At 46.4% G+C, this 118,468-nt stretch overlaps 2 protein-coding genes and 1 pseudogene across 4 annotated transcripts; 2 read left to right on the top strand and 1 right to left on the bottom strand.

Annotated features, from left to right (window-relative positions):
* Positions 1 to 14,328: 14,328 nt before the first annotated feature.
* Positions 14,329 to 59,704, top strand: LOC8051433 (ubiquitin carboxyl-terminal hydrolase 33). Of its 3 annotated transcripts, none has more exons than XM_029971560.4 (23): positions 14,329 to 14,500; positions 14,870 to 15,007; positions 16,132 to 16,328; positions 17,021 to 17,140; positions 20,216 to 20,471; positions 21,888 to 21,957; positions 24,468 to 24,581; positions 25,380 to 25,458; positions 26,517 to 26,780; positions 29,774 to 29,992; positions 33,684 to 33,889; positions 39,287 to 39,437; positions 40,308 to 40,422; positions 41,608 to 41,673; positions 41,738 to 41,864; positions 42,108 to 42,177; positions 42,426 to 42,531; positions 43,061 to 43,142; positions 48,385 to 48,493; positions 49,098 to 49,203; positions 55,075 to 55,167; positions 57,917 to 58,084; positions 59,558 to 59,704. In XM_029971560.4, exons 3-23 carry the CDS (start codon positions 16,236 to 16,238, stop codon positions 59,605 to 59,607), a joined length of 2,664 nt encoding a protein of 887 aa, XP_029827420.2. In that variant the 5' UTR covers positions 14,329 to 14,500; positions 14,870 to 15,007; positions 16,132 to 16,235; the 3' UTR covers positions 59,608 to 59,704. The 3 variants fall into 3 exon arrangements, with proteins under 3 accessions (XP_029827420.2, XP_029827423.2, XP_040355700.1); XM_029971563.4 differs by having other exon boundaries at positions 14,331 to 14,500; positions 16,155 to 16,328; XM_040499766.2 differs by having other exon boundaries at positions 14,331 to 14,500; positions 14,870 to 16,328.
* A 4,623-nt stretch (positions 59,705 to 64,327) lies between these two features.
* On the top strand, positions 64,328 to 93,568 carry LOC8051439. The gene is made up of 3 exons (XM_040207189.3): positions 64,328 to 65,145; positions 86,439 to 86,708; positions 91,377 to 93,568. Exons 1-3 carry the CDS (start codon positions 64,785 to 64,787, stop codon positions 91,721 to 91,723), a joined length of 978 nt encoding a protein of 325 aa, XP_040063123.1. The 5' UTR covers positions 64,328 to 64,784; the 3' UTR covers positions 91,724 to 93,568.
* Positions 93,569 to 95,806: 2,238 nt separating this feature from the next.
* On the bottom strand, positions 95,807 to 96,635 carry LOC115312819 (annotated as a pseudogene).
* Between the last annotated feature and the right edge of the window lie 21,833 nt (positions 96,636 to 118,468).

Below are 118,468 nucleotides of genomic sequence, written 5' to 3'. Positions count from 1 at the left end.
CACGCTGGCTGTGAGATGCACGAGCTTTGCATGTAGAGTGAGAGTGTTCAGCTGTAGTCCGCGGACGCGGTCGCTTCCTGGATCTGCTCGTTCAGCTAGGACAAAGCGTCGCTAATCGTTTGCCCTGCCGTGAGCCGCAGGGCTGTCTTTCGCACAAAACACTTTTAGCGGGTTAGGGTGTCTTAAGCTGGTGATATCAGACCATTTTCTGTCCGACGCTTTTGTCTACTTTTCAATTTCGAACGCGCGATCGTTCTTCTCCCAGCTCGAGCTGCTAACTTTGGCAGTGCTATGCCGGCATTTTATTACCGGCAATTTCCTGGTATTTTATCCGTGAGCGTACACTGTCGGCATCGAGTACTACAAAGGATGGCATCACCCTCCCTAAGGCAAAGCCAACATAAAGGCACCCTAGCTGGGGCAGTCAGTGTTTGTAAGCTTGGCTCGCCGATTTCTTTCTCGGTGTGCACTCTAAATGCTTGAGGTTGACCGCTCGAGAGAGTTGATTGACAGAAACAATGTTGGCGATTTTGCGTTTGTTTGCCTTCACAATTCATTACAGCAATTTACACTGCAACGTTATGTTGTAGACATCGTTAGCGTTGCAGTGATTATGAACATTTTTTTCTCAAGTGGGCGTCGAGTAAAAACCCATAATGTGTGTGTATGTTTGTGAAAAGGGCAGGGGGATTGGACGAGCACAAACAAAAAGAAGAAATAAAGGTTTTTTTTTCTTCGCGTGTTCGCGTTGCGTCGGCGTCGCGGCGTCTGGGGGAAGGGTGGCGGCCAGGGAGTACATTTTTTTTTTTTTTTTGTATTTCTTTGGCGTACTGTTTTGTTCGTTATATTTTGACGGTCGTGCCGGCACAGCTACCGGCTTTTTTTTTTTTTTTCTTGGCGCCGACCATGTTTTTGTTTTTGGAGATTTTATTTATGATGTTTATTATGCTCTTTGTTTTCTGTAGCTGGCTGAATATTTTTTTTTCTGTGTCGTGCATCCGCGAAAAATATATAAACAGAAGTTTGCTTTTTTTTTTTTTTTTTTTGTCTTTTCTTTCTTATGCGCTTTAGGGCTAGTGCGTTGACTGTGGGCGTTAAATGACTGACCGTTATTAACAATCTTGTTTTCAGAGTGAGGCAATGGCAACGAACGTTGACATGAAGGGAGTCAGGCGGGGGTTCCGCTCGGATTGCTCGTGTAAAGAGCTCTACCGGGACCCTCTGCACGGTGGAACGCACCACCCTGAGTGGTGAGCCTACTGCGGCCACCCGCACACGGTTCACAACGAACTCGGTAATTATTTACTTTTTGTATTCCGGTATGTAGGTAGGCTCTATTTACGTTCTGTTGGCATATGCACTGCTTCTGAAAAAAAAAAAAAAAAAAAAATTAATGGCTTGCGGCGAAATATTTACAGAAATGTAATTTTTTATTTGATTATGTTGCTTTCTAAAACATGCGCTAGATCACTTCTGCAGCTTCGAGCCGCAAATGCAATCCATGCTTTCCAAAGCACATGGGTCTTCTAAAGTTCATCTACTACTAAATGCGTTTTCGTTTTGTCTTGGTAATACAGAAACAATTGATTCTCGTAAATTAATTAAAACTGCAGTCTATTCTCGTACCAAAAATTAATAGTAGCAGAAGTTGCGTCATAAGCTAATGTCACTCGCTATTTCATCGCATACAGATTGGGTTCCGAATCTTTGAACTGTTTGCACTTTATTTTCGCATTTGTTTCATATCGCCTGCTTGATAACAGGTGAAAGCGCTTCATTACCTTTATTCTAATTCCCACCCTCTGTATCTAAAGGAAAACAATATGATCTTTCATTCAGCTAAAGGTGGATGCACAACTTCGGTTCCATAACACGATCGTCACCATGCTGGGAAACCTGGAGGAGGTAAAAGGGGCCTTCTGCGGAGACAACCCAACAACATTCTTGAACATTAAGACCATCCTCCGGTCTCGATTGGCCAGAAGTTCTTTCATCACCTATGGTATGTGAAAAAGCGAATGCAAAAATAGAAATCTAAGTTTGACGCTGACGCAATCTTTTTTTTTTTTTTTTTTTTTTTTTTAAATTGCTGCTTGCAGGACGATTTTACCCCTGACGAAAAAGTTCCAAGACCCAAGATTTTCTTCGGTTCGGAGAAAGGGATCGTTTCTGGGAACTGGTCAGTGAAACTCTCCGCTAGCACGACTATGGAGGGGGCACTAGTCATGTGCTTATGGGTGTATTACATAACGGGACTTTCCTACCCCGTGGCATGTGGACAAACCCTTGAACTCCTCTAGGGTCTGCTCGTTGAAAATAAAGTGTTTCGATTCAGTTTATGTCGGAGAAGCTCATAAAATCGCTTATGGCCGTTCAAAAACAACAAAAATTCTGAGCTTCTGCTGATGGCAAGAGACGCCGAATAATTAGTTTTTAATGCTATGAAGTAGGTAACTACGCTCTAAAAAAAGCACAGGAATCTACTTTCCCGAGCCAGCACTTGGAAAGTCAATCACCGTAACTCACGGAAGCAGCTCAGCGAATCGCGATGCCGAAACATAAGATTAGACCAAAAAAGCCAGTCCGAGTTGTGACATTAACCAATGCAAAACATCACGCTTGTTGTGCTTAATGTCGCAACTCATTTTTTTGGTATAATCATATGTTTCGGCATCTGCATTCGCTGAGCTGCCTCCGAGAGTTATGGTGATGGTCTTTCCAAGTGTTGTGCGGGAAAGCAGACGCACGGGCTTTTTTTTAGAATGCACTTTTCTTTTTGTGTTATCCGCTAAAAAAAGTTTTTTTTTTCCAGCACGATTGTATTGTTGTTGTTTATGATAGGCAAAATGAGTCACTCTGCAGCACGAAATTTTTTGTGTGATAGCTTCCAAGAAACGCCGATTTCTGGCGTCGTTCTAAGTCTTTTTTTATTCGTAAAAGCTACCAGAACATCGCTATAGAATTATTATTTTGATGAAGACATATATAATATTTTCTTGTGTCATGGCAAATAAAACAGTGTTTACTCTTAAAGATTGTTACTGTTTTCTTTAACACATTGATTCCGTTTATCAAACAAGATATACAGATCAAATTTCAATTCTGCTACGCAGCACAAAATAACTTTGGTTAAACCATATCAGCAAAAGTGCGAGAAGTGCAGTGCAGCATGTCAGCTTACACTCAAAACACGAAGGAGCAGAAATTGTACGATACAATAACAGAGGTAACTTAAAGCCGGGGTCACGCTGCTTATACATCATACAAAATACATTCTGCAGACATGTTCCAATGCGAGTTACCGCGACATCCGTGCTTTGTATGCCACGTGACAAAGTAACCTCTTGATTGGTTACCTCGTGGCGTACGAAGCGCGGATGTCGAGGCGACTCGTTTCGGAACATGTCTGCAGAATGTATTTTGTATAAAGTATAAGCAGCGTGACCCCGACTTAAGGGGGACTATGCCCCTGCATTTTAAGCGGGCCACCGTCCCTCCGAATTTAAGGAAGAAAATATCTAAAAACTGTCCCTCTTAATTAAGGGACTCTGACCTCAAATTTAAGGGAGACGCCGCCTCGCTTACTTTAAGAGGGGTGGTGTCTCACTTAATAAGAGGGGAGCATCTCCATGTAATATTAAGAGGTCTGTCGCCCCCCTTAAAGTTAAGTGGGAAAAAATCGAAGAAATGTCCCTCTTACTAAGTGGGACCGGGCTTAGAGTGCAGAAGTAGCTGTTACATATTCAGATGTGTCATCATTTGATATTCGCTCGCTAAGGTAGCCCCTTAGCCAGGCCGATTCATTACTATCAAATGACTGGGAACGAAGTTTGTAAAATAACAAGTCATGATTCCCAGCGTCAAATGTCTTTCTGAAATGTAAAAATAAACAAACAAAGGTGAATAACCTTTACAAGTGCAGTGCTACAGGATGCTCCGGTACGAAAGCCGTCTCTCATAGACGGTGACTCTTGAACATTGTCAATTTTCTAATAAGAAAATTGACAACGTTCAAGTGAGAAACGAGGCTGCTATAAATTACGTCTTTGATGAGTTTTGCAGCCTACGGACGTTAAAGAAATAGGTCTATAATTTTCCACACAGTTCTTGACTCTGGATTTGTGTATTGGCACTACATCGCCATTTTCCAATCGGATGAAGCTTTTGATCGTCTAAGCATTTGTTAAAAAGTACGCATAGATAGTTTGCCAACTCATCGAAACAGCTCTTCAATATCATTGGAGAAGTGTTAACTGGTCCGGTTGATTTCTGCGCATCAAGTTCTCGTAATGGCTTAGCTATTCCATCGTAAGTTATTTCTATTGGTGGACAGAACACGATGAATCACCGCTTGCACGTTAGGATAATAGCATGAGGCAGCAGGTTTAGAAAAAAAAAAAAAAAACATTAAAAATACTCATCGCACTTTTCTTTGTTCATCCATGATAGGTTGACCACTAAATCCTTCTTATTTGCTTTAACGAATTTCCAGAATTTTTTAGGGTTAATTTTTAATTTGGCATCTAATTCCTTGTAATATTTGAATTTCGATTCCTTTATTGAAGTTTTAAAAAGAATAACCTTTTTCAGGCTCGCCTTGGTGGATGTTTCCCCCTTATTTGTAAATCGAAGGTACGCTCGTCATTTTCATTTACTACACTTTCTCACTTTCCTTGTTACCCAAGGCTTGCTTATAGATTCCGAAGATTGTATTGCGGGAGTTTTGTTTTGAATAAGTTTCGCGGTGCATCAGTGCTGGCATGGTCATATATCTGACTGCTCTAAAACAACTCGGAAAAAAAAAGTGGCAAGTTCACTTCTTATACTTTCATTTATCATAATAAAACACTTTCCTTCCTTGACACTTTCGTTGCTTTATCTTCGAATAAACTAATGTCGCGCTGTCACAATCTATGATCGGAAATTCCAGGCAACACACAGACATCGTCACACCTAACACTCTGCAGTTTCTTCCACTGTCTTTTTACAGAGTGTTTCACCCAACGGGTACATGAATTCCGCATGGCTTTCATCAACAAAGACTGATAAAGACAATAAAGACAAAGGTGATCGAGGCTCTGGGAGGTTGCAACGGAAACAAAGTGATCGGTTTATGTCAATGGACGTAAAGTATATTTACTACTCGTTGGAGAGGAGTCATGCATTGGAGTTAGATTTGGCTAACTCTCAATCTAAAACGGGCTTGGCAGTGATCACTTTTCTTTCTCTTTTAGACCTATATCTCCAAGCAGCTGTAGTAGAATACAGCGACCAGAAATACATACAGAAAGATGGAGTACGTTTAGGATCGTCCGTGGCTCCAATACTGGAAGAAATTTATCTTAACGCATTAGATGGTACAATAGGGAGTTTTCGTAGACCGCGTTTCTCCCTCCGCTAAGCCCTCCGCAACGAAGCAGCCGCTACTGCGGCGGCGCGCCGATGGCCTTGACTGCAGAGTTCCGGCTAGCGTAGCTGGTTGCGGAGAGCGTTGCGGGACAGCGGAAACGATCTACGAAAACTCCCTAATAACTGACAACGTAAACGAAAGCGTCTTCAGTGGTCGCTTAGTAAGACGGAATGCAGATCCTATTCTCGTTTGCTTATTCCGCGATAGCAAAGCACAGGCCTTGAAAAAAAAAAAAAAAAAATGACGAGAACAGCCACCGCAGAACAGCCAGAGGATATATCCCTCCGCCACCTCCGTATCCAATAGCGTCCCATCGTTTCCGTGACGTCGCGGCCAACGGGCGAGGAGGGTCTTGCCTTTTTTACATACTTATATTTGCTTTATCTTTCGACTTTGACTTAGCATTGTAAATGCCACGAGAGGGAGATTAGAGTTTTCCCCCTTTGATGGAAACAAATACGACTTTCGGGGATTAGCTTTCCCCTCCGATGGATACAAAGACTGCTTTCGGAGACAAGTTGGAATCCATTGAAGCGGAACAAGGAGCGTTTCCAGTGAACTCTTCTTTCGACTGCGGAGAGATTTGAAACGGGCGCATCACACTTGTGGGAGGAGCTTCTCCTACCTTCTTGGCTTGTTGGATGTCGAAGGAGGTCTTTGTTGGGAACACGGGAGATAAAATGATAAGGCTCTTTTAAGTAGAGTTGTCACGTAAAATCTGTTAAAGCCGAAGTTGTCAACTCTTTATTAGGGCTGGGCGTCGATTAAACATTTTAACCCGATTAATCGCCTCCCTTTAATCGATTCATTAATCGATTTATCGGTTGTGTTGATTTTTATAATATATTGAAAAGAATGCAACCACCTTGCTTGCCTTTGAAGACTTATTTTATACTCTGGTACACGCCACAAAGGACGTTTACAATTGATGATACATATAGTTCAACCTAGAGCCACTAAATGAGCTGCGCTTAGAGTATCGGCACTCCGTTCCCCGGCATTGTTGTGGGCGCCGCCATTTAGGCTCGTGCCGATCGTCAGGATTCAAAAGTGCGACATCCTCAGCATTATATTCGGTGTTAGGAAGGTCACGCAATATTGATTTGCTGTGTCACGAACTGTTTAAACATTTGTGGATGGCGGAAAGGCGTTTCCTGTGATTTCAGATAAAGCTTCAGATAACTGGCAACCATGATTTCAAGACACAATATTACCATGTGTCGTTACTTTTAGTTTGGACAGGACGACCTGCCCAAACTTTTTGTTTGGGCAGGTCGTCCAGGATAGAGCCGTGCGTGCGTTTAATCGACCTCTTTTTGGGTACCGATTAAAAAACCGCTTAATCGGCTAAAAAATTGATCGCGATTAAAGCCTTAATCGATTAATCGGAAGGTTAATCGATCAATTGCCCAGCCCTACTCTTTATTGATGAAATCCATGCGGAATTCATGTACCCATTGGATGAATCGCTCTGTAAAAAGGCAATGGAAGAGACTGGAGAGTGCTCTGGGGTATGAAGGTTTTTTTTTAAAAGACAACTAGAACTTTATCTTACAGATGAACGGAAAGCATATAAAGAACAAAGAAATAATGTTTGCAGTTTTTTTTTTTTTTTTTTCATAAAATCTGTCACAATGTAAAGGCCTACGCCAAAAAGTTTGGAATTGATGTTATCTATGTTAGATTATAATCTGAATACCGTCTGACTCTGCTCCGCATCTTCGGCACAGACCAGAAAGTGTGGCCCTGCAAGGCTCACTTGTTTGCAAAAACACTCTTGCCAGAAAGCGCGTTGATGCCCAGACGTTCGCGCCGTTTTCTCACGACGCGCTGCATGCACAAGCAAGAATATTTTCTATCAAATTCATGGCTAGCACTGGGCGTGAACCTTCGTTAGTGTACATTTTGCTTCACCGAATTTGATTTTTTCAGCAAGAACAAATCGCAATGACCACCACATATTTAGTGCTCTGTCTGGTGCTATGTTAGTGCGATATATCGTCACTTGCAATACAAGCCATGTTAATGAAGAAGTTCAGTTTCGTGGGGAAGTGCGATGTTCCACAAACACTAGCAAAAGTAAATGTCCAAATTATAAGGTTGTGCAGTATATATAGCAGTCTCGCGATGATATATGGCGGCCTAATAAATGTTATAGCGGATGCCTGATAAGGCACAGAGCTGTAAAGTGAGGGCCCAAAGCAAGTGCACGTAAAACTGAACATAACATTGGCCTTTCGAGGGAGTATTTCGCGAAGATTGGAGTTCATACAAGCTGATTCCATTATCTGATTTATTTATAATAAGATTACAAGAATCTTCGTCTGCTATTCGCGCTATTGATGTGCAATTGGAAATATCATTGCATCTCTATGTATTCCTTTCTGCAGTAAAGCATGGTGTATCGGATTCTCTTAAAAAATATCATTTATTATATTCAATATAATAAATGATATTTTAGATGCGGAGCATCTCTTGCTCGGGTCTATGTCCCACGGCGTCGTAGTCCGCACTCACACTACGCATGCGCAACTCTCCTCTTTCCCTCTCTCCAACAGCTGCGCGTTACTCCCTCCGCTCTCTCTTTCTACCAGCTGCGTGCACTTCGCGTGCGTTCGCTTCTACTCACACCGCGCGCGCGTGCGCAACTCTCCTCCTCTAGTCTCTCCTTCAAGTGTGAATATAAGCAGCGGTAGCGCGCTGCGCGCGTTCAGTTCACCGCTGTTGACTCGTTGACTCCACTCCGTTCTTCCGATGAAGTGTGATGGAAGCAACAGTCCCGTCAGTTAGTGGGTTGGCGCAAGCAAGCGTCAGCACCACCCCACAAACTAACAGCAACGCTACGTCCACTGAAGACAAAGCTGCGCAGCGAAGGGCACGCGACGCTGAGCACAAACGCTTGAAGCGAGCGGCAGACCCTGAACTAGGGCAACGAGAAGCGGCGTCGATTCGTCAACGTCGAGCGGCGGATGCTGAACTACGACAACGTGAAGCAGCGGCGGTTTAAGAACGTCGAGCAGCAGAACCTGAGGTTCGGGACCGTGAAGTTCAACGTAAACGTACGAAGCGAGTGGCGACCGCGACTCCGCGAGAGCGCAGCGAAAGCGGCGGCGCGAGCCAAGCAGCACGCGCAGCCCGCCGCTCGCTTCAAACGTGACTTCCTGGACCGGAGCTTGAAGATGGTGTAATTTTTTTCAAGAGAGGTCCATACCCGGGCCAGGCGGATTTTTTCGGTCGCACACCAGTCACTTAGCTGTGTTTGGAGATTTGTGTTTGTCCTTTGTCCTTGTCCGTCCTGTTTCCCCTTCTCCAGGGATTTTTTTCGTCAAGGTGTGTAAACGTAGTACAGGTTACTAGAACATAAAAGAAATGTCTCAATAAACGCATCAAACTCAGATTTAGCGAAACATATTGGGGAGTTTTACACGAAGAGCATGATGTCAAGAGGATCGTAAGAGAAACACTAAAAATCAAAACAATAGGAAAATATTTCCCAGGCCTCCATCCAATATGACAGGGAATCAAACAAGTTTCTTGGAATATAACCTTTTTTTAAAATTATTATTGTTATTACGTGCATTGTGAACAAAGAGTGTGACTGGAAGAAAGATATTTTAGGGGGTGAATGTTTCTGGGAGGGACGTTGTGATGACTGTATCGAGAATGACTGTATAGGGACATATCTAAGAGGTCATGCGGTGACTGATTCACAGAGTCTAATCGGTGCATTGTGAACGAAGTGTGTGTCCGGGAGAGGGGTCCTTGATGTCTATCGGGGGAATATAAGGAACGAGAGAAGATAAACTATTTAGCCGCGTCCAAGGCGCCGTTTCCTGTGCCGTACTTGAAGTAAATTACAAATTAGAGGTTGTGTGCTTCAAGAAGTAAAGTACGCTGGGCGCAATGTACTTGAAGTAAAGGAAGATGATAGCGCATTTTCACATGATAATAGGGAGTTTTCGTAAATCGTTTTTGCCGTCCCGCAACGCTCTCTCCGGTACGCGGAACTCTACAGTCAAGGCCATCGGGGCGCAAGCGCAGGAGCGGCTTCTTTTTTGCGGAGGGCTTAGCTGAGGGGGAAACGCGGTCTACGAAAACTCCCTAATATGCCATTTGTATTGTGAAATCGGGAGTTGTACTTTTCTCGGAAAGTACCAGAAAAAAGAAATACTTGAAGTAAAGTAGAAGTCAGTGGCGTATCAACTTGTTTTTGAGTAGGGGGGCAAACCAGAATCCCCCCCTGGGTCGGGGGGCGGTGCCCTTGGTATGCTTGGGCGCCGCCGGCCAGTGTTTGCCCTGCCCAGTAGCGGCTGATTCAGGGGGGGGGGGGGGGGCAAAACACATGCCTTGTCCCCCTACTCTGAGAAAGGGGGGAGGGGGAAAGCGCCCCCCGGTTGTTACGCCCATGGTGGAAGTACATATCAGAAAATGTGCTTCAAGTAAAGTACAAGTTTTCTAAACCTACAAATCTGGCCTTTCTCTCTAACTTCAAAGTATACAACTTTTTTTTTTTTCGCCACTTTACTCTTTTTTCTTGTGTGACTCCTTTCGCCATTAAAAAAAACCCTATTTCTTTAACAGTTTTGTTGGGACACGCGTGTCTAAAAATTAATATTACGCGAAAAAAAATAAATAGAGCAATACTGACGGCGCGAGACGGGATTGAGTCGGCAGTCACCTCCTTTCGACTTGATTTCTCTCTCGGCATTTCGGGCCCGTAGAGGAGAGGTGGATCGGTTTCGCCATCACGTTGAGGTGGAAAGAGCGAATGCCCGAGATGGTCATTCCGGAATAACCCGTGACGTCATGGACTTTGCGCGCAGAATTTCAAATAAATCGCTCGCCGTCAGTATTGTTCTAAAAAAAACTTTTTTTCGCGTAAAATTTATTTCTTGACGCGCGTGTTCCAGCCAGACTGTTTAAAAACAAAATCAGTTTTCTTCTTTTCATGGGCCCTTTAAGTTATATCTTTAATTTTTATCCTCCCACGGCTGCTGCGTCTGCGCACCTTACTTTTGCACGCACACACACAAACGATATATATATATATATATATTCCTCAACGAAGTTATGCAGGTATACATTACGAGGTCCCCGGACTGTAACAAAAATAGTCATGGTAATCACAATAGCCGAGTGTAACTACTACACAAGACAAACGGTGTGTGTATTGAGTGAATCAACGTCGCTTTATATCGACATCTATTTGGGTAACATGGTGATTATACACTCCGTGCGGGAACTATAGGGGGCGCTTTGAAAAACGCGCGCAGCGCCGCTAGCGGAGGAGCTGGCGTTCGACTGTGAGGCGCGTTCAGCAGCCTGCGGCGCCTCTTCGCATGCCAAGCTGTGGCGGCGGAAGCGCTCACGGACGAAACTTTTGCTTTTTGAGCCGATACGTTGAGGGTGACGTTGCATGAGTGCTGGGGCAGAAGGGCATTTAGCTGTTCTCCACTTCTTATATATTGAGTTTGAGTTGTTATTAGGGGGAATTTCTCTAGTTGCGGCCGAAAAAAGGAGTTGGAGCAATTTTCCGAAAAACAAGACGGCCGCCACCTTGATTGCTCTGGGTGGGAAATTTATTTCGCTCGTCGCTGTAAACCTAGCACTGCTGGAATGATGATATTTGGAGCCGAGTGAGATGTTCATTAAGTTTGTGCACGAAGAGTGCCAAGTTTCTTGCACGTGCGAAAGTTAGGTTTCTAATGAATAAAGGAATAAAGCTGTACGGGATATCCAATATTCGACCCAAAATGTTGTGTTATAGCGGGCTGTGTAAAGAGCAGATTTGGGCACACAGGTGCTTGGTCTTGACAGTAACATGACACAGCACTTATTATAAAAAAAAAAAAAGGTGGCATAGGGAAACCAGGTGAAAATTTGGTTTGGGCGGCGTAACTCAATGGGAACCGGTTTTGACCATGAAAAGGCTGTCAAGAAAATATCACTGGTCGGGGGAGGTGGAGACTTTAGAGGTAGGAAGGGACTAGGGTGGACTGTACTTCCAATTGAAACAACTTTACGAAAGGTGGTTCCAAAGCCGAGAAAACAAAGTTGTCGGCCAAAACACGGTTTGGCCGCCAAGGGCTTTTGCGGTCTGCTGTTCTGTAATAACCTGTTGTGCGAGGTGGCAGAGGGAAACCAGGCGGAAATTTAGTTTGGGCGGCGTAACTAAATGGGAACTGGCTTTGACCGTCAAAGGTTGTCAGATAATACCACTCAACGGTGGAGGTGCACACTTTACAGGCAGGAAGGGACCAGTGGACGGTAATTCCAGTTCGAACCACTTTGCAATAGGTGACTCTAAAGCCGAGAAAAAAAAAATTGTTGTCTACAGAACTCGGGGTGTCAACGTTTCCACATCCAAAAGGAGGCTGATCAAGAAAGAAAGCACACCACATAAACTTCCATACTCAAACGTCGATTCTCCAGTGATTCCGAGTTTCATTGTTGTTTTCTTTAGATTTATATTTGTCACCTTTTTACCGTTCGAATCTTTCTTCATGAAGTACAGATTGCGTGCCATACTTGTCCGGAAATATCATTGACACGGACGATGGGGACGAAACTTCTTTAAAGGGCATTCCTCCAACGAAATTGGCACTGCATACCCGCGAGTGTGGGATGGCGTTTCAGTTCGTCCCATCGGCGCTAACAGATGTAGGCGTTACTGGTACGAAAACAAACGCAGAGCGCAAAGCGGCAGTGTAGCTATAATATGTCAGCCGTGCCGACACAGTGGTAGACTCTACCACTGTGTCGGCACGGCTGACATATTATAGCTACACTGCCGCTTTGCGCTCTGCGTTTGTTTGCCGTACGACGCGAAAAATTTTGTCTCCCGATCAGTGATCGGGAGACAAAATTTTTCGCGTCGTACGGCACGGCTCCATCGTTGTCGCTTTTCCACAAAACATCGGCGAGGTGAAAAACGGTGAAACTTTGTCTACACGAGATATGACGCATAACTATTGAAGCACTTAATGACGCAGCACAGGCAGCACTTCATGCTGTGAACCCAGCGCAACCGCACCACTCCGACTTCAATGCGTACCAACGTACGCGGCGTGGTTTCGGTTTCGTTTTCTCTGGGGCTCTCACTGCCTACCTTAGGTACCTGCCGCGCGGCGGCGCGCCAGTCGCGTCGCACGGAGTGTTATGCGCACGTTGATTACGCTGATTAATAGAGGAGCACGTTCGAGCGTGACCAGTTGCTCGGTCTGTCCGAGGAAGATCGGGTCGCGCAACTTGTGTAAAGGCGCCACGTGAAAGTGTTGTCGAGGAATACGACGGGTACGCTGAACTCTCCGGGCTTTTTGGTGCGACGAGTTTCTCCTAACGTTATGATAATTGAGCAGAAAAAAAAAAAAAAAGTTTTGTGACCTAGGAAAATCAAAACATCGCAGACATAAGGGATAAATGCCCGACATAAATATGTAAGTATGCAGCTCCGCCGATAGCTTTCGGGATTTGTAACCCAATTATAAAGGTAGAAATGACAAGCACGCTTATAGAAGGTACGGAAGCATGTGAAGTACCGGCCTAACCCAGCGTCTTGTACATCGGGTAAACGAGGTCTCGCTCCTGAAAGTGCTTGCGGCACACAACGGCCAAACCAGGAAACCGTGGCAGCGAAGCGAGCCGGATGCGAGATCGCGAAGCGGAGTCCTTCCCCTGACGTCACGGTGCACCTTACCCAATCAGGGCGCGGCGACCGCAGCGCCGCGTGTGTTCGCTCTCGGGGCTCACAAAAGAAAATGTACGCGGTCTTTTTTACCGCAAAAATAAACTAGGCACCGCCGAACGCTCATTCTGCGCCCAAAGGTAGAGCTAGAGGTCAAAACCAGATGCCAAAGTTTCAGCCCGATAAAGTCATAAGTGATTTTCTGAAAATTTCAATAGGGAAAATGAAGCCCATTTTTGCCCGTTTTCGGTTTCTGGTGCCAAAGAGCCCCATGTGTTTGAAAACTCCGTCGGCTGCCATTTTGCCATTGATATTTTTAGAAAATCACTTATAACTTTTGATTAAGTTATCAGATCGGGCTAAAACTTTGGCATCTGGTTGTGACCTCTAGCGCTACCTTTAGGCAGAGAATCAGCGTTCGGCGATACCTAGTTTATTTTTGTGGTAAAAAGACCGTGTAAATTTTCTTTTGTGGCACCCTTTATATGAGAGAGAGAGAGAGAGAGGGGAACTGACGTGGGTGAAAACAAGCACTTGCGAGTAATACAATTCAAACGAGAAATTGCCCTTGATGGTAAAAATCTTGTGCGTCGACCGATAAAAAAGCTGGAAACGTTTCGAGACCCAGGTCCTTCTTCAGTCCGTTAAAAAATCCGTTAATCCGTTGAAACCCGTTAAAAACAGCCCCTAAAAAAATAAAATAAATAATAATAATAATAACATATATATGTATATATATATATATATAACGAAGAGAAGAGAGAGTGATCATTGAATTTATTTCAAAATGGAAAACTTTCGAAGACTATTTAAAAATTGCCTTGACAAAATAGCGAGTAGTCAAAAATGCCATCTCCGACAGGCTGAAGAAACGTCAGTTTTCGCCTCGGCCGCTTCAATGGCCAATAACTTCAAACAAAAAACAAAAACAAAAAAAAAAAACACCAAGTTTACCGTTTACGCTGTCTTTAATTTCAACAATGCTGCCGAAACCTATATTTTCTTCCCAAACCCAAACCGCGCGCATTGGTTTCGGTTCTGCTGATTCTCGTTTGCGGCCTCTGTGCAGGTAATTCTAAACTCTTTATATTCTGAAACGCTTAAAAAAACACAAAATAGATTTTATCTTACCTAAAAATTAGTTTCGTGGGTCCATCAACCGTTTAATTCAAACCATTATTAAACTAAAATAAAATCGCGTAAAGTTAGTACGGAAAACTACCGCAGGTGGCACAACGGCTGCATTGCGTCCGCGCCCGCTTCTGTGCTGTGGTGCTGTACTAACCGGTGGTGAAAGAAGCCAGTTATTTTAGTCGGTTTTCGCGTTGTTAAACTACTTCAAACTCCTGCCTACCGATTACCCAGGATTCCTTCAACGCAAAAGATCCTACTTTCACTTCTTGTAGGTGCGTACATCTAATACACGTCATGCCTTTCACGGGCACGGGGTCGAAGCAACTCCGATGTCATGCTCGCCACTTGCAATTTTTGATATTTTTGCGCTAAACGCAGCGCTGGCTCGTCGATGGTTCGTTCAGTGCACCCTGTTGGTTCCAGCTTCGAAAAATAAACATCTCAGAGTTTTCATAACAGCTTTATTATCAAGCTATCACGAGAAAAGAAAAGAGCTTTTAACTGCGCTGGTGTTTGTCGGAGCGTTTCCTGGGGAAGTGGTTGAATTGATCTTTGTCGAGCTCTTGCGGTGTTACGACTCGGGGACTGACGCGGAAACCGCGGCTTCGCTGTCAGTGGCGCCAATGTTTTCTTTCTTGCAGGTGTTGCTTCTTTTCTCGGATATCTGTGTCGTAGTTGGCGGTACCGCCAATAGAAGTCCCCTGAAAGGAGGAACGTGCGCTGCCTCTGATCGATGGAAGAGCGCTCGATAGTTGTACCTGCGCACGCCGTCGGCTAAGGTAAGCCGCAGCAATAGACCTTCTTCTCCGCTCAAATCAATTTTTTTTTTTTGTGTGCGTGTGTTTGTGTGTACGCGGACATCGCAGTCGCAACCTGCTCCTGTCCCGATCACGCCTTGCGAACATTTGACCTCGGAGGAAGCTGGGATGTAAAGTGAAGGGTAGACCCAAATCATACCCTCGTTGCATTCTCATGTTTACCCCGATAATTTGGCTTCGGCGTGAATCTAGGGAGCTGGTACGGCAGAACGCGATCGGAAGCTCGTCTTGCATCGTGTTGCTCTCACTAAGGAAATGCCGCTGCAATGAATGAAGTTTAGATGGTGTCTCTGCGAAAATGATATACAACTCAGAAAGTCAGTCGAGAAAACGTAATTTGGGCGCTAACTCAGATTTCGTGGGGACGGACAGAAGGCAGCCAAGCGTTGGTCCAGCTCGCAATGAAATAAGTATAGGAAGGACTCATACATTGAATCAGTTTCGGTATCCTGGCTGTGTTTTGGAGGTCAGAGGAGGTAAGCCGGTGAGTTCTGCAGCTTAAGCCTGTTATCTCAACTTAAAATCGTTTACAGACCAGCCTTGAAGTGGATAGAAGGAAATGTAACTTGTTTGCAATGCCTGGCCTATTTGTGAGTACACCTTCTTTCACAATTGTTATTCAACAGAACGAGTGGTCTTGTTTGTTTATAATCTACTGCAAAGATTAAAGTGGTGTCACCAATAACAGGCCAAATTACTCGCTTCCTTTTTAAACTGGACTTGGATCACAGTGTTGAAGACGTAGTAAAGAGGTATTGAAGTTATGCTGTGTGAACTTATTTCAGCCAGGCCTTCACCTGCTTAAAAAAAAGTGCAAGTGCAGTTCCAAGTATTGCCTCCTTGCTTCTATTGAAACAGTAGTGAAATGTGGAAACTGAGAAAAGTTGGAGACCTAATACGAAACTTATACCTCTAGCTTCCTTCAATGCCTACCAAAATGATGGTGTCAGTTGCATCAAACTTCCCAGCTCTGTTTATTTTTGTAGAAATATATTATGCGGACTGTCGGTGGCTTGCAGTTGTCGTACGCCAGTATTTGACACGTATGATCACCCTCCACTGAGTGTCGTGCTTTTAACTTTCAGTGAACAAACTCGTGGACTCTCAGGAAGCCGCTCCTGGGTCTTAGGGGCCCCTGGCCAGCCGGCCCTTCCTGCAGCCGATTTCGGGTGCCGCAGAGGGAGGGCCCATGGCTGGCAACAGCGGCGGCGCTCTCAGTGCCTGTCCCCACGTCACCACTGTGGGTGACTTCACCAAGGAGGACATCGCAAGGAAGCAGGAGGTACCCAGACCATCTTCACCCATCTCTTTACTGTCCTTTGATAAGGGAGGCATCTCTATGTCTAGCTCCAGTCATTCATTCGTACATGACATCCATTACGTAGCGGTCTCGTAGGTCATGACGAGATTTGTTCGCAGCTACTGTCATTCTGTGGCTTTCTTCAATAATATTACATTTCCTTCTGTTTGTAACCTCCCGAGCTCTCTTCTCCAAATGAGCACCGAGTGCTCTGATTTTCTAAATGCTGCCATGTATTATTGTTATACCACGACTGCACTTACCAGGGATATCAATGAAAAACATTGATGCAGAGGAATTTATTTACAAAATAAAAGCAAAGCTGAACTGTATTCTGCTTACTAAAACTCTCCACACATGCACATGGCCCCTCCTAATTGTATCATGTTTAGCCTTGGAGGTGATCTTTGGGGATGTGATCCTTGCTGGGATTACATTATTTCTTCATTTTCAATATATACTGCTTGACTTAGCTTGGAATTTGGGTTAATGACTGTAGAAAGTGTTTAAAGATGACATGGTTGAGCTTTCAGGTAAAGGCAAATGGATATTGTGTGACCTTCTTTATTCCTACCTTAGTGTGGGTGAAGACTTAGTTTACAGTCTGCCCGGACTGCTACATGACATGAGTTTTTAGGAAAGAGATTTGCTGAGGTCGTTGGTTGCACTTGCAGCAGTGGCGGTGCGAATCATGTGGAGCCAGTGGCCCCAGCTTATGGGCCTGCCTGTACCGGGACTGCCTCTATGTGGGCTGTGGAGAGGCCTTCAAGGACCACAGCACCCTGCATTTTCAGGTGGGCTGCACCTTATTGCTTTCCTACCTTCACATTTTGAAGGAGTTCAAGGAGAGTTGTATTCCAAAGGGGTTCAAAAGGTGTTGTCGTTACTCACTGCTTGTTAGAGGTCTTGTGTAGCACCCTTTTTGACCCAGTTGCTAAGAGGTGCTGCTCACAAGAGGTCTTGTGTAACCCCTTTCCAACTCAATTCAATTCAATTAATTTAATTATCAGTGTACATACATGTTACTGCAAAAGCAGATGGACCAGTGGCGTAGGCAGGGTGTGATTTGGGGGGCTAAACCCCCACCCCCCTCGACGTCATCACTTTTAAAGCGCAGCTCTTAGGCGCCCCTTTCTGGCTTGAGCTGCGTTGGCGTAACCGCGCACGTTGCATTATGGGAATAATGCAAGCAGGCGTAACTGCGCATTGCATTATGAGAAGATTTGCCCACTAAATCTAGCGTAAAAATTTTCCCGCTAAATTTAGTAGAAAAAATTCCTCGCTAAATTTATCGAAAAAATTTCCCCCACTAATTTTAGCGGAAAACTTTCCCCGCTAAATCTAGCAGAAAAAATTCCCCACTAAGTTTAGCCGACAAAATTTTCCTCTAAAGTTAGTGAAAAATTTTTTCCGGTAAATCTAGCAGAAAAATTTCCTTGCTTAATCCAGGGGAAAAAATTCCTTGTTAAATTTAGCAGAAAAAGTTTCCCCGCTAAATTTAGCGCACATTTCCTGCTAAATGGGAGAGGAGCAGAAGAGGAGGAGGGGCATATGCTCCCCTCTGCCTCTTAAAGGGCTGCGCTCTAATTCGGCATTTCAGAGAATTGTAAACGCTTTTCTTTTTTTAATATATTTTTGGTAAAGGAAGAGAAATATTGAATGACTACCGAATTGTTCCAGCCAACTGGGTGTTTGGAGACTGCCGTGACCGTACCCGTGAATTGTACAGTACATCGACTAGTACACAGAAAGATTGGACAACCCCCCCCTCGGATCACGGATATCCCATCTCCCTCCCCACTGAAAATAATTCCTGGCTATGCCACTGAGATGGACCCGTAGCCAGTTGGCTAGTTTGGGTCCATTGAAATAAGGCATCTGAGGTGTAGCGTGAGCAACACAGGTTGTTAAGAACAAGTTACCTTTTATCCTGCAACCACTTCAGCTGACACGATGGAAGTAAGAAACTCTTGAGTTTCAGAACCCAATAGAGTTATGGCCTGGCACTCAAACTACCATTTAATTTTGGCAGTGGCAGTCAATGTGTTCCATGTGGGGCCTTACTGCAATATCCTGAACGAACGCCCACCTTTTCACGGGAGATAATTGGGGAAAATATGTGGGTGGTTGAATCTTCGAGATTCGCCCACCTGTTTTTTTGAAAGAATGTTTTACCATTGCAAAGTCTGTTGCTTGCATACATGCAATGATAACTGGGGGTTGGCATAGAGCCCAAATGTTTGTTCTGTGAAAACACGTTTCTAAAACTGCTACGTTCCCTTTGTTAGGCCCCCAAAGCCTTTGCTAACCTAAATAAAAAAAATTCAAGCTCAGAGAGCGAGCGAGCGGGTAAAAAGAACGACGAAGAACGACGCCGGAGAAGTGAGAAAGTCGGCGATCGCTTTGGCAAATACTTTGGCATAGGGATGCCTTGTCAATCACAGGGAATAGGCTATCGTGCAACTTTCTCATTTGGTGCATATGTGCGTGCATCCGGATACATCTAAAAAGGAAGGTCTGCCTGTGTGTCCTCAACTCTTCGGAATTGCTATTTTTGGAGGGTGGGCAATGTATCGGGATTTTCTTCGACATACCGTAACATTCCGAAAGAACGCCCACCCAAAATGAAGAGATAAATGGTGAAAAACATGGGGTGGGCTATCTTTGGGGACGCCCCAGCAAAACCTTATCAAAAATTAATGATAAATGCCCTGGCACCGGCTACAAACCACGTGACGCGGGAACTGATACCGCAGACCTCGGACACCACAAATTCGCGTTTCACGATGCGATAAACATGGGAATTCGCTACGAACTCCTGTGTCACGGGAAAGGATATCGCAGGGTTGGGACGCAGCTGATTCGCATTTCACGGTGTGAAGGACCCGCGCAAACCTTCCGAGAACTCGCATCTCACGGGAACGAATACCGCAAGTCGCGGACGCAGCAGATGCAAGTTTTATGGTGCAATAAATACGCGGGAACCGGCTACAAACTTGCCTGCCACGGGAACCGATGTCGTGGCGCAGATCGCGGACAAAAACGCAGGAATCTGCTACAAACTCATAATTTTTTGCGTACAAAAACCGCAGGTCGCGAACGCATCGAGAAATACGAATCGTATTTCTCGATGCAATATACAAGCGGGACCAACTTGCACGGAATTGAGATCATGCGTGCAGATCGTGGACAAAAACGCAAGAATCTGCTACAAACTTTGTCACGGATACCGCAGATTGCAGACGCAGGAGCTTCGCATTTCACGGTGCAACATACATGCGGGAACAACTTGCGTGTTACGGGAGCCGATATCGTGCGCGCAAATCACGGACAAAAACGCGAAAATCCGCTACAAACTTTATCTCACGGGAACGGATACCGCAAATTGCGGACGCAGCAGATTTTGCATTTCACGGTGAAACATGCACTCGGAAGCAACTTGGAGCCGATATCGAGCACACACATCGCGCACAAAAGCGCGGGAACCCGCTATGAATTCACTTGTCAGACTTGCCTGTACAGCAAATTGCGTGGTTGATGCGATTCCCGTCGGACATGGAGTGGGATCCGACGGAAATCGGAGGGTGGGTGATGTTTTGGAATTCTTATGTTACAGATATTTAGCCAAAAAAACGGGATGGGCGATATCTCGGGGGTTGACATTCTTTTGGAACTTTACGGTAGATATTTCGACATAGGCCGAAGGTTCGAGGGTGGTTGCACACTCGGGATGTTACGGTAGTTTATTTCGGAAGCGGACGACTGATGCGATTTGCAGATTGCATGGATAAATCTCGTTTGTCTCCTTTTGGTGGCGGCTTTGACGGGATGTCCCGGCACTGTCGTGAGCACGTCCTGTCCTCCTACAGGGCTGCTGCGAGCACTCGGTGACTCTGAACCTGAGCACCCTGAGGGTCTGGTGCTACCTGTGCGAGAGCGAGGTGTTCCTGGAGAACAACCGGCCGCCCCTGTTGGGCGCCTCCCCGCGCAGCAACAGGACCCTCCCCCAGGGGACGGCCCACACCCCTGCGGGGGCCGCGCGCGTTCCCCAGGGGGCCTCGTCCCCGGCCCAGGATCCAGACTCCGACGACGAGGCTGACCAAGAAAACGGACTCAAGCCCAGAGGTGAGGCTTTGGGCCCAGATAAAAATACCCTGCGTACAGGTATTCCACCTAAAGGAATTCTGCATAAAAGTATCTTACATAAAAGAATTTTACAGAAACATATTCTGTATAAAGATATTCTGTGTAAAAGTATCTTACATAAAAGCGTTCTACACAAAGTTGTTTTGTCTAAAGGTATCTTACATAAAAGTTTCCTATATAAGAGCATTGTATGCAAAGATACTCTATCTAAAGATGTTTTCTATAAAGGTATTCTGTGTAAGTGTAGAAGCATCCTACATAAAAGTGTTTTGTATAAAGATATCCCACGTAAAAGTATGCCACACACAGGTGTTTTAATCGAAGGTGATATGTGGAAAAGTATCCTGCGTAACCCCACATAAAATTATCCCACAATAAAGGTTAATGCGTTAGTGCTAGATTCGTCAGTGACCACGGCTTGTAGTACCTGGGGTCCGATTTTGGCCAAGAGGTGAGGGCGAGAGCATTCTCAGCTGCCGATGGTATGTGGCGTCACAGCTTGCGCATAATCAACCAATGAGAGAGTTTTGACCCGTTCACGATTGGGCAAAAATGTCATGAGAACATCTTACCAATACACGAATAGCAAGAAAGGTCTTATGGCCTCTGACGTGCTTGTCTTTAAAGGGGCCATAAAACAATTTTTTAACTTTTTCCTTCTTAGCTTTCCTCCTCAACTCAAAAATCATGCAGCGTTACCAAACAGTTCAAGAGGATGGAAAGGAAGAACTTCTCTTGCGCCGACCCTCGTTTGTGTACTTGGATGTCGCCACCCTCCCCCTAGAAGATTAGCCCATTGCTTAAATTTTAGACAGAAATTACTTCCCCTCCCTATAGCCCGTAGTATTGGAAGCTACATGCACGTTGGGCCAGCCACACTTGTATTTTTTGCCACGTGATCACACTTCCTTGCGCATGCCCACGCGCTGAGAATGGGGTCAGGTGATGAAAGGGAGGCTGCTGATTGGTCCGGCAAGCACGTAGCTCCCACTGCACTGTCAGCTTAGGGATGAACGGAATATAGTGAGGCCCTTTAATAAATCAGTAGAGGTAAACAATTTTAATATAATCCTGATGTTACATGTAAGAAACTACTCCAATTTTAATACCCTTCATTTCAATTGGGCTGGTATACTAGATCTAGCTTAGTTTGTGGAATAGCAGAGTAATTTATTTTACATCAGAACCCCTACTGGGATAGGAGTGTTGTTGGAGATAACAGTGCTAGTGCCTCATTAGGGCCTTTACTGCGGTGTTTTCAGTATGTTCTAATGGGTTCTTGCTCAGAGGCATCTGTTCTTTCCGACCTGGGAATTTATAATTTGCACAGGGGAGAACAACACCCTTTTTCAAATAGCAAAACAATAAAAATTAAATGTCTCAACCTTTTTGCAGGGCTAACAGGGCTGCAGAATTTGGGCAACACATGCTACATGAATGCAGCACTTCAGGCTCTGTCAAATTGGTGAGTCACAACCTGCTTTGACTATATATATTGTTGCTTTTCCCCTATTAAATGCTAGTATCAAGTTGAGGCATATTTTATCTTTTATTCTTAATTAGCTCCATAGGATGGTATTGAAAACACTGACATGTGCAGAGTGCAACACTGTTTCCACGACACAATAAATTGCCATTGTTTGTTTTTTATTATCTGTTATCAAACTTGACACTCGTAAAGGGTACTAATCTAAGCGATACATTCTGGTGCTTGCCAGTAGAATTTAAAAGTAACATGCAAAATGTATTGTGTTTGTGATGACGGTGTTGTACAGTTTGTACAGGGCTGATTGGGAGAGGTTGTGTTCATTATACAAGTTGTTTGCCGCTTCCAAGCAATTTCCAGTGCCTCACGTGTGTGCTGTCACCTTTCATTTTATTGCCACGAGAAGTTTTGCCTGTTTTTAAGGGGGGACACTGGCTAGAGGTCAAACTTTTGAACTACTCAAGTGATCAAAATGAAATTTTCAGGGGAGATTTAGCTTCAGATGTAGGTGTACTGTGCAAACATTCAGCTCTCTAGGACAAAGTTGCATACCTGCATGAGATGATGTGTCACTTTTCATTAAGAAATCTATGATATGCAAATGAAGCTAATAAGCATCACTTTGACTGCTTGAATATAAAGTGGGGGATATGGGACCTCGGGCTATCTAGTTTTAATAACTTAAATGTAAATATTTCAGGAAGAGTTATTACCTCAAAATATGAGATGCATATCTGTCCTTATGTCAATTTTTGAAAACTTGGCTTTTTATCACTGAGGACTTCAACTTAAAACAAAATAAAGTAGATAGCCCAATTCCCCAGTAAATTTCAGTTCAGAAACATCTTGATTGTGGTATCCAAATACTTTTACCTTCGAACAAAAGATTCCTTCGTATGAATTTTGCAGCAAAAAGTGGAACTGAGAAAAATGCATTCGAACATTCAACTCCTTTACTTTGTTACTGCCTCATAATGGGTTGAAAATATTTTATATCAACATAACTATTTGGCGTATGGTTATCAAATTTGGTGTAAGGGTGTATAATAAGTTTATGAAACTGAAAACCTTAAAATTGAAAAATGAATGTTTTCAAAAAAATTTAAAATTTAGGCTTATGTCCCCCCTTAAGGTGAGCCATTGTGTGATCATAATCCCCCTTCCATCTGCTTCTCCATGAATGTTTTCACTAGATTTCCCTTCTATAATCAACTCAGTGCTTTCATTTCATACTAACGACACTATTACTCTACGCCACTTATCCCCGCTTGGATGTCAGCCGTCCTCAACAAGCTGGTACAGGGCTGATACATTGGAGCCAGAAAACATAAAAGACAGAGCTGTAGAATCTCGACTCAAGCGTATGCCGTAATGAACCGAGCAAGCACTCACCCATTATATCTACCGTAAGATATCAGGCAAGCGCCCACTGAAAATTTAGAGATAATCACGAAAAAAAATAGGGGATGGGTGCTTGTCCAGTCATCAGTTTTACATATCAACGTACTGTGTATATTTTCTCAGATCTTACAAATTTGGAAATGTGCGCTTAGTGTGTAATGGGTGGAAGCGCGGTATTCTACGGTGGATAATTTTTAAAAACTGGGGGCTGGGCACTTGTTAGGTCCCGGAACCAAAATGCGGAAGGGGTTCGTGATAGAGTGGCCTCGTCATTTCGCATCAGCATGCTTGGAGAAACGTTTGACATGGAAGAGTATATGGTTGCCTAGAGGTCCTTCGCTGATTTTTTTAATGTTTCATCAGTGGTGGGTGGTCACTCACGGCACGCTGGGTATCTTACAATAGTCATCCTTGAATGGATGGTTCATAAAGAAAAAAAAATCATAAGCCATTTCACTCTGTGAAGGTGGGTGACGAGCGAAGGTGTTTATCACGTGACACAGACCCGCCCCAAGGAGCCGGAGGAAACTGGACGCGCGACGGGACTGCCACCCGAAGGAAATTAGACACGCGTGACGGTACCGCCACCCCGGGAGAGCGGAAGGAAAGGAAACTAGACACGCAAGTGGGGCTTGGAACGACAACAAAGAGAGGGCGGTGCGAGTGTAGACGTGGCTGATGCGGGTAGCACAGCGGCAAATCTTGGAGAAACTTTAGATTCTACTGATTTTGAAAATGGTGCCTATTGATAACTAATATACTGAATAGAGCTATGTCTAAATTACCCAAGCATGTAGAAGAATGCAGGGAATGGTGTTCCATGCACCGCACGTGCCAGCGTTGGCAGCAGTAACTGTTCTAAAGCAAAAGTCTAAAAGAAATGGCATCCTGCACACGCGTTCAACGCTTTGTTTTGCTTATTTACTTGAATCTTTTATACGGGGAAGGCATGCGCGTGCGGCGGTGCGAACGTAGAGTTTTTAGTCACTGCACACGAAAAATCCACGGTACCCTAGCCATAAACAACTTCGCTGTAAAAAAAAACAAAAAAACAAGAGCCTACTGCCTCCCATGTTGTTTTCTTCCAGCCCCCAGCTGACCAACTTCTTCCTAGACTGCGGGAGCTTGGTTCCTTCAAGCAAAAAGCCTGGCCTGTCCAAGAGCTACATGCGCCTGGTGCGCGAGATGTGGCACAAGCGGAGGTGGGTGCATTGGGTGTGCCAGACGTTCGTTGCTTGAATGGATGGATGTATGGATGCTAATGGCTGTACCTTTCATAATGGGCAGTAGCTTGCGCCACCTAGCCTAGAAACTAAAAGTAGGATATTTCCTCCCTGCCAATTTTCTTTCCCTCTGTCTCTTTGTAACTATTACCAGGTGGTTTGAGATAGTGCTAGGACAACTTTTGGGGGATCGGTCAAAAAACAAAAAAAACGACTGTAGTCCGGCTGCGTTGTTGCCAGCCTTGTGTTACTTACAAAGAGAACAATAAATTGTGGATATCGTCTAAGGACTGGGGTTACGGGGTGGTGATGAAGTGTGGCAGGTAAAACAACCTTAACTTGTGATAGTTTTTAAGAGAAAAGCGACCATTACTCCCGCAGCTAACCATTCATTGAGCTGTCATGTCATCTAAACTTATGGCTCAAATGAACATCTGTTTTTACCCTCGCTTCACGCCATATATGGTTTTTCAAATTATGTTCCAATTGACAATGCGTTTTACAAAAAAGAATGGTAACATTGTCTTTTCTGGGTAAGCATTCTGCGCTCTATTGCCTTGCGCAAATCTGGATTACAAAAAGCACCTAATAATGTGTAATGCATAATGCATGCTTTGTGAAGGTGTGGGGCTTGCAGTACTACTGACTTTCTGACTTATAAGCATCTCCACTTTATAATGTTATTAATATTGGGGTTCTTTTTATTGTTAAAAACAACACTTGACAGGGTTTGCCTGTAAAAATCACGATGTCCGTCTGTTATGTCTTTCTTCACAGACCCAGCTATGTCGTGCCCTCAGGCATCGCTTATGGAATCAAACTGGTCTGCCCTGTGTTTCGTGGCTACAGCCAACAGGTGGGTGCCCATACAAAAGGCTTCTGCTCAAAACGCGTCTGCTCTAAAGGAGACTTGGATTACGCCTGGATTGGCGTAACGGAAGCACCCTCAAAAGGTGTAATACAGCTGGTGCCGCACTGCCATATGAAGTTGTTGGTCTTCTTTTAAATAATCCAGCTCTCTGAGACGTGAAGGCCACCATTATGAAACGTGACATTGTAAACTTCGGTGAAATACAGGCCTCATTTCTTTGGCCACTGATGCATGTCTCAGTTATAAAGGATTTGAACTGAGTCAAGCACAAGTAAAAGGTGATGAGTGGCTGAAAATGTGCCCCAATTCACTGCTTAGTTCCTTCATGTGGCTCAACTCCTGTCGAAAATGTCTGTGCGATATGCCACAGAGCTACTTTTTCTCATAATTCAGTGGGAAACCATACTTTTTAACAACGAATTTCATTCACTTGCACTTTTGACTCAAGCATTCTGACAAAGGTGGCGATGGGAAGCTCCGTGGTGCACTGACAATGGTTGCTGTAGGCCTCCAATCTAAAACGCGGAGCTCTCGGGACTGTAATTATGGCTGAGGTAATATGAAAAGATATCACATCCTTTAGTTGACGTTTCACGAGATGCACGGGCCTCTGCCCGTAACTCGTTTCGTGAGCTAGCCCGTGTGCACGTTCGACGTCCGCAGGATGCACATCCCAGCTGTCTTGGTTGCTTACGTGCAGATGGTGACATTTGGCTAATACTCGCAAATATGCGCAATTGTTCCCGTAGGCTTCCAGTCTAATGCAAAAGACTCTCGGGTGTGGGATTACAGGTGCGGAAGTATGAATAGACCTCGCATTCACTAGATGGAGTTGCACCAGTGGTGGAATCAGGAAGAAAGAGAAATGCCCCCCCCTGCTTCAAAAAAAAGGTCACTTTTTTTTTTTTTTTTTTAGGAAAAAAACTTTTTGTTTTTGGTAAATGGAAATTACCTTTGTCCTGTGTTAAACCAAGCCTGATTCATAAATCTACCCCTGCATTGCACAGGTGCCCACCTGCCACTTGTGCGTGTGCGTTTTGCAGGACGCGCAGGAGTTTCTGCGCTGCTTCCTGGACCAGCTGCACGAGGAGCTGAAGGAGCCCTCGGGGCCGACCCCGGGTGCAGGGCGACCCCGGTCCCCTCCCGTGGCCACCTCGGACTCGAGTCCCTCGGAGGACGAGGGGGACGAGGAGGAGGAAGACTTCGAGACGTGCGACTCTGGCCTGAGCAGCGAGAAGAGCTCGTGCGGGGAGGAGGGGGCCTCCGACCTCAGGCTCCTCGCCCCTTCGCACGACCGCCTGGCAAAGGTGGGGGCTTGCACGCTCGAGGTCTCGAGACTAGACGACTTCTAGTTTGTGGTGCTGTTTGAGCTGTTGTCCAGTCTGGAGCTGTCACATTTCTACGGAAGCACCGGCTCGCGCCAAGCATGGCGTCACGCGTAGCATCGTAGTGCTGCACGTGGCGTTGAGGCCAAGGTCGCTTCGCTCCACGGCGGTTGACTATGTCTTCCGACGTTACGTCGTGATACGACTGCGAGTCGCTAGGACGTCTGCACTTCGTACGTCGCTTGCCAAGCTACCCTTTACGTTGGATGGCGTGCTTCATATGAGGCTCGAATGTCTTGGTGACTCGTGGTTGTAACTGGACTTAAAGGGGCACACGAGTGATTTTTGAAGAAGGTTGTTTTTGATGGCATATTGTTCATTGGCTTTAGTCAATAAAAATGGCCAGTTCTAGATCGCAGGACGTCTCAGTAAACTAACAGCAATAGAAATACACGGGCACTATTTTATTTTGGGGGTTGTCCTCGGGTCCCTACCGCCTCCATGAAATTTGACGAATAAAAATAGTTGATTGCACAATTTCGAACGTCACTATTATCACTCTTTTTAGGTGCGTTGCACATTATATTATGACAAAAACATCAAATTTTTGGGTGTAGGAGCCGTAATACGGCAATTATTTGTTGAAAACGCCGTCGGACGGCGCCCCTTGCGTCTGCTCCAAGGTGCAGAAAGAGGGTCATGCCGCAATCTTTGATTAGACTTTTAACAGGGAAATCTCTTTTAATAGGGAAACCGGAATATCGCCCATGAGCGTGATTTCCGTTTTTTTTTTTGGATGATTAGAGCCTGTAGATGTGTTATTATCATAAATAGCCGATCTCAGAGTCCACTTGTGTGCACCTTTAAGCCCTTGCAACATAGTCGAACGCCAGCGTGTGACTGCGGTAGGTGTTTATTCACTCGGTAGCATTCGACTATGTTAAAGGGGCTTACTTTGAGATGAGACTGTGAGTCACCTTAAAGGGGCGGTGCAATGATTTTAACACTGAAAGAATGTGCAGCTTGTATTTTTTATATTGTTTACTTCAGCATAAGTGAGAAAAAAAGTGCCACCATACCCCAAAATACCTCTATTTCGCTGCGTAATCGCAAAATAAAAAACACTTTTTTTCCCAACCTGCGGCCACATGGTGGCCGCAAATGGAACCTGTGGTGTGACGTCATTCGGAGTGGTTTTTGTAAGTGATAGTGTTAGGCAATTGTAAGCTTGATTCAAGGTTAAGTTTAAAAAATCTTGTTGTTTAGGCATGCAGAAACGCTTCAAAAGCCTAATATTGCCGCTAAAAGATTTGTGGCGCCATCTACCGCAAGTCAACCAAACCTGCCGTCGCCGTCGTCCGTCGACGCCCGAGGCGCCTACCACAGTTTTCACTGTGGCGCCTACGGCGGCTACACGAGCAACCCGGACGTTTTGTCTTTCCCTCGCTCGACGGAGTGCGTTGGTCGTGGTCCGTAGTATCGTGGTATCGTTATTGTTCCTGGTGTCTCGACCTCGACTTCGACTGCCCGCCGCGTCGACTGCCCGCCGCACAAGTCCAACTGACTTACTATACGCAAGCATCTTGCGCTCGACGTCGCTCAGGCCGTCCGCCCTAGGATGCCTACATGTTTCCGCCGCTCCCTAGTCTGCCGATACCGCCATGTTGGTCGGGAATCGACGGGAGAGCGGGAGAGCGGCGAGCCTGGCGAGCCGGCGAGCGCTGGGGAAACGGAAGCCAGAAGCACCCAACCGGGAACCAACGCCACTCCGAATGACGTCACAGGCGAAGCTGGTGCCGCTTCAATGTTGAGTTGAGGGGTGCCAGAGATACCAATTTCTTTTATTTTTTTAAATGAAAACTAAGGCAAGCAGTAAAGAATAGTTTTCGGTCCTTCGTTTTATATGTGGCCGGGATCAATTCCCGCAATTAATTAGCCAAAGTCCGCAAATTGTTGCACCGCCCCTTTAACAAACGAATGTTGATTCACTTGCGTGCCTTGGTAGCTTGGTGTCATGTCTTGATTTGAGCCCTGTCATGTAGTCTGGTGGCACTGTTTGGTGAGCCTTTCACACTGTGCTAAAGGGACAAGCATAGTGGGCAACCTTTATCCCAGAGTCAACCAGGTTATCAGATTTCTAGCATGTTAAACTTGTCCCCGAGGTGTTTCCTCTTTCTGTTCACCACTGGAAACACAGTAAGCTTTGGTGTTCCAGCAAAACGAGGCAGAAAAGTAGCACTGTCTAGAAGAGGATACCCAAAAGTATAGCCCAGAGTGTCGGCCATTCTGGTGCTTTCTAAAGGTGTTGGATATTTCTTTGTACTTGTGACTAGTGATGGACACCATTGTTCTCATGTGTCAGTGGCAGTGAAGAAGGGGGTGGGGGGGGGGGGGGGGGGGGCGGGAGTGTTACACCATGCATGTGCATACCGTAATATCCCAAGCGGTAGCCTACCTAAAATTGAAAGCAAATCTAGCAAAAATAAGGGGTAAGCTAACTTTTGGTGTGCAATAATAAAAGTTGGAAAAAGTATAGTTTTAAATTTTGTGACCTGCAAAACTTGTGCTCGCAGGGAGGGACGATGAACCAAAGACGACTGTCCTTCCCAGTCAGCGATGTTCGCATATCTCCCGCTGTGGCTAAGTAACATCATTTCTGCTGAGGTCACTATTAGACAAGGCCCTGCAATTACTAGAAGTGGGCTATCTTTTGATGTTTTTAGAAAAAGAGCAAATCATGCCAAGAATAGGGGTGGGCTATCTTTCAGAGGTGGGGCATCTCTTGGGATATTACGGTAGGTAGTTTGTTGTTTTTTCTTAGGGGGAAGGGGGGTGGTGTCTGAAGCTCCATAAGCCTCTTTCTGGCTACACCAGTGTCACATGCATAAATGTAACCGCTAAAGTTAGAGAGGCTTTGCAGACAAGCTCAGTGGCCATGTTAGTGAGTGAGGCTCGCCTGTTGTTTGTGCGACCAGGAGGGTCTGGGCCGGTTGGCGCCCGTCGAGGAGAAGGCGGGCGGGGACTGGCCCCAGGAGCCCCACGACCACAGCAGCGGGGCCAAGCAGAGTCCGGCGGCGGTGGCTCCCCGGGCTCGCAGGGGGCGCCGGGGGGCCTCTCACCGGCTGCGCAGCGTCGTCTCGGACGTCTTTGACGGCCGCATCCTCAGCTCTGTGCAGTGCCTCACCTGCGACACGGTGGGTGCGCGTTTCTCAGCCTCCCGTGACGAGCAGCCCCGTCGGTTGCTTGATTGCGTTCGTTTAACTTTCTCGTTGCCACGGGCTTGTCTGGCTGTTCACCCCTTTGCCCATCTAAGGTACGCTCACTGTAGCAAACTTTCATTTCAATTAAAAAGGCGGATCGGTGGCCACGTGCAGTGGCACGCCACGGCTCAGGACACGTGGAACAAAAGCTTGTGCTAGAGATCCCAGGAACCCTGGGATCTCCAGGATTCCTGGGTTGTGTCGGATTCCATTGTGTCGGAAAAAGAAACCTGGCAAATCCATCTGTCGACGTTCCTATCCCATCGCCTATCCTTGATACAATCGGATGATCCATACAAAATCAAGAATTCGGAACAATTAATTGCATATCTTCAAGAAAATGGAGCCAGTGTCACATCTGGATTTTCAATAGATATTCAAGACATGTACTATTCGATTCCGCACACAAACCTTATGGCAATTCCAATTCTCCGCTCTTCCATTGAGAAGCAAGCACCACAGCTTTTCAGAACGCCGCAGGAATAAATGTAGACACCTTTTAAGAACTATTAGGTGTATATCTAAACGCGACTGTGGTGGTATATCAAGACCAACCAATGGTGCAAAAAATGGAGTATGCACTGGATCTTGAGTGGCGCCGCAGCTATGTGGTATGTACTTGGGTTGTGCGAATAGTGGATTTTGATTTCGAATCGAATTCGAAGCGAATAGTGATTTTGGCCGAATATTTTCGAATCGAATACTTGCTGTTCAAAAATCTTGGCTGCAAAGTTGCATGCAAGATAATCATTGCAGACGTGCAATTATTAAGTGGCCTGATTTGTGAGATTGAGACCTTAATTAATTTGTGTATGAGTTATTTATTGGAATACAGGGCACCAAAATTGGCAAAGACTTGCTTTGCTGGAGCTCATAGGTCGTTTTTTTTTTGCCCGTTTTTAAACAAAGTTGATGAAATGACTACAAGGAATATATTTGAGAGTTTCCACCATAATATTTGTACCGTTTTGCCGAACGTGTGAGTATATTTTTGATCTTAGAAACTGTTTCTTACGTATTTTTAGACAGTAAACAAACACGCGACTCGAGGTTGCCAACACTTCGAAAAGCACGAATATTACAACTGCTTTCGAATTGAATATCGAAGAGCGTAATATTCGAAACTACTATTCGGAAATTTGAATATTCGCACAACACTAGTATGTACCTGGCGGCACGCGGCAAGATCATCGAAAACAACTTGAAGCATACAAGCGTCCAGGCGATTTTCCGTTACGTGGACGACTTCTTAATACTAAGTGCCACGGAGGTCGACAACCAGATAAACGGATCCAGAGACACAGTTCTTAGATGCTTCAAAGAAAGCTGCCTCGACTTAGTTTTCCCCTATGAAGCACCTGTCGAGAAAAATATAAAATTTCTAGATCTCAATCTGACTTTCGATCAAGGACACGTGTGCTGGAGGTACGAACCCCGGTCAGCGAAAGGATTTCTGCCGTTCACATCTGGGCACTCAAGAACCATCAAGAGGAGTGTCGCTAGCACGGCTCTAATCTCTGCCCTACACAAATCGTGTGAGCATCAAATAGAACAAAGTTTTGAAAAACAGATGTGCCGCCTACGAGATTCGGGATATCCAACTAGTCTTATGGTGCCAGTCTGTGAGAACATCTGCAAAAAATTGAAGCATACAAGGCAGGAGAGCGGAGATGCAGGCAAAACTCGACGGAAGATTGTGGTGCTACCGTACATTCATGAAATTACCCACAAATTGAAAAAGATTGCAGCAAGAAATGACGTACAAGTAGTATGCTCCGCGCCCAACAAAGCATACTATATGTGCAGTGAAGTGAACCGAGAAAGAAAGAAAACATCCTGCAACACGGCCCACAGAACGCAGTACTTCCCATGCACAACAGGAGTGGTGTACCACATTCCCCTGTCTTGCGGGAAATGCTACATCGGCCAAACAGGCCGATGTATCAACGACAGAGCCCGTGAGCATGCAGCGTCTCTAAAGGGAACAGCGGCCGGACATCTGGCAGCTCATTGGAGGACATGCTAGTGCAGTGTAGCTTTGAACAGTACCACCATTCTTGCAATAAACAACAATCCTCATGCACGCGAAATGCTCGAGGCGCTCGCCATCGAGGAGCACGCCAAGGATTGTGTCAGCACGCCATCAATCACCATAAACAAAAAAGAAAAACAATACCTACGGAATGTCACGCCCCAAACAACAACAGCACGAGCATGTGGCGGGTTAGTTCAAAAACAATAATTTGCTAGGAATACTGTGCAAATGATTTGTATATATTTTTTTGTATAAGTGTAAATATCGGAAGTGATCTTTAATAGTGGAATAGGGCAATTTATAAAATAGGTTTATCGCGCTCCACTTGGGACTTAAAAGGAAGGAGCAAAAGCGCAAGGAAGAAGTTTACGCTAAAATATCATTGGTAGTCAGCTGTGTGTCATATCCTGTCCTTTCTGTCTTTGTGTTCGAGTTATTTCTAAAGTTCAAGCTGATATATTTACAATCTTCATCCCTGCGCATTTCGGTCTGGATGAGCATTGTACCAAAGTGCAGTCATGTATCGCTACTGCGTGGCACACGTTAGGGAACCCGGACCAGCGGTGGTACTGCACTGGCTATATTTCTCATCTGCAATGTAAACCAGTGTCGCCACACCTCAAAGGCAGACTGACCTTACGCTGTAAAAATATGAATATCTCCCTCCTTTTTTTATCTATTAAAACAGAACTAAACTGCAGGGACGAATTGGGAGCTCAAGTCGTCGCCTCTGCCATTGTCTCATCCCCGCATGCCTGTTTTGATGTCTGTCTACACCACTGACTCGTTATGCTGCTGGGCACCTAATCAAGACCACTGAAAAAGCGAAAAATAGGGGGAAATGAAAATAAAGCAGCATCCTCCCAGTGCACTTTCTATCGGCATGTTTCTTCTCTTTAGTTAGTTATGTGTTTTGTGTCAACTCTGGAATCCTGCCGGCCACAACGAAAAGAATATTCTTTTCAGAAGTTGGTCAGGTACTGCCTACGAAACTGGAAGTGGTTAATAGATGTCAGTTCATTGATAACCGCTTGGAGCGAATCTAGCAGAAAATAGTGCTCAATGAAGATGTCTGAACTGTTGGCGCATTTGTATGTCGAGGTCCAACCCCGTCCCTGCCTTCTATCCGCCCGACTCCTCTTATTGTGGATACTCTTTATTCAGATCTCCAGTGGCTGTGGCCACAACTTTGTTTCCTAGGGAAGGCACCTCCACTGCGTGGCCATACCACTGCAAGAAGACCAGCATCGATGTCACTAAACGTGTAGCATGCTCTTTTTTCCAGCGATCAGGAGGCGAGAATATTCATTTCTGCACACTCTGTTTCGCTGAAAGCAAGGGACAGAAAGTTCTGCATTAACCAAGCGGGATTCTGAAGCCTTGTCATCGACGAAACACCCATTTCGGGAAATATTTGCAGTTGTCTTTACTGTGTCCTTCAAATTAATTAATTATTTCCTGGATACATGTTGCTAATCTTTCAACCCAGCATCATTGTCATTTCCTTCTAAAGAAGAACCCTCTGACGTGCTCCCGTCAGTGTCCTCGTTCGTTAATCTTTTCGTGCCTCACGCCCACTTCTTCCGGCAGGTGTCAACGACGCGAGAGACGTTCCAGGACCTGTCCCTGCCCATCCCAGGCAGGGACCACCTGGCAGTGCTGCATGCGGCTGCGGCGGCTGGCGGCCAGGGGGGGAGCAGCCCCCACGGGACTAGCAGGGGTCCCCCCATGGACCCGACCGCCTCCCAGAGCTGGCTCTCCTGGCTGCTCACGCGCATGTTCTCTTGGGTTTTCGGGTGAGGGGGCTACTTGCTACCGGACGTGGTCTCTTGCTCCACTCCGTTCGTCCTGAGGAGGAGTCTGCATTCAAACATTTGTCCACAGGACGATAGCTCGCGCTAGAAAGGCACATCTCAAAGCCGGAAGCGTGGGATAGCTTATGTTTGTGGCTTTGGCTTCAATCTCAGCTGAAGGGTGAATGGAATAGTATAGTGGTGTGCAACAGCCGATGATTGCAGCATAACTTTGGTAACTCTTAACCTGTCCATGGCCATAGTATTGCCATTGGTAACTCTGTAACCCATAGGTGATTGTAACTATCCTCGACGAATTTTGAATCCATCAATGCTTGTAGCTTTATTATATTGATGACACCACCCGGCCTTATGTCTTGCTTATGCAAACCCTTTTGCTTTCTGTTGAAACAGTGCATGCAGCAAGGTATACTCTATCGATTGATAAGATAGACTGAGAGGGCATTCAACTTGTTTGTCCTCCCGAGACCTTTAATTTAATTGTCTCCGTTGATCAAGCTATATTGCCTCAAAAGGTACTTCCAGCACAGATTTTCATCCTCATTTGGTGGTACTTATTATACAAATTGCTCTGCTGGGCTACAGTGACATGAATACCGGATGAATGAATGGAAGGATGAATGGATGCTGATGGCTGTACCCTTTATAACGGGTGCTGGCTTGTGCCACCAAGCCTAGAGACCAAAAGTATGATTCTCCCCTCGCCTTTCTAAGCCAGTTTCCTAATGCAATTTTGTAACTACTGTGAGGCAGTGTGAGATGTCACCAGGATGACCTTTGGGGGATCGGGCAAAAAACTGAAAACATCACCCCGCTTCCTCCCCCTGGGGAGGGAGTTGCCAGTTTTTCTCTGGTCATACCTAGTTGGCGTTACCCCAACACCGGGCCCACTGGGAGACAGGGTTGAGATTTTGGGCTGGAGCCACGTGGGAGGGGATCCCAATTTTCCTCTGTCCCGTCCTCATCTGTGACAGTTATTTGTATGTTATTCAATTCTCCCGAGATAATTCCCAGTCTTCCAATGTCCTCTTTGTTATTAAAGTGCACTTATCATCTATTCTTTAATTTTCGTCTGCAAACCCCAGTGCTTTAGCTAAATCCGTCACACTCCCCGGGAGAGCGGGAGCAAACCTTGTGCAACTCAACACCACATGTTCTATCGTCTCGTCTTGTTCTTGACATACGGCACGCTGCATATTTTTAGAGCGCAGCTCTTAGGCGCCCGTTTCTGGCTTGAGCGGCGTCGCCGTCGGCGTAATTGCGCGGTGCATTATGGGTAAATTTCTCCGCTAAATCTAGTGGAACAATTTCCCCGCTAAATTTAGCGGAAAAATTTCCCCGCTAAATTTAGCGGAAAAATCTCCCCGCTAAATCTAGCGGAAAAAAATTGCCCGCTAAATCTAGCGAGAAAATTTCCCCATTAAATCTAGCGGAAAAAATTTCCCGCTAAATCTTGTGGGAAAATTTTCCCGCTAAATCTAGCGGAAAAAATTACCCGCTAAATCTAGCTGGAAAACTTCCTCGCTAAATCTAGCGGGAAAATTTCCCTGCTAAATCTAGCGGGAAAATTTCCCTGCTAAATCTAGCGGAAAAATTTCCCCGCTAAATCTAGCGAAAAAATTTCCCCCGCTAAACTTAGCGGAAAAATTTCCCCGCTAAATCTAGCGGAACAATTTCTCTGGGGGTCACGTGACCTGGGGGGTCATGTGACCCCGACATCATGTGACACCCCCAGGTCACGTGATTCCCCCCCCCCCCGCGAGGTCACGTGACCCACACGGGATTTTGGGAAGGGGTCACATGACCCCACCAAGGTCACGTGACCTTGGGGGGGGGGGGGGGGGGGTCACGTGACCTTTGTGGCCTTGGCTGCTCCTCCTCAAGAGCTGCGCTCTAATTCGGCGTTACAGGGAGTTGTAAACGGCTTTCATTTCTTTTTTTTTTGTACTTTTCCTATATGTCCTAGTCCTCAATACTCCTGTTCTAGCCTCAAATAACAACGAATTTCATAGCAACTTCCTTCCTTATTTCCTGTTTTCGTTCGCTATACATAGTTAAAGCTGATTTTCCATGCATTCTTTCCGCCCACAGTTTTCTCTTGGCTTCTTTTACTTCCTTTTCCACAAAGGTAGTCTGCGCTACCCCAGCTCTTGACTGTTGGTATTTAAATTTCAGTTTTCAGGTTGGTTTGACCATTTAGTTTTCAGACATTTTATATATAGATGCTTATAAACCTTTCTCGCCCATCGTGTATCCTCCCTTGCGTCTAGTCTTTGTTCAAATTTTAACTTACCGATTGCCTCTCTAATCTTGAAAGATGCCCAGCCCATGTCTCCCTGCACTCCTTCATTTGGTGTATTCCCATGTACACCCGCGCCAGTCTGCCCACGCTCCTCTGCCGGGTCTCTAAGCTTAACTGGACCTCAGTTTCCATGCACAATACCGCATAGCAAAAAGACATCCCTGGCACCATGATTCCTTTTCATATTCCCCATATATATTTTAATTCCATAGTGCCCTATGCCTCATAATTGCTGCATTCCTTTTTCTAAAGTGACCTAAACTGGTAAGCGGGCGATTGGGTTCATGACTAGGATTCCGTGTTTTCGGAGTTCACTTTTCGCCAAAATCGGAGGGGTAAATTTTGAAGTTTATTTTTTCCCGAAAATTTGCAGTTTATAGAACTTTATTTTTGTTTGATTCTGAAATATCCGAAGTTCGGAGCTTAATTTTGCAGTGTTTCCTGTGAAAAATAAATAATACCGGGTGTAAACTTATGCCAGTTAAAGAAAAATAAAACATGCTTATATCAATTAATATTGCTTTAGCTGGATTTGGTGTTGGTGCCAATTCCATTGGCAATACTAATTTGTCCCAAGGCAAATGTTGCACACATGTGTGGCTTCGATAAACGTCGATGCCTTAAAAACAAACTCCTCGAGGTAGTTGCTGGGAAGCACGTATTCATCCCATCCTATTCCATGCTACCCCGCGGCCGCACGAGGTGGAGTGGTAAAGGATGTTATAGGGAAGTTTAATTGCCCCTCTTCCCAATTTCATGCAATCTCTATGGTCCATAGCTTTCACTGGTACAAAAAACACAACTTCTCCTTCCTCTTAAAACACAAATAGTATGGACCAAACTGGAAGCCAATACAGAGGGGCTTTTTTCATGGCCCGAATGTACAATGACATGTTGTCCTGAACCTTGACGAGATAAATGATAAGACCCCTTTTGTCAATGATCCGAGATTTGAAAATAACTATGGGGGCATTTTCCCAGGGCCATTGACGCTGTGTGCTGATCAAACTTAATTCGAAAATACCATCCTTATTATTTTTTTATTTCTTTTTTTTTTTGGGGGGGGGGGGGGGGGGAGGGGAGGGGAGGGGGAGGGGAGGGGAGGGGAGGGGAGGGGGGGAGGGAGGGAAGGGAAGGGAAGGGGGAGGGGCGGCATTGGCACATCAAAATTCTGAATTTATCGGATAAATCCAAATTGACCAAAATTTTACCGGCGAGTGTTTTTCAGAGTTTTTCGGATTTATCTGAAAACACAAACCCTATTCATGACTTATAAAATCAAAATTAGCATACGGTATTTTCTCTCTGTTCCTAAGAGTATTGTTTTCCCTCAATCAGCATTAGTCCTAGATGTATATACTTCTCTACGTGTTCTATTAAAATGTCTTGAATTTTCAGTGAGTTCCCCTTCTAATCGTTATAAACCATTATTCCCGACTTGTCGCCACTGAATTTCAGGCCCAGAGAGTTTCCTTCCTCTCCACAGATCTTAATCAGCTCCTGTAACCTATCCCGGCTATGCTTCGTGCCACACGCATTGCTAGACTACCATAAAACCCCGAACAAGCACCCCCTTATCTGGAGATGGTGAGGTAAAACTGGGGGATGGGTGCTTCTTAGATCAACAATATGTAAAAATATGTCTTTTGTGTATTTTCCAAATGTTACAAAACTAAGAGGGGCGCTTATTGTGAAACGGGGAGATGTTCAGCGTTTTACAATATGTTGATGTGACCCTCACTTTTTTGCGTACATTGTCACGTTCCTCTGGTGTAATAATAATAGTGGTGATAATTTTAGTATCTTGTGTATTACATTACATATTATCGAGCCCTCGCTTGCAAATCATCATTATCGTCGTTTATTTTCCTTGGGGGACCTGTAAGCTACTTAGCTAGGTTAGATAGAAAGAGGGTAATGGATTCAACAAATTCAAGAGTATCATTTATAGAAACAATGTTGTGAGGTAGTGAGTTTCAATTCTCAAAGCCAATGGTAGTGTGGAAGTTTGGCAAGAAACAGTTGACAATCAAATGGGACGTAATTTACACGGGTGATCTAAACGAGAAAAAATGCAATGGGGAGGCAATAGTAATGATTCTCTCACATAGGTATTGTGATGAAAATTTGACGAAGGAGAGAAGGGTGTGACACTTGGCGGCAAAGGGAAAGTGAATGAAAGTTAGCCGATTGGCGTAATCCTGATATTCAGGTATATGTTGAGTAGTTATAAATAAAACGAAGGGCTCTGTTTTAAATGGATTGACATGATTTGTAAGGCATGACTGCCATGTAAATCATATAGATGAGGCTCATTTTAACTTGGATCTTATGAAAGTAGTGTACGCTAGTCGTTTTACGGAGGGTGTCGCAAGTTTGAGGTTACGGTGCAAATATCCGAGAGTTTGGTTAGTTTGAGCAATAACAGAGGTTATGCGAGTAGCCCGTAATAGGTCAGAGGTGAGATAAGCACCCAGTTATTTATAAGATGAGCACACTGTTCCTTGAGTATTAGCAAGGTACTAATGCGAAAATGGTGTGGCACATGAACTGCGGGAAAATGACAGGAATTTACATTTATTAAAGTTTAGCGTCATTTGCCTTTTTTTCGCACCACTGAATTACAGACGCCAGGTCTTCCTGGAGAATCAGATGATCTTGGTATGCAAGAATGGTTTGATATATGACACAATCATTGGCAAACAGGTGCACAAAAGAAGCTATTTTATGGTGGAGATCATTAATGTAGATCAGGAATAGAAGAGGGCCAAATACAATTTCCTGGGGGATGCCTGATGGTAGAAATGGGAGACTTTTTGTTGTTAACCAGGCTGTTTCCAAGTGAGATCTTTCAATCAGTTGGTAAGCCATTGAAAAACCATGGTGCAGCTTTTACCACTGTCTTTTTGTATTACACCCTTAGCTTTCCAGTACCTCTGCAAATTCCCAACAGAATATTAAATCGGTTAGCAGTTTTCAGGAGGTTCATAGTATGTTTTTTCAGGAATAGGTGGATACTGATGCAGATATGAAATAAAAGGGTTTGAGCGTAGTTTGCTCTGTGTGCCCCCTTCCAGGTGGCTGTGGGGCCCAGGGGTGGGGCTGCAGGACTGCCTGGCGGCCTTTTTCTCGGCCGACGAACTCAAGGGGGACAACATGTACAGCTGTGAGAAGTGCCGCAAGCTGCGCAACGGCATTAAGTTCTCACGGGTGCTTCAGCTCCCAGAGGTTAGTGTTGCGGAGGTCACACTGACTGAAGCATATATCCTTCACCCGCACGTGCGCGCAATCGAGGCACTCTCCTCAACTTAGAGCTTGAGCATGCCCCAGTTCTCCTGGAGGTCTTTACTTGAACATACTTGACGAGGGGAAGGGGTTAGGGTTTGTTTTACAACAGTAGTTGTTGGTGTCCCTTCCCGGCAACAAATGTTCATGAACAGATGCAAAACCCCACTCTACAGCAGAGGCACTGCTCTCCCTCCCCTCGTCGTTACTTACACACAGTGAGGCTCTCTCTCGCTCCCCCCTCCTTTCCCCTTGTTGGCCGCCGCTGTTCTTTCTCTGGCAACATTTCCCTTTCCTTCTCCCCCCACCCTTCTGGCAGCCGCTGTTGCGAAATACCCACGTTGTTGCGCTGTGTGGACATGCCCCCTCGCCTCCCCAATGCCGCCGCCCAGGTTCCGTTCTCGTATTTCTTTGCGCCTTTGTAGAACAGTTTGCATACATACTTTCACTTCTTTCACCGCTGGTGCAGTCACAGACGCCCCTGGTCTGGAAAAACGTTTCAGCTGAAAAAGAAAAGCATGTCTCTGTCTTTTTTAAAGCATCTCGCACAATCGTTCCACCAAAGCACACATTTCCTCACACACATGTGTCTTACATCACTTCCACTGAAAGCAAATAATCCCTTGCAAACATTTTGCAGCACACTCGCTGAAGGCAAATCTTTTTCAACGTGCCTTTCCACAACACAGCGGCCATCACTGTCAATTGCAGCATACTTTGTGTGGACTTTTGCAATTTTTTTTGTTTAGAGGAGTTTGGATTGGTCGTGTGGTGTGTGATGGAAGGATTGAGCCTGCTTCCCCAATTCTTCAGGTGCTGTGCATCCACCTGAAGCGATTTCGGCACGAGGTCATGTTTTCTTCTAAGATCGGCAGTTACGTCTCCTTCCCCCTGGATGGATTGGACATGTCCCCGTTTCTTCATCGAGGTGGGTAGACAGCACGTAGGGCATTGCAAAACTCCCCAAAAGACAATGTAAGAAAGGGACAAATTGATACTTGTTGCTTTACAACCTGCTCAAAAGGAAGTCCCACGAGTGGATCGTTTTAGATAAATCCCATGTCGTCAAAGATATTTTCTTGTTTTCTGATAGGCGGGACATCCATTAAAGGGATTGCTGAACCGAAATCTGGATACCCCAAAACACGCGGCAAAAGCGTGCAATGGGATCCTACAAACACCAAAACATCACTCATACAGCGATATCTCGAACGGATGACTGTTTTTTTTTTAAAAAAAGAGGTGCATTTGGCAGGAATGTTGACGTCATGTTTCTCCGAGAAGGAGAGGGAACGGCCTCGCGTCTTCTTTGCCTCGCGGCCTTGAGGGCGCAAAGCGAAGAGAGGAGAAAACTAGGTATCTTGACGTCACGCGCCTCGTCGGCCTGGTTCAATCTCGACTTCTTTTTCCAAAAATACGGCCGTCCATTTGAGATATCGCATATTAGTGTTGTAGGGATTGTATCGTCCCGCCTACATCTCCAGCGTTGGTTTTTTGAAATCCAAATTGCGGTTCACCATCCCTTTAAAGGCTGGTTCACACACATTGCAGCACTAAATTAATGATGAAACAGTGCTGATGCAGCACTGACTTGAAAGTAACTTAATTCTAAGCAGCGCTGTATCATCACTGCATTACTAATATGGTGCATCAGTAAGGTCAGTGCTATTTCCAGTGCTGACTGATAGTGCTGAGGTAGCACTGTGGTGTATGTCTGAACGTGCCTTAACTGGAAGAATTGTGCCTAATAGTCTATCTCTTGGGTTTCCTAAGTCGCTGCTGAGGAGTGTGCACTAAAGTGCAGAGGCTGCGTCATGAACAGAATCATGCTAATACGGGTACCTGCCCTGAAGAACAGCATATCGAAGAATTGGGGAAAATATGTGTGTTGTTGGACTTCCCACGGTTATGTCTCCGGGTGTTCTATCACCGTATTCGCTATGTATTGGAAGCCATAAAAGGCTGGCCTTAGTATCAAAAGATACGCTGTCAAACCTTTGGACAAAAAAAAACGGTACCAGATAAAAGATTGCTAGTTCGGCGAGATCGCCGACATGTTCGTTAGGTGTCCCGCTCTTGCCACGAGACCCTTACGTCTTGGAACTCGTTTCAGAATGCCCCCGGACGAGCACAATCTACGACCTGATGGCCGTCATCTGTCACCACGGCACTGCCGGCTGTGAGTCTTGTTCCAGGAAGGACATATCGTAAGAGCGTCCGAGCTAACGAAATCGCTGTTTCAGCGGGGCACTACACGACGTATGCCTTGAACCACCTGAACGACCAGTGGTACGAGTTTGACGACCAGTACGTCACCTCGGTGGAACCGCAGGTGGTGCAGAACTGCGAGGCCTACGTGCTCTTCTATCGGTGAGACCACACCTCGGTGCCTTTCGTTGTTTGCGCTCGTGTGTCGCCGAATCACTTCGACTGTGCTTCATCTGGGAACACCTACTTGTGTTGGCAAAGCTATTTTTCCAAATTTGGGGTTCCCCTGTGTCGGTCTTTGTTCGGTCGCAAGCCCTTCACTGACACCATCCTTTGGGACACCATCCTTGGTGACACAATCCTTGCTGACATCTTACCTGTGTGGCACCCACGCTCGTCTTACAGGAAGTCCTCGGAGGAGATGGTGAACCGCAGGAACCGCACCTTCGAGCTCATGGAGCGCAGCCGCAATGAGGTGAGTATTCTTTGTTCTGCTATATACTGGACGGAAGTAAAGAAATAAAGAGGGAGAAGCGTGAATGAACTTGACAGTGAAGACAATCAGTGGTCTAGTTGATTTTACACCTTGCATCACACGTGGAGTGACATGATTCCTTTTTGCCACCCCGAAAGGATGAAAAACTCTTTTGGGGGTAGAGAGTGTGTCTGAGAGACAAGTGACCAGCGAGTGTGGTGATTCCTCGGGTGCCTGTCTCCTCACAGCCGGGACTGCTGAGCTTCTACATCTCGAAGCAGTGGGTGAATCGGTTCAATACCTTCGCCGATCCTGGCCCCATCGACAACGGGGACTTCCTCTGTGTGCACGGAGGTGAGGGATGCCAAAAATTGCCTAGGCTTTTTTTTTTTTTTTTTGGCAGCATCATTTTTTGTTTTTTTTCTGTTGTAGGATATCTTGATAAGACATATAGAAGTAGTACAATCTTTCTTTCTTTTTTTTTTGACAAATGTTGTCTTCACCAAGCTTTCATTAGTGGAGTTTGTCAGGTGTAGTTTGTTGGCCCTATCGCATATTCTTGTGCTTGAACTGAGGCGTCCTTCGTGCTTTATTGCAATCAAATAGTTACTGATACTGTACTTTTAAACACACCTCAGAGCTTTTTACATGGGGCCCCTCGAGGAGTTTGTTTAGAAATGCTGGTGAAATGACTTGAACCAAACTTCAAAATTCTTGTAACTGCACAACCCAATGCACCGAGTTGCTTTTCTGTTACCATTGCTGCTGTTCGTTATGTCAGTTACTAATTTGTTTTTACTATATCATCATTAGCCTTGACAGTAGTGGTGTCGCTCGGGTCCTTCGCGAGGATGACTCGTCACTATCGCATGTTTCTGTGCAGGTGTGCAACCGGCCAAGGCCTCCTTTGCCGAAGACTTATGCATGCAGCTATCGCAGTCGGTCTGGGAGTACCTCCATGACTCGTGAGTCCGAGCAGAGGGAGGCAACGGCTACATGCGTCCATGTCTTTGCCATTTAGTAGGCATGTGCGAATAGTGGAATTTAAGTTTGAACTGAATAGGTGTTTGAGTTATTTTCTCCCGGATATTTGTGGATCAAATAGATGATTAGCCTGTCTTCGAACCTTCCACTACTGTTGCACTAAGCTTAAATGAAAATGCAGCTAGCTTGTTTAGGTTGTTTCCATGCTTTCCTTTGTTTACTGCTAGGATCAGTTGATATTAATCTATTTATTTATTGACTGTGACTTCAGACTTTTTAAGGCTTACATAGGGATGACAAGTAAACAATGGCTTTTTCATAATAGTTAACCTAGAGTGATGCCCAGCTATTCCTAATTGAGGGGATTTATAAGTCACGCTATACCCAAATATGTGTCTTTCAACTCGAGCTTGAAAACAACATGCATGACCAGTTTGAAATGAAAAGAGAAAAAGGAAGGTCTGAATTGCTGTGCAACATATGCTGTTATTGCATAGCTGTCACGGTTTTGTTTTGGAAGTTTTACTGCAAGGTAAACATCAACAGCCACCAAGTTACAGTTTTGTTTTTTAATTCCATTTCTACTCAAATATTTAATATTTTACTTAGGAACTGTGCTTCTTTTTTTCTTTTTTTTCTAGAGTCGATGACAGGTTAAGAGTAAAGTGGAAGCCCCTCCCACCTTTTTTCACTTTAGCAGAGCAAAATCCTAGAGAGGAGGTCTCCTCCTCCATCTGCTCTGCTAAAGACGAAAGGGGTGGGCGGAGCTTCCACTTTACTCTTAACCTGTCATCACTCCGCAGGTAACGCTCCTTTACAGTGCATAGGTGCTCAGCGAGAAACCCACTCAGAAAGAGCTAATTCACCCCGTCATGCCTTTGACCTTGCAAACTCTTCGAAAAGTGTGAATATTAGTTCATCTCAAAGAATATTAAATGCTATTTTATTTTTAAGTGACATTACAAACTTTTAATATTTGCATAGTTCAGACCCTAGATATTTATAAAATATGCTATTGTAAAACCCTGTTCATTTGGATCTCATGGGACCGGAAAAAATGTCTGAATTATCCGAAAGTCGAAATATTGAATGGCCAAAGAAAACTACACGAAGCGGCTTTCCTGTAACATACCTCTATTTTGAGAAAAAATCTGTTCTTGCCGCCTGCTTTCTGGATGACATTTGAACGAAGACGACAACTTTTCTTAGCGCAGTCAAGTGCTCCACCGTACTCGCACTGTCAGAGGTGCTGTAGCAAAATTCTTCGAGCACAACAAAAGCCTCCGCGGCTTGTTGTACAGTGCGACGCGGTGGCGGCTCCTCACACGGACAGTCTTAATCTTCGTCTGTGGCGGTCTTCCAAAACCAAGTCATGAATTTTATCCACAATTTCTGGTGTGGTAGCTGTTTTTGGACTTCCTTAACATGGTTCATCACTTGTGTCTTAACATGGTTCATCACTTGTGTCTGTGCAACCGCCCTTGAATTCCAAAACCTAAAATCTCGTTAATGTGGCAATTCGGGCCAGTTGGTTCACGATCATAGACAAGCATCGAAAAAATAGACTGGGACAAGAAGTTCACATACACTGGCACACTCGCAGCATTTTAAGGCGAAAGCCTTCCTTGTCACATTGAGTGACAAATCGGAGTAAATGGCCATAAAAATGCGATTGAGACCCAAGAACTACCCTCGTCCTTGTCGTCATTCTAGAAATCCTATACCTCTAGGACGAGCTCACTTGTCACAGTACGTGAAAAACAAGTGCCGTCCGTCGGCGCTGTGATTGAAAGATCGCCATAAAAATATGTCATCAAGCGTCATCATACGTCATCAGCGTGACATCACCACCGGAGCATTGTGTACAAGAGGTGCACTTCGGGCTTCATCCGTGCTGTTTTGCACTTCGTGCGATGGACCATGAGGCGATCGTGTCTACATATACGGCCTCGACATTGGCAGCAGTGTCTACATCTGCTGCGGCTTCTGCAGGCGAATGTGGCCGCCCACGCTAATGCGCTACAGTCTCCTTAAGTGTCCTTCTCTAGGCGTCATTCTCGACGTCATCCGAGATGTTGTTCTTAATATCGTCCTAGAGGTCGTCCTTGACGTCGTCCTAGAGGTCGTACTATACATCGTCCTAGAGGTCGTCTGACAGGTCATACTTGACGTCGTCCTCTAGGTCGTCCTAGACCAGGGGTCTCAAACACGCGGCCCTAGGGCCGCATTCGGCCCTCGACTCACTGAGACGCGGCCCGCAGGCAACTTGGTATGGGTGCCGATTCCCATGTCTCGAGCGTTAGAAATGGCATGCGCCATCGTGATCTTATCTCGTCGATTACTTTCCGCTCATAAAGCTGGCCTGCTCTTTTAACGTCTTCACAGAGTTTATACTTATGTGTGTTCATTTGCCCATTGTTTTGCTTTATATCTTGCTTCCCAGCTTTTTGTAATGTACAACCATTCCGCTATTAGGCTGCAAGCGCAAGCTATTCGTTGAAGGATGCCTTTCGGCTCTGCGAACTATCAATCAGCAGGAGCAACTGCCAAAGATAAAACTATGAGCTTGCGATTCTCGCCTTCAAAAATATGTCACCATTAAAAACAAGTATTTGTTCGGTTGGGAAAACAACTGTCATATTAACTGATTGTTTTTCTAGAGACATGTTGAGCTTGGTTAATTCTTGGGTGAATTGAGCAGCGGGACCGACACTGTACTTGTTCAATTAAAAATGCCAGCACGTAGGCGGGGCGGGTTCAGTTTAATTCTTATCCCATCAGGTAAGGGTTGAAAGTAGTCTTATAAACAAATCAAATCGAAAGATGCAAATGGCAATCTCTCTCTCTCTCTCCCTCCCTCCCTCCCTCCCTCCCTCCCTCCCTCCCTCCCTCCCCCTCCATCCCTTTTCTCCTCCCTCTCTCTATCCCCCCCCGCGTTTTACGTTGGCCCTCGACCTTTCAGGTGCAAGATATCTGGCCCCTACACTCAAATGAGCTTGAGACCACTGTCCTAGACGATCTCTAGGAAGTCGTCCTCGACATCATCCTATGCGTCATCCTAAACTTTAATACATGTAGAGACATTACATGGAAACATTTCTCCCGAGGGACTATAATGCTTTCGCCTTCCTACATGTAGGCAGTCTTTAGTGTAATCATGCATTTTAATAGAAAAAACTATCTCTTATATAGCTGTGAAAAATGTCTGTCATGACTACAACCGGTGTAGCCCTCTATTAAGAAGTTCGTATTCTTTTTCTGATAAGGTTATGGATGTGTCACTTGTATATCTCGTGCCTTTGGCTTTATTCTCAAACGCCTCGTGTAGCTTTCTTGATATTTTATCTGGGTATCTAGCCAAAAATTTGGCTAGACACGCGCGATCAAATGTTGGCTCGCACGTGGCGCCCATACTGTGCAATATATTTCTAAGTATGTGCAGGAGAAACATCTTTGAGAAACTGCGAGATCAAGGAAGTTTCAAAGTCTTCAGATTTGTGGACGACTTTCTTGTTCTTAGCAAGATGGCTACAGCGGCTAGCGATAAAATCAGAATAATACTAGGTACATGTAAGTCTTATGTTGAAGGGTTGAAATTTATGCACGAAAACCCAAAAAGGGGCAGTTGCAGTTTTTAGATCTCAGGCTGAGCCTCATGAAGGACCACATATGCTGGACGTACGAGCCACGCTCCAAGGCGGGCACCAACTCATTCATCACTGCCCAGTCAAAGGTTGTGAAATCAGGGGTTGCCTCTATATGTCTTGAGGCGTCTCTGAAGAAGTCTTGTGTGCACAGTGCACAAGAGGGCTTGAAGAAAAAAGCAGTGCATTTGCAGAGGGCTGGTTTTCCTCCAAATGTTTGGTGGAGTTGATGGAAAGCCTAGTAAAGAAGATTAAAGGGACACATAGGCAACCTTGTGATAGAAGCACAGAAAGGCCAGTTGTAATTTCGTATATGCACTTCATTGCCTATAACCTCAAAAAGGTGGCTGGACGGTACGACGTAGCAGCGGTTTTTTCAGCATTCAGCAAGGTGTCGAGACTGTGCCGTAAAATCAACTCTCCCGCAGATGCTGCAGACAAATGTAAATCACAGCACCGCAAAAAATTCACAGAATGCACGGCGGGAGTTGTGTATGAAATGCCAGTGTAATGCGGTTTTGTATACATTGGTCAGACGGCCGATGTTGTAACGATCACGCCCCCAACATGATGCCGCAACACGAGCAACCCCATCAGGACATCTGACCATGCACTGCAGCCGCTGCCCTTGCTCCCCGTCATTTGATGACACCAAATCTTTGGCTAGATACCCAGATAAAATATCTAGAGAGCTACTCGAGGTGTTTGAGATTAAAGCCAAAGGCACGAGTGTACAAGTGACACATCCATAACCTTATTGGCTGAAGAATATGAATTTCTTGATAGAGGGCTACAGTGGTTCTAGTCATGACTGACGTTTTTAGCAGCTATATAAGACAGTGGTTCCCAGCCATGGATGTGTTGGGGACCCCTTGTGGACCGCTGGCAGTGATAGGGGACCCCTTCGAGAGGGGGGGGGAAGGGGGGACGTTAGTAAGTTAACACATCTGGAGCATGAAACAGGTGCCTTTTATTGCTACGTAGCAGAAAAACATAAAACAAAGGTGCCACATCATTCTGGTCAGTTCATCAATACGTGGCACACTCGCGCTTCAAACTACAAAAAACGTGCCAACTAAAAAAAAAAAAAAAAAAACTTTTGTTGAGGGTCTTGCTGACCCCAATTTGGGAACCATTGATATAAGAGATAGTTTTCTTCGATAAATGTTAGTTGCGAGTGTGCCAGTGTTTACATCAACTTCTTGTCCCTGTCTAATTTTTTGGCGCTTGTCTATCACCAAAAGCTCATAATGGAAAACGAAGGTGATAATTCCCCAAGAACAGCATTCAACCTGGATTTGATTTCCGTCGCAGTTTTTCCCTCTAAATAAAAGAATTTGATGACTGCTCATATTTTGTTTTTACCCATCATCAAAAATGTTCATGGTTGCTCAACTAAAATGCTTGTCAAAGCCCGACTTTTTGAGATATCAATCTGACATTTGTGGTCACTTTATACGAAAGGGTTGCCAATACAGTGCTGTAGAAATATTTTGGAAAGAAAAACCCCCCAGCGGTGATTCCGGAAACTTTTAAATCAAACTTTGTATATGGCGGTCTCTATTTGGTTCATTTCCAGGTTTGGAGGCGGCTCCGCCTGCACTCACCTGTACACCTGCCCCACGTGCACGAGCGAGCGGGAGGCTCTGGAGAGCAGGAGAAAGCTCGAACTGGAGACCTTTGTGGCGGTGCGTGCTTTCACACCCTCTGTTTCATTTCTGGCTGACATGGATAAAAAGTGAACACTGCATTGTAAGCACTACAAAGGAAGAGAAGCCTGTTGCATCATGTCCCAAACTTCACTCCTCACAAGGCTGCAGACTTGGTTCTCCTATGATATGTCCTCTCAAAGGCAGCTTTTGGCACAGTCTGTCAGTTCGTGCTCCCATAGGGATCCAGGTTCGATGAAAGAATGCTAACCTCATTATCTGTCCTTGCAAATGCCTCTCATTTCTTGCGCGGGCAGGGAAAATAAGAAGCTAGCTTTTGTTTATTATGCAGGTAATGAGAACACCCAATCCCATAGAAAGGATGATTTTATTTTTTCTTATATCTTGGGGAGCCTTGTCTTACGACATGTCTAAGTTATATATCTTCATTTAGATTTACAGATTTCTAGCTTATACTGCAATTGGCAGTGGCCCACCCCTTTCTACCATTCTAAAATTATCCTTGCTTTTTTTTTTCTTATGTGTGGTACGTGGCTTGAGGTTGAGGGGTTTTAAAAGCATGTTAACAGCCTGCATTAATGTTTTGCCATTTTAACTGGGAGTCCTGTGTCTTCGAATGCAGTTGAACCGCGAGTTCCAGCAAAGCCAGGAGAGCCCTGGAGAGGTGTATGCCGTGAGCATGGCGTGGTTCAAGCAGTGGGAGGCCTTTGTGAGGGGCAAAGAGACAGGTAAGCTAACAGCGTAAGCAACCCACATAGGTACATGCTGGCTTGGGTTTGTGGGGTTTCAGTTTCAATTTTTATTAAAGGAAAGCTGAAACGGTTTTGTATTTGAGTGAAAAAACTTAGATCGTCTTAGTATCACGAATATCGAGATTATATTTTAATTTTGTGCACGGAAGCTGCAGAAAACAATTTTCAAAGATCTGCCGAGGCCCCTCCTTCCCGGAGCATTACGTCATAAAAGTTTTCGGTATCCCTGGTCTCATGCATCTTCAGTGCCTATCAAAGCTATGCACGCACACTCTTGATATTTTCAAAAATGTAAAAAAAAGACGTCACGACTGGTGTCAGTGCGGGGGAATATACCTGGCAAGCTTGCAATTGCATGTGCTGCCCACAGGAGTGACATGCACTTGGTGGCCGAAAGATCCTTTTATGACATGACGACTGGTCAAAGGTTTTTCTTGTTTTCTGGTGTTTAGTTACATCTTAGGGGAAAACGAACGCGACATTCAAATTCATGGGATGAAATACTCCAGGATTCACCTGAAACTCATTTTTTTTCAAGAACCTCTTCAGCTTCCCTTTAAAGTATGAGATGCTTTTTAATAGCATTGTGCGAATATTCGAGTTTCCGAATAGTAATTTCAAATAATATCCTATTGGATATTCGCTTTGAGGTGAACTGCAATATAAGGGTGGAAGCGCTGTGCCAATTGTGCCAGTGTGTGCCAATCCACTTTCGCTGCGCTATCCTGCTCCCAAGTGCACATGTTGCGCCAAAACAAGCCGAAAAGGTTGTTTCCCTTTAGAGCGCAGCTCTTAGGTGCCCGTTTCCGGCTTGAGCGGCGTTGGCGTCAGCGTAATTGCGCGGTTCATGATGGGTAAATTTCCCCGCTAAATCTAGCAAAAAAAATTCCCCGCCAAATTTAGCGGAAAAAATTCCCTGCTAAATTTAGCAGAAAAAACTCCCAGCTAAATTTAGCAGAAAATTTCCCCGCCAAATTTAGCGGAAAATTTTCCCCGCCAAATTTAGCGGAAAAAATTCCCCGCTAAATTTAGTGGAAAAATTTCCCCGCTAAATTTAGCAGGGAATTTTTTCCGCCAAATTTAGCGGAAAAGTTTCCCCTAAAGGGGGGGCAAGCAGGAGAGGAGGAGGCACATAGCCCCCTCTCCGTACCTTCCCCTCCTCGTCCTCAAGAACTGCGCTCTAAGTCGGCGTTACAGGGAGTTGTAAACGGCTTTCATTTTTTAGGCTCTATATAATGGTGTGTTCTTCTTTATTGGCCACAGTAGTTTACCGTATCGTGTTTGTTTAGGTAATTCTGAACCTGTAAGGACTTTTAGCTATCTGTTACCGTGTTCTGCGTACCCCCGAGACTGGTTATAACGAAATAGCGGCTAGAGAGATGCGATCACGATTTCCCCTTCCCTTTTGCAGTTAGTTATAACCGAAGCCGGTTATAACAAAATAGCAGATATAGCGAAGGGATTTTTGATTCCCGTTGACTTCGTTATAACCGACCTCGACAGTACCGCACACTACTGGAACCTTTGAAGCATGCTTTTAAGCATGCGGCTGGGTGATACTGTGACAGCGAGGCGCATTTAAAAGCATGCTTCAAAAGCTCCGGTAGTGCGATACATGGAACACAGTAACAGATTGCTAAAAGTCCCTACCTATTGTTATGAAACCACCATACCAATGTGGTCGTGTCAACGGCGTGTAGGTCTGATCTCTGAAAATGGGACATGCATAAAGTGGCTTTGTACTCTGAAACTTTGAAAGTACTCTGAAAAACGACAAAACAATGCCTCAAAACATTGTTTCGTCAATTACCTTTTTTTTTTTTGCACAGTGGTATTGAGCATGGCCGCATGTATTCGAAATACCCGATGGAAATACCACACACATGCACATTAAATCGCATATGCCGTAAAGTCTCATATGAATGCCCGCCCCTCCGAGAAATCACCCATGCCGTTTTTTAAATCACATCTACCGTGTGATCTGCGGGATCAGTACGTGACAAGTGTGTTCGCCGCAGGTTCCCTTGTGCTTATCGCACCGTGACACGTGAATCTGCTGCATCTGCAATGTATATACACTTTGTTTTTTTTGTCTGCGATTTGCGTGCGCAATATCAGTTCCCGTGGCACCCGAGTTTTTAGCAGCTAGGTTCTTGCGTGTATATCGCACTGTGAAGCCCGAATGCGCTACGTCCACGTTCTACTGCTGTACCCGTGACAAGGAAGTTCATAGCAAATTCCCACTTACTTATCGCACACGCGAGTTGGCCATGTCTGCGATATGTATCCTTAATGAAAAGACAGTGAGTTTGCAAGTGACCTGGTGATAGTTAATCATGATGTTTAAAACCCGCGACTGGTGAGGGAAAAATTTGGAAACTTTGAAGTTGAAGAGTTCCCGTTTCATGTAACTTGTAGTGCCCCGTGCCCCTCTCCCCCCCCCCCAACACAGACATACACACACACACCATTTACCTTTTCATACTGGGTGGGCGTTCTTTCAGGACCTTGTGGTATATAAACATACCTAAGAGACTGCTGGCATGTGTTCACCTATCATCTAATCTCTGAGGAAATTGTAACCAGTCTACAAAATTAAAGAAGAATATTTTTTTTTCTCTTTGCATGTTTGGGGTGTGTGCTTTTGCTAAAACCACTTCTGCGCTCCTCATTCGTGTCGTAAATGTAACATATAAAGGCGATAATTGGTTGCCTCAATCATCTGTAGAATTTCTTGTAAATGACGTATATGGTGATTACGCACGCTGGCACACAAACAGCAAGCCAGCAGGACTACGAAAAGAACAGTGGGAATGTCCTGCTGAGTGAAGCAAATTCTAAATCGTTGGGCTAGAATGCATCCAAGCACTTGACGTCTGAGGAAAACCTTTCATTTTACGGTCTTGCTTGCTAGTTTTGTCAGTCACTTTTTTTTTTATTAAACTTGAAAACAAGCTTTTTTCTTTTTTAGTTTGTCGTGCCTGGTTTATTAAGGGTCAATTAAGCGTGTATGTATGAGTAGGGATGGTATAGATGGTATCATGAAGTTTTTAATATTTTGCATTCATACTTTTATCAGATAGAGTAGATTTGTACTCTGTTCAGTATTGGAATACTTTTGTTTGCTAAACAAGGACTTGAAACATTTGTATTTCCTAATAATCAAAACTGTAGTCAGTATTGTACCTTATTTCATACCATACTACTGCATCTTGAAATGCTTTTGTGTTCAACTTATGGAATGTATGATTTAGGTTGTTAAATAGGCACGTTCTGTTTTCATGAGGCTTAAGTTGTGCTTTTTTTGTGGACTGTTCCTTCTGTTGTAAATCCATGGGGAACCAACCCGCTACCAGGACAGTTCTCAATAGCTGCCATTCAAATATTGTTTATGCTATGGGCTGGAATATATTTAAGGAAAGGGTATGTTTGGAAATGGTTCTGGAACGTCACGTGAAGGTATTTAGAAGGTATTTGTATTTAGAAAAACACATCTGCGCTTATAGCTCCGAGTTTGACCTGAGCAACCAGCTCCAAGATTTACTTATACTGCTGCGAAACGCGATTTTTGTTGCTTTGGAGCTGCTCCAAAACAGAAATTTTACTGCTCCAAGGCTGCTCCGAAGGGGCATCTTTGCTGTTCCCAGACCTGCTCCAAAAGACTAAGGCTTGCCACCCATGGATATTCATGCTTTCCAAAGTGTCGATCGCAGTAGGTTGGCCCCGTTGAGTGCGCTTCTCACCGAGCACCTGTGCACTGTGGGGAAGCAATGTCCGCGAAGCTCGCGATCTCCATGGCACCGCACGTATGCGGAGCGGTAGTACACACTCCTTCACATTCGCATCCTTTTCGAAGGACCCGACGATCTTGGCATCGTCCTAGAGGTCGTCCCAGACGTTGTCTTCGACATCGTTCCCTAGAACGTTGTCCTTGAGGTCATCCTAAAAGTTGTCCTAGATGTCATCTTTGACGTCGTTCTAGACAGTGTTTAGGATGACGTCGAGGGTGACATTAAGAATGACGTCTAGGACGACTTCAAGGACGACATCTAGGGTGATCTCGAGGACGACAAGGATTTAGCGTCGTCCTAGAGGACGACGCTAAATTGATGTCGCGACCTTCGCACCAATTCAGTTTCCCCGCTAAATTTGCCTCTGCGCAACATTAAATGCTTTCGCATTCATAGATAATCACTCCTGTGGTTTTTACAGATCCACCTCGACCATCAATTTGCTGCCTTGTAATTTTTGTATGACTTGTTAGCAGCGTGACCGCGGCTTTAGTCTCAGTAGGTCTCATTTTTTAAATGTGGTAACTATCGCCAATTGCATCCGCTCTACACCATTGGCTAACATGGCGGCGCTCACGATGCAGTCTGGGGAGTGGAGTGTCGCTACTCAAAGCATAAGCTGTAAGTGAGTAACTCTAATCCTAACCATAGCCTTCCAGATTCACACCGGGAACCTCAAAGGTCATGGTCGGTCGGACGAATGCTTTGGGCCGTAACATACACACGCTCAGTTCAAGGACAAAATGTATCACCATCCGCTCAAACCGATAATTCGGAGAACGATTCGCTCGAAATGGTGCAATCTACTTCACAGAAATTACATAAAATGCTTCAAACAACAACAGTAAAATAACATTAGAAAATAATAATTGGACTATTTTTATTCTTTTGTGTCTTTTTTTTTTTTTTTGTTTTTACACCCAGAATACAAAAGGGGGCACAAGGACAGGGGAAAAAAAACTGCAATAATGCAGCTTCACAGGGCCCCACCCCCTGCATTTGTCAACTTGGTGGGCAGAAAAAAATTTTAAAATATTTCAACAGGAATTAACGAGCTATGTACAAGAAATAATATGCAGTTAGAGACAACGCCTTTGTGTTTGCAAGCTCAATGCGAGCGCCTTGCTCGTCTAAAAAGTTCAGTAGTGTGTATACTGTGCACCGAAGCGTCTGTAGCCTTTAGTTTCTTTTAGGACGTGGCACTCTCCAGGACTCAGCACATTTTTTTTTTTTCCACCAGTTTCTTTCAACTGATGAATTATAAATTTAAAAGATGCTGCATCATTGGAGCAAGTTGGTAGTTGCAATATTCTTTTATTTTCGTGACTTTATACTTATGGAAGAGTGGTTCAGGTGTATGGTCGAGTGGTTTTGCTTCTGATTGCAAGAGCGTGAGAAAATATTGACACGATGGAAGACTGGCTTTTTGTTTTATTGCTATATGTGTGGGGTGGACGTCTGCCAACGTGTTACACTTGCACAAAAATGTTTTCCCTTCGTTCTGTTAGCTCCTCAATCGTGGGTGTGTGCCCACATTTACCGTAAAATACCGGGCAAGCGCCCACTCAAACTTTGAAGATAATCACAAGAAATCGGGGGATGGGCACTTGTCCGGTCATCAATTTTACATATAAATGTACTCTGCGTGTTTTCTCAGATCTTACAAATTTGGGGATGGGCGCTTAATGTGGAATGGGCGGATGCACGGTATTCTATGGTAGGCAGTTTCGATAGGACTCTCTTTTGAATTCGGCAATTACACGTCTCAGTATGCAGCAAACATTTCTGCACCCTGTTATCAAGAAGAATAAATACTTCTGCTACCCTCTTTTAAGAGGTTTCTATTTTCTCAACCGTGATCGGCTGAACAAAGTCTTTGCAGACCCTAAAAGTGATTTGTAGACGCCCTTAACTGACGCCACTCCAGATAGTATTCACTGCAGATACAGTGGCTCACTCAGGAGATGAGTTTTGAAAGTTTTTGAAATCTCTGAAAGTCGGCCGCACAAGACGAGGTTGCTCGGACGAAGTGCTGAATTATTCCACCTTTTTGCAGACGCCCCAGGTCCCATCGACAACTGGTGCATTTGCGGGGTGACTGCCAAGTCTGCATCCACCGCACAAACCCTACAACAGTCCCTGCGTGCGGGTGAGGACGTCTTTGCCAACACTTGTTTATAGCTCTGCCCGTTTCTTCTGTACCGTGATACTAAGTGTCAATAGCGCAAGAGCACTGGAAGGATGCACATTCGTGTAGGTTTTGCAGTCGCAGACTCAAGAAGAGTGTGCACCTCTGAGCTTAAGGGGACACGCCGCTTAGGGGGGTCAACTTTTGAACCCTTGTCTTAAAATCAATGAAATTTACAGGGTAGGCTGGTGGTCATGCTAGAGGGTGTATAACAAAATTTCAGGTCTGTCGGTTAAATGAGAAGGAAATCAGAGTAGCTTCTATCAGCGACACGCCTACATTGTTTAGTTAACCCTTTAACCACTCAACCCGAGCTGTACTCGTCATGGAAGGTTGTACCAATATCGCCGATGACGAGTCACACTCGTCCAGCCAATGTGATGGTTTGCTTTCACTGCCAAACACGAGACAGGTTCGTCCATCGGCTTTAGTTTCAATTTTCAACACTGGAGGGCAGGAGAGGTCGCGCAAATATAGCGTGTTTTGGCCTTTGGTACGTATCTAGCCTTGCAACAGTGATCAGAGATGGCAGCGCGCTTGAGTGATGCCGGTGACGGCCCTCGGAAACGGGCTCTCTTTTGGGCAGTTCAAACAGTAGCGACGATAAAGTCATCGAATTTGTCTCTGAAAGTGAGTCGAACATGACGATGACCTCAGTGACGAATTAGACGACGCGCTGGGTACTGTTCGAGTGTAACAATGCGTAAACGCTGAAAACCCGCCAGCCGCGCCTCCGAGGTTTCCGTTTTGTGCAGTGCCCGGGATTCTGCGGCAACCCACTGACGAAAAAGACATTCTCGGCTGGTTCAAGATTTTTTTAATTTTTTTATTGGGACCTTCCCAACTTCATTGTGACAGACACAAATCGCTATGCGGTTCCGCATTTCCCAGCACGGGGTTCTTGATGGTAACCGGTGGACCGCAAAGAGGTGATGGCATTCCTTGCGCTAATAATTCTGCAAGGGATCATTACTTACGGAACTTTGTTAGCGCTACTACGGAGAAAAACGTCTAGGCACTTGATCTTTTGTTATGGTGCGCATTTTCAAATAAATACTGCGCATTTCAGCATGTATTATTCTCACTCTTACATGCATTGAGGGAAAGCTTCCCTATAAATCAACATTTTCTTTTAAAATTTTTCTGTTAATACGTATCAGGAACCAATCAATTAATGTAATTGCAAAATCAGAACCACATAAGAAAAAATATGTGCAAATAAAAATATTTGGGAAAGTTTGTACATTTTTTTCAAAGATTACTTGGTGGTTAAAGGGTTAATCTATCGTCAGAAAACTAGCACGATATTCAAGATTTTTATTTGCTAGAAGTGTAGCAAAATGTGTAGAGGGTGCAGCTATGGAACGTTTTTTTTTTTTTAAATACTTTATTTCTATAAGTGTTCTCTTCTGCAAAATTGGTCAGCTTTGTGGTCTTCTGTGTCTTCAACAAAGTGTCAACATTTTTTATAAAAGACATCCGTAAAGTGACAAAAAAGTTCCATTGCCGCATTCCTTATTAAATTTCAGTCAGGAAAAGGGAAGAATGAGCCTTCCCTGTTTTTGCCATTATCAAACGATAGATTGACTAAAATGGAATTTATACCAAAAAGTGGAACGGAGAAAAATGCTTTCAAAGTGCTCCAAACCCTACCTTTTCTTTAGCTTTGGTGAACAGAAAATAACTTAGAAAAAATTAACTATGCAGTGAAAATTAATTAAACTTTTTGGGAATACTCTCTCTCTAGATGTTGGTGGATGTAAATATGTCATTTTTCAAAATCAACTTTTTTTGCAGAATTCTTTTTTTCTGGGCAGTGTCTCCCCTTAAGAATTGTGTATGCTTTACAAGTTGTGGAGGCCTCCAGCTATAATGAGACCATAATTGTGTCTTCTTGTCCATGTGTAAGTGCCGCCATAAAATAAAGCATTAAAAATGGCACATTTTTGTTTCGTTTTCTGCTTGGACAGAAATGTTTTTGCTCACACAGAAAAAATTTATCCATATATAATAATGATAGCATTGTCTTTTGTGAAGGCAAAAAGCCTCGGAAAGCAGGAAAATTGAGCTACATGGCAGGCAAAAGGGTTTATTTAGAAAGTTTAATTTTATTGACGAAGGCAAGAAAAGAATGCCGTAAAGAATCAACAATTGAAGGAGACAAGAGGGGAATATGACTTGCAAGGTATTACATGCCTCATTTCACTGTTTCTATCCAATATATCCTTAATTCGTGGAAACACTTGAACGCCTTTAGGACAGCCGCTTGAACTTTGCGAACGAGCACGAGAATTGGGATAAAGAAACAGAGTCTGTCATCTTTCACCTTCTCAGATACCTTATTTCCTTGACTATAGTCCACACCTGGTGTATAGACCACAAAGGAAAATTTCAGTTAAAAATAAAAAGTTTTCTCTCGTATAGTCCGCACCAGTGCATGTAGCCCACACCTGCGTGCATAGCCTGTAATTAAAAAATTCTCATACGCAGCACAATGCCTGCTTTATCAGCTTACGAAGAAGTTTGTGGCATGCATAAGTCATCATTAACATGCACTGTTATTTACAAAATTCATTGTGTCTCATCCTAATGAACAATCTAGAAAAGTAAATCCTTGTATAGTTTGTAGACTACAGTCTGGAAAATATGGTAGTTCTGTGTTCCGCACTGCACGGCTGCGTGACAGGTTCGTTTCCTGCCGCGGTTTCAGGCAGCGACTACGGCTCCCTGTCAGAGCCGATGTGGCGCTTCCTGCAAGGTAGCTACGGAGGGGGCCCTGAGGTGCCCCTGCAGCAGGCCCAGCCCGTGGTACAGGCAGCAGTGCGCCCCACCTACCCCACAAGACCCCCCGCCTCCCCTAGTCAAGCCTTGGGCCCAGGTGTTTGTTTGTTTGCTCTTATTCAGACACAAGGTCTAGGGTAAAACACAGGAAAGGGCAGAGCTGATCTGCCTTTCTCATACTGGCCTCCATTTCAACTTTGGTGCGTGCTCTCTCCTTCCTTGGCAGACAAAGAAGGCTACTCGGGGTCGCCGGTTCAGACTTGCATCAACTCCCGGCGATTGAATGTGGTGTAGTCACTTGAACGTCTTGGTTGGAGCACTGCGTACTCGTTATATAAATTAGAATTTGTTTTTTAAGTTGCGAGTTTCATTTGTGTGAACATGCCAGGTCAGTTTGTTAGTTTGTGTGAGTGTTGGTGCTACAAGTCTATGGATTGCCGAAAAACGTTTTGGGTTTAGCAGAATCCCACTTGCGAATAAGTGGGACTGTGGGGGGTGAGGAGTTACATGTAAATTTTCTAACCTTCTGGTTTCTATTTTAGATGGTTTAGCATAAATTAATACTTACCATAATTCACTAAAAAAATTTTTTTTTATCAGCATATATTGTGTGTAGATGCAACTGAAACATATAGAATCGGAAAGCTTTGTGAAAAATCAAGCCCAATAGTGTGATAGTAATAGAAAATGTATCAACTTTACTCATTTGGTTGGTTCTCTTGTGCTCTTTCGACTTTGCGTGATAATAATGATAATACGATAATTCAGGAAGGGCCGCGGCTTTATCGTGACGAGTAGGTGCAGAGCACGGCACAGTTAGCACGAACAAGCAATTGCCGTTTCTTCTTGTATTCTCCTTGAAGTTGAACGGGTGTCACGAGAACTCCTAGCGTGATGGGAAGGGCTCATTCGGAGCTCCGACTTGCATGGTTAAGCTTGATAGTCGTCGATGACCTTTCTGAGTGAAATGTGAAAAAAGGTTTGTGTTGCGTTTTATTGACTGTGTTGCACAGCGTATGTTAATACTAACCATCCAGGATCTTTCTTTCAAATTACATTTCTCAACACTTCCAGCAGCCTTAGTTGAAGGCGGCAGCCAATAATATAAACAAGACAGTTTACGAATGTGCGATAAAAAGATGTTTTAGAAAATGGGTAACTTTATAGCAGTACCTGTACATCTATCATCACTACACTATTTAATTGCTTCACAACCATGCAAGTAGTGTTGCAAAGATGTCAAATTACATTTGCAGCTTAAATTCTAGTTCTAAAGCTTCTCTAAACAAGGCAAAGAATTGACAGTGACGGTGAAACTGGGGGCCTTCATTCATTAACATTATGCCTACTTAAAAAGTGATTAATTCACTCTCTTTATGCAGAAAATGCTGGGGCTAGCACACCAGTTATGATCTTGAGTGCATTACTATAATTGTTTTTGTTGGTCCACCATCTGTTTGTGCTAATTCCCACGAGTGGCAAAAAATCCCTGTACCTTGTCTTCTAAGAAATCTTTGGTTGTACCAGTTGGATCCAGGCATCTGACATCTGCGTGTGTGCACTGTTTCAGCTGCAGCCAAGCGGCCTTGCATGGAGGAGCCCAAAGAAGAGAGCCAGTAGCCCCCGTCAACAGAAGCAGCAGATTGTGTATACATAGAGCCTGTGGTTCCCCTATCGCAATAAATGGCCCCAGCCCCTTGGGGTTCTGTCACAAGCAGTCGTGCATGGTACCACTCTTCTTGGCGTGGAAGGGGAAAAGGGCCAGATGCTTTCAGTCCTGCAGACGTCGTACAGCAGTGCTTCCCAAACTCTGCTGGCCTGTGACCCATCAAAAATATAATACTGTAAACGACTTAATTTTCGCGAATCTGGCCAAAGCTGAAACTTTTTAATTATTCGCGGGCTTTAATTTTCGCGAATCAGGTGCAGCTTTCGTATCGTTCACAAATTGCGCGAACTGTTCGCGGGACGTATTTTTCGCAAATTGTAGGCGATTTGCGAAATTCATGAAAAATAGGTTTCAGCGAAAATTAAGTCATTTCCAGCATATTGCATTGAACCCCCCCCCCCCCCCCCCCAGCCTTTTGCAATGCTACATGCTTTTCGATATCAGTGCATGGACAGTAATACACAAAATTTACAATAAAGTTATATTTGACAGGTAATATAGTTACTCTATTCAGCTTACCTAGAAGCCATTGCAAAAAAGGGGAAAAAAATGCATGCCAGCATGCATGCACTTGACTTACGGCAGAGTTTGGACTCTGCAACTCTCAGTTCTGTCTCGATGTAGAGCTGCAGCCTGTATTTTGTCTTCATTGATGCCACTGCAGGGAAGCCAATTTCAGAATTTTTTTTTTTGTGTTCTTGAGTCGCTTTACTGCAACCCCCCCCCCCCCCCCCCCCCCCCCCCCCCCCCCCCCCTCTTGCTGAATTTGTTGCTACCCGCTTGGGATCAGAGAGCACTATTTGGGAAATGCTGTTTTACAGAAATGCACCAGGAAAGTGCACGATAAAATTTGACTATTCCACTGAGCTGTTCATAAAACATGTGAGCTTACACTTGTTGCTTTGAGTGCTCTGTAGCAAGATCCCAGTGCTTCTGTTCGTGCTGTGGGAGCTGTAGGGAAAATACAAACCCTTGCATGCAGCTTTCTAGGATGTGAAAACCAGCTACTAGTAAAGAAAAGCAAATTAAGTTTTTTTCTCAAGTCTGCAGAGTTCCTCTGGTTCCTGCCCCGAGTAATCGTAAATGACACGGAGCTTGTTGCATATCTGTCCGTCCATACTGTGTCGTTGCCAAGTCAAAAAGACTCGTCTTACGCACATAATCGCCATACGAAAGATTGGCCGTCCGTTCCAAATGTGTGGTATATTCTTCCAGTGTCGGTTATCGTTAAACCAACACGCTCCTCGGTTCCCTCTTCCATCATCACTCGTCCCCAGTGTTTCCAAGGCCCCCTTCCCACATGGAATCCCGGAGAAAAGCTCACCGGAGAAAAGCTCACCGGAGAAAAGCTCACCGGAGATAAGCTCACCGGAGAAAAGCTCACTGGAGAAAAGCTCACCGCGAAACCGGCGGATGTGGAGAAAAGCTCACCGGCCCTTGAGCGTATGCGGAGAAAAGCTCACGGATTTTTTTTTCTTCTTTTTATATGGAGGCTGTTGGATCATGCGTAACATGTTTCAATTTAGTATCATTAAAATTCGTCAGCTTTGTAAAAAAGAAAATGTCCTTTTTTGTATTATTTGTCAAGCTTATTGGGTATATTGCTCCCAAAATAAATAAAAAAAGCGGGCGAGTGTTTTCTGTGGCTTGAACTTGAAGAACAAGAAAAGGTTCGAAAACTTAATAATGTCTGCCTAAAACCTAAAAATCAAAACTGTAAATGCCGAAAATCCGAAAGTGCTTGTGCAACAACGCGGTGCCTGAAATCCTCTTTGAAGCTTTTGTTAACCTTTGAAAACAGGATAAAACAGTCAGTAGGATATCGAGGCTTCTTTCTTCCACGGACATGCACGTTTTCTAGCCTTTCGTGCTGGTGTTTCCACACCTTGCCTTTGTGTGATAGTGCCCTTCTACGGTGAGCCACCCATGACCTTCAGTACTGCACACTGGGACCGTTGTTACTCGTGACCTATATGAGAAGTAGTGTTCTGTAAGGTAGCAAATAGGGCGAGTTGGTAAACGTTATGATAAAAACCGCTCACATGACGACGACGGAGTGAAGACAACAAACACGACGGGACGAACCTGTTCTCGCAACTAAAGTATTGTTAGTGAAATTAATAGAAAGGAGACAGCGTAGCCGACACTGATTACATCAATACCTACTTGTCTATTAGGCACTATGTAATATTTGGTGCTAAAACTATTAACACACCACTATTCATATTAGCTCGCAAAGAACAAACCGCTTTGACAGAGCTACCGACGGCGCACTGTCAGTTGTCAATAAATTGTTGTCTTTTTTACCGGTGAGCGATGTTCTGATTTTATACTTTCGGCTTCATTAATATACAGAAGAGATGATTACTAATTTCTGAGAATTTAGTAAATATGCCCAATGAACTTCAAGGATATCACAAAAAAGAGGACATATTTTTAATGAAGTGACGAATGCAAATTGTGTTAAATTACCATGTTTGACGCAGAATCGGCTAAATTAAAGAAAAACCGGTGAGCTTTCCTCCGCATCCGCTCAAAGGCCGGTGAACTTTTCTCCGCATCCGCCGGTTTTGCGGTGAGCTTTTCTCCGGTGAGCTTATCTCCGGTGAGCTTTTATCCGGTGAGCTTCTCTCCGCCGCCCTCCCACATGTCCCCACGGCCTTACTCCTTGTTGGGCTGTCTTTTGGGGATGCCCGCGTCATGAGGCTATGCAAAGGGGGACATCTCGGTAGTGGGTAGAGTTGAAAAGGAAACAGGTCCCCACAAGTCCCAATTCGTGGACACGGAGGAGTTGGAAAATGCAAATTTAATGAAGTTGGTTTTAGTTCCAAGCACCTTGTCTCGCCAGACTTGGGGGCTAAAAGCTAACATTTAATTGTTTGGTTTTCAAATGATGGTGTGAAAAGCAGCTGTTTTGCTTTCAGCGAACAAAGTTGGAAATGGTTACAAAAAGTAAGTACACTTTATAAAAAAACTGCTGACTGCTATTTTTTTTTTTCTCTGTGGTAGGAGATTTTAGGTAACAAAATGGGTTCCAGTTGCGGTCTAATGGCAAATAGCAAAAAAACAAGCTGTTTTCTTTTAAATATTAATATAATGTTTAATTTGATATTAATCTAACAAGCAAAAAAAAAAAAAAAAAAAAAAAAAAAAAAAAAAAAAACGGAGTTGGACACGGCGTGTTGTATCTGATTTTCTGATGTCCGTCATTAATAATAAAAAAGGCTCGTGTTTCTTTTGTTTTCGTCTTGTTGCGGCAGAGTTCATATTATGGATTTGGAGCCGAGTTTGTTGGCAACGTACAGGAGCCATCTTTTTGGTGAGCTGTCTTATTTGGCTTAAAAAAAAAATGCGCACAACATGCCGTCCGCGGACATGACACTGCGAGATATGGTCAAGACGACAACCAGCGCGATGATGCCAGTTATTGAAAACATGTTATTAAAAACCTGCGTAGTTCCCAATAAACGTGTATTTTTTGTTTTTTGTTATGGCCCGGGTAATTTTTTAGTTGTGCAGTCCTGCTTTAGAACCTGTAGTATACTTCGCATGTGCATGCGGCACTGAAAAATAGAGGTTTCTGCTTGTTTTAGGGCGGCGCCGTGGACCTCGTTCTGATCAGCTCTGGTTCTGATGACAAAGCTTTGTGTGAACAATGTTCCACTCACTGGACTTAGCGAAAACAGCGTAAGGTTTCGGTTCGGGCTCATTTATATTTCGTGACCACTCATTCTGACCCATGAGCCTCGTCGATTGCTGTGAAACGCTCGTTGTGAGTGGGCGTGGGGTGTGCGTATTTCCGAAGAAAAGAATCGAAAATTAGGCGCGGCAATACAAGGCGCTACTTTATGCTACCGCACATAGGACGCGCGGTTGGAACGACGCGGCTGGCAGCCGCGCGCGCCTTCCTGGTACAAGCGATTGCCGTACGGGCGCGCAAGTGCGCGCGCGTTTTTACGGTTTTTTTGCGCGCGCTCGTTGTCTGCTACAAAAAGTAATTTGCAAGCGCAACATACGGCTTGGCACGGGGTCCCGAATGTGGATTGGGGGTTCGGGAAAGCGGCGATGCGTCGGAATTTTGGGGGGAGGGGCCCGGTGGGGCGTTGGGGAGGGCTTCGGACGCGCCGGACCTCCTGGGGTCCGTTACATGCGTGCAAGCTGTATACATTTAGAAACGTCGCTGAATTGCGTTTTTCTTTTATTTTATCATGCCGCTCGGTGCCTTCGTTGCACGAGCGCAGGAATGTCAATAAAAGTCCCGAGTTGTTTCTACTTGAATAAATGTTGTGTCGTCCTTCGTTTTCTTTTTTTTCTAGTTTTTTGGGGTTTCATGTTTAATCATCAGTTTGCGCTTCAAGTTTTTGTTCGTTCTTTCCTTTTCTTTTTGCTCCTTTTTCGGTCAATCCGCGCTGGGAAAAGGCGCGAGGGGAACGTCTAACCGAAAGAGCTCCCGAAAATTGATACGTCAGGTGTCAGCTGACGACGACACGTTAAAGGCCGCGGGCTGTTCGAAACGCGCCGAGCACGACCGCACTGAGTAGCCGTGTTGTGCCGCCGAGGCGGGGCTCGCCGCGCTCGAGGCTCGCATTCGCGGCCCGAGTCGAAGCTTGAACGGCGGCGCAGGGGGGGCGCCCCTGGCGGGCTCGGGCTCTCGGGGGCCGGTCCGTCGGTCACGTGGGAGGGGGGGACCCGCGGGCCTTCCGGCGTCGGCCAGCGAGCGAGCGAGAGCGCGCGCTTCCCCCTCGCCCCTCTTCGGCGACCGTGGAGTTTTGCGGCCGGGCAGCGGACCCTCCGTCAGTGTCCCCGTTGGCTCGAAGCCGGGCTTGCTTGGCGAGGCGCGGCGGATGGCGCAGCAGCGGCGCTCGGAGAACACCAGCGGCAACAGGTGGACGTGCGGGGTGGTGTCGGAAGGAGGTTGCCAGGCGGCCGAACCCTGGCCCCGCCGACCGCGGCCGGGCGGGCGACAGGGCAGCTATCAGCGCCGGGCCAGTGGCGCCCGCCCTCTCCCGGCCTCCTCGCCAGTTCTTTGAACCCTGCCGGGAACCCGCTCAAGGTTGGAGACGGGTTTTGCCACTCGGGTGGTGGTCGGGCCGGGAGCGGGCCAGCCGGCGCTCTGGCGGACTGCGGCATGGCGGGGCTCACGTGGAGCGACCAGGAGACCTACGAGCTGATCCGCATCTGGGCGGCGGATCGGGATCTCCTGGACGGCACGTCGCGCAACAACAAGGTCTACGAGAGCATGGCAGCGCAGATGCGCTCCCTGGGCTACCTGCGTACCGCACTCCAGGTCAAGGAGAAGATGAAGCGCCTGCGCAAGGAGTACAAGTACGGCAAGCGGAGCAAGAAGATCGCCACCTACCACGATGCTCTGGCCACTGTACTAGCGCAGGGCGCCAAGGGCGCCCTCTTCATCAAGAGCGAGGTGGACGAGAGCATGGGCTCCGAGGAGTTCGCCGGCACCGACTCCGAGACCAACTACCTGGACGACGGTGAGCTCTTACTCTGACAGTGCACCTGTCGCGCCGGCTACCCGATCTGCGCAACAGGTGTCCGCCGCCGGATGCTGCGCGCCCGGGTGTCGGGTTCGGGCCGCGCGGCCCGGGACGCTTCTCGCGCGCGAGCTCTCGTCCGCGCGACGGGCGAAATCGCGGCCTTGGCACCAGGAAATGGCGGCGGCCGCGCGAAGCCACGCGTCCCACGGGCCGAGGCTAGCCGCGGGCGGCCGGCCGTACGTGGAGCGCGCTCGGGGTTTGTACGACGCCTCTCGCGGAACCGGTTGCTCGCCGCCGCGGCGACGGCCTTGGCTCCCGGGAACCCGCGCCGGGGACCGTGACGTCTGCGGCTCGCCTCTCTCCCCCGTCCGGAGTCGGCGGCGCCATGTTTCCCGAGGGTCCGGGCCCCGCCGTCGTGGCAGCGAGTGTTTTTTCCCCCGCGGGCGCGCCCCCTCGGCCGCGTCGCCGCCGAAGTGGGCCGCGGCCCCGAGAACCGGTTCTAGCGAGTGGCGACGACCTCCGCCGCGCCGCGCGCCACGGCCCGCCGGCAGGTCGAGGCGGGAGCCCCGCCGGCCCCCCGCGGGAACCGGGCGGTCCCCGGACACCCCGGGGCCGTCGCACGGCAGAGCCTCTCACATCCCGATGGAGGGAGGCAACACCGCGTTCCGGGCGAACGCCCTGCGGGGTTCGTCGCGAGCCTCGGTCGGGAGAGGAGGAATCCACCTGTTCCCCTGTCCCCCCCCCCCCACATACACAGACTCCGCACAATGGGGACTCCCTTTCCAGGTATTCGGACAGGAAGGACCATCACCCTCCCCCTCGAGGTTTGGGAGCGCGATGCGCGGACAATGGGGGGCCCGCGCTCGCAGGTTGCACACGATGGCGAAGCTAGAAACAACGCGGGGCTCGCAGCTTTTTTCTCCCCCAAGGCCATCCGAAGCACCTGCATCTTGGCTCTGCGTTGAGGTGGAGAGAGCTACGCCGAAGGACGCGGACCTGAGTCTTGGAATTCCGAGTTGCCAATGAGTCAGAGGGGGAAAGAAAACGAGAACATAAACGACGGGTCCAGAACGCCTCAGCTGCAAAGAGAGACACCGATGACGTTTATTCTCCGCGTAAGCCAATACGATGATACGGTGGGAGTTCTTCCCTGTTGTTGATCGAACTCGACTGCATAGATTTGTTAAAAACAATGTGTCGTTTTAGGCACTCAAACCCGGTCCTGCAAAATCCGGTCCTGTTGAGTCCGAAGGATTACAAACTTGGCTGCTCCGCTTTATGCTTCCTTAAATTTTTTTTTTACGGTTGATACCAAGTAATCCAGAGCCCGGAAACGACACAATGAACACGAAACGCGGTGCACCCAGCAGCGAAGTGGCAGAGATAACAGCACGAGACACGCGTACGATTTCAAAATTGGCGCGTCCCGCGACCGCTTTTATTGGCCGAGCCGAAGTTGCCGTTGATTGGCTTAGCTCAGAAGCCAATGGCGACCGCAAGCACGCGCGCGTTTTCCCGCAACTGAAATCACCGGCATTTTGATGTCCATCTAAACTAAACGAAACACATAAAACTCTTTTTTTTTTTTTTCCTTCTTTTTTGCTATAAGTGCTGTTGAATTAATTGGATATCCCGAAACGTGGATATCATTTTAACACACGGGGATCTCCACAGCATCTGTATTTTTGTGGTCGGCTCCTTCACTATCCCCCTGCAACATTTCTTCGAAAACAAAACAAGAAAAGCGGAATGTTTTTGTTGTTTGTTCCTGCAGTCTTGATTGTTTTTGCTTTATGTTTACGTCGACTGTTTGTTTTTCCTTCGTTTCTTTCTTTTTTGCCCTCAAACTGAGGTTTTCCCCCATCAGATAGGGATCCCGCACGCGCCCGCGCCCCTCCCAAACCTAAAAACAAAACAAAAACACTGCTGGCTTTTGTTGGCTGTTTACAAGAAAGCGACTTAGGGGAGTGAATTTTTTTTTTTTTTTTATTTATTACTCGTTTGTTGTTTATTTCAACTTTTCGTGTCCTGCTTTTTTTCCCTGCTGTTATGTGATTCACTGATCGTCACCAAAAGAAAAAAAGAAAAAGAAAAAAAAGGTAAATTGTCTAGTCCTTTTGCAGCTTGCGTCCGCGTAACACGTCAAGATTCACCACCTGCCAAGCAGGAAATTCTTAAGACGGCCGAAGATTCATCGCTGTTGGTGCACCTAGTGGTTTTAAACAACTCTGCAGTGCCTCGTTAGGAATTCGTATAGGCACCCGAAGAAGGAAAGAAAACAAAAATCCAGGATGCGCTGTACGTGTTTCTAATTCATATTAATCTGTAATACGGGTATGTTCGTCGAATATTACGCCCTGAAAAACGTGATACAGTTTCGAATCTTAATCGTCACGACGTAAAAAAAAGTACAGTATGGGAAACTTAAATTCGCTACACCAGGCGCGAACTCCGCTCTTTGACAGGTGGCCATATTGTATAATATATAGAATGGGATCCGGACAAAATTGTCCCAAGCAAATTTTGAGACAGTTTGCTTGTTCTTCGGGGGTTAGTCGATATTAGGCGCTAACCATTTTAAAGTTTACATGTTCAATTCAAAATACATTGCTCGCCAGTAGCTGAGCCAAGAAGGAAAAAGCATACTATAGAAATAATATGCGAGTACATCTGTCAAATAATGTGTCTATAATATTTGATATAATCAACACGAGAAGAAAAACGTTCCATAACACGCCCCCATCACACACACACACACACACACACACACACACACACACACACACACACACACACACACACACACACACACATATATACGTGTGTGTGTGAGTGTGCAATGGCGGGTCATGGAACGTTTGTTTATATATAGTATATATTGTAAAGGAAGAGGGGAGAGAGTGATTATTAAATTTATTACGTCAAACTGCCCCTAACTTTGATGTAATAAATTTAATAATCACGCTCTCCCCTTTTCCTTTATAATATCACTACGGCTGCACTTGTCAATCGTCCCTATATATATATGGGTGGTTTCATCTCAAATCGTGCAGGCAAAAAGGGTCGAATTTTTAATTTCGATGAAAAAAATATATGTTATGGTGCCGTTTTTAAAAACGCAGTCGCCGCAGACCGCAAGTTCGTCGGATTTTTTGTTCGCGACTTACGAATTTTTAAAGAGGCCGCGGCGAAAAGCAGTGTTTTTCACACCCGTCGTGGGTCGGATGTTTCGCTTGATCTCCCGCCGTGGATTTTCAGTCCACATTATATTGTTTTTTTAAAGCACTCTGTGGACACATTTAAAAGGCTCCAATACCATAAAATAATTTTAGGCGTTTTGCTTTTTTTCTGTAAAAATGTCAAAAACGCCCCCTCGATCAATTGTTGGCGAACTTTGACAATTAATTACTGGCGATCTACTTGGGTTATATCAATATTTTTTATGTCCACGGAGAGCCCAAAACACGCTCCTTATATGTATATTAAAATGACTCAGCTGTATAAATTATCCTTTGCGGTACGTTTACGTTAATGTTATGTGAAAACCAAAAAGTACCATTTTTGAAATTGATTTTCTCAAAAAACCCATTTTTTATTTTTTTTTATTTTTTGTTAAAATGTAGATGTGATAGTTTTCTACACGAAAATCAAGTCTAGAAAGTGTATATTTTGTTTGTATGTTCCATATTTAAGCATCAATATCGTTAAAAGAACGTGTTTTCACGGCTCGAAATGGGACTTGCGAAAAGCGCGTCTTCACAAACTTGGAAGTATTTTTGCCTTTTCTAACCTTCCCACATAACACTCAAATATAGTAGTTCCACCCTGTTATATTTATTGATTATTTAAATTTTATTACACGCGGCAAGCTACACAGGAGGTGTTCAAAAGAGAAAGCAACACTTCTTAACAGACCAGCAGGTGTCGTAAATTTTTAACGTGTAGGAGTCGGCAGACGTCGTATTGATTCAGGGCCCTCATTGCCCTGCATGAACGTCCCGCCCGTTCGGAGCCAGCAGATGGCCACGACCTTTCGCGCTCGTTGTGTTAGATAGGACGGCCCGTAACAAAAAAGCGAGCAGCGCACCCTGTGTCACGAGGAGTGAAATAAATGGTACGAATGTTTCGTTTACGTGGCGAACAGTGACAGCCACCCAGGAGGAGTCAGTCCAAGTATTGCACAAGGGAAAGCAAAGGAATCGTTGCCTGAAAGGATGAGGACACCACGGCCTTACAATATTAACGGTCAACAACTGTTCTGCATGCCAAAACAACGCCGCGTGCGCGCTAAAACCGGCGGCGCGGGACACAAATCCCGCAGACACAAACACGAAGATGGGCCGGTTTCGTTAGGGATGTGGGGAAATTCGAAACCAGCCATCCGTGCATGCGTTAAACGATACCGCCTGTTTGCCCTAGCTTCGAGCGCCCTATCCTTACCTTGAAACGGCCGTGCTCTATCTCTCTCCGGGGAGATCCGATAGCACCGAAGGGTTATCTATTAAACTTGAGGAAGAAAACGAGAAGGGTCTGTTTAAGTTTAATTATCCCCACCAACCCGCTCGTTCTGTCCTTATAAAGGGTTATCTCTTTTGGAAACAGCAAAGCCCAGAGACTGACATTAAAACGAGCGTGTTGGTAAATATACTTGTGTTTGTATTCTGCCCGGAGACTAGTTGGGTCGAGGTCAGCCTCCTTGTCAACTATAACCGTTTGTGAAGAGTGGGCTTCTCCCGAGATGAAAAGTTAGCGCCGGCTGACGTGTTCTTTTGAAAAAGGGAAGGGGAAAGAGAAAGTTTGAGTAACTGCAGAAACTACCTCGAAAGCTCCTCTCCCGATATGAAGCTTGAGGCATAGTCTCGGTTACCTTCTCGCGCATCGCTGCTCGAATCTGTTCTTCGCTTTGTTTCGCACAGCCATTGTTCCGCACAGCCGCCGTGGATGTGCGTAATAGAGTGAAGAACAGATTTGAGCATCATCTGGACACCGTCCTCCTGCCAGGCTTCAGTGTCCTGGGACCGACTCGTGTGTGTTTCTTCGCCCCGCTGAACTTTGTTCCTCGGGTGCGGTTTTTTCTGAATGTTGTTTTTTTTCAATGTTTTCTTATTAACTGTTTGTTAAGGCGGTGTCACACTGCGGAAACAGTCGGAGGACTATGTCTGAGAACACGACGGAAACACGTGTCCGGCTACCCTGTCACATTGCGGCAACAGCAACTTCCGGGAAACATGTCGTTGTCGCCCGGAAACCATCTCCGCCGACTTGTTGTCCGACGGTCGGACAACAGCCTGTCACACCAAGAAAGCATGTTGAACGACACGAAGTACCCCCTCCCTCACCCCTCCTTTCCTACCCTTCCTCTCTTTCGATCATTTGCGCAGTGCGCGAAGTGCAACCGGAACCATCGCGTCGAGTCGGTGCGTCCGCAGCAGGGTGGCCAGTTCCGCTTATTAAAAGCGTATTTGTGGGCTTCTTTTTTTTCCGAGTCGCTGGTAGATTTTTCCAGTCGCTTGTCTTGCTTTTTGTGCTTATCCGCGTTTTTCTCGCAAATATTGTTATTTTATTGCTCGTCGTGCTCATTGACAGCGCGTTTGTCGTCAAAAACGCGAAAAACAGATTGACCGTTTGGCGCTGCGGTTAGGTGGCGCAAGCTACCGTCCGGGGCCACCCTGGTCCGCGGCGTTCATCGTGCTAGAGCGAACTCGCTCGCGTTATCTTGTGCGCACTTGCGTTTAGCTCCCGCCGCCGTTTGCCTCAGCTCTTCGGGATGGCGCACGACGTAGAAACTGCTGCTGCGGCTGCTTTGGTGCTTTTATGTGCCGTAGACTCAGACGACGAGATGCCACCAACCAAGAAGCCGCGATCAAAGTGGACCAGCCAGTGGCTGCAAAGAGTGCATCAACAAGGCGCTTACGAGAATCTAATGAGGGAGTTGGCCTTAGAAGATTCAGAAGCATACCGTCGCTGGATCCGAATGGACACTGGCTCCTTTGAGGAGCTTCTCGCAAGGGTTCGACCTTTAATCGAGAAAAGGGACACGAATTTCCGGTTGTGTGTCCCGGCCGGAGAGCGGCTCGCAATTACATTGCGATATCTTGCCACTGGTAAGTTTCGGCCTTGCTTTATGTACGAATTCGTGCTGCTTCAGCAGCCAGGAGTTCCCTATTTTGCCGGCACATTAGCCCGGTAAAATTATTGCCGAAGCAGCCTCCCTTTCTTTTGGGCCGCGTCTACTTTCACGTGTGGCAGTCTGCCGGTGTCAGCAAAATACCCCCCCCCCCCAAAAAAAAAAAAAAAAAAACAATAAATAAAGAGTAATGCTATATGCACTCCGGAGTGCAGCTCGGACGGAAATTGCTATACGCACTACGTTGGGTCTCGTATAAAACGAATGGTGAAAATCGGTTTCTGCAGCGGTGGTGTAGCGTAGTGGAAAGGTGTCTGTTTTACACACAGCAGACCCGGGTTTGATCAAAAACTAGGAGGTATTGGTTTGATTAACGGTGGGTGCTAATTTTTTTTTTTTTTTTTTTTTTGGTCGAAGCGACGTGAACGCAGGCGGGGGTGTGGGTTAACACGCTTCCCAGTAATACACGCGCCGTCCGATCGGGGTGACCCAAATAACACGAGCTCTTCGCATTTCAGACGGAACTCTAGTGGCGACTATCGTTCCGTCTGGACGGAACGCTAGCCACACTTTTTGCGGTAATACAGTATTTCCTAGGTATGCTGCCATTCCCTCACTGTTTTATGGCTATTTCCTTTTTTCTTTTGCGGATTATGTTTGCTAAAACGACACCAACTGGCGGTAGAAAGGTAAAAATTAACATTGTCACAATCTTCTATACTTATTTTCAGAAGACAGTCAGACATCGCTGCAGTACCACTTCCGGAGGGCGCACAACACCGTGTCCAACATTGTGGCAGACGTATGTCCTGCAATCTACAGTGTCCTCAGGGATGATTTCCTAAAGGTATTATAGACATTCTTTTTTCATAGATTTCCGAAGGATAAAAATTATAAAACGCGAAATGAAGACACAGAAACACGTAAATGCTTGTGCTTATTTGTCCCTGGATTTGTCCACACTTTGATTTCCCAGATTTCTATGGCAATACGCACATGATTGTAATGTTAGGATTGTTCGAGATTGTAGAATGCCTTATCACTTAAAAAAGGGAATCTCAGAAACTTCTTTAGTGCCCCTTTGAGGATTAAGGGCCATGAAAAGTTCAAACTATGTCTGAGGTGGCAGGTATCTCCCGGCTGATTCAAAGAAACAAAGAGAAGTGGAGCTAGTGCAATCGTGTCCCTGCGGAAAATGTCCGTAATCGATCTGGCTTCACTACTATAGCTGCCGAGAGGTTAAAAATGAAGTAGAAGCCCCACCTTTCATGCAAGCATTGTACTCTCTATAACACAAGTGCGCAGGTGCTACTAGAGCATGGTGGAAAACTAGCGCATGTTGGAGGCAGGGCATCTACTACTACGCAAACGGCACTAAGCATTCTAAATGTGAACCTGCCCATTGAGGGTCCGGCACTAATTCACTTTTTTGATCAAAATCTTCGGGCACACGGTGGATAGCGGACGAAGCTGTCGGTTGAAGAACTTAAAGCGCGTGCTTGGGGTCACGAACCGACTATTGCAAACGTGGCATCTCTTGCATGCATAGGGCACCAGTCAAGAAAGCACCATCATGCACGTGAAGGTAGCTTTGGCAGGCTTGAATTTGTGCATGATTGCCTTCATTAGCAAAGGCATATGGCAGGAGCCAGATGCTTACTTGTAGCAGATGAGGGGCTCCCAGGTTTCTCTGACTTTTGCAGTATGTTTAAACACAATGTGATACCTGCCCCCTCCCACAAACTTGCCGTGCATTGAAAATAATCCAAAATGTATCTTAATGGACAACAGACTTCACACGCCGAACCTAATAGAAAATAAAAGTTTCGCCCACAAGTCTGGCTAACTCGTTACACCAAGATGGCCTGTTGGTTAAACCGGTTGTCATCATTATCGGGTCTAATTCTGAAGATAAGCTGACAACCTGATCAGAATAAGCTTTCTCGGGTCAGCCACCCATCCACCCCTAAATGCCCAGCCTGGGTTTGCCATGCAGGTCAATGTTACATCTGTTACGGTTGTAAGTACCTTTTCCTTTTATTTCAGGTGCCCAGTAGTCCTGCAGAGTGGAAGGCCGTTGCGCAGGGCTACCAGGACCTGTGGCAGTTTCCGCATTGCGTTGGTGCACTGGATGGGAAACACGTTGCCCTGGTGCCACCACATGAGACTGGGGCACAGTTCCGAAACTACAAAGGATTCTTCAGCATTGTTTTGATGGCACTGGTGGATGCAGACTTAAACTTCATATTTGTAGATGTCGGCCGAAATGGTCGTATGAACGACAGCGGCATCTGGGGTGCCTGCAAGCTTAAGGAGACTCTGGAGAGGCAACCCTCCATACTTCCGGATGCCGAACTGCTTCCTAGGTCAAGAGACTCGGCACCCTACGTCATTGTGGGGGATGAAGGCTTTGGGCTAAAACCCTACTTGATGAGACCGTACCCTGCAGCTGAGCTCACCACTGACAAGCGGCTGTTTAACTACAGGTAGAGTGCACTATTGTGGATAGTATGAGCCGAGTTATATCCCCATGCTCATTTGGCATACCTACTAGTTTTGGAAGATACTATGGGGCAGATTGGAGATGCAAACAGCGCACCTATGTTTGTATGCGCAAGGGATCGGTGCACATAAACAGAGGCAAAGAAATCAGGCGTAGAGATTCACCCGTAAATTATTACTGTTGGTTCAGTGGTTATGGAGAAGTGGACAAATGTGTGATATAATGCATGTCATGTCACTTCAGCTAAACATACAGCAGTTTGAGACTTCAAGGGATGAAGCATGCATGAAAAAGTATCATGGATAGCACATCATTTTAATTTATGTGCAATCTTGGACTATTCTTTTATATGCCTGATAAATATGAGCTACGGGCTATACACTTGAGGCAACCTCAATAATCCATTTCACTTATATATTTATATATATATATATATATGGTGAGAAGGGTTGTTTTTGACAAGTGCAGCCTTGAGTAATGTGCAAAAGAAAGGGTGAAGGGGAAGGAGTTTAATTTTTTCATTAAGCTGGAAGGAAAGAGCTGGCAAAAAATTGGGCCAGGAGTCGCAATTAAATCCATAACCTCTGCCTAAGCGGGGCAGCACCTTAATCGATTAGGCCATCCTGAGCCACTGGTTTCGACGGGCTGAAGTTTTGACCAGATGTTTGAGGGAAGTTAGTTTTGATTTCAGTTAACGTGGAATACGTCTGCCAATGGCTGACGTAAGGTCCTGTTAGCTCCGAGTGCTGCAGCAGTGACATGGCACGTCATTTCGGCTCGCAATGTCAGAAAGGCCCGTCTAGGTTGGGGGATCACACGAAAGCACTCCAACATTTTAGTTGCTTAGTTGACACCTGTGCACTTTCTTCTAGGCTTTCACGTGCCCGCCGCACGTCTGAGAATGCCTTCGGAGTGCTTGTGAACCGATGGCAAATCTACCGGTCTCCCCTTCGCCATGACCCAAAGCGAGCCACTGACATCGTTCTGGCCACAGTGGCTCTCCACAACTTCCTCCGGTCAAAGCGGATAACTCGGCAGCTGTATACCCCACAGGACAGCTTGGATGTCGAAGACATCTTGACTGGTGTGTATACTCTGAACCACTTTTATATCCCGCAATGGGATGATCAGCGTATGTATGACACCGCCATAACTTCAGTTCACAGGAAACAGGCTGCAATGCATGAATTGCTCGTGGTATGTCAAGCTGTGCAAGCGCACGCCCACGGCGAGGTTGTTAAGTGCACTATATAGCGCCCTTGGCGCAGAGTAGTGCAGTCCATGGCCGACAGAGCAGCGCGTAATGAGTCTCGTGGTGCTCCTGTTTCCTGGAGGCATCCCCTTCTCTTCCCCTTACGTGAAAATGCATGAATGTCGACGAAACAACGAATTAACATTCTATTAAAATACAGGAGCCGCGCTCACACTTTTCAACACTGTTCTGTCATGAAGAAATGACTCGAAATGACTAAAGGGGCTCAGAAACTGACTAGACAAAAGCTCACCGATCTTGCATGTAAACATCAGAATAAATTTATTTGCTTTCCTTTGCCCCCCCCCCCCCCCCCCCCCATTCCCTCCGCCCGCCCCACCCATCTTTCAAGTTTAAATGACTAGGCACCCCATCCGTTTAGCGGCCATGGGATTGCTGCTGCTTATGTCCTATCTGGGAGAGGGACATTAGCTGATATAGTTGTTCTAACCTGTAATATGGATGCCCATGTAGTGGTCTTAGTGGAAATTAGCAAAATGCTCATGCGATATAATCTGCTGCGATATGTTATTATGTGGGGCTCTCTGAAGGATAACGTGATAAAGGCATTTCACGGATTCTTCTCATACAACTCTGGAGTCGCTACATACATCAAATAGAAGCTTTTAACTCAGTGAGGCTTCGTCATGGAACATTAATAGACTGGTACGCTTTTGTCCACGTAGATAAAGTCGTGGTGAGTTTTAGCCAAGGGATCAGTGACACACATGGCGTTAATTTAAAGCTCAGTAATATTACTGACGTGCTAGAGTGAGATCCTGTGGCTAAATCTCACATGCATTGCTGTAGCAGCAGTGTGGTCGCCAGGCGGCAAAACACTCTTAAAATTGTGTGTCTCAGTAACATTTCTTTATGGCCCACAGGCAATGTGCGAAATGGATCATGGAGACAGGGGGTGACTCCCGCTGGTGCCATGAGACAGTTCCGAAGAGGCGGAAGCAACTCCAGTGACACTGCCAAGGCAGTGCGCAACTTGTTCATGAACTACTTTGTCAACGAGGGACAAGTGAGCTGGCAGTGGCGAATGATCCCCTAAACAGGTATTTCTTCAAACGGTCTGACAAAATTTTAATATAAAATGGGAAGTCACAAGCACAAACTTAAAATAAAGTGGTGATTTCAGATTGAATCATTGAATAGAACTTTGTTTATGATAAAGCAGGAGCCTCCATTTTAGGTTGCCTGGAAAGACTGCTAGTTCACTACTAAACAATGAATCGTAGTAGTTATCTTGACCGAACCCATGTTCACCTAAGCAACCACTTGTTTGATGAGCATTTGCCTGTGCATGAAACGGCGAGGTATCATACTATGGGCTTTTGTCTGGTACAGACCCGTCTCGTCAACACATAAAGCAAGAATAGTGATGCTATTTGTCATTGCTTCAAGTAGGAATGCAGCGTAAAAGTAGACTAATGCGTAAATTTAAGGGCCTACAGACACTGTGATAGTGTGTCGCTGCGGCACCGAAGTCAAATATGCGCCTATATATTGGTTGATGCAGGCATGTAGCCAGGATTTTACTTTGTGTGTGTGTGGGGGGGGGGAGGGGGGGGGGGGAGGGGGAGGAAGAGGAAGGAAGGCAGGCAGGGAGGATAGGCCCCATGGTGCAAGACAGACAGTCGGCTGGTCCAAGAAGCATGTAGCTTTCACCGTGCTTCCACTTATGGGTGAACAGAGTATGCCCGATGTCAAACAGATTATGCAGATAGCATGATGCCTTATCAGAGACACAGCGGTGACCGATGAAATGAATATGCAAATAACTTCAGGATATGGGAGGACTTAGCACCAGCCCAGTGTGACTTTATTCGTCAGGCGCCACCTGGATAATCTCGGGCTGAGTGTTAATGTTTATGCTATACTTGACGACAGCTTCGTGCGCCAGCAGGCCAGCCATTTGCCTGTGAGGGCCCTGCGGCACATGCCGGAGCGCATTGGCCATCATGACGCCGAAGTCGTCACATTCGTCCTTTTGCTTGGTTGCCTCGACGGCCTTACTCAATGCCTGTGTTGCTGACTCAAGAAGCAGTCTCTTTTCAGCGGCACAGTCATCTGGCTGCTTCCTTTTTGCAGGCACACTTGGGCGTCCACTGGAACTCCCGGCACCGCTTGTGCTAGCTCCGTCGCTTGAGCCTCTATGGCAGCTGCTAGGGGCATTGCCTGGGCTGGGCGCTTGGCTGCAGCTGCTCAGCTCATCTTCCAAATCGAGGCTTGAGGGATCTACAGGATCGCTCCCTTCCAAGTGCCCCCAAGGGCTGTTGTCAGCTCCCACTTGAGAGCTTCGGCTGTCCTGCGAGCATGGTTCAGCCTGCAAGTATGAAAATGCTTGTATAGATGACATAATTTTCTTTATTTGCAACAAATAAAAACACACAGCATATAGTGATTGTTGGCTTCTAGTTTTCTTCCCATGAAACTATTTTTATGAGAAATCTGGTCCTTGTTGAAAAATGTCATCGGCCTTATGGCATTGAGCTATATCTGATGTCCGTAGATTATGATTGGATTATAATTAAGTGTAGTACTCATCACAGCTAAACATTGCACTTTTTACATTGCTTACTCACAGATATCAGCAAGAAACCTTTGCTGTGCCAGAGATGAACGACGTGATAATTAAGCATCTGACAATTATCACACTGTGTGGATGTTTTGTTTACGTATCTATGCAATTTTACAGTGCTTCATCTCGGGCATTGCCAGCAAAACAATAAAGTGTGCCCACCAACTCGCTGTAGTTCTCATGGAACCGAGGTGTCCAGTCTGTTGGCACCTTCCAACAGAATCTACACCTACCATCTGTGATTTCATATTTGCTTCTCGAATCTTTAGTGCTGGGCTATTGAAAGGTCACTTCGTAGCTGTGCGAACGTGTACATTTTGCATACAAAAGTAATTGGGACAAGCAATCATTGTCAGTTATGGAGTGAGAAAAATGGGTGACTGGTTACAGCTACTTTTTGTCACTTACATTTGGGGGGGACCATGTTTGACTGGCTCTCATGTTGGGGACACGCACTCTGTAGGAACAGGAGGTCTACATAGTGGCCCCATCTGGGCACATACAGGTCGTCGAGGCTTGCTCCAGATTTGTTGCTGCCCTTTACCTTTCGGATCTCCCGCTGAAATTGCGAGCGCAGGTTCGAGAACCTGGCTTTCACCGCTGCCCCTGCATGAACCACAAACAGTTATAGGCTACAAAAAACTCTGCAGGGCAATCGGGCACACAAGCATGTTGTCTGTGGCTAGTATATTGTATTTCTGTACTCGACGCTATCGCATGTCAGTAAGCTTTACATGACGTACAATTGTCACCTTGTTCCAGAGGCGAGATAGCAGTTGGATAAGCAGATTTCACCAGGAGAAAACAGAAAATTTGCTTTACGAACGACAGTCCAGAAGGTGAGACTGTCGTTCTCACACCTACCAGTACACGCAAATGTTTGTATGTGTATTTCTCGAAGTTAACAAGCCGCGCGAATCGGGTACAAATACGCATGTGCCAAATACGCATTCAACACTCCAGGTCCCTCGTTTTATGCATACCTGTAAAACCGGGCCCCAGCACACTCGCGACGTCTTCATAGGCCTTGTCCTTCAGGTCTCGTCGGTGGTAGCGCGCGTCCTTCGCATCCCACAGGTAGCGGCGTTCTTGGATCAACCCGATCATTTCAGTCTCGTCGGCTTGCGTAAACGACACGGCTGGGATGGTCGACGGCATCGTGAGGAAGGTGAGAAGACTGCACTGACTGCACCAACTGCACTACTTCGCTCGACAAAGCAAGAGAAAGAAGCATGGGCTAACGCGATATCGATTGGTCTTCAATTTGAAAGTTTACAACCCGCATAATTAAATATTTAGAAGATACCGCACGTCTCAGCCGTGAAAAAGCACATATGATGTTGTGTTTCCGGCGAAAAAATTCGCTCACCCGCCGACCTGGGCAACATGCGACGTCCAACACAGTTTTCTGCTTGTTTCCGTTGCTAAAGCTGTCATATCAAAGCAACATTGTCGCTGTCGTCCGCCGTGTTTCTCTGTTTCCGCAATGTGACAGGACTGTCGGGCAACAGGGGGAACGCCGAACAAGTTGATCGACTGTTCATGAACATGTTGTGTTGCTGTTTCTGTCGTGTTTCCTCAATGTGACAGCGCCTTTAGCACTGTTCAGTTGTTGGGTTTATTTTGTCATGGCGTAGCGGCCTGGCGGTGATGTAGAGAGCGTGTTCGCACGCATTTGGTTGCGTCCCGTTTAGGGAATGCCCGGAGGAGTTGGTTTTTGCTCTTGCCATGTGCGGCTAAGTTTTCCCGTCTTTATTAAATTATTGTTGTTTTTTTGTTGTTGTTTTTTTTTTTTTGCTTTGTTTTACTTTTACGTGTTGTCGACTTCTTTGTCTGACTCTCCACCAGGCGTGAACCTATCGCCTTGCCACCGCTCGAACCTAAATACTTTATTTTTTTAACGCAATTTTCGTTAAGATCGGAGTTGGGCAATTTAATTCCTATTCATTTATTTTTATTTCCTACCTCTCTCCGTGACACACTCTGTGTGTGTTTCGGACCGTTCCTGTGTCATCACTTCCGTGTATTACGGAAGTGAAAGGACATTCCCTGGTGACCTGTGCCACGTTCGGTGAACAAACCCCAGTGTTTGGTTTCGGAACGAATTGTGTATAATATATCGACGATGTGGCGACTTTCTTTGTCTTAGTAATATGACAGCTAATAGCTAGTCGTGCTAGTTTACTGTGAAAGGTTTATAAATCGAAACAATACAACTTCTGTGCCTTTTGGTTATTGAAAGTCTTCTAGGCCTGCTGATTTGGTTAGATATGTATCTCGTGGTTCCCGCTCTTATCAAAACATAAATAAATATTCAATACCACAGAATCCGTTTATAATTGATTACAAAATGCAGAAGAAAATTCAAGCAAACTTTTTCACAATTCATGGAGACGCATGGGTCGCTATGTCTGACTTAGGTCTTGCAAAACAAAGACGTCTTTTTCCGATATTGAGGCCTAAATATAAAACATACAAACAAAATATACACTTTCTCGACTTGATTTTCGTGTAGAAAACTATCACATCTACATTTTAACAAAAAATAAAAAAAATAAAAAAATGGGTTTTTTGAGAAAATCAATTTCAAATATGGTACTTTTTGGTTTTCACATAACATTAACGTATACGTACCGCAAAAGATATTTTGTACAGCTGAGTCACTTTATTATACATATAAAGAGCGTGTTTTGGGCTCTCCGTGGACATAAAAAATATTGATATAACCCAAGTAGATCACCAGTAAATAACTGTCAAAGTTCGTCAACAATTGATCGAGGGGGCGTTTTTGACATTTTTACAGAAAAAAAGCAAAACGCATAAAATTATTTTATGGTATTGGAGCCTTTTAAATGTGTCCACAGAGTGCTTGAAAAAAGATAATATGATGTGGAATGAAAATCCACGGCGGGAGATCAAGCGAAACATCCGACCCACGACGGGCGTGAAAAACACTGCTTTTCGCCGCGGCCCCTTTAAAAATTCATAAGTCGAGAACAAAAAATCTGACGAACTTGCGGTTTATGGCGACTGCGTTTTTAGAAACGGCGCCATAACATATATTTTTTTCATCGAAATTAAAAATTCGACCCTTTTTGCCTGCACGATTTGAGATGAAACCACCCATATATACTACAAACGACTTAATTTTTGCTAGGACTTAAGATTCGCGAAAAATAGGGCCCGCGAACAAAACACAAAGTTCCCACCGCGTCGCGAAAATTAGAACCCGCGAATTATTCCAAAACTTGAGCTTGGAATTAAATCGCGAAATATTGAGTCCGCGAAAAATAAGTCGTTTACAGTATTTGAGGTTCGTGTCTATACAGTGTAAGGTCGGTCTACCTTTGAGGAACGGCGTCGCGATATTGGTTAACGCTGTAGACAAGAAAGTTTGCCAGCGCAGTACCACTGCCAGCTTGGGGTCTTTAACGTGCATCACGCAGTAGCGATATACCACAGCACGCACGCCATCACAAAAATGTAGTCATGCGTTTTCTTGCGGCGCCGTTGCGCTAATTCGAAATCACGGAAAACAGCCGACGCTACGAACTGATCAGGCAAATCAAGCAGTGTTTAAAAACAAAACGTACTAATGGCGTCCGTCGACTTTTTTGTGCACGTTATTATCGCGACTAGTCCAATCAATCGCAGAGTGCATGGCGACCTTGTGCTTTTAGTGTGCGCGTGTGTATTTGTGTATGACCTCCAAGTTCCAGCTTTTTACGGTGCTCTGGCGTATGCGAATAGGAGACGCGTATAGAGCCAAGTGAGCGATAATAGAACTTCAATTTACTTTTGGACTTGTTTAGTTGTTTCCTCAAATATATAACAGAAATCTTAAATACATTAAAATATACATTACAGGTGTGTTGAATAAAGCTTCAGAGTAGCAGTTCACTAAAACTTCAAAGAGCGCCAAAAGTGTCAACAAATCACTCGGGACCATTCTGTCCGGGACCATTTTGGCAGGGGCCATTTTGTCCTACATCCTTATAGAATATCGTCCGAGTCTAAAAACACATCAGCATATGTAAGCATGTTCGGAATTTTTTTTTTTTAATTGTAGGGCTTTTAGGGGGGGGGGGGGGGGGGGGGGGTTGGTTGTTTTTGTCCGAAGTGACAAAAGATATATCTATAATCACTGAACGGAACATCAAGAGAGAATTAAATACAGGGCAGAACACGGACGGCACATGTTCCCTCCTGTTTATTACTCTTTTTTTTTTTTTTTAAGTTTTTAAAGTATACTTACGCACTCACCTCAGAAGATAACCATAGGAGTTTTCGCTAAGTAATTGGAACACCAATTACTGCGTAAATTAGGGCCCCGAGGAGCATGCTGGGCTTTTAGTCACACGTGCTGGAGTGTACATAGCTAATATTTGAAATGAAGAAGCTAAAAGAGATGACACGTTTCCCGTGCATTCGTAATTAGCGGCGAGATGTTTTGGTGGCGCCCTCCTATGGTTACCTCTGCTGACGTCATTACCTGGCGAACACCATTTAGATGGTGTTTGTAAAGAGCATGGTGGAAGCTTGAAATCATTGCACTCTGAAAGCAACGCTCCAAAGACCGTCAAAATTTAAGTTCTTACATTGGTCTTATTTCCGTCGATGGAAAATCCTTTGCTGACGTCATAGTCAGTATTTGGTCAATCGCAGAAGGCCGACCACAGCGACGCTATCGACCGCTCACGTTGCCAATAGACCTATCGCTAAATTACCCGAGCATCAAAGAGAATCTTGGGAACGTAGGTGCACGCGCTGCACGTGCTCGCCTTCCCCGTGGAAAAGATTCCGAGTAAATAACCAAAATAAAGCGTCCGTGGAACGCGCGTGCGGAGTGCCATTTGTTTTAGAGTTTTGCTTTCGAACAGTTGGAGCTGCGACGCCAGCACGCGCAGCGCGTGTATACCTACGTTCCCGGCATTCTTCTTGATCTCGGGTAATTCGGCAAAAGGTCTCTTGCCTTTTATACGCAAGACTGCCTTTTATACGCAAGCGCTCATGAAGGCACCCTAGCCCGTGCAACACGGGTACCTACAAACCCAGCATTTGCAAAACTAGCTTGTGCTTGCGTGCGTGCGCACGTGCACAGGCACGCACAAAACTGATTTTAATCATGTAGCATCTGTGGCGAGCATCTATGCACTATATCAACGCTGATGACTGGTCTGTATGGCAGGAAGGGGGAGGGGGATGAGCGGAGGTTACGTAACACGAATATGACGGTAAAGTAAGGCCTCGCCGTCAACATCTCCTCCATGCGAATTAGTGCATGGCTCGTATTCAATCGACGCGCGCGGGCGCGCTAAGTGAGGCTTGCACGTGCATCGACCATCTTTGCCCAAGGTGACAAAAGAAAATACACGAAAAAGAAGTTTCCTGGTAAACTGAGAGTAATACCCCCAGTACGCCGAAGGCGACCGTAAAGTGCCCCTTTGTTGTGTTCGGGGGGACCGAGAGGCGCTTCCCAGGCCGTGTTTGTGGGCGCCTTTCACTGCACCCATCCCCGTGTCCGTCAGCCCGGGGGCCAAAACGCGGCTCCCAAAGTCCCGCTTCGGGTTCCGGGAACCAGTTGGGTGCTGCTCCCTCCTCCTCTCCATCCCCAAGGTCGCGGCCGCGGCTTTTGTCACCCGTTCCCGGCACCGTCGTTCCCTGACAGCGAGCTCTCCGCGGAAAGAAATCCTGTTTGCACGACGCGGTGACGGCCTAAAAATCAATTATCGCCTTGTGGGCCGCGTTGGCGTGCTGCTGCGAGATTCGCAATAAACTGCAAAATTGCGGATGTCCAATTTTTTTTTTTTTTTTTTTTTCTGCGGACATATGCTTTGTGCGGTCTGCGGCCATGTTCGGAGCATATGTATGAGGGCAAACATGCTTCAGACGCGCTTGAGGCGTGTAAGCAGACGGTTCTGTATTCGTGTCCGCAGACCGCGTCACTTTTGTATAATGTACACGTGCAGTGGGACTTGAGATCTAGACATCCGATGTTCTCTAACTTGCGGCGTGGTGAATAGCATGCGACCGTGAAGAATTAACTCGCTAACTATCCGACGTGTTTACTGGCAACATGGCGTCAGTAAAAAGAAAAAAAAAATTAGAAAAATGTACGCGTTTTATTCTGTACCGTCATCAGCCCGTGGAATCGTAATGTCCAGCGAGCGAACGTAGCTCTTAGGGCCGTATACGAACCCCCGTAATGTTACGTTAATCATTTGGCACCACTGTAACATCTCGATCGGTCATCGCCTTAGACCAATTAATGAATCTAACAATGAGTTAGAATTATTATGGAGTTTTAGGAAACCGTTTTGGCAGATCCAATACGGTACGATGGGCCGTCCGGTACGCACTGCGCATGCGCTATCACAGAAGACTCGCACATGCGCAGTTCGTACTGGAGGGCCCATCGTACCGTATCGGGTGTGCAAAAGCGGTCCCCTAGAACTCTCTATTGATCAATGCACGACCGGACTTTTTTTTTTTTTTTTTTTTTTTTTTGCTGCAATTCTTGGTTATTTTGTTTTCTAGATTTGAATGTTCATTTTCAGTATTTGTGTGACATCCCGGTAGTTTTTCGCGCAGATATTTTCTAAGAGAAAAACTGCAGTCGTACATGCGATAAGAAATATGAAATTAGAGAATAGAATGCATTCTCTCAGGCTTCCTACCGTGGCGGCATCATTTCAGAAACTTTTTTTTTTAATATATATTTATGTCTTTTTGAAACCGCGATGACCTCCACCATGTGGTCATTTAGAACAGTTTTGACACGTGCGTAATATGTCTGCTACAAACGCCCTGTGCTAGGTTCGGCAAGAAAGTAATCGACAATATAGCAAGTTTATGTGCACGACTGAAGTTGGCACCATGCACCTCGGCAAGATTGGGTGGGGGCTGCTGGGAGTTCATCCGAAAAATGTGTCTTAAATAAAGAACTGAATTGAGCAGACCCATGAAACGTAAACACAGTCTCAGTGCCAAGGCCATATCATGTTGTTTTTTCTCCCTTTTTTTTTGAATTAACAACTACGACCAACACACTTTAGATAGCAGCGTGTAGGTGGTTATCATAAATAAATATTGCCGGGATAAAAAGAAATCCTTGAAAATCCGCTGAATCAAATTCATACAACGCATACCCCCGATGCAGCGCCTTCGAAGATGAAGCTTTCATTGCGTGGCTTTGGAGGGTGGGTATGCATTCTCGCGTCAAAGGTAGCCTTTGTCCTGGGGGATGATAATGGCGGCACGGACAAGCAGTTGGAGCTTCTTTGCACTAACTACTGTGCACCTCGCGCGAATTCCTCTTTCTATGCTTTTGCAAACGAGACGAATCGATGGCAAAAAAACAATGTAGCTTCAGGCTTTTTATTTGTTTGTCCTTTTTTTTTTAGCAGAGGCTTTTTAGAACGCCGTGTTTGTCCAAAGCGTCATGTTTTTTTTTTTTTTGTTTTTTTTTTTTTAATTTGCTAGCGACGTTTGTATGAAGGCGGCGGCTCCCTTTTGAACGCGCCGCCTCTTTCACACACGTCTCGATTTTCTTGGAGAGGGTGCAGGCATCTCATTCAGCTACGAGCGTTAACTAGAGGGAAAAACGGCTTTTGTGAGAATTTCCTATTACCTTGACCGGAGGAATGTTCGCAGCACCTTCGCTGCTGCCTTTTATTTTTCCCGGGAAAAAGTGAACGAGGCGAACTGACTCGAACGGTGTGGAGCGCGTCTATTCTCGGATGTGGAATGTCGTACGCACATTTATCCATTTAATAACTTCTGTATACACACTTAGAAATGTGGAGCGTCTCCTCACCTACAAAGCGCCCGGAAGAGCCACCCGTTCCAATCTACGGACCAAGCTTGGCGGATGATGAGGCGAGACAGTCTACCCCGGGGCACTTGGCATAGTCAAACGTCTTGCTCATTTCCACGGGAGTTGCTGTGTGCACAGCGTCAACCGGGGGATCACATGATGCACCAGTGACGTCGTTCCTCAGCGCCACGCATTTCTGTTGGTTATAACGGAGGCGTGACTTTATAACCATTTGGTTATAATGGGTGGGATCACGTGGCTAAAGATCGACGCCTGATTGGTCCAGCGGGCACGTAGCTTCCTCCGCACTGTCAGGTTAGGGGTGAACAGAGTACAGACACCACCCGACACCTGCTGCACATTGCCCCCGGTTTCTCGTCCGCAGCACGCGCATGCCGCGCATGCTTGCCGAGTGATCGGATGGAGAGATGCGTGGCGCCTGTTCCCTTTGAATTGGGTGGTGATTTGCGCCACCTAGTCACTTTTTTTTTTTAATTTAGACTAAATCATGTTTAGGCCAATTTAATCAGATTTAACCTCTATCCGTTCCTTGATTTTACCCACCATTTTTTCTGATCTTTTACTGAGCTCTACCTCATCCAAACCCATTGTTTCACCGTTTTTGGCGACTTCCCTGACTTCCCCGCCCCCAAGCGGCTCTTTCTTTCACAATGGCCGCCGCGGCACCGGAGCGCCGGAGCCACCGGAGCCTCCACGCGCTCCACACGTCCGTCCTCGTCGTCCACGGCGCGATGGCCTTCCCTCGCCGTGACGAGGCCCGTAGCGTGCAGCTCCGAGCGTTCGGGGCAACGCTGGAGGCGCTGACGCGCTCGGGCGCGCGCGCCGACGCGGGCCGGCCGAGGTTGTTGGCCCCTGGGGACAATACGAGCGGCGGGGGGGACGGCACGGGGGGCCGACTGTCCGCCACGATTCCCTGGCTGGCCGGTCGCCGTGCCTGGCCGGCCTGGCTGCGGCCGTCCTCAGCGCGGGCGCATCTCCTCGCAGGCCCCGGCTGCTCGCAACTGGCGCCCTCGTCCGAGGGCAACGGCGATGACCGGGCGGCCGCCGGCTTCTTTCGAGTGGCCCAGGTCGCCGCGGGAGGTGGCGGTGGTGGAACCGTGAGCGCCGGCGGCAGCCTGGACTACAGTCGCTCGCCGGGCAGCCCGCTCGAGTGCGCCGCACCGCCGCCGCCTCTCCGCTTTCCCGGGCAGCAAGCCTTCGCGGCGTCCGACAACTTCCCCACCATCACCACCACCACCGCGGACCCGGACAACCGTGAGTACCCCTCTTTTCGGAGATAGCGGAGCGCAAGTTTGTCTGCTCCTTGCACAGGGGACGCGATGATGTCCGAACGCTGAGCTCTTATTGGCTGATTGAAAACATAAAAATAGTGGGTAGGCCTCGAGGCATCTAGCATCCAGGTCTACCCACTATCCCTTCAGTGAAAGCGATGCAGAGCTCGTTCTGACGTCAATACAACTCCTGCGAAAGAAGCAGAAGACTTGCTCTCCGAAGACCACTCAGTACGGCAGCCAGAGTTGCGCGTCTGTTTTCCACGTGCCGCCGCACCGCTATTCGCCGAGATCCGGTCACATGAGGAGCAGACTCAAATACCGTGCAGGAAAGTAGACGTTGCATGCATCCTGGTGAACATTCCCCTGATCTTGAGCGCGCCGCGCGCCTCGAACGCGCGGCGTCGCTGTTCGCTGAATTTATTCACGCGAGGAGCAGGTTCCAAATGCCGTGCAGGAAAGACGGCGCTACGGGGATGAACGCGCAACTCTGGCTCCTCCGACCCTCCCCAAGCGGCAAACACGCCGACGCTCGACGGCCGATTCACGCGACGGTCTGATTCGCGGACGGATTGATCACGTGACGACACGTCCGCGATAAGTCCGTCTGCCAAGCGCATTCACAGAAAGGAGGCGACGAGCAGACGACAGCGAGGACGGACCGAACGTGTTCTTGACCTCACAGTGCCGCGAAACTCCAACATCGCACGATCGCACCGTGGCAGCGTTCTCCCAGAGCGAAACCGACGTTTGCTACCGCCGAAAAGAATCGTGCGCCGCTGTTACGTGCAGAGAGCAATAGAGCACCGTGATAAGCTTAGCGCCCAACTAGGAGGGGCCATGTTGCAATATTGGTGAAGCCTAGTCATCAAAAGTTTAAACGATGGTGTGGCCAACGTGACCGTAGATCTCCCTGGCAATTGGTGCGCGTGACATGTCACGTGTGAAATGGATGGTTGATTGTAGAAGGACTCCTTGCTGGCTTGCGCGCGCTCCGTCCGGTAGGTTTTATCAGATCGAAGGCGAGACAAAGGCTAGCTACGGTTATGGTACTACTACTACGGTCATGTAATGTGGTCACGTTGGCCTGATAAGTGAGGATGGTGAGGAGGAAAATGAGAAAGGCGAGGCGTCAAGGGAGCATGGTTTGTGGAGGCTACGCGGCTGACGTTATGCCCTCTCCTACCCTTCTATCCTCCTTGTTAGCGCCCCTTGTTAGCATGACGACACAAGCATGATTCTGCTCGAGGAGGCTTCGACGTAGGGGCGTCGAGTCGCGCACAGTACTTCGTACACTACAGCCCAGTGGCGTAGCCTGGATTTGGTTTCGAAGAGGTGTGTCTGTGTGTGGAGGGGGGGGGGGGGGATTCCGCGGCGTTATCCCCCCCCTCCCCCCAGCACGAAGCAGGGTGAGCACGGCGGTACGTACGCTCACGCAAAGATTAGGGACGAACGAGTAGAGCTGCATTGACATTTTTGAAAACGGAGCAGGCTTCATTTACAGGAATACAAGCGTAGTGGCTCACTGTTCTACTGACGTCGTAGTTGCGGCCTACCAACTCTAAAAAGCTTCTTCACATCACACAACTCCCTCCCTCCGCTCTTTGAGGTACCACTGCATTACCAACGCGTGCCGGCCAGACAAAACAAAAATAACTATAGTGTCACAAAAAAAAATATATGTATATATGCATATATATATAAAAATAAATAAACAGAAAAAAAAAAGAGAAAAGCGTCGACGCTGAAAATTCAGATAAATTTCGCACAACCATTAGGGGCATGACTAGGGTCATGCTGGTGAGGGCCAAGCAATGTCAACTGCGGCAAGGTGCCGCAGTTGACATTGCACGCCGATGAATCATGGGAGATAAACCACGATTCTACGAACTTCCGCGGCTCCCACCTCTGCTCTCGTGGCAAGTTCGACGCGAAGTTGAAATCCAAAGCATGACCCGTCGTCAAGGAATGATCGATCAGGTCGGACTTCGCCCGTGTAGCGTGTGTTGAATTGGCAACATGTATTCTATGCGAGAAAGCTGCTTCTTCGTCTACCCGTCTCACCAATGTAAGTGGCGTCGCAATAAGCATTCGACTACAAAAAAAAAAAAGAAAGTGAAAGGCGTTTACAATTCCCTGTAACACCGAGTTAGAGCGCAGCTCTTGAGGAGGAGGAGGGAAGGATACTGGGGGGGGGGGGAGGTGAAGTGACCTTGGGCGGTCACGTGACGATGCCGATGATGTCATCAGTGACGTCACTGATGACGTCATCAGTGACGATGCGGACTCCGATGACGTCATCAGCGATGATGACGATGCGGATGTCGGTGACGTAATCAGTGACGTCACTGATGACGTCATCCGTGATGATGACGATGCGGATGCCGGTGAGGTCATCAGTGACGATGACGTCATCGGGGAGGTCACGTGACCTCGGCGGGGGGTCACGTGACCTCGGGGGGTGTCACGCGACTTCGGGGGGGGAGTCACGTGACCTTGGGATGACCTTGGGGGTCCCGTGACCTTGGTTACGCCGACGCTGCTCAAGCCGGGAACGGGCCCCTAAGAGCTGCGCTCTAAAAAGACAAGCCTGCTGTGTGCTTTGTTGAAATAAGCAAACTACACTAACAACGAGAGGGACAGGACAGAGCGTCTTCTACGCAGAGCGGAATGCTTCCAAAAAGCCCTACAGAACAAATCGGCGAAGCCACGAGTTGGAGATTGTTCGCGCTCTCCCTTTGCTCCATGGCCCGTGCAAAAACGACTGCGTGAGCAGGGGAGCCAGCGGCCCCCCCCCCCCCCCCCGTCCCCCCCTCCGGGGGGGGGGGGGGGGAGGGGTTTGACCCCCCGAACCACTACGTCACTGCTACAGCCACAAGGAACATCTTGCTGGGTTAAAGGTTGATTGCAGCGATGGTTGGTACACGTCCTGGCGAAGTCGTTAGGTATCGGCTATTTCATGTGTTTCCAGAGATTGCGTGCAGTGGGCATCGGGTACTGCAAAAGCACTAGCTATAGAGCGGGTTATTAACGCTGTGGTGTAGCTCTGCGGTAAAGCTTCCGCTTCGCACGCAGCGAACCTTTTCGTTTGTCCAGACGCAACCGACGCTACGATCTAATGGGACCATGCTCCTGTATACATGCTCTATCATGGCTGAACCAGTCATAAACAGAAAAGGCGTAGTGACTTGCGCTTTTGACGCTTCTTGATTGGTCACCTCGTAGCGTCGGCGTACGTCTGGACTTCTGAAACCTAGGTTCGGTTCCCGCGGACGGCGCACGACCTTTTTCGAGGATTCGGCTACATCGACGTCAGACGCCCTACATTGCCAACTTCTACAACGTCAACAATGGACGTCGTTTCCGGTGGTGGGAAGAACTCGTAACAGCTATCGCTGTAAAGGATCGCGGCGTGCTAGGCGAGTTTTGACAGGAGCTTCTTGACAGGGACCCGGAGGAGTACCGGAACCTGCGTCGCGTCAGCAGGGCAACGTTTCTGCAGCTTCTTTCACGCGCGGAACCAAGAATCCCGCGACAAAATGAGCCAGCGAACACACAAAACAATGCGCCTTCTTTGTTTTAATAATCCAGAAACAACGAAAACGCACCGTTTTCTTTGTAGCTCACTTTTGTTTTAAAGTTTTTGAAGTTTTAAATATGGTGTCATAGGCCGAGGGCTGTACCGTCAACTTGGCTCAATCAGTTTACCTGTAGTACCAGCCTGCAACAGTGTAGAAGGTGCAGGGCAGTGTGCTTCCGGCTGTGCTTTGAAATAAGCTGCTCTCGGAATCGGATACGGCGGTGTGCGGCTAGTGGAGGAAGATCGAACGCGGCAACCATTTGGCAGCAACAGTGAACGTGACGTCAATTGCGACAATATGGGGCAACCTGGGGGAAGTTTGGTGCTGTGAAACGAATGCTGGCTAAAGTTACTGCAGAAAAACGAAAATACATGCTCAAAACGTTGCGTTTTTAGGCTACCTGCTTGACTTGCTACGTGACGCCACCCGACTGCAAAGCGCGAGAAAATGTTTGTTTGGGCATAACCTTCATTGGCCATGTTGACCACGGCCACTTTGAATCTAGAAATAGGAAATATGGCAGTGTCACAAAAGAAAATTTACACGGTCTTTTTTACCGCAAAAATAAACTAGGCATCGCCGAACGCTCATTCTCCGCCCAAAGGTAGAGCTAGAGGTCCTACCAGATGCCAAAGTTTCAGCCCGATCCGATAACTTAATCAAAAGTTATAAGCGATTTTCTGAAAATTTCAGTGGGAAAATGGCAGCCGACGGAGTTTTCAAACACATGGGGCTGTATGGCACCAGAAACCGAAAACTCGCAAAAATGGGCTCCATTTTCCCATTGAACTTTTCAGAAAATCACTTATAACTTTTGATTAAGTTATCGGATCGGGCTGAGACTTTGGCATATGGTTGTGACCTCTAGCTCTACCTTTGGGCGGAGAATGAGCGTTCGGCGATGCCTAGTTTATTTTTACGGTAAAAAAGACCGTGTAAATTTTCTTTTGTGACACCCTGTAGGAATAGGAGATATGGCATGCCGGAAATAGTAAAGTTTGGCTATCCCACTTTCCCGCCCCCGTGCGCAGACCAGCACCGGAGTCCTCACCGCGGGTCCCCCGTCGCAGGTCGGGCGTCGCTGAAGCGGAAGGCGTCCGTGCCCGAGGCCCTGGCGCCCTCCCCGCCGACCCTGGCGGCGTCCACCATGACGGACCTGATCACCCGGGGCATCGACAAGTTTGTCGAGCTCGAGCACAAGCGGATGAGGCTGGAGCTGGACCTCCTAGAGCGGCTGCGCCACGAGGAGATGGAGCGGGTCGAGCGCATGCGCAGGGAGGAGATGGAGCACGAGCTCCGGCTCATGACCGTCATCGCGTCGCTCTTCAACAACAACAACTCGGCGAGCAGCGTGAACCTCAACAGCAGCTCTTCCACGTCCGCCGGAACGCAGCCGCCGTCGGGGGACACGTCGTGATGGTGGGGGCTTTTCGTGGACCGTTTCCGCCGTCTCCCGGCGCTCTCCGCAGCCCGCTACGAGGTCCAGAGCTCGGCAAGTGGCGCGCAGTAGCGGCGTCTTCGTTGCGAGGTGCGTAGCGGATGGGGGAAAGACAGTCCACGAAAACTCCCCGATGACGTGCCCCACCGACGGCGGACTTGCAGGGGACACAGTGTGTCCAGTGTGCGTGGTGCACGCGGCGCGACCAGTGGATATACTCGCAGCGCGGGGCGCCTGACTCCGGCTGCCCCTGGCTTGTGTTCCGACGCCGAGGACGGGACGCAAGCGTCACACATTCCAACGGCTACTCCGAATCTTCTTCCCGAAATTCCTGCGACTGTAGAACAGTGCTTTTAACCATAGCTGCGCGTGTCTTGTAAGTTATGTCGAAAGCCTACTTATTGTGTTTTTTTTCTCCTCATCGTTGTTTTTTTTTTTTTTTTTTTTTTTGTTCGCTCTCAGTTTCGTTTGATCTGTTAGTGGATGCTCTCAGGTGTGTTTTATTTTCGAACTGTCCTATTTTCCCCCTGTTGTCTTCCTGTAACTCATCAGTGCATGGCCGGACCATTCAGAGAGCTACCTCGCCTCTTTTTATTTTATTTTTTCTAATCGTTGTTTTTAATCTTTTTGTTGTTCGTGTTGTTCGTGACCGTTTCTGCGGTCGGCTCATTTCCTTAAACGTCGATCAAAGTTGTACATATGTTTATTTTTATTTTTTTAATATCTGAGAAAGAAGAGATGCCCAAATACCATAAGGGGCTATACTGGCTGATGATCGCACGGGCGCTGTTAAACATCCCGTCAATGTCCTTTTCTTTTTTTTAAAGATTATCTCGCCAGCAGTGCCTTCTTTACTCCCCTCCAGAGTTGACAGCTCGGTTGAATCTACGTGCATAGCTGGACCATTCGCGGCGTTGCCCCTTGTATCTCGTGACCCTGCTCTCCACGCTCACAAAAACGTGTAGACAGAGCGGTCGTGCGGGGAAAGAACTGCCGAGCGATTCAGCTACACGTCGTCTGCTATCAATAGTTCGAACGTAACCGACGATCCCGCTGGAGCCAATCAAGCGGCGCCAGGAGTGCATCGTCACTGCGCTCATCGTTAGGGGGCGCAAGTTACCGCCCGGTGTAAAGGGCAGAACCGTTAGCATCCATCCATCCAACCCTAATCCTGCGCGTTTTTTTTTTCCTTTCTTTCTTTCTGTGGGTGATTGATTTAGCCGATGATAGCATCCCTAGGCTTACCCACGAAGACAACGAGTGTCGTGACGATGCAGTTTTGGCGCTGCTTGATGGGGTCGGACTAAAAGTGAAACATAGTAAAGCACGTAGCGTCCATTGCAACGTTAGCTTATCGATGATCATATAGAGTGGGCACAACTTGCCAGCCTTTGCGCGTTCACGAGCAGCTATACATTTACATATCGAAGACATATTACGTACGATGCAGCGGGTGCTCCCTCTTTTGATTAAATGGCAATAAAGAAGAAGAAAAAAGCGGGCTGCGGGATTATTCCCCCCGCCACCCGCGAAGATGAGCAATAATTAAAAAAGAGGGTTGGGCTGTGGAAGCTCTATTATATTTTTGAAAGTTTTCTAGAGAGATTTCTTTTTTACCTCATGATGACCTTTCCATTGTGTACCGCAGCGTGAGGGCGTCCTGCCCCACGTCACGGCATTTACGCGAATGGACCGCAAAACGCGATCCATGGATTCATTCTGGCATCGTCCTCTGTCGCCATCTGGCGGACGAAAGTGCAAACAAAGTGTGTGCTACGAGTGACTATTTTTCTGGAAATTATACTTTCGTACACAAAAACAAAACGCGAGCCTTTTCTTATTTTTGTCCGAGTTGGGGAAAAGGTCCTGAGCCTTCTTCGTGGGAAGCTGACCGCCAATTAGTCAGAAACGGTTTGTAGCCGTTTTGAAGGGCGAGTACCAACGACAGTGGAACCTGACGGTAAGTTGATTGGAACACATTTTATGGCTAGGGCAAGCGGCTTTGACACCACTCCGCAGCGGTAACGCTACTCTGTATACATTTGGTAGGCTTCTTTGTAAACTGCGCGAGAATTTTTCCTTGTAATTTTAGATATATTGGGGAATTTATCCCGAGATCGATTTTATAACGTGCGAGCTAGAAAAATAGGCGCCTGCATATTAGCTAGCTCGAATGTTTACGGAAGGCATATTTTAATGGTGCATGTTACCTTATAATTTCTAATGGAATAAGCGTCATATCGATTGAAGAGGGTCCAGTTTGTTTGTGTGTACCTTGGAACTTGAAAGTGATACCGCCGAATGGCCGCAAAGTCAGAAATGACTGCGTTGAGGAGGAACAACGCTATACTTCGAAAGCTGGTCGGAATATTTTCCGCCTTTGTCCTGTGAAAGTTGGAAAGTTTCTCCTCACTTATTGCATTAAACGACTCGAAAGTGGACGTGCTCAAATATCAGCAGCCCAAATAGTTGGTCTCATGGTTTATATAAAAATTGCTTGGAGAAAAAAAAAAAAAAAAAAAAAAAGTCTGTGCATGTTTGTAATCGACTGAAGCCCATAGAGATTGCGCTAGCCACCGCTTTTCTCTAGTAAATCCCAGAAATTCATTCCGGAAGTTACTAGAGAAAAGCGGTCTCGCTCGTCGTCACAATTGTCAAACAAAACCCATACTTAAAGAAAAAAAAAATTAGAATGGTAATTTTAAAGTTGTCTTAGGAAGCAAGAAAGTCTCCGGTGCTACGATCTCTAAGTCAAAGTCAAAATATATTCGGGTAACCTATGGCATAAAGACAGATGTACTGCCTAAATCGAGTTGAAGTTTCGATAAAACAAGCCAGTGGAACTAGGGCGCCCTTCAAGATCTTCTTCACTGCATGCAGTTAAGCGGAAGTTTTACGCGCCCTGGCTTGAATTGGCGAGCTGCCAAACTCCTGAGCCGCGAACCAACTGCGCGTGTTTGTCGCAGTTGGTTCGCGCAAGAAAGTAAATAAAAAGCGACGAGGCGACGTTTCCAAAAGACTGTTATTCCGCATATCGTCACATCCGTTGCCAATTCTGCACGCACGCAAAAAGTTTAATAATAATAATTTAAAAAATTGCAATTTTTTGTTTTTGTTTTTTAATGCGCTCTTACCGTGTCACTGGTTGGGTGCAGTACAGGCGAAGGCAACACCAGGTGAGGGGAAAAGTACGAGCACTGTACTTCGTTTCAGCTTCGGTCCGAGCGCGACCGATGTTATAAGCAGAAGGGCCAATCAAAGAGCGAACGAGGCACAACGTCATGGCGTGCTCTCTGCAGTTGATAGGACCAGCCTGTATTCGTCGTCTCTCTGTGCGTGCTCCTCCGCCGGTTAGTCCTATCAAGCCCAAAGAGAACGCCATGACGTTGCGCTTTTTACGCTGTTTGATTGGCTCTTCGGCTCATCACATCGGCCGCGCTCGGACCGAAGCTGAAACGAAGTATAGGAAGGCCGGGGAGGAGGAGAGAAACCTACTCTCCTCTCTAACGTTCCTAGCGTTCCCCCCTCGCCCTCCATTGCCCTCCTCTCCCGTACCGCCTTCATAGCGCTCGCCCTTTCTCTCTCCGCGTGGCGTTGCCTTCGCCTGCACTGCACACAACTAGTGACGCGGAGTATAGGCAGAGGCGTTCAATGCTTCTTAAGGGGTATTCACACGAGGGAGAAATCCCCGGGATTTCTCTCTCGTGTGAATACCCCTTTACGAGGCTATTGCGTCAGATATACACTTTTAAACACAGCATAGCCGATTGTAACACTCCCCGAATGTTAACGCATCTAGTTTTTAAACCAAAGATAAATTCGAACGTGCCCCCGATATCGGTTTTATACCCGTACCCAAAACATACAACACACAACCAAAGATTTAAAAAAAAAAAGATAGTATCAAGGTTTCGAACATTTTGATGAATAAATGACCATCGAATCAAGGCATACACCAGGCATCAGCACAGGGCTGGGCGACTGATGTCCCCTCCAAACTGAAGAAAAGATTGATTGTAAAACGTTTATTCGCCGAAAAGAGCTTGGTGCTAAGAGATCGCGTTAAGTGGTCGGGAGTACATAGCCCTCCACGACTTTGTCAGCCCACTCCGCCGCCAGAACTTGGGTTCTGGGGTCAGAGCTGGCCAGCACGGTCTCCCCCCGCTCGACCCGGGAGTGGCTCTATTTTGCAATCCCATAGGATATGGTCGTAGTTGGCTCGTTGGCCGCAGTGTTTACAGTTTGGGTTGTATCATTGGTCAGGATAAACGTGCGCGAAGAGTTAAGGGGTGCGTAACGATCGCGTCTGGAAACGACGCCACGTAACCTCCTGTTCTTTAGTTAGACTTTTGTGCGGAGGGGGGAAGGTTCTTCTCTCTAGTTTAAAATGATTGGTTAGATCATGATATGTGATCATGGAGTCCTTCGTGGGATTCAGGAAGCCAGACTCATCCACTGCCCGGTCGACGAAACCTCGGGCTTTATAGTGGGCTGTCTCGTTTCCCGGATTCCCCGAATGGGCTGGGACCCATATCAGTGCGGAGTAATTAGGTGAGAATTTGGTGGCATTTAGGAGTATGGGGGAGGTGTCTGTAATTCGCCCTTTTGCGAAATTATTAATAGCCATTTTAGAGTCACTAAGAATGGTACTGCCTTAGGAGTGAGCTAGGGCGAGGGCTATAGCTGCCTCTTCTGCCGTTTCGGAAGATTTGGTTTTGATGGTTGCCGAGACGGTGTGGTCACCGTTCTCGTTCATAGCCACAATTGCAAAGGCATTTGTATGCTTGTATACTGCTGCATCCACATAAATTATTCCGTTGCGCTGTCCGTATTTAGCATGTAAGGCTTTGGCTCGTGCTTGTCTTCTGCCCTCATGGTGTATGGGGTGCATGTTTTTCGGAAGTGGTTTGACTTGTAAGGTGAAGAAAAGAAAATTACTTTATTTGAAAGATTTGAAAGCCGCGCCAAAACACTGAGGACACGCCTCGAAGTGTGCGCAGAGTTTATGGGCACCATTGAAAATAAAATAATCGTTTTCATTAGCGATAATGTTTGTTGTGATAAGGCGCTTCTTTAATGCCGTGCAAAAAGTTTTTTTTTATATGTTGGGAATTTCGGCGTTATTCTTGCAACACTGTTTTTGAAGTCGCGAATAAAAAAAGTAAGTGTAAAAAAGTGGGCGCGGCGCACGTCAGTCAGAATTTAGTTATTAGAAACCCCGCCTACGTATCATTTCTTTTCTAATCGGCGCTGCTATTTCTCTCTTTTTTGTTTTTCCCCTCAAATTCTATTTATGTGTATGAGTTTCGCCGTGACGTGACGAGAGCCTACATTTGAGAGCAAGCGACTGAAACCTGTGAGAGCGCTTGCAGATTCGCATTTGTGTTGCCGAGGGGCGGAGAGGAAGGGAGGAGTGCAAGGGCAAACGAAGCGAAAAGCGAATACTTCCTTTCTTCGTGTATTGCAAGCGTGGTGCCCGTAAACCACGTGATGCCGATCGAGCAAGAATCACTCTCAAATCAAAGCACTTTAGGCTTTCGTTGAAGCAGTAGTGCCATCTGTTGTAAAAAAATGTCACTAGTACAAAAATAATTACTCAAACTTGTTCAACAATTTAAGCATTCGAAATAAAATAACAAAATAAACGAGGATGAATTTATATCAGATTAGCATGTACAAAACTGCTCTAAAGAGCACTAAAATCTTATTTAGTTATCTAATTGCTAGGCAAGGGGGCGCAACCAACCACTACTTTTTTTACGTTTGAATTTTTTCATTTGATTCTCGGAGTTTTCGGTAGTTCTAGCTAAACCATTTTAGCACTTTTTTCTTAAAAAAAGAAAAAAAAAAAACGCGTAATTATTTTTTTACGCAAAAAAAAAAAAAAGAATCAATCACTTACTTAAAAAAAAAACAAGCCTTTCCTGACAAGTGCGTTTTGATCAGTCTATTTTGGTGGCAGTTTGTTCTGTTTGTTCCGTCTCATTGAGATCAGTGGTTTCGTCAACGGCGTCAACGGACTCATAGAGCCGAAAGCATTCCATCGTCGTCGTAAATTTATCCCCTCGGATAGAGCCTAGGATCTATCGGTTGTGCAGTGCGAGCTACAAATCCTGACCACGAGCCTGACTGGCCTAACTAGAGTCACTAAATAGGTGATAATATTCCCATTTGGCTTCAGTTTCGGTTTCGGAGCTTGTTTTGTACGCTCTCCGGCAGATGGCAGCACTGTCAGGGCTAGCTTTAGAGAGCCTAGATTTTAAAGAGGGTCCATCTAAAACCGCAGGGGGCGTTTGCAATTTAATGGCGGACGCCTCCGGCGGAGATTGGTCGCAAGTGCGCGTGCTCTGCGTTTTCGCGTGGCAAGGAGGAAAGCGGGCGGAAAGGCGGAGACCGCGGAGACGTTTCCAGATGATCAACGCTTTCGTCACCTCCTTGCAGCTCGTATTACAAACACGGCCCATAAACCACGTGACCACGATCGAGCAGTTGGACACTCTCTGTAATACAGGCTCTCCGTTATTTATTGTAATACCAATAAAACAGCAAAAAAAAAACAAAAAAAAAACGCACTTTTGCAGATGGCTTTTCAGCGCTCGAAATATGACGTGAGGTCCGCTTTAGCTGGTAAGGGTTGGGTAAAGTACAGGAAATTTCCGAGAAACGAGAACCGTGTTTTTCGGCCCGGTTAAATAAACTATGCATAGCAGAAAGCTCAAACTCTGTGAGGATGTGACGCTGGCGGTTGGGATAGAACGTGAAATAATTGAGAAAAACGAAATTTCTTTATGAGCCGACGTCCACCTAAGCGATCCAACAATTTTCGTACTTTGAGCAAATTCCGCTCAGAACGAATGCGTTCGTTTTTTACCACATGCAATAGAATTCGCAGGAAAAAATATAAAGAAAAACTAGCAGTGTGGGGGCCAGATAGCCCACACCGAAAAGGTCGAGGGCCAACGTAAGATGGGGGAGGGGGGGAGGGGATTCAAAATATTTTAAAGAGAAGAGACCTCGTGCTCTACGCTTTTTGTAAACTCGCAGCTTTGTCAGCGTCATCTTTATATTTGATTTGTTTATATGACGACTTTGGGCCCGGACCTGGTGTGATCAGAGTTAAAATGACACAGCCCCGTCAAAGTGGTGGCATTTTTGATAGAACAAGAGGGCAAGTACCCTGCCGTTTCCGCTGCTCAATTCATTGGGGTAATAACCAAGCTCAACATGCCTCTAAAAAACAATCAGTTGATTTGGCAGCTCTTGCTCTCCTGGCGATTTTTATTACAATACACCGAGCAAAACTTGTATTTTAATGGTGATAATTTTCGAAGGCGAGAATCCTCGTAGCTTTATCTTCGGCAGTTGCTCCTGCCGATCAAAAGTTCACGCAGTCGAGATGCATCCTTCAACGAATTGTTAGCGCTTGCTGTCTAGTAGCGGAATTGTTGTACATTATACAAAAAGCTGGAAAGCAAAAAATAAAACGAAAAAAAGGGCAAATGAACACAGATAAGTATATAAACTATGTGAATACGTTAAAAGAGCAGAGCCACTTTTCGAACGAAAGTGAATCGACGAGATGAGTTCACTATATGGCGTATGCCATTTCTAGCGCTGGAAATATGGAAACCGGGACTCATGGCCAGTTGCCTTCGGTCCATGCCCCAACGAGCCGCGGGCCGCGTGTTTGAGACCCCTGCCCTATTCAGTGATTTTTAACTGGTATGCATTTCCCCAGGAGTATGCGGGGGTGCACACCTATTTTCGGAAATGGCGGCAAATATTGGATAAAGTCAAGTGGCTTCAGAGATGACAAAGCCTAATTTTGTGATTCAAATTTAACAAGACCAAATCTGGGGAATGTACTCAGTCGAAGTCGGGAGTTGTACTTCCCTCAAAGAGTATCAAAAAAAAAAACACACACAAAAAAAAACTTAATTACGGTACAAGTAGATAAGCAGAGAATGTAATTTCACGCAAAGTACAAGTATTCTAAACCTTCTTGAAGTAGTACTTTAAGTACTTAAGTGACCATGAAGTGCGGCGGACATGACCTAGTCAGTACCGTGTCTGGCTCGCAATCAAAGGGTCGTGGATTCGAATCCCGCCTAAAATTCTTGAACTTTTTCTTTAAGGCAAATCAGTTTCTCTATAAAGTGAAATAATTTGAAACATGCGGCGACCAGGGATACTGAACCGAAATTTCGAGCTTACAAAACAAGGCTGGACGGATAGGCGGGACGCTTCAAAACCCCAAAACATCACTCATACAACGATATCTCTAACGGATCGCCGTATTTTTGGAAAAGAAGAGCGCGATTGAACACGGCCGACGAGGCGGACGAGACAAGTCACGTCACGATTCCCAATCCCTCTCCTCCTCACTATGTCCCGTCGAGCTGGTGAACCGAAGCGAGAAGAAAGAAGCGAGGCCACTTTCCCTTATTCTCCAATTCCTCCGCGAGGTCAGTGACGTCAAAGACCTCGCCGTGATCGTGCCCTCCTTTTCCGAAAGTAAGGCCATCCGTTTAAGATATCGATGTATGAGTGATGTTTTGCAGTTCGTAGCGTCCCGTTCAAAGCTTCCGCGGCCTTATTTCACGTAATCCAAATTTCGGATCAGTATCCTTTTAATTCGCATTACATGTCATGTTTTTTCATCACTTTCATTCCACGCGGGACGTCACGTTTTATGGGAGCGTTGTGGGTTGTTTGAAATTCCCGCGCGAGGTCTTGTAGCTGTGACGTCATGACCCTATCGACCAATAAGGATTTTCGCATCACACCACCGAGGCCGCCTTTTCGGCGACACGAGCTCCTTTATCGCGTTAAAAGTGACAAATGTTGCGCTATTTCTGATATCGAGCCCGCAGTTCCAATGAACCGGAATCGGGCAATAGGGACAGTGACAAGCTCACACTCCCACGCATGCGCATGCGTGGGAGAGTGAGGTCCTCTTATCGCGCGAATGCGTGGGTTCTGGGAGAGTGAAGTACATGTACTGTCCTCATCTGCTCGTCTCGCGCACGCGCGGGACGAGGTGTGTCACTCGATGAGCCGCAGTCTTCGCAATGCCTCACAAGAGGAGGAGCAAACTGAACAAGGGGTAACTGAACAGAAGCGTCGACGGCCTGACCGTGCTCGACGAACCAAAGAGACGCCGGAGGAGAGAGCGACGCTTGAAGCAAGCCTTCATAAAAGACAAGCAATGCTATCGCCTTTCAATGTATAGTTTTCACCAAAGCACCGCAAAAACACGGTTTCGTTGTTTATGCAATAGACGTTTAGCTATTTGTTCAATTCCTACGTAACTTATGGCAGGCTGAGGAAAGAATTTCGTCGAATATCGCTGAGATGTCGCTAAAGCAATCCTCGAAAGTGTTCACCTTCCCAACTTGAAAATAGGTGGGAAAAGCCCACCCGATGGCGGCACACACGATCGCTTACAAACGCTGTTCGGTACACTTCCCAGCTGTCCTTCCCGTCCAATAGCGTGTTCTAATTTTGGTCATCGTTGGGGGCGTATCACTCCAGACCGGAAGCCTCCCCCGGCTTCACCTTTGGTGACGTCATTGTTGCCACCGGAAGCTTCCTATTTAAAATCACTCCCAAACGTTAGTAACCGAATAAACGTGTCTTGGTTTTTATTTCTAGACAGTGGTCATTTCACCTGTTAACAGTCATTTCACCTGTTAACACACACACAGTCTTTCACCTGTTAACACACAGCCGAGGAGGCAGCCAGCACTTGGTTGTACGGGCTTCTGCCTTTTGGCTGCCTCAGGCACTCGGCTGTGTGGAAGTTGTGCCATTAAACACCTTGAACCTTGAACCTTGGTAGTCGGCAAATAAATTCCAGAAAATGAGCATCATTCATCCCCTCTACTCGGAGCCAGAACAAGCGGCCACGTGGCCTGGCGTCTATCCTGCTGCCGACGTTAATCATAGCCACACGTTGGGGTCGGCAAAGTAGAAACCGCACGTACTGAGCTCCAGGCATGGAGAGTTCGGCTGTTCTCATCACCGCAGTGGTTGGACACGAGCCACTAACCAAGTGTTGCGCCGAGGCCACGTTGCCGAGGCATTGATTGTTACGAGCCGAAGTCGAGTGCTCGCGCAGTTCTCGTGTCCAATCCATGAGCCGCGCTCGACTGCCATCAGGAGGGTGGTTTCGATCCCACAATTCCGTCACCAAGCTTTGCGAAGGCGAGTCTGAAATAAAGAGCCCCCTTTTATCCTTCCAATTTCACCGCGACAAAGAAGCTTCTGAGTTAGCGTCGGTCTGTGCCAGTATACTTGGGCCAGACGACCAGTGCGCCTCAGCAAAGTTATGAGCATTCCAACCCGACATCTTTTCATAACCCCTTTGACTCCCGTCCTAAAGAAATCACCGAAATACACCGATATTAAAAATAATATTAATATAAACACCGAAAGACATCCACCGATTTTCCTTATACACCGATATTAAAAATAATACACCGATATTAAAAATAATATTAATATAAACACCGAAAGACATCCACCGATTTTCCTTATAAACACTGAAAGATCACTTATACTGTAGTTCTATGATGCAGCACTAGGTCAAACCGCGCCTTGTACTGGGATTGCCGAAACCGGCAATATGGGGTGCGCGTACGCCTGCAAAAAAGTAAGGAGGTTCACACATTTGCGACTGCTTATGACCGAGTGTCTTGACTTCTTAGATTTATTACAACGATTTATACAGTGTGTGTGTGTTTTTTTTGTTTTTTTTTTTAAGTTAACAGATTTGTTTTAAAAAAGCCGTGAAGGTACACTTATGCCGCTTGTGGAGGTGAGTTATACGGCCAGGGGGACATAGTATAGGGGGCTAATCGTAACGATCAGTCGTCTAATTAATTAAAATTTGTTAATTAACTTTTTAATTATTGAAAATAGACATATGGTTCCAATTAGAAACTTGCTCAGCATCACCGAAAACCACTAAATCAGTCATTTTCTGAAAGACTTTCGGCGCGTGAGAAGCGTAGTATTGTACTAAAGTTACCACTCGTGGAGTGGGTACAAGGCTAGGGCTAGATAAGAGACGGAAACATCGCGCGGGCGTCTTACCGCAACCACTAGCTTTGAACCTGCTCCACGAGTCATAACTTTAGTGCACTACTACGCTTCTCACGCGCTAAATGTCTTTCTGCAAATTACTGATTTAGTCATTTTCGATGACGCCGAGCAAGTTTCTATTTGGAACCATATGTCTATTTTAATTAATTAAAAAGTTAATTAACGAATTTTAATGAATTATTCGACTGATCGTTACGATTAGCCCGCTATAATATGTACACCTGGCCGTATTATAACTCACCTCCACAAGCGGCATAAGTGTAATTTTCACGGCTTTTTTTTTAAACAAATCTGTTAAGCTTAAAAAAAACACCCGATATATATATATATATATATATATATATATATATATATATATATATATATATATATATATATATATATATATATATATATCAGGGATGGGCAAAATATTACATGCAAATATGTACCGAAATACAAATACAAAATACTTCGTCAAAAATGTATTTAATTACAAATCTAATTACATTTCTAAAAAAGCATTTAAGTACAAGATACAAATACAACCAAATGTATTTGGTCTCCTCCAAATACTTTTCCAAATACATTCCCCGAAATTCGCGTCAGTGACTTCAGGGCACCTGCAACGGGTTACTGGGTATCTCATTTTAATTTTGCATCACACACTTTGAAGTTAGTGTGCGAGGCTCTAGTAGCGTAATAGAAATATAATCACAAAAAAAATTTATATATATATAATCAGCTGGGACGTAATAGGAGAAAAAAGTAAAGAGCTCTAAGCAGCTATTTTTTGTCGATTACATTTTGGCATAGACCAACAAAGAACCGATACGACCAAGACGCGCAGCACTAGCTAGAGAATTTTTTATTGTTGCAACTCGCACCACTTACAAAAATCTGGACGACCCGCTCGTTTAGAATGTTCCAGGCAAAAATATGGATGGAAATCAGGCTGGAAAACATTACAGTTGTCAAAGGCACTTATTTAGCCAGTCTGCCTGTGAACTTCGATTTCGTCACTATTCTTGCCCTGGACTAGCACCATAATCACAAAGTCACTAAACGCTTGTGCTTGATACAGAGACACTGCATTCGGTGCACAACGTAGTTTTCCTCCTGCTCTGGACAGTGTCTTTAAAATAAAGCCGGAGGAGAAAAAAAATAGCCCCATGGCCGAATAAAGGATGGGGACTATATCTTACACCCCACATGCATAAAAACAAATGTAATTACGTACAATAGATACGACACAGGACGACACTAAGCACAATATACATGAGAACGCAGAGGAATTTTAACACAATTACACAGATACGAAGCAGGGAACTACGAAGATAGGAATGTGCAATAAATAATATCGCGATAGAAGTTGCGTTTTGATGAAGATGATGAAGTTTTCTCTCATTCTTCCATTATTTTTTTCTACGCGCATTTCTTTTTGCGTTGGCATTTGGTAGCAGAGGACCACGGGCCGGGCGTCACTGGCAAGCAGGGTTGTAAAAGTTACTTAAAAAATGTACCTAAGATACAGTTACTCATACGAAAAGGTACCTAGGTACTCGCTTAAAAATGTACCCAGGTACTTTTTTATTTATTAATTCCTTTAACTTCCTTTATTTATTTTCCACACATTTGTCAGAATATATTGTAAGTAAAGCTTTTTATACTAAGGATACACACAAAAACAAGTTTGATAAATATGCTTTATTGGTGTCATTGCGAGAAATAAGGATCAGGACCTCCTCGAAGTGTTTTTCTGGCATCTTCGATCACAGTATAGGAGGAGGGAAAGGAATGCGCCACTTTTCCCAGATACAGGTGCTTTAACAGTAACTGCGCACATCTTTCAAGTTATCTCCTCCCTTGTATAGCTGTCGGAGGTGCTTCAAACACGCAATGAAGTCGATTTCGGTTTGAGATGAAGGAAGCAGGTCGCTATTTTCTCTAAACGGAGTTCCGAAGCGATTCGATAAATTTGTGTCGCTAGAACGGCATCGCTAATCCACCGTTCGCTCAGATGACCACCGCCATTCGCTAAAGCGTCGTTCGATGAAACATCATGGCCGGGGCTTCGTTCGCTAAAACGTCGCTCGATCAAGTCAGTGCCTCCCAGGTCGTACCCACCTAAACGTTAATCACGGCACATGGTAGTGCGTTAATACTTCAAGATTCTACCATTTTGACGAAGTGAATAGAAAAGTACCTGTAAAAAGTAACTTGACTTAGTTACAAGTTACTGGAAAATGTACCTAAGATACAGATACAAATACCGAGAAATGAACGTACCTAGGTTTGTACCTCAGGTACAAGAAAAGTACCTAGATACCGATTTCAAGTTACTTGTACCTAGGTGCTTTACAATCCTGCAGGCAAGACCGCGGTCCGACCAGAACGCCTCTGTTGGCCGGTGTTTAGAGACCCCTGCATTAGTGGAATGCCTTTCCAGGCTCCGGACAACCGCTGTCTCATACGGAGCGAGAATGAGACGTTGCTAATTAAGTGTTACCTTCCAGAGGAGCACGCTTCATAAACATGATCTCCGCGTGGCTAAAGACGCCTTTCGATGACCTATAAACACCGCCTAGACAATGCCGCATCCCGCTACTCATGGTCGTGCGCAATGCGGCACCAAGTCAGGCGTGACGTTGTCAAACGCCGCAACGAGCTCTTCAGACGCAAATGCTGTAAGAAAGAACAAAGGAACTGGGAAGACCGAGCGCGAGTCGCAGCGCCTGACTGGTTATGCAGCGCGAAAGAAATCGCCGAAATACAGCCATATATATATATATATACAGGGTATTCCACATAACTAGAGCCAAGGTTTAAAAATATGTTGGTGCGTTTTAGGAAGACGAAACCAAAAGAATAATGTCTTTAATTGGTTGGAGCAAGTCAGGCTATTTTTGTATTTTGCTCAATTAACTAATTAATTTGGATTAATTAATGAACTTCTGAAGTATTCAATTTAGAGCAAAACTTTTAACACTTTATTTTTTAATCGGCCTCGAAAAAACTTTGCGAATTATGCAGAAAACGTGGGACTTTGCGCATGTGCACCTTGTATGGCACCGCTCTCAGCCGTGGCTTGAATAAACTAGGCCTGCATGCTAAATAGAGCACTGCTGACTGGGCGCTGTTGACAAATTCACCTTTTTTATATATATAATTCGGGCAATTTTTGTGAAGCCCGGAAAAACAAACCTTGTTAGTGGTTTCTTGATAAAAGCCACTGAATTGCATATGTTTCTGATGACGCTCTACAACTTTGTCATTAGCACTTTTGCTCTAAATTGAACATTGCAAAAGTTCAATTTAGCTAAAAAACTTGCAAAAAAATAGCCTAACTTGCTCCAAAGAGTGAACAACTTTACTCCCTTGGTTTTGTCCTCTTAAAATTCACCATAATATTTATAAACTTGGGTTCAAGTTACGTGGAATACCCTTATATAGGGTGATTTTTTTTAAGCTTAACAGGTGTTTAAAAAAAGCCGTGAAAGCTACACTTATGCCGCTTGTGGAGGTGAGTTATACGGCCAGGGGGACATATTATAGTGGGCTAATCGTAACGATCAGTCGGCTAATTATTAAAATTCGTTAATTAACTTTTTAATTAGTGAAAATAGACATATGGTTTCAATTAGAAACTTGCTCAGCGTCATCAAAAACCACTAAATCAGTCATTTTCAGAAAGACTTTGAGCGCGTGAGAAGCGTAGTAGTGCACTAAAGTTACCGCTCTTTGAGCAGGTACAAAGCTAGCGGTTGCGATAAGGCGCCCGTGCAATTTTTCCGTCTCTTATCTAGCCCCAGCCTTGTACCTGCTCCACGAGTGGTAACTTTAGTACAATACTACGCTTCTCACGGGCCTAAAGTATTTTAGCGTAGTATTGTACTAAAGTTACCACTCGTCAAAAAGTCCCTGGGCATCACCTGTAGTGCTTGTGAGAAAAAAAGAAATTTTGCGTAATAATAATAATAATAATAATAATAATAATAATAATAATTTTATTTGCACATACTGGTATGGGCACATGTGGTGGTGTGTGGGGCTAGGCAGGTAGGTGAAAAACCCTTATGCAGAGCAGTGGCGGATCCAAGGGGGGGGGGGGGGACCGGTGGGGGCGATCGCCTTCCACCCCCCCCCCCCCAAACGCCTCGCCAAGCACCCCCCCCCCCCCCCCCCCCCACCCCGGGGTTCTTCGTCAGCTCGAAGAAAAAACGTAAGCAATCGACGCGAGGGACAAAAGATTAAAACAGTGGTGGGTGGACGCGCCTGCTGGGTGCTTCCAAAGTGGGGTTTATCTCCGTCAAGGTCGCGGGACGTCTTCCCGACAGGGACGCCGCCAGGAGTTTTGAAGTGGAGAGACAGTGGGGAGGCGCACCAAATATCAGGGTCCTCGACTGCAGGCACACTTCCAAACAAGGCCAGCACGTCGAGCACGGGGGGAAAATACCTTCAACATATCTAGTCCCCTTTCTCTCTCTCTCTCTCTGTCTCCCTCTCTTTCTTTGGAGGTTGTCTGCGAAACATTTGTGCCCTGAAAGCTCCCAGACGCGGACGCCAAGCAGCCTTCCTCAAGAGCGGATTATCCTTCCTCTCTAGCGGCCGCCTTTTCATCACTTTTCGTTTGATGGTTTCTTCGTGGTTCTGGGCTTGTCTTTTGGCATGTCTTTTTTGGCATGCTCTGAGATGCTGTCACCCACGGGCTCACTAAAGTTATCTTATTGGCACGGTGTGCTCATTGCCAAGGGAAGTGCGGAGGGGACGTACCAGGAGGAGACGTTCCGGGGGGGGGGGGGGGGGGGATGCAGCTTGTACAGCCAGGTGACCAATCGCTTTTCTTCTCAACTGAGAGAGAGAGCAAACGCTCTGGGTACAGTGTAGTCTGGGTCTGAGCTTCTCCTGAAGACGCTCCGGACTTCCCCACGACCTTGGCTTAAACATAAGCCCGCTTTCGTCCTCGCCTCCATCCCCCACTGAGGATCAGCGCCGCAGCGCGGAATACAGAAAGAAGCCGACGAGCGCCAGAAGGAGGATATGTTTCCCCTAAAGGGCTTCATACTGCCTGCGGTACGACTTCTCGTGGCGGGAAACGGTACGAGCACTCTAAAGGATGGAGGCTGCTTACACGGGATCCTCAAGCCGACGCCGTAGGCATTTATTTGTATACAATGCCGTTTCAACTTAGGGTGGCGGGACATACTTTAGGAAAGGCGCCCGCTACCCCTTCTCTCCCCTTGGCGCCGTCTTTACTTTTCGAGTTAAACGCGGCTTCTGTGGATTGACGGCAGAGCTTTCGCGCGGCTTTGCAGGAGCGAATATGTGTGCGTCGAATGGAACAGAGGCGGGGCTTGCTGGTTTGCAACTGCGGCTTGGAATTCCCTACCTAGGGACTTGGGAAAAACGAGCCCTTTCAAAGATGCGACTATACATAAATTAAATAGACCGTGTCTGTGCCCGTTCGAGTGAACACAGACTCCCAAACATCCATGCTGAAGTCGAAATCGGCCTTTAGCCCAGTTGAGATTCGCCGACCGGACAACCGCTCTGCCCTGTCATATCTCTGCACCTGTCCTCTCGACCCTGACGAATGAGCTAACTACCCAGAAACAAGTAAGTGTTCCGTTCATACAAAAAAAATATCCAGACGAAGTGCAATTGAATATAATTTGGAAGGATCCATCTAAGTTTAAAAGTTATAGTTGCCGAACTGCAACATGATTTCAAAAATATTCAACAATTATTCGCTTTCGTTCTCTCGAGTTGCATCCAGAACACGTGAAAACACGAGTTTGGGTTGGCAATGCCGCATGTGCTGCGCTCTGGACATTCCAAATATATGGCGAACAACCGACGAACTTGCCTGGCAGCGTTCGTTTCGCTCGCTGCGTCAATAGTGTTTTGACGCCGCGAGCGGCGTCGAAGCCGCCGGGCCATTTTCGTCGCTTGTTTGCAACGTACTCGCTCCATTGAAGCAACCGGCGACAACGAAAAGTATGTCTTAAAACCACGTTCTGCATTTTGGCACAGAATATAAAGTTTCAACTACTATGCCAAGCTTAATCTCAAAGAACAGCCAAGTTTTAGATTAAAACGTTTTTCGCATTGTCATTAGCTGCATGAGCTTCCTCCGTATAGTTGGCAAAGGTTGGCTCTCCGTACATGCACTGCGGGTGTAACGAGAATATATAAAAATTGAAGCAAAAGGAACCCTAAAGTTGTAGCCCCGCCGCGGGGATATCTGAGCCATCAAGTTACACTAAACTTCTTTTCCTATTCTAGCGCGCTGCAACGCGAATGGAGTAATCCCGTTTCCTATGAACTACAAAATTCCTTTCGTTATGGTGTTCAGGAAGAATAGTGCCACCATTATTTTCTAGATACTTACCTCTAGCGTGGTCACCCGAAAGGTTTTAATTCAAAGAGTTCATCCCCGACAAGTAAACCGATACAAAAGCTCTCAAGATCCAGTGCTTAAAGTCAGGGGGGTCTCGGGGGGATCTCGGACCTCCCAAGGTTTTCGACGGGGGGTCTGAGACCCTTCTGGGGAATATATGAAACCATCGAGCCCCTGGTGGCGAAGTTAAGAACTGAGCCCATGGATACAACATGAATTATTTGGGTGTGTATCTGACGCAGCCCTCCGCTGCGTCAGTCAAATGCTAGCATAGCCGAACGCGCTGTTCCAACGTTTGGATGCATGTAGATATAATTAGTTTAAAGGCAAGCTGCTGCTCAAAATGTGTCCCACAAACTCAAACCCCCCCCCCCCCCCCCCCCCGGTCCGCCGAGGGTACCAAAAGAGAGACCCCCTGCCACAAGTGGGAGACTTTAAGCCCTGTCAAGATCTATATTATATTATCAGAGTTTAGTAAAAACGATAACTCCACAAAAAAATATAAACACTCCCCCCCCCCCCCCCCCCGCCGTTTTACACCGAGGAACCGCCTCCCCCCTAAAATGGAGGTCTGGATCCGCCCCTGATGCAGAGCGCCTGCCAGCCCGCCACCACATGTGAAAAAACATAACATACATACATATGTACAGAATATACAGAATACAGAAAGTGCATGCAAAGGAAAGAAAAGAAGGTGGGAAACAAGTAAGGCATTATGACGAGAATGCCAGCTGCATCCCATACATCCTGGCCAGCTTTCGTAACTCTGCCCCGTTTAACGGCAGGGGGCTGCGCACACTAAGGGGAAGTTTCAGAAAGTCTCTTATAGTAGCTGGGAGCAGTGAGGAACTGTGGCGCAATGTCCTCCCCCTCAGCTCGTCAGGTTGTCCAGTTCTCTTGCCAATTCGGGCAACTGTCGAGAGGTAGGTGCCCGACAGGGAACCGTCCAACACCCGGCAGGCGAAATGCACACGGAACACTTGGCGCCTATGTTGGAGCGGGCGCCACTCAAGCTCCTTCAGCCGGTCACAGTAGCTGGTGTCCAGTCCAGAGACATATCCAAGTGCCCTGCAGCATATTGTTCTGGACGCCCTCCGCTGGACGCTTTCGATCCGCTCAATAAGATGCTGCTGGGTTGGTGACCAGATGGAGCAACAGTACTCAAGAGATGGGAGTACCATCGCCCAATACAATGTACGCAGTGAAGCCGGCTCACAGGGCCTCGTCACCCGTGCAACGAAGCCCAGCACACGCCGAGCCCTAGCAACCACACAGGCGACATGAGCGGAAAAATTCATCGTAGAAGTGAACATCACGCCAAGGGTGGAAAGCGACTTGCAAGGCACCAAGCTTGCTCCCATGAGTGTGTACTCCGCTGGGGTCACACTCTTCCTGGCACTGAAGCGGATCACAGCACTCTTGTTGGGGCTAAGCTGCTGGTGATTTGCAAGAGCCCAGTGCTCCACTTCCACAAGGTAGTCCTGGAGGTGCTGGCGGCTCCTTGTGTCAATCACGGGGCACAGGACTGAGGTGTCGTCGGCGTACTGTACCACCAGACGTCTGTTGCTCTGTGGCATATCGTTGACGTACACAAGAAGCAGGGTCGGTCCGAGGACCGAACCCTGGGGTACGCCCGACGCAATGTTCCGTTCATCCGAACGTGTGTCCCCATATACCACCTGCTGACTGTGGTCAGCGACAAAATGTGACAGCCAGGTTAGCAACGGGCCTTCTATGCCAACATCGTGCAATTTCCGCCTCAGGATGGTCAGATTGAGTGTGTCAAAGGCATTGCTCAGGTCCAATTGCACCAGGTCCGTTGCCACCCGGCTGTCCATGTTGTCGCAGACGAAATGTGCCACAGTAGCGAGAGCAGTCTCGCAACTCTTGTCCCGGCGAAACCCATATGCTGCGACGGCGCCGGCGGTATGTAACGAAGCTTTCCTCGAGAAAGTCTAAGAGGTGCGCATTTAAAACTCTCTCAAACGTCCGGCACACAATTGATGTGATGGACACAGGACGGTAGTGCCGGGGGTCATCGGAGGGCGTCCCATGTCCCTTGTGAACGGGGCTAACCAGGGCCCGTCGCCAAGAGTCTGGCACGACGCCCTGATCCAGAAGGCCCTGGAAGACTGGAGAGTTAGGGTAGAGCATGGAGGGAGATGAGTTTGAAAAAAGCAGGAGTCATCCCGTCTGGTCCAGCACCTTGGGTGGGTCTGATCTTGCTGATAGCCTCCTGTAGCGCTTCCGATGTGAAGGCGATGGAGGAGAGAGCGGTTCGAGAGCCGTTGAGCGGGCCCTCTTGAAGGTGGCCATGTAGTTCAGAGCTATCTGGACTATCGGTTGCAGAGGAGCTGTTGACCGAAGAAAACTGGTGGGCAGAGAGCTGGGCGATTTCCTGTGGCTTGTCCGTAACTCGGTTCTCGTAGGTAAAACAGGGTCGTTGGGTTGACGTTCTTAATCGGCCAATGTATGCCCAAAACACCTTGGGGTCATCCTTGGCCTTCATTGCGATTCCTTGGACACATCGCTTGTAAGCGACATAAATGGCTGCCTTCAGTCGTCGTTGGTGGTCCTTAGCCAACTGGAGTGTGACAGGACATTTGTTGCGGGCAGCCTTCTTGAATAGAAAGCGCTTGACTTTAGCAGCTTTGATGATGTCAGGGGATATATCCAGGGAGAGTGTCTATGCTTTGTGCTCCTTGTGGTGCATGGGACACAGTCCTGCCGAATCGCCAACGCAAAGTCGCACCACAACTCGTAGTTGGCCAGGCTGTCTTCGCCAGATGTCAAGCACCATGGTGCAAGATGGGCAAGCATGGCCAAGTGCCCCAGGTCTGCTTGGTCGTACTTCCACAGCTTCCGTGCAAAACACCCTCTGCGGGGCACACTCACTGCGTAGGCAAGTTCAACAGCACTATGATCACTGCCGGGCATACCGCTGGAGACCTCGCAGGATAAAAAAACGTGTTGCATCCTACGTGAATACGTCGGATGCAACATACTGCAGGCCTGTTCAAGGCCTGCAGTATGTCTAAATAAATAAAATAAATACAAGATCCAGGTAACTGTGTGTACCACTCCGGGTTGCATATGTTGGCTCCATACAAATTTGGGCGAATCCAGCAGTCGTCACCACGTCACGCAGAACATCATCAGTGTTGTTTCTGGGAATCGGATCGTCTTGTGTGAGCCAATCAATGTGGCAATTGAAGTCACCAATCACAAGGATGTTGGCATAGCTTTTCTGTGATGCCGTCTGCAGTGATCTTTCGAGCAGCCTGTACGATTCCTCGCGGGACGACGGCGGGCAATAGATGCAACACAGAAGTATGGTGCCCCGGGGAAGATGATACTCAACAAACAGTGTTTCCAGGTCCTGATGCTCAAGATCTGTTCGGCGGTGAACACGAAACTGTGCCGGAATCGCCATCATGACGCCGCCGCCAACGCCCTTCCGGTCCTTTCTGAAAATGGTGAAGGCGTTGAGGCTGAGTAGCTCACCATCGGCTACCGTGTTTAGCTTACTACCGTAAGCTAAACACGGTCACCAAGGAGGATCGATGTATACCCGCTGTCCCGCATAGATGATACTCTGAACAGGGTGCGTGGTGCGAAGTGCACGCACCCTGTCCAAAGTATCATCTATCTCTGTTTTGAGATCCATCGATGGATCTCAAAACAGGCTATTGGCATCGAAGTTGATGAAACAGACCGAGAGAAGACCGCTTTCATTACGCCCGATGGTCTTTATGAATTTAAAGGGATACTGAACCAAAGAATTTAGTGCCTATAATAAGTGGCGCACGTTCTTTCGAGCCAGCAGCCGCCGGTGTGCGCGAGCACACGCAACAAGAATGACGTCAAAGACCCCACAGTGAAATGCATGGGCTTCGGGCCAAAGGAGAATAAAGATAGGCTTTGCATCTTTACAAGTGAAAGCTAGGTGCTTAATAGACCAATAGACCGATGTCACCAAGCGAACTGCGCAGGCGCGCGCATTCCGGAAGTGGTGCCGCCGCCATGCTACTTGTAGTCATCCCGTCCTGGCTTCCCGGCTACATACGGCTGCGCGTACGTACTTCATCATAGATTATCATTTCGCACGCCCCGGTATCGCCTAGATTCTCTTGCATGTTTTTACTTCATAAGATTGTGTTGTTTGTGATGCCTTACTTTTCTCAGCAAGTGCAGAAAAGCAGTTTCAGTCGTCTTATCGCTTTAGAATCGCTTTGTCGTCTGCTTCGTCGTGGTCTGCTTCTTCGTCTTCGCGAGCGTGAGCCCACTGCCGTTCACGGGGTAATCCCACTGCGGCTGCGGAAAAAAAAACAAAACAAAAAACAACGGCGCCACTACTCGAGCATTCCGACTCCTCGGACGTCTCAATTACCTTGCAAACAAGTGACCATCTAGTGCAATAGCAAAGAACAAAAAAATTCGAAGGACCATCGGCTCGGTGTAGCACCACGGAACAGCATCAAATGTGATGAAGAACTGAGCTTGGTGGTGCTCAGTCTTGTGCATAACGTTTAATCAGCCATCAAGTAAGGGGAGCTAAATAGACTTTCTCGGTCAGCGATAGTTTTCTAAAAGTTGTTTCATTCTGGTTGACAGCCTGTGCGATAGAGTACAGATGAACAGCAAGAGAAGCCTGCACACAAAGAACTGATCTACAGAAAGGCCATGCCTGACGCGCCGTAATAATTGCATCTATCAAAAAGAAGCAACCATGCCAGATACCTGAAAGCTTGGGGTGGAGATGATTTTTTGTGTACAGTTTATATTCACTTTTATTTTGTTTGCGCAAGATCCGGACGCTAGCACTCGCCCGACGGGGGAAGCTTTTTTCTGCGGTCTCGACTGGTGCTAGTGCAGATTGGATCAGTAACACCAGCCTAATAGACCACCACAAAATGAATGAGGTTCGTTTGTTACATTTTTGGCGGTAAGTACGTATTGCACTTCTAAATTGAATTATGTAATCTTTTCGCGTTGGTACGAAAACAAAAATAAGGCTGCTTCCGAAAAAAAGTTGTTTTATATCAAGTGGTGCATATCGGGAATCGCTGCTCTTTTTTAGCGATTGTCCTGATCTTTTCAAGCAGAGTTATGCTTGAAACATGTCGTCGGAATAGCAGTTGTAACCACCAAAATACACCGAGTAAGAAGTGTATTAAAAACGGCCTCCGCAAAGCAGGGCGGAGGTCCTATTTGAGATAGACCAACGAATAGGCCGCTACAGAGCAAATGGTCAGATTCCAGCTTACGGAACACTTCGGCACGCTCTATGTCTCGTGCCCTGTAATCTTACATATTTTAGCTAACGTGCAATAATTGGATATAAATTATAAAGCAAATCGCGAAACAAATCGTAAAACGCTATTTTTCCTGCCGCTCTGTCCGGCTCTGTCGACCTTTCTTTGCCATGCTTCTTTCTTGCGGGAAAACACAATAACCGTGGCTTTTTTGCCTGGTGCTGTTATTATAGCTCCGTGGCATACAACATGTGAAGCCACCGATTGAAAACCATGAGTCAACACGCTAAAAGTCTCGTGCTAACCCGAAAATTTCCAAACGCCGGGCGTACGATGCGCGCCGACGCGGCCGGAAAACTGGGGAGAACTACAGGTACCAGAATGCACCGCGGCAGCGGTGGCGTCGCGCAACTCCTCGTGAGATCGGTCTATTAATCGCTTACCTTTTACACCAGACACCACGCTGTATAGATAAAAAACTTGTCTTTGTTCTCCTTCGGCCCGAAGCCAAAACACTTCGCTGTCTTCTTAACCACGAATGGAGGTCTCTGACGTCATTTTTGTTGCGTGTGATCGCGCACACCGGCGGCTGCTGGCTCGTGGAAAAAACGTGTGCCACTTATTATGGACACTAAATTCCTTGGTTCAGCCGTGCTCGGCGCCGGCCACATTCCAGCGGATGATGGACAGTGTTCTTGCCAACCTCAAGTGGCAAACATGCCTTGTTTACTTGGACGACGTCGTAGTGTTTTCCACGAACTTTGAAGAACATCTGAATCGACTAGAAGCTGTACTGCTAGCCATAAGAACCGCTGGCCTCACACTTAAGCCGGAAAAGTGCCACTTCGCATTCAAAGAGCACGAATTCCTCGGCCACGTCGTGAGCGCAGAAGGTGTTCTGCCCGACCCTGAGAAAACTTCTACCGTCGCATTGTTCCCTCCTCCCACCGACAAGAAGACCGTACGACAGTTTCTGGGACTGTGCGCCTATTATAGACGCTTTGTGGAGCAATTTTTCAAGTCGCAGAACCGCTCACTCAACTCACGCGTGACGATGTCCCGTTTACGTGGACGGAAGAGCAGCAGTGTGCTTTTGAAGAGCTTCAAGGTCGCCTGTAATCGGCACCAGTTCTCGCACACTTCGACGAGCTCTCAGAGACCGAAATCTGCACTGATGCTAGCAACGTTGGCCTCGGAGCCGTTTTAGTCCAGTGGCAAGATGGGGTCGAACGGGTGATATCGTATGCCAGCCGGCCGCTCACTGTCCAAAGCAGAGACTAACTATTCGACCACGGAAAAAGAGTGCCTCGCAATCATTTGGGCCACCATCAAGTTTCGCCCCTACCTTTATGGAAGGCCTTTCAAAGTATCACAGACCACCATTCTCTATGCTGGTTAACCACAATCAAAGATCCTTCCGGGCGTCCCGCGCGCTTGAGCCTGAGACTTCAGGAATTCGAAATCACCGTCGTGCACAAGTCGGGGCGAAAACACAACGACGTGGACTGTCTCTCTCGTGCTCCTGTTGACCCTACTCCGCAAACCGATGAAATTGACGATGCCTTTCTCGGAGCTATTGACACTGCGATCATGGCCCAACAGCAACGAACAGACCCCGAGCTTCGTGATTTTATTGAGCACCTGGAAGGCCGTGATATGCCTGTACCAACCGCATTTTCTCGAAGTCAAGGTTCATTCTGCTTAAAAGACGATGTTCTGTACAAGAAAAATTTCTAGTCAATCGCGGCCTCATACGTTTTTGTCATTCCGACTGCCCTTGGCGACGAAATTCTTTACGCCAGCCACGATGAGCCAACGTCGGGACACCTTGGTTTTTGGCCTCGAATGTACATCATTACGTAAGGACATGCCGCGAGTGCCAGCGGCATAAGACGCCACCTGTGAGGCCCGCTGGCCTTTTTCAACCAATTGACCCGCCGTCAGTGCAATTTAACAAATCGGAATGGACTTGTTGGGCCCTTTGCAAACTTCGTTCTCAGGCAACAAGTGGATCATCGTTGCGACGGACTACCTAACGCGGTACGCCGAGACACGGGCACTCCCCCAAGGAACCGCATTAGAACTGTGGCAAAGTTCTTCGTCGACACCGTCGTCTTGCGTCATGGCGCCCCAAAAGTGGTCATAACAGATTGTGGTTCTGCATTTACAGCTCAGCTCACGCAAGACATCATGAGGCTAAGTCGGACAACTCACAGAAAAAGCATATCACCCGCAAACTAACCGCCTCACAGAGCGCCTTAACAAGACAATCGCCGATATGCTGTGCATGTTTACGTGGACGTCCAACACAAGACATGGGATACATCACGTTCGCGTATAATACGGCCCCACAGGAAACAACGGGTTTCACGCCATTTCGACTAGTTCACGGACGCGAGGCAACGACTACGCTGGACGCCATGCTGCCTCACTTCGCGGACATGATAGATGCCGACGCAGATATCTTCGCGCAACGTGCAGCAGAATCTCGTCAACTGGCGAGAATACGAATCCGCTGACAGCAGCTCGTCGACGCCCGCCAACCTGTGCCGCCGGGACGTCCGATTTTGACCGGGGGATCAGGTATGGGTTTGGACACCTATCTGACGTCGAGGGCTCAGTGAAAACCTTCTGCGAAAGTATACTTCGGCCCCTACAAGGTTCTTCGTCGCCTGAGTGACCTCACATACGAAGTCATTCCGGATAGTGGACATCTTTCCTTCCGACGCTCCGCACGCCCAGGGGTCGTCCACCTGGTCCGGCTAAAGCCCTACTACGCCAGAGAATAGACACTTCTCACGCTGCATTTATTTTTGTTTAAGCACCGGGATGATGCTTCATCGGAAGGGGAGGGCAGTGCCACACGCTATACTTTGTTTCACCTTATGTTGTACCGCAGCGAAGGCTAGAAGCGCGAGCTCATAGCGCTGGCAGCTGCCCTTGGTGCACGAGAGCATGTGCCGCCGAGGTGTACCTTAGAGCAAGGAGCTCGCGCTTGTAGCCTTTCCTGCGGTACAACACAAGATGAAACAGAGTATAGACGCAAATACTTTTGCTAGACGCACCATTCTTTCCATCTACTATTTGCAAAAAAAGAAGAAAAAGAAAGAAAAAAAAAAAAAGCTCACAGTCACGGGATGGCACGAGCGCCAGACGCTCGTCTCGTGCGACCGGCCCGTGCGGCTGGCGTGTGGCACTGCCCGATGTCACGTGCTTATCTTAATGTGATAGCTTGTGCCATTCGCCGGTGTGTCTAGCGTGTGGCAATGTTAAACACTGAAAAACATCCGCTGATTTTCCTTATAGATAAACTCCGGAAAATGGTTTGCTTTCGCGCGCGTTCTCTGAAGTTCTCATGCTCGTGGTTTGTTTTCCTGTAATGCTAGAAAATATTAAAATATCGGTGACACCTCCCAAGTTTTGTTTTTCGCGGAACAGTTATGGTGTGACTACACTATAACACTGCAGTTTGGTGGGAACACCCAAAAAATGTTCTCTCTACCAAACCGCGTCTTCCCCCCCCCCCCCTAAAAAAAAACAATAAAAAAAAAGAAAAAAACGTAGTCAAATTAAATTTCTGTAAAATATATACAGGGTGTCACAAAAGAAAATTTACACGGTCTTTTTTACCGCAAAAATAAACTAGGCATCGCCGAACGCTCATTCTCCGCCCAAAGGTAGAGCTAGAGGTCACGACCAGATGCCAAAGTTTCAGCCCGATCCGATAACTTAATCAAAAGTTATAAATGATTTTCTGAAAATTTCAGTGGGAATATGGCGGCCGACGGAGTTTTCAAACACATGGGGCTCTATGGCACTAGAAACCGAAAACGGGCGAAAATGGGCTCCATTTTCCCATTGAAATTTTCAGAAAATCACTTATAACTTTTGATTAAGTAATCGGATCGGGCTGAAACTTTGGCATCTGGTTGTGACCTCTAGCTCTACCTTAGGGCGGAGAATGAGCGTTCGGCGATGCCTAGT

Source organism: Ixodes scapularis, unplaced genomic scaffold (assembly GCF_016920785.2).
Source record: "Ixodes scapularis isolate PalLabHiFi unplaced genomic scaffold, ASM1692078v2 PGA_scaffold3__209_contigs__length_174095766, whole genome shotgun sequence".
NCBI classification, from domain to species: domain Eukaryota; kingdom Metazoa; phylum Arthropoda; class Arachnida; order Ixodida; family Ixodidae; genus Ixodes; species Ixodes scapularis.
This window is presented reverse-complemented; position numbering and strand designations above follow the sequence as displayed.

Bases quoted from the DNA above. Each gene is read 5' to 3' on its own strand.
- LOC8051433 (XM_029971560.4), top strand. From the start codon at position 16,236: ATGGCTGGCAACAGCGGCGGCGCTCTCAGTGCCTGTCCCCACGTCACC. The intron at 17,141-20,215 runs GTGGGCTGCACC...GTCCTCCTACAG, and splicing joins ACAGCACCCTGCATTTTCAG to GGCTGCTGCGAGCACTCGGT. The intron at 41,674-41,737 runs GTGAGTCTTGTT...TCGCTGTTTCAG, and splicing joins TCACCACGGCACTGCCGGCT to CGGGGCACTACACGACGTAT.
- LOC8051439 (XM_040207189.3), top strand. From the start codon at position 64,785: ATGGCGGGGCTCACGTGGAGCGACCAGGAGACCTACGAGCTGATCCGC. The intron at 65,146-86,438 runs GTGAGCTCTTAC...ATCTCCTCGCAG, and splicing joins GACCAACTACCTGGACGACG to GCCCCGGCTGCTCGCAACTG. The intron at 86,709-91,376 runs GTGAGTACCCCT...CCCCCGTCGCAG, and splicing joins CACCGCGGACCCGGACAACC to GTCGGGCGTCGCTGAAGCGG.